The sequence below is a fragment of the Gymnogyps californianus genome, chromosome 1 (genome assembly GCF_018139145.2).
Source record: "Gymnogyps californianus isolate 813 chromosome 1, ASM1813914v2, whole genome shotgun sequence".
Classification (NCBI taxonomy): Eukaryota; Metazoa; Chordata; class Aves; order Accipitriformes; family Cathartidae; genus Gymnogyps; species Gymnogyps californianus.
The window spans coordinates 46334096-46455991 of record NC_059471.1 but is presented as its reverse complement, the minus strand read 5'-3'; the positions used below and the strand labels follow the sequence as shown (position 1 = coordinate 46455991).

Here is a 121896-nt window from a genome sequence, read left to right as displayed (position 1 = left end):
GTTAGTTAATTGTTTCACCTAAACAGAGGAGCTTCAGGACCACCCAGTCATTTGGGATATAACTCAAACTTTGTAGGTTTGTGCCACAGCCCCCTCCTTAACCCACGCCAGACATTGCAGGTGACTGAGAGTGCAGTAGTTGTACCACAGTTGCCCCGTGTCCCTCAGCCAAAGGCATACTGGAAGGGCTGCGCTGTCACACCCCCTGCTCTCACTGCTGGGGTCTAGTAGCGATGAACTCGCACTACCAAGCGTTCCAGGTGGCAGGCCCTTCACCAGGTATACCTACATAGATGCAACCAAATACAGAACAACAAACTGATTACAATCAGTAGCACAGCAATCAGGTGCAATGGGGCATCAGGATTCATTGATAATCACCCAAAGATGGCCCCCACCAGCTAGCCCATGAGTTTTCTTAGGTAATGGCCACCTCCGCAGTCTGTTGGGATTGAGGAGGCACCTGAGATGGTGCTCTGTGCTCTTACCACAAGGTTTCGTGTAGGCTGTCTGCTCCTAGTTGAAATTCAGTCACTTCGGATTTAACAGTTTCTTCCCATGTTGTACCTAATAGGGGGTTTGGCCACTGAAACCTTAAACAGTACTTAAGGCATTGCTTTGGGTTAGCAGCTAGGCAGTACACACAGTTCCATTTGCTGTCACCATCATGGCACTGCTTCTACACTCCCACTCCTTTCTGCAGCCTACTGGGATAACCATTTGCACCATCCTCCCTGGATACTGGTGTAACAGCTGATATACACAAAGTGCCATTTCCATTGGTCGCTACTTGCACTTTTTCTTCTACCTAGAGCACATCATCCATCTATAAGTCAAACTGGACAATAAACAAGGCTCTACAAGGTAGACAATACCGGAATGACAAATATAGCATCCATGAGTCAGTTATTTACAGCCCCAGTTTGTTCTGACATCAGTAAAGTCACCAACGCAGGGCTGCACCCATAGACTTCCTCGATTACACACGGCAGAGGAGCAAACCAGCCTGCAGGAGCCCCATCTGGCAGGGCTGGCAGTGGTGCAGGTAGCCCCCGAACCCCTAGCTCTACTTGCGGCCCATTACTGCTCCACCTGAAGTCACAGAAAAGCACACTGCACCGCTGAGGGTCAGTCGGGGCTGTGCCCTTTAGCCAAACTGCTCCCTTTTTGCATGAATCCCCCCTGCAGCTACCTGCTTGTAGCTTGGCTTCTAGTGCTGTAGCTATTTGCATGAGTGAGCACCACTCCTTGGTATGGGAGGAGCTCCCTGCTTGGGGATGTACCAGGTGATTTCAGCATCCTTAGCCCACGTTAGCTCTTGGCTAGTGTTTCCACCTCCCCTTCTGTTCATTCAGTAATATTCCTTTCCCGAGACAGCACGATGTGGCTTTGTGTACATCCTCCCCTGCACAGTTTATCCTTTCTGCTCAGTCAGCTGCCCTGGAAAGGGTTCCCACTCCACCCAGCCACGTTCCGAGGTCTCTCCTGTGCCGTCCACTCCATCTGAGCAGCCATGAGAAGAGGGAAAGATGGCATTAAACACACTGGCACATGAAAGGAATGCATACTCCATGCTTGGAGATACGCATACTCAACGCTTGGAGATTCAGGTGGTTCGGTATGATGGGCAGGGTATGGTCCACTAGCAGTAATTCATCATCCTAATGCCGATTCCTAACAACGAGACTTAGAAACTTGACTGGTGAACTTGAATGACAACCCTTTAAAAGCATTTGCCTGGAGGCAGGTTGTATCAGTGGACTCTGTCAAGGAGCAGTAATATCAATGGGATGATCTCAACTACAGGATAAAATGCAACTTACTCCCTGTAGGTTTTGCTCTTATAGACATAACGTATGTAAGATGATACATTGCGTCTGCATGCACCTCTGTCCCTGTTTTCCCCAATACAAACAGGATTTGAGCAACAACATCCCAGTTCAAGACATTGTCACTCATAAGACTATTGTCTCTACCTCTATGCCTTTGGGTTTTCCCATACTCCCGGTGTGGTGTCATATGGCCTGGGTCCATAAATCTTTTTTCCCTCCTGATGGAGGCTGGGCACAACTACATACCTCCCACCAGCCAAATCCTACATTCTGGCGAACCCCAAGTGCCTTACTGCTGACTGAATTTCCCATGAACAGGTGCCTCCTGGCAGGACATTGGATCTATTCTTCCAGCACACTCGTACATTCAAGGAATTGGTGAATAACATCTGGGTTTTGCCCCCAGTGCTGGGATACAAGAGTTAGAAACAGGGTCCTGGACCCATATTTGAAAACCAGCATGAGGGTGTCCGTGCAGGAGCCATTTCACATGCCACATAAGGTGCCTTGGTACCAAGGCCAATCCTAATACAAATGCCAGCCCCCCCTTAGCAATAAACCTGTTTGGGATTTTAACTTTACCACTGCTAGCTTGCTAATCATGTTAACTCCCCACCCACTGGCAGAGACAGCTGAAGCAATTTGCAGGGACACCTACAGAACACAGAGAAAATTCCTGTAAACCAAAAAGTTCCTCTACCAGGATGTTGTCAGGTCAACCTATCAATGAGATGGCGCTACCCCTTTCCAGCAGTATTGTTCTCCTGTCAGCTGGTAATCCATGGTCCACGCCTTGAAAACATTCAGTTCTTGTCTCTGCTGCCATTTGCACAGCTCAGCACGTTCAGCCCGTTTGCATGGAACTCCTAGCCAAAGCCACGCCATGATACTTCTGTATCAGAGACGCTCCAGCAAATGGCAATTTTTACTATGTTATCTCACAAAATAAAGCAGAGTGATACGATAGTTTTTACAAATGAAGAAACCATCCAAGCCATTCATCTGGGAAGAATCACTATAGACTCTAGAGACAGAAATAATGTTTAGACAGTGAGTTTTGAGGAACCTTTTAAAGCAATTATCCCCAGCTTTTACTGAAGCATGAGCAACAATATCAAGTAACCAGCCTGTTGCAGGCAACACTCTACCCTGCTGTTGCTCGTCCTTAGTTTTATCTTTTTATTTTTCTGTGGCCATGAGGCCTTAAATTGAGGCCCTTTGTTTTAAGGACCATTTTACCTGTGGCTACTTTTTGAAAAAAGGGTGAGTTTCAGCTCCTGTTCTATAAGGCCTTGTTTGTGATAGATAATGTCTACTTATTTTATCAGTCCCTAACATTGTACTCTAGAAGTGTAAGCACTTCCCTCCCCCTAGAAAATCTTCCTGTGTAGACATATTAGGAGGATAAAAAAGGGAAGTTTCCCTACAGATGATATCCGTTGCTGAAAAACAATAACTTCATTCGTCATTGTTAAAGAACAAGTTCTGTTTTCCTATCTTTTTCTTTTTCAGCACAGTCTGCTGAGGAATAAGATAGTCATAGGCAGCCTAGAACAGGTCCTTCAGCCACTGACTCGTCACACTAATCTCCCCATATTTTTCACAGCTTGTATTTTCATTAAATTGGAGTGGGCTACTTGTGCCCTGCAAGCCTCACGTACTTTCATCATAGCTGGATCTGGTCTATTTTATTGTCACTTAACTCTTTTCCAACTGCTTCCATTATTTTCCCCTCTGCATTTTTTTCCTAGCCAGATGCAAGCCAGGCTTACCAGGGTGGAGCACAGCTGCTGTGTGAGTGCTTCAGAGCTACTTGAATACAGCCAGAAAATCAGCACAGATGAGACTTTCAGTGCTAAAAGCTGTAGCATTTACAACCAAGACCTCGCAGTTGCAATGTTGCTGCAGGCTTCATCAGGCAGGTAGTCTGTCAGCTGAAACAGGAAGAGGTGTACCTGTACGACCTCAGCCTGATGTGGTGAAGTCTCCCATTAGAAGCTAGGCTGTTACCAGCTATCACTCTCTTGGCTTTTATGGAAGGGTGTCTGTGGGCTGTTTCTCATCTTCACACGATCATAGTCAGGGCTGCTTCAAATCTCTGCCATAAGTGAGTGACTCTCCAACCAGAAAGACTGAAACTTCAGAGAGCTTGTCCTTCTCTTCTAGAAAAATAAAAAATTTCCTATTTTTAGTCTTGTTTCTGCATACCAGGGCTCAGTACAGGCCTCTGGACTTTTTCTGGTACTACTAAAAGCGTACACAAATAAAAATAACTTCATTTTTATAATTTAAAATACTCCGGTCTCAAAAACTCGTCTGTTGTTAGTTAAGTGATAAGTAAGGCAGAGAAACCACCTAATGAAGACATACCTGTTAAAGATTTTCAAGTTACTAACTAAAGCTTCAAGGTACTCTGCCACAGCTGGCAACAACATAGCTCTTTCACAGACCAGCCCAGACCTCTGAATGTTGTCTTTGGACCTTTGCTACTTGGACCTTTCTTAACCTGCTGCCACCTCTCCCAGCTCCAGCTACCTCGGAGTCCAAGAGCTCTACAAAGCATGGCTTTGCCTACCAGCTAAGCAAGAGCGAGCCATGGGGGGCTCACAAGGTGCCCGGAGAGGGTGCCCACACCACCAGCTGCCCATAGGTTTTCTTTTATTCAATTCTGGTAAACTCCCCAGTTCTCATGCTTTGCCAGCCGACACCACAGACACTATTGGCAGTCCTTTGCACTAAGTCCAGGGCCCGATTTGGCTCCACGTACGGAGCTGCAGCTGCCTTTCTTGCTCATTTTGGCTGCTACACCCCATCTAGTGTGATGCAGAGAGCTCCTTCTGCACTTGTCCTCTTCTCCTACACTTAGCGTGCCTAAAACATACACAAGCAATTACAACAAAGCAATTAAGGGCACAGGCATTGAAGCAAACTTTGTTTACTCCAAATATCAGGCAGCAAAATAGAACTGCAAGGTACTGCAATAAGTCTCCGCCAGTAAGTCAATACATCTAAACTCAGATGATGCATTAGGGGGTTTAAAATAATGTTACCTCAAAATAATGAAATTGCAGCCCTGTTAGGTCTCCTAAGACTTCTACACAGACCCAGAAAAGATTTTTTTTGGCCACAAGATGTTCTTTTTTTTTCTGCAGACACCAGAATTTCATCAGAGCACTAATCTGGATGAAAAAATATTTCTACTGACCTCGCATGACATGGATCAGTCACATCACAGCATCAGCGTAATGTTGCCTGAAAACAATAAGAGAGGCAACCAGAAGAAGCGTCAGCTGCTCGTTCCGCATTCATTGATAAGTAATAAATCCTTCTCCCCAGGTCTGGGTCAATCCCTTGCAGTCAGAGTCCACCTTCCTCTCCTGCATCTTCAGCCGCTTGCAACTTATATCCTTGCAAATGCAACTTGTGATTACCAGAAACTATAATTGGGGGCTGTTATCTTCCCACCTTTAGAGAACCAGCCACTATGAACAGAACATGGGGCTGAAAGGAGAATTCCTAGAGCGACAATGGAAGACATCGAACATTTCTAGGTGGGGACAGCAAAACAGTTACTTCAGTTTTCTTGACAGTATTGGCTTCAGCCATAAACACACCTCATTATCTGCCAAGGTTTGTGTAGCTGTTCCGTATAAATGAACAAGTCACACAGTCACGTATTTGCTATTACATGCTATTACAAACATGTCTGAGATGCACATTAATCTGTTCAAGGTGAGGTGATAACCCACGGCTTATCTCCAGATTTTGCATTTCCTGAAAAGCTGAGGGCTGGATGTAGATTTACATATACACACAGAACTATAATGGCTGAGCTGTAGTAAATGTCTCAAGACGTTTTGAATTCCAGAAAGATTATTCTCTCACAGAAATTCAAAATTGAAGCGAACATTTCTCACTGAAAAGCATTGCTGTTTCTATGAAAGTCATTTTTTCCCCATCAATAACCTCAAGGAACCAGCCTTAGAACTGAAAGTAAAAAAAAAAAAAAAAAAGTTTATTTTTTAACAGACTTTATGTATGCAAGAAAATGCTGCTGAAGAATTTTTTTCTATATAAAGTACTTCTCAAAGAACTCAAGGATGGTGACATTTGAGAGATCACTGAAGAACTGTTACCCTGTTTTGAAGCCATTTCAAGATTAGGGAGAGCTTTGGATCACATCTGGGTGTTTCCAAGAAACTTAATGATGGGAATTGGGATCATAACCCACTAGCCTGAAATTAAAAATTCAAGCAGTAATTTATTTATTATAGCTTGCAATAGATAAATAATTAAATTTAAGTTTTGGGAATCTCAACAACTTTAAAAAGTTCAGTCACATACAGGACTGAAAAACGAGCTGTATGTGATGCACCACATACGTGGGGGGACCCATCGTAACAAGGCATTTGCAACCCATGGGAATTGTCACACATCACTTAGTCTCCTTTGCCTGGCAATATCCCAAGCACTTCATTCCCAGCGCCTGCTGGACCCACGAAGCATTGATTGTTTGCTTTCTCCAATACATTTATTCCTAAGGCTAGCCTGACATGGGGCTTTCAAATTACTGAGATAATTGGCTCTATCAGTGATGAAGATCCAGCTCCTCTGCCAGTATTACCCCCGGTATATTTTCCCAGGCTTCACTCCCCCCTTTCCTGGCCGCCGAGCACCTGACTGGGACGCCTCCAGGCAGCCCGGGCCTTGCCACCCCGCAGTGCAGTAGCCAGGCGAAGCCAACGGCCTGCCCGCCACGGCGGCCCGGTCAGGAGGTGTACACCGAGACAGCAGGCGGTTAGCGCCGAGCCGAGGCAGCCGCGCAGGCGGAAGGAGGACGGGAGGACGAGACGGCTGTCCCCCAGCAGCCGCTACCCTCAGCGGCACCGGACGGCACAGGCCCCCACCGGCACCACCGCCCCGGTATAATGGCTTCAGGGCGGCCATTACGGCGGCCAACCGCCCCGTGACGCCTCGCTCGCGCCGCCTCCCGCGCGCGACAGGGCGGGGGGCGGAGGGGAGGGGACGCACCGCCTCGCAGCCCGCCCGCCGCCATTTTGGCTGGTTTGCGTCGCTTCCGCTGCTGGGAAGTAAACAGAGAGGGAGGGAGCGAGGGAAGCAGCGACGCGGGTGGGACGGGACGGGACGGGACGTACAGCCGGCCGGGCGGAGGAGGCGCTGGGGTCGGCTTCGGTGGAGGGAGCTGATGTGGCCGGAGAGGAGGCGCCAGCGCGGCCCGAGTCCCGGTTAATGCGAAGCGCAGCAGGGAGCCGCCAGGTGAAGGGACTGGAAGGGGGTGGGCGGCGGCGGCGGCGGCGCAGCAGGACCTTCCTCTGGACCGTGGCTGTGTTGCCGATGTAGGGAGGAGAAGGGGGTCCGAGCAGCGGGGGTGGCAGGGCTTGGGGCCTTGCCCGGGAGCGGAGCGTCCGCCGGCGGTCTGTCAGAACCCCGCGGCGCCGCGCCCCGGGTTGGGGCTGGGCCGGAAAGAGCCGACCCTGAGCTGAAGCGTCTCCGGGAGTAGCGGGGCTTAAAACCTAGCCCTCCGTATTTATAGGGTGTCGCTGCCTCGCAGCCTTCTCATAATAACAGTAATAAACTGTAAATCCCTCCTTGTTTTCAGCATAACTAGTTGTTCGCGGCGATTAGGGGTTAGGTTTGTGTCTGGGTCGCCCCCTCTTTCAGCCCGTTCCCCCCATTAGCGCACGCCCTCCTTTTGTTTCTAGAATAGCCTTACTTCAGGTGTAAAACAACACAACGAGCTCAGTTAGGCTTGTTCATGGGAAAGCGTTATCAGCGGGATGTAAGCAGCCGTGCACAATTTTCTGGTGGGTTTTTTTTTTTTTTTTAACTGCCATTGTGTTCTGTCTGCACCTTACTCAGCAATAAAAACAATGTTAAACATGTGCTTTGCTCCTCCTCCTACTTGGTGACTGAGCTATGTGATTATGGTTGAACAATACTGTATTGCAAGCAAGATAGTGTGGGTTGTGCCCAGATGCGGAGTTCAGAACACTGAGTTCAGAAACAAGTTGTTATAATAGGTTGAGAAGTTTACTTGGAAAATCTTAAGGAGTCGGGCATCCTGATTTCACCTATCTTTCTGTCCTGGTAGAGTTCGGTATTTTTGTTGGTTTGGGGTTTGTTTTCCCCCCTTTCTGTCAAGATCTTGGATTTTAAAGCAAAGTTGATTATAGCAGCAATTTGGAAAAACTGATCAGTGATAAGTATGTCCTGAGTATGCCAGAGAGAGTTAAAAGCAAGATTGATAGTTCAAGCGTTGTAAGATGTGATAAGCAATCATTGTTTGAAAAATAGGTTTTACCTATACGGTAATGTGCTAGTACGGAATTTTGCATCAGTGTCTTCCTCGTTGAAAAGTTATTTCTGTTGGCCTTGGATTTAAAAAGGTTAGCTCTTTAGACTATTGGATACATAAAACAAAGTGAACTGAACTGCCTAATTGTATTTGCCTGTTCCTATATTAAATTTGCAGAAAGGTTTACTCTCTTAAGTGGCCTTTTTTTTTTTAATAAATAATTTTCAGATGACTCTGCAAACTTCCATTGGCAAATATTCATTCTTTCACTTTTGTATTTGTTTTATTGTTAGGCATGTTAAGAGGTTGCAACCAGTTACGTTTTTAGAAAGCTATTGTAATACTTTGAATGCTGAAACAAGATCACAAAAATTAGTTGAACAAATTAATTAGAAATTAGATGACAAAACAGTCATCTAATTCTTAAAATCATATTTTTAGTCTTGAGCTTAGACTTCTTTTCTCTTTTGAAAAAGTTCCACAGGGAAATATTTTTTGAAAACTTATGATTACTCTCCCTTTTCAATTACAGGAGCATCCAAGATGTCAGTAACAAAAAAAGTTGTCTGGAAATGATTTTTCCCATCCTCTACTTTTCAAGCTGTGGCACTTAGAACACATAGCATCTTATTTTCTTGGAAGACTGTGACCTGAAATTCATCATCAGTATAGCTCTAGTGATGGCCATATCGTCTCTTTTCTTCATTGGCTGCCTATAAAAACTTAGGATAGTACCCCACGACTTCAGGAGCGGGTTTTGATCTGTAACCAGCCTATATTAACTACTTAGAGCTTATCGAAGTTAGCTCAGAGGTGCAACGTGTAAGTTGGCTGTCACTGACCTGGTCCACTTCTGTCAGCCATGTCTCAGAGGTTATTTCTCCAGCTGAAAAATTCATACAGTTTTGTCAGTGGCAGCTCACTCCTGGTCTTTTCGGGGGCTGGGGGGCGGGCGAGAGTGTCAGATCTAGTGCTCATGTCTTTGAAAAGATCAGTTGCAGTAAAAGTGCTGTATATGTGAATCAGCTCTACTGTACACGCACAATAGCCCCTATAATGTGATAAGGGAGAAAATCCAGAACTTGACCCCTTAATGCAGTGATAAAAGTAGCCTACCTAACTAGAAAATTTATGCACATATATTACCTTAGTAGCAAAAGATGAGGCAGGATCTCTGTAGAGGAAGACTTGAAGAGCCAAGTCTAACAGCTATCTTGTGTAGTTTTTACAGACTAACAAGAGATTGCTTTGTAAAGACTTAAAGACATGAAACACGCTATCCCAAATTTAGTAAGTGAATAGCTTGCGTATGGTAATTGCTCACTATAACCTAGTTGTAGTTGTTTGGAATATCTGTTTAGTGTAAAGTTTAAAGGAATATTGCATTTTAGACTAGCTTATTACAAGTAATATTCTTGGACTATGCTTAGCAGTTATCTCGAGCACAAACATGACAGGTTTGCAGTGGATTTGCTAATCTAATTCTTGATTAGTTCTTAAGTTTAATTATTCAGTTTTCACAGTTGCAAAATTTAATTTCTTCATCTTTTTGTTAGTTGCAGATGGTTCTAAGTCATTATTCAGTTTTCTTGCTTTCCGTCTGTACCCGTGAAGTTAGTGGCTCAGCAACAGAACTCTCTCAGGTGGAAAGCTTGTTTCAGCACAGGAGTCGTGTTTTGCATAGTCTTATAGTCATGAGCTGTGAATCACAGTAAATAGTTCTCAGGAAGCAAGCAGAGATTTTTGCTCAGTAGTGTTTTCATCTTATGATTGCCCCCGAGTGCTACTGGGATTAAAACAGGAAGTTGAAAAAATCGAGACAAATTCTGTTTATCAGTCTTTCATGACAGTATGTTCAGGTTTGTTTGCATCGTTTTATGAATAGCTTCAGACCTTAAGGGACAGCTTGCTATTGTCTTGTGAGTAGGTAGGATTAAAGTGTTTCAAAGATAGGTAAGGAGATGCTGGCTTTGAAAAAATAATCTGTCATGCATTGGATGATAAACAGTATAATTTTTCACTTGTATATCTAGCATATTACACTTTATTTTAAACAAGACTTCTAAACTTTTACTTAACTGCAGTACATACCAGGGAAAGTTAATTGTCCAGATCCTAAATGAACTGGGCATATGATAATCTTATAAATCATGAGGGCTGGGGGGTGTTTATACATATCAAGCCCACCCCATCCCCGGATTCTCTTAGCTTTTTAGAGGCTATAGTTGAGTGTATTGTAGTTTAGTGTGAGGTCTCATTCATAGTCCTTTAGGACATGATGTGCCTTGCATTGAGGCTTTTAAAAATGAATGATTGGAGGCTAAGGTCAATTGTGAGCTGGCATGTACAAAAGAACACAGTTTGATTAAAACCCAATCCTAGATTTATTTCAGATGTATGTAGTGGTGGAGGGTTTTTTCCTCTTTAATAATGTAATATAAGGTAGAACTTGCGTAAGTGAGACCACTCTGGAAGAAGTATATGCTACTGAGAATGAGATAACGTTTTGCTGCAGACTTGCTGAATTTAATATGATTTTGAAGAAAGTTTGCTAACTCTTCTGTAAACCTTTTTTGTGGGTTGAAACTTCCAGACTGTTACTGGAAATCTTTCATAATCGCTATTTACTAGTTAGTTGGAAAAATGAAAGCACGCCAATGTTCTTGATGAAATATGTTTTTAAGGATACTGATTTAACATAGATGCATATTGAAGTAACCTTTTTTTAAATAAATAAAAAGAAAATAAAGGTTCTTCCTGTCTGGGAATAAAAATGAATTGGCCAGATACAACATCTGCAAGACACAATGCCTGCAAACATGCACTCATTATTTGCTTTCTTGCCTGCCTTTTGCCTTCCACAGTTTCAAATGTTGTTTCTGGTAAATAGGACTGGGGCAGCAATATGAATGTCAGTGTTCACAAAATTGTTCAGAAGACTGTCTTTCCATTAGTAGGAAAGTAGAGTGATAATCAATGAAACAGTAAAACAAATTAGGTTCAAAGTGTTCTCAAACACAAAAGTGAAACACTGAAAGGAGAGTGACTGTTACAAATGGATTGGCACTGTTAATGATTAAAGAAGTAATATTAAAGTTATCTGTTTAGATGGTAATGTTATTTTTAGACTACCACTTCAACCTCATTGTTACTTGGGGTTTTTTCCCTCGTGGAAGGAGGGGAAAAAACCCTGCAAAAGTGTGGTTACAGAAAACGTGCTTTTTCACCTCCACAGTTTTCTATTAATATTGTTCTTTTTGGCTCTGTTACATTTACAAAATATATAGAAATTTTTTTTTTATTATTTGTATAGAATGAAACGAGGAAGGAAAACTAACGAGGCCAACAGAAGTTCATCTGAAGAGACAACTGAGAAAGAATCCAAGAGACACAAGGTTATAGATGAGAATACCATAGTTGTGCAGAGTCCTGACTGGGCAAACCTGCTTCAAGACATTATCCTGCAGGTGTTTCAGTACTTGCCCCTTCTGGATCGTGCTCATGCATCGCAGGTCTGCCGAAGCTGGAACCAAGTGTTTCATATGCCTGATCTCTGGAGGTGTTTTGAGTTTGAACTGAATCAACCAGCTACGTCTTACTTGAGGGCTACGCATCCTGAACTAATCAAGCAAATAATAAAGAGGCATTCCAATCACCTGCAGTATGTAAGCTTCAAGGTAGTGTATTTTATAGGCTTTTTAAAAGTAATTTTATAAATATGAAAGCATTTGTTAAATGCCTTTTTTTTTCATTCAGAATATTTTAAGGAAATATCTCTGATACTTTTGAGACAGTTTTGATGGTTCATCTGTATAAATATCAAAGCACGAGAAGTATGATTTAATTAATGTCAGTAATTGAAATACTGATGATAAGTGGTAATTGACAGTTGTGATCAAAACATTTTAACATACTGAAAATTAAAGAACATCACTAAATGTTAGGAAAGGCTTGTGATGTTATTTTTGTCATTAGGATTGTCAGTTATTTAAAAAGAAATATGGCAGCTCTCAGTGTGGTAGGCCTTGTTTTCAGGCCTAGTATACTGAAGAAATGGGTTCTCTAAATGGGCATATAGACATGGAGGTTACCTCCCAATTCATTTGTTTATTTGGATATATTTTCAGGACCAACACTTGGAATAACAGTTCTGAACATACCTTTTCATTGCCTTAATTCCATTAGGTTGGGATTTTTTTGTTTGGTGTTTTTTTTTTCTTTTTTCTTGTAGCATCTTAGCTACTTGAAATTCTGCCTCAATGAGTGGGCAGAAATACTTCAGTTTTGATACTACTGTACATGTGGGTACCTGCCTCAGAATTAAGTTTGATCAGGATGCATAAATTGAGCATTTCCCCATTTCACATTCTGTAGGGAGTTGGATCTAATATTCATGGTTAGAAAACATCTAATGCACAGAGAGTGACTTCAGTACTACTAGTAAGCAACTAGCAGTTTTAGTACTAAATTGTATGGTGGTGTCCATGTACGGCATCTACTCAGCACAGCTGTGTTTCAGTTAATTGAAAAAGTACGTGGGATTTGCACAGGATGATATATCTACTGATTGTGCTTGGCTGAGAAAAACCATTTGGTGACAGTTGGCTTTGTTAACATCAAGGAATTATTTTCAGGAGATGAAAACCTTTAACATTAGCCTACATATCATTGTGTTTTGGAAGGGTGCTGTGAAATAGTCATGGCTGCATATGCATCAGCTATGTGGCAAATTTGGAAGGGAAATGAATTCTGCAGCAAGGTGGACATACTAGTTGATTGTTTCTGAGATCTGGCAGTTTTAATGTGGGAATCATCAGCATGTGGGTAGCTGGGGCTACATGATCACATGTATTGCTACTGCTTGATGCAATACCAGATACAAACTGTTGTCACAAGGTTTGCAGGGTTTTTATCAGTGTCCAAATTGAGAAAATGTATAGCAGTATCAGAATGACCTTCCAATGTCTATCTTCTGTCTATGTTGGTTTGCACCAAGTGTTTTTGAAGGATTTCAGATGCCCTTCACTGGTAGGGTGATACCCATGTCATGTCTTGAAAGTGTCCCTTCAGTTGTCCTTCAGTGTTGCAGAATGAACACTAGATCGCAGAAAATACTAAGTAGCAAGGATAATCACAATAAAGTGGATATAACACTGTTACTCTGTCAAGGCTGAAAACTTGGGGGTTTTTTTGTAGGCAAAGAAAGATTGGATTGTTGAAAATCAAGGTTTTTCAGCTTGTATTTGAGCAGAAAATGAACATTCATTGGATTTAGAGCAGTTGCTGACAAGGCAGTGTGGCTTATGGTGGACTTAAAATTGATCTTGTGATCAAGCTTTTTACTGTTCTGTAGGTTTGCAAAGCTGTCATGCCCACTGTATATAAGAGGTTATTTGGAAGGCACATCTGAGTGTTGGGGGAAATCCACTGGAGGCATATTGAGTGATTCGGTTGTGTAACAAGCTGACTAATGAAAATTTTTTTTTTTTTTTTAGGAGTATCCATTGCATATCTGTTGTGGCCCAGTCATATAGGTTGATGAAGGCCCAGTCGTATAGGTTCATATGATAATGCACTTAACTCTCCAGCAGCTCTTATGTTATGAGCTGAGTCACCATAAAAGGAAGCAGCTTTTTCACACAGTTTATAGAATTCTTGCATTTTGATAAGGAAGAATGTAAAGAGGAAGTGGGGTAGGATCTGGATCCAATTGAACCTCCACTTGCTTATTATTTGATGTGAATTGAATATCTTGAAACAAACTGTTTAGCTGACACCTCACCATGCTAAATTGGCATGTCGTGATAGGACAAGGCGTAATGGATTTAAACAGAAAGAGGGTAGATTTAGATTAGATGTAAGGAAGAAGTTCTTTACTGTGAGGATGATGAGGCACTGGAACAGGTTGCCCAGAGAGGTTGTGGATACCCCGTGTCTGGAAGTGTTCAAGGCCAGGTTGGATGGGGCTTTGAGCAACCTGGTCTAGTGGAAGGTGTCCCTGCCCATGGCAGGGGGGTTGGAACTAGATGATCTTTAAGGTCCCTTCCAATCCAAACCATTCTATATGATTCTAAATTTTACCAAAGTGTTTAGGAGAGTGGTAAATTTATAGTAAATTATCTTCGATTTTTGGTATGTACTTTTTGGGGAAAAAAGAATGACATTGATGGATTCCCAGTGAGGTGTTTTGTGGGTTTTTTTGACATCACATTTCAGAAGGTAAAGTGAAAAAAACATTGAAGTACATCTACTGTGCTTTTTTGTAAAGAGTGTGTTTGATGCAGTGTTTTCTGAACAATAAATCTGTTTCGTTTTAAGGTGGACAGTAGCAAGGAATCTGCAGAAGCAGCTTGTGATATTCTGTCACAGCTTGTGAATTGCTCTCTGAAAACACTTGGGCTAATTTCAACTGCCCGGCCAAGCTTCATGGATTTACCAAAGGTATTTTAATATGTATATTTTTCTATAGCAAAGTATTGCAGTGGTTCATACAGTATTTCTATAACTTTATGAAGAGTTTTATTGTAAGTATATGAATCTTTGGTAAAGAAAACTTTATTATTGGGCTATGTTAAAGGGAGGAACTGAGATGTTGTACTAAGATGGATAACTAAAGTTTCACTCATTCTCTGCCTCATGTGAGAGCTTAGTCCTGACCTTGTTCTTCCAAGTCCTCCTGTCTATTGACCTCAATGTAATACTGAGCAACATGATGCAAGTCAGAAGGCTAGACGATTCATGTCTGTGTAATTGTACTGTGGGACTGGGGGAGATGTTTAGGAGACGATTATAATTGAATGAGTGGTAGAGTTTTATCCATGTGGACTTGCTGTAGGGATTATATTATCATTGAGCTCTCTTTAGAAGCAATATGACCATGATTTTCAGTACTTCATGTCATGTAGTCAGGTGTCGGATTCTTAGGCAAAGTGCACTGTATTTCTGAAATTCTCTGTCAGATTTTTACCTTGCATGTTTACCAAAAATTAGATTTAGTTAGAAGACAGCTAATTTAGAAGACAACAAATCTCTTATGTGTGCTTCTAAACAAGAATTCCTGCTAGTGAGGTAGAAATGTACTATTGCTGAGGAGCAGGAAAGCAGTTGGGGTAACCTGGGCTGCTTGTTCTATGGCAGGGACATCTCGGATGTCTCGCAGCCTCAATTCTTGAATCCAGTCCACGTGTATGTGAAGGGCCAGGTACAACTAGACTATTAGCTGGATCTCAGTGATGTCATTGCTGATGATGGCAACAAGGACAAGGAAGAAGTAGGGGCAGCCTCAGGAAGGAAAGTAGGCTGTAGGGTTTAAGCAAGGTTAGCTACAGAAGGATTATCAATTATTATCCTTGGCAGTGATCACAGCCACGTCATGTAGTCCTCTCGAATATGTATTTTTAAGCCTTAATTTTCAAAGATTTTCCAGGTCTTTAGGTTTTGGATGGTTTTTTTCCTTTTTCAATGTGCTTTGAGATGTGACTATAAGAAAACCTGAACGTAGTGAAAACAATCCAGAGTCTTGGTGTGTTAGCAATACTTTGTCCTTTCAGCTCTTGCATATTGTATTATTTCTTAATCTGAATACTGTTTTAGCTCTCTTACTTAGTTTTCACTGGAGGGATATGTTATGCTCCTATTCAGCTTGCTGAATAATTATTTGTAGTTGTTCATGCTATGGTCTTATTCAGCTCCAAGGCTTCTCAAATACAGGCTTCCTTTTTTTGTTCCTAACAGGTTCACATGTGGCCTTTTAAAAGTATATTCAAAATGAGCCAAAATCAACTCTAGGCATAATTTGCCTTTTGATATTTACCACTCCAGTAATATTGTCACCAGCATATGTTACCACCCGCAGTGATTTTTAAAGACTAGAATTGGACCGTGAATAAATTCTTGTGGGAAGCCGTTAGTAACAGGCTCATTGGATGAGAAGCAGGCAAAGATGAATGGATCTGAAAAATGGTTAACACTACAAAATTATTTTTTTTAATCAGACTGTATAAGAAGTCTGAACTACTTTGCATTATCTTCATTGGCGCTCTTCTGATTTCAAATAACATGATATCTGGCAAATATTTGTAAATCACATTTAGGATTGTGTTGCCTAGTCTTTTCACTAAGCATATTCTACATTAATCTTTTAATGAATTATACTATAGGCTACATATGTGTCAATATTCAAAAGACATTAAATGCCCAGCTTTTACATTTTGGGATATTGCCTGTCTTCCGTTAGCTCTTCAAACTACGGTTTCAAGTTACCTGTTTTTGTAAGCTTTGCCTTTCTATTTAATAGCCTTCTTAGTGAAAGGAATTACATTCTAAATACAGAAAATAAAAATGCAATACTAACACTTTTGAAATACAGACTGGAAATATTATTAAAGCACCTCTTCTTCAGTACGTAATGTATATAATCAGTGTAGTGTCAGTATGGTTGGGAGTGGTCCCTAAAGCCAAAATGCCTAATGCTTCTGATTTGAACTTTTACATTTGCATGAACTGACTTTGACAGTTTATGTTAATGTGAAAATATTAATTCCTTCTCTAAATCTAATTGTGTGTGAATTTTAGCAAAACCACAAACATGTCACATAAGAATGAGCAAATACTGTTGCCAGGCCTTCTCTCATATAACTGTATTCAGGATTCTACATGTGCATGTGGCCCAGAGTGAAACAGTATTGAAATCAAAGTAGCAGGTAATTTTATGGAATACTTAATGTAGTGCATGGAGGAAGTACTTTTTTAAGTCTTCAGTCAATCTTGTAAGAAATCATGAAGATAAGCTAATTATTCGCTTCCTTCATACCACCAATGATTTCTGCAAGCACTACTGTACCTGCTCCTTAGTCTGTGTTTCTCAGGGTGTCCTGGCCTCTGTCCTTACTGGTAAGTTTCAGTAGTTACTTAAATTAAAAAAGCTGAGGAGCAACCTTGAGCACTGCACCTACATTATCTATGTTGCTTAATCAGTAATTAATTGATCACCTGCTCCTTAGCTCTGTTTGGACCGCTCCAGTTAGCTTTCCAAGACAAATCCATTCAAACCCTAAATACTCTGTGTGGACGGTAGGCAGGCAGTAGTATCATTAGGCTTTGGACACATCTTAACTGTACAGGGTTGCCATTCTTGACTGTGTTTGCATCTCACCAATGCAGCACAACTCGCCATGTGGGAATTCCTCTTCTAGAAGATGCTTGTTTTAGAGTGCGACTTGCAAATTATCCTCAAAATTAGGGCTTCTAGGCTTTCTCTTTGCTCGTGATCTTCCTATAGATTTAAGTTTGTGTAATGGATTGTCCTGGGTCAGGTTCTTGATTTACGTTTAATGTTAGACATTCTGATTTGCCAAATACATAGACTGATAGCAAAAAATTATTATACTTCCTCTACTCAAAAATGTCAGGTTTAGTATTAATTTTTAATTATGTGATATCAAAAGAGTGCTTTTTTAGCAAATGCTGTCAGTAAGTAAAAGAAAACTAGGACTACAGTGTACAGTGTAAAATCATTGAGATTTTTATTTCAGATACTACTGTTCCATTTAAACTTTTTTTTTTCCCCCCAGTCTCACTTTATTTCTGCACTGACAGTGGTGTTTGTAAACTCCAAATCCCTCTCTTCACTTAAGATTGATGATACACCAGTAGATGATCCATCTCTCAAAGTGCTAGTGGCTAACAACAGTGACACGCTCAAACTGTTGAAAATGAGCAGTTGTCCTCATGTTTCTCCAGCTGGTAAGCTACTGTATTTTGTTGGGTTTTTTTAAATGTATGCATTAAATTCTGTCTGAAACCAGTAAACCCCTGAAAAAATAGGGGTGGGATGAGAGTGAGGATGAATGCGGTATCTACAGCAACTGTCACTGAATAAAATACTAATTCAACTGGTTGTCAATCTGTCCATCTCACCACTTGCAGAGTGACTACTGAGCTAATAATAAAATAGTGCATGTCTCTTCTGGACAAATAACTAACCTCCTGTGGAACTTAAAAGAGTGTGTATTGACTTGGGAGTGCACTACTTCTGCAATGACTATTTAAGTGTTCCAGTATAATTAAGCTTTTTGGAACGTGCGTTCCTTTTCCGCAGTTCATTATGTATGGGGTTTGAGTGTTGCAATGTCATGGATTATGAAGATGCTGGTTTAGTCATTCTGAAAGAAAGCAGTTTAATCTTTTGCGGGAGAATAAGTGCAGACAGCATCAACAAAGGGGAGATGAGACTGAGCTGCGCAGAACTTCTGCCATTACCAGATGTACTTCATTAACACTCTAAGTGTGTTTGTAGCAAGAATGAAGCCAGCTCGTATCAGAATGAAATCAGTCAAGATTGTTGAAGTTCATAGAAGTAACGTTTGTGGAAGATTTATGCAATGCATGGCAAGTTTAAGATTGATTCACAGCCCATCAACTTAACACTTAAGAGTTTTTCACTGAGAAATGGAAGAGGAATTGTAAATGAGATGCTGGCAACTTAGTTCAATTCCTCTTCTGAGGATGAATAGAAACTATTGTAGTCACCATAGCTTTCTTCATGCAAATATATTGCAACTGTAAATATTAGCTGTATTATATGTAAAATTCACCAGCAGGACTCTTAATATGTGGGGAAAATGATACTGTAGCAGAGGGCATGTTACTGTAGTGATAACAAACAAAACACAAACTTAATACATTTGCAGGTGTAGCTCTCGGACAAAACCTTGTGTTTGGTTTTGTACAAAGAAGTCCTGAAAATGCAGATTTTATTTTGCAGCAGATTTGTCCAGCAAAGTGTTCACCAGCATGTTAACTGGAATGTTATTTCCTTCAAAGCTTTGTAATCATAGATAGGGGGTTCTTTAAATTAGCTTGAGTGACTGGTTTTTCTGACTTAAAATTTTGTTTGAGAATCCTTGTGTCTGAGAAGTACAGGAGCCATAACGTGTTTGTCGAGAGGAAGAGGCTCCAGCAGTAATTTGTAGCTGGGCAAAAAGAGAGTCATTTCCTTGGACTTGGATCCAAGAGTAACCTGTCAGCTCTGGCAGACTTTGCTGGCTTGTGGCTAATCCTTGCTAGAAGGTTTTATGGAACATCATACACTTGATAATTTGGGAGAAGGCATGGGTTTACGAAGTTGTTTGACTGGTGTATCCTGGTTGGTGTATCTTGTACGATGTCTTAAATTGAAGGAACAATGGGTAAGAAATGGCCTGCTTAAGGAACAAGGAGGACAACTACTATTGTCCTTCATGGAGTGGAGGTGAATAGAATGGGATCAGATGCATCGGTGACACAATCAGAGGGTGCTAAGCAAACGGCAGGAGAATTTGATTGCTTCTTTCAGGTATGGGTGTGCCTTGAGATGGAGAAAAAAGCGGATGTATTGGGTTTGCGTGGCAAGGTTTTGGTAGCGTGGGGGCTACAGGGGGAGTTCTGTGAGAAGCTGCTAGAAGCTTCCCCCATGTCTGATAGAGCCGATGCCAGCCGGCTCCAAGTTGGACCCGCTGCTGGTCAAGGCCGAGCCCATCAGCGACGGTGGTAGCGCCTCTGGGATAACAGATTTAACAAAGGGGGAAAAAGTTACTGCACAGCAGCAACTTCAGCTGGAGAGAGGAGTGAGAAGATGTGAGAGGAACAACTCTGCAGACACCAAGGTCAGGGAAGAAGGAGGGGAAGGAGGTGCTCCAGGCACCGGAGCAGAGAGATTCCCCTGCAGCCCGTGGTGAAGACCATGGTGAGGCAGGCTGTCCCCTTGCAGCCCATGGCGGTCCACGGTGGAGCAGATATCCACCTGCAGCCCGTGGAGGACCCCATGCCGGAGCAGGTGGATGCCTGAAGGAGGCTGTGACCCCGTGGGAAGGCCGTGCTGGAGCAGGCTCCTGGCAGGACCTGCGGACCCATGGAGAGAGGAGCCCACACTGGAGCAGGTTTGCTGGCAGGACTTGTGACCCCGTGGGGGCCCCACACTGGAGCAGTCTCTTCCTGAAGGACTGCACTCTGTGGAAAGGAGCCATGCTGGAGTAGTTCATGAAGAACTGTAGCCTGTGGGAAGGACTCACATTGGAGAAGTTCGTGGAGGACTGTCTCCCGTGGGAGGGACCCCATGCTGGAGCAGGGGAAGAGTGTGAGGAGTCCTCCCCCTGAGGAGGAAGGAGCGGCAGAAATAACATGTGATGAACTGACCTCAACCCCCATTCCCCGTCCCCCTGTGCCGCTGGGCGGGAAGGAGGTAGAGAAAATTGGGATTAAAGTTAAGCCCGGGAAGAAGGGAGAGGTGGGGGGAAGCTGTTTTAAGATTTAGTTTTTATTTCTCATTACCAATCAAATCAGAGTAGGGTAATAAATTAAACTGAATTCCCAAAGTCGAGTCTGTTTTGCCTGTGACAGTAATTGCTGAGTGATCTCTCCCTGTCCTTATCTTGACCCACAAGCCTTTTGTTATATTTTCTCTCCCCTGTCCAGCTGAGGAGTGATAGAGCAGCTTTGGTGGGCACCAAAGTGGTGGATAGTTGGTTTCAAGAGCAGACAGGCTGCAAAAATGAGACTCTTGAAGGAAAATGAGAAACTTGAGCACTGAGACTTACCTGTATATACATTCATTACTAGATTAGTTCTCAAGAAATTTGTTAGTGAAGGACAGAGAAGAGTAATGCAAGTGGTGCAAGAGAGAGTCCACTACTGCAGGGATAAAGGAAAAAGTTTGATATAAAACCGTGTGTTGCTTCCAAAGGATGCTCTGAATAATCCCTAAGTTACTGTACAAAGATAAAGAGGCATGTTTGGGTTTGGGCTGGAGAAACAAAGGCAGTGATGTATTTCTAATCTTTGTGAGCATATCTGAAGTTTCTTCTGTTTGCTGTTTCCCCTCTGAAGTTTAACTCGCATTAGAACTGTAGCAGTACCTTGTAAAACAAAATAATGGATATTTTGAAATCCACATCGATGTGCTGTTGTTTATTACCTGAAATATTAGCTGTGGGAACAGAGGGAACTGAAAGCATTTCTGTGAATGCTGTGTTTCTGCTCTGTTTTGGGGGTAGGAGGGTTGCTTCTCTTTGAATGGGGAGGTAGGGGAGAAGAGTGGCCGTAGGGCGTGTCTGCATCAGCAGTTTAGTAGAGGGATTTTTTTTTAATGCAAATCTGTGCTTTATGATATCAGAGCAATTTACCTCTCGGCAACACAAAGGTTTAGGCAGCGCGTAGGGGATGTTCTGTGAATGTACCACTTGCAGCATGGGCTCCAGGCAGGCCCTGCAGTAATTATCTACAGTGTATTGATTGTCAGTTCTATATGCAGGATACATAATTTCATTGACAGTATGTGATATGGATATCCACTCCTAGACCCATAAAAAATCGCAGCAAATTGAACCCCAGTTCTTCCCTTTTTGCATTGCACTAGTGAATAACGTACCCTTAAAGTTAACAAAGATTATTTGTTGAAGGATGGCAGTGTGGATAACAAGCTGGTTTGGATGCTACCTTTGTAGCAAGTTGTTTTCTGAAACTGTGTAGTGATGAGACAATGTATCTGAATCTTGAAACTCTGTTTAAAATATTTCATGTGTCAACAGACCTTGGTATTAGGAAGCAGCATGCCCGAGTGCTTAAATGGAGTGGTCATAGCAGCTGTTGCAGGAGTATTGCTGTAAGAATAACTGTTTGTTATGATTTAAGGACATGAAATGATCTCTGGAATGTGTAGAAGGTACACAGAAGTTTGTAGTTATACTTAGTTGTTCAAATTTTGTACTCCAATCTTAAAAAAAAAAAAAAAAAAAAATTCCTGGATTTTCACTTCATCTTGGATCCCATCCCCTCCCCCCTGAATGAAATAATGAGTATGCTTACATATATAAACTGTTTTTACAAGAAATAGTTGCAATAAGAGTTGGGTTAAAATTCTGTTTATCTAAATTCTGCTTTTTTTTATTCATGTAACAAACTTTTTATATTTGAAATGAGAGTATTCGATATAGTTAGAAGAGCTTCTGATGCATGTGTTCTTGCAGATCCTCAGGTAGAAAATACATACTTTTTTTGGTGTATATATTCATGCAATATTTTTACAGTAATTTTTTTTAAGAAATTGTTTTTAGGCTCAGTATAGGCTTCTCTTTTGAGTTTAATAACTGCATCTTAAAATAACTGTTGTCTTTCTGTATTTCTTCCCATTGCTTCAAAGCTATAGTGTATTGAGCTCAGGTTTTTCAGTTGCATATTAAGTGCTGTGTTCTCATCTCCTCTGTTAATGGAAAGACCATATCCTGAATTTCACCTGGTTTTCTGGGTCATATGAAATGCAGAGGACTGTAGGCTTTTTTTTAGTGCCCTTTTTTTTTTTTTTTTTTTTTTTTTTTTTTAGTACTGTTACCAGTGTGGTACCATTGCTTGTATCTGCAAATAGGATGAGTGGAAACCTTATAGACTGAACTGAATTATTTTTGTTAATGTCTTTGTATTCCATGAGCAGCAGGTTATATTGATTCATTAAAGAGGGAGTCTGAAAATCACTGTTCTGGGAACTACTGCTCCTGATTTTTAGCATTTTCCCTGTTTTTTTGCTGTTGCTTTTCCAAATTTGAATAGTCATACTTTGCTAGAAAAAAACAAATAATACTGTCAGCAGCAACTTCTGTATTTAGTTAAAATCTAGCATTCATTTTATGTTTGCTTTCCTCAGGTGACAGATTTCATTCATGGCTGCTTTGTCAGCCACAGAGGGGGACAGCAGTTCTTCCAGAGCAGGCTAGGGAAATACTTTTATTATGAGTAAGCCCCTTTACAAAAATGAATTTGAGTATATGTGGTCTTACAACAGGGCAGAACAGTCAGAGCATGCTATTTATGTGTTTGTCACACGAGAATCAACTCCCACGGGAAAGTATACAATGCAACGTGTTAACTTCCTTATGTTTCCCTAGCAAAATAGCGATGTAGTCGCATAGTGTACGTGTATCTCACCACGTAGGTACAAAGAAGTCACAAGACCATGCTTATGTGAAAAAGATTCCTGTTCTGGTTGTCCAGTACGATTTTGTTTTGATGTTTGGTGTCGATTGCATGTTGAAATACGTGGTCTTTCATGCTCTTGACATACATAAACAAACTCATTCTTACGTTTTTTTGTTCAGTTATTAGTATATCTATCGGTGTAACCCCTTTCATAATGTTCTCTGTTCCCAGGTATCCTTTGCGTGGCTGACCAGTGTCATGGTTTACGTGAACTGGCGCTGAACTACCACCTGCTGAGCGATGAGCTTCTGCTTGCTTTGTCTTCTGAAAAACACGTCAGGTTAGAACACTTGCGCATTGATGTTGTCAGTGAAAATCCTGGACAGACTCAGTTCCACACGATTCAGAAGAGCAGCTGGGATGCTTTCATCAAGCATTCTCCTAAAGTAAATTTAGTAATGTACTTTTTCTTGTACGAAGAAGAGTTTGACCCATTCTTCCGTTACGAAATACCTGTCACTCACCTTTACTTTGGAAGATCGGTAAGCAAAGACGTGCTCGGCCGCGTTGGGATGACGTGTCCTCGGTTAGTTGAACTGGTGGTGTGCGCCAATGGATTGCGGCCACTGGATGAGGAGCTGATCCGTATTGCGGAACGTTGCAAGTATCTGTCAGCCGTTGGCCTAGGAGAATGTGAAGTCTCTTGCAGTGCCTTTGTTGAGTTCGTGAAGATGTGTGGCGGTCGTCTCTCTCAGCTTTCTATTATGGAGGAAGTTTTGATCCCTGATCAGAAATACAGCTTAGAGCAGATTCATTGGGAAGTTTCAAAGCATCTCGGTAGAGTCTGGTTCCCGGACATGATGCCCACATGGTAAAGTCCTTAAAAGACTTCAGGGCGGATGGAATAGCACCTTAAACCCAAGCTTACCATATTGCAATTTACTGTATAAGCTTATATAATACTATAGTTTTTACTGTAAGTTACTTCATTGTTTGAGTAGAAAATTAATTTTTTCATTCAAAAATGATGTACGAAATTCAGATTCAAAAATAGAAATCATGGATAGCTCCAAACCCCTTTTTCATCCAAACAAAAATCTGTTTTCTGTTTTAGATTTGTTCTTTTTCCTTGACAGTGACCTCAAACTTTTATGGAAATAAAAAATGTATTTAAAATACTGAAATGTACCTGAAAGATATCTGTTTTAATATGCTGTCCTTCTTTGATTTAGATACTAGTATTGAACATGATCAGATCTTAAAAACCAAACAAAACACCACCAAAACTGCATGCTTCTATTGCAGACTATAGCATTTCTAAATCCGGTCACCTAGATGACAAGATTAAGATTATGAGGAGTATTTAGTAGGCTGCGAAATATAAACGTTCTTTTATATAAAGTCATAAGAGGCAAGAGCAATACAGAATAATACAGTTTAGATAATTAAAATATTAAGTTTGCTACCTTATTCAACAGATTATTAGATCCATCTAAAATGTATTTAGAGCGCGAACAAATAGTAGTGTGAGCTACCAAAAGTGGTGTGGGTTTTTTTCCCCCTCTATGCTTTTTAATGTAGTTTGCTTATGGGGTCTCAGATCTGTGTCTAAACCTGTTTTAAGGTATTTTATGTCTAGCTCAGGAAGCGAAAGCATTCTGGGGAAAAATGTAGATACATTGTATTTAAAAACACATAGGAGTTAATGAGCTTTTCTTGCACATTAACCGGTTTGCAGCATACGGTTAGATGGAATAATGTATAGTTTATTAAATGAACGCTGCAGTGTTAAATGTGATGACATGGATGTGAACAGTGTGAGCCAAGAAAGTTAAAATTTGAATGGTGACCAAGAACCTTTAAATCTTAGACCTTTTGGCTACTTTCAATTGGAGAGAAATGACATTGTACCAGTTGCTTAAGCTGTATAAACTAATTGTATACTGTAAATCTGTTTCAGAAATGTTTATGTATAAAGTGAATGTTTGATAGATGATCATTTTGTATACCTTTAATTGAGCTAGTTCAATCATTTCATAATATTTAAAAACCTAAAAGCAGTAAACTTGGCGTGAAGTAGAGCAATAGGCAAAAATTTGTTTTGAATATTCGGTAAACCAGTTTTATTAAAGAAAGTTTTTAGTCTGTAAGTGGTGTAGGCAACATATTGCCTGTGATCTGGGTGTGGCTTGTGACTTCATTTCTTACCGGCAACAGTTAGATTATTTTCTCTTTTACATTATTGATTGGTAACACTAAAGTATTCCCATGACTGCTGAATGTGTTTGAAAGGTGTGGCCAGCCACCAGGCAGGCAAAGCTGCTCCAGCTGTGGGCTGCACTGAACTTAGCTGGTGGCGGCTTCTCATTTGAGCTGTACAGCTAGTTCTGGTAATAAGTAGATTTGCTTCGTTTCTCATTTCAGTAATGTTTATCCAAATGTATAGTTCAAGTGTAATACACTTATGAGCATATTTAAATTCATAACTATATTTTGAGCAAACATTGCTCGGCGGACTAGACATCTTTATAGGGGAGTTGTATGTTTCTGTAGAGCTTTGATTTAAAAATTGCATTTTATGAAATACGCGGGTTTTTGTATTAGAATTTGTTAACTTAATGTAATACTATAATTTGCTTTTATTTGTATAAAAGGTGTCAATATATTTAGTCCATAAAAGTAAAAAAGCTCAGTGTTTTTTATATTCTGACTCTCGGAATTGCCTGCATGATAAAGGTGGAGTAACACTAGTAATCTGGGGAAGAGGACATGTTTTCACTAAATTAATGTGTGAAGTAATCTCATTAGTAGCGCAGTTAAAACCTCTTTGGACCTTGACTGCTGGCGTCCTGATGTTGGCCAGGTTAAGTGGGTCTGTTGCTTACCGCTGTGGTAGCGGGAATAACTGAAAGGCAAGACACAACCTAAATCCCCGAGTTCCCTCACTTCTGGAATTCCCATCTTTGAAGTCCAGCGTTCTGCTTCTCACGGAGGGACCTCCCTCACATCCTGAGGTGGGGAACATGTTGGCAGCTGATGGCTTTATGCTTAGTTGTAGTGGAACTGCTTTCCCAGCAAGGTAACTGGCTGGCCTTTTCTGAGAAGGTCTCTGTCTTGTTGCATAGACTTCAAAAAGTCCTTCGTAGATGCGACACAGTATCGTAACGGTTATCAAAATCTTCAAGGATAAGAAAACCACTTGAAAGCAGTGGTCTCTCTCTCCCACTGAAGGGCAGCAGTTTTTATACATCAAACCAATTACAGCATCCTTAGCTCAAATAATCCAGCTATAAAACAAACTTCCCAGGTAAGCCTATATTCTAAGTAGCTTCAGGAAAAGCTCCGATGCTCGTCGTGTACAATTCTTATTTTGCCTTCTACACACGTTGGAACAAATGAATAATAAAAAAATAAATAAAAATCCATAAAAAATAAATAAAAATCCATGACACAAGTAGTAACAAGTGTTAAGGGAGAAGCCGCTGCCCGAGCATTCACACACCGGTCAAGGAGTTGCACACACACCACCTGAGCCTTTAACTGCTCCGACTGGGGTCCCTTTGCAGCAGACAACTCCAGTGAGCTGATGGGTGCCCCTTTTGCTCCCTCTCCCTCTCTCTCTCTCGCCCTCGGGTGCTGCTGCTTCCCTCAGGCTTGACCCTCAGTTCCCCAAAGCCGAATCTCTAATCAAGGCCTTCAGAATGAAAAGCCTAATTTATTCTTATCTATGGTGCACAAATTTAGACAGCTCGAGCTGGGTGCCTCTGGAGAGGGACCCCAAACACTGATGTCCCTGGGCAATTATACCCTTACAATCTGAATTCCTGCCCCTCACAGCATAGTCTGGTCCAAGAGTAATATTTGGGTCTGGGGTCCTCTCCTCTCTCACTGGGTCCTTTTTCTCATCTCTAGGTGGGTTCTTTCTCTGTCCTGTTTTTTTTAAGCTAGTTGTTACTATGGCTCCTTTTCCTGGCTCAAACTGGCGCTGGGGCTTTCCAAATCTTCTTACTCCTCCAATTGGGGAACAGGTCAACATTAAACAAAAGCATTAAGCAAGCTATGAGTTCTGCTTTATCGTGAACGACTGCTTTTAAGCAGCTAAACAAAGTCCTTAAAGCCCTCCAAAACATATTAACAGCTTCTATAACTTATATACATTCCTGTGCTATTACAGTCTCACAATCTTATCCCATTATTGGCATGTGCTGTTTATGTCTCGTTTGGGTGTGGTCCGTGTGCTCATATAGCTCAGCTGTGCCACCTTCCACAACACAAGAGTACCCCAGACTGTCATGAAGTTCACTAGAAACATGAACACGGGTGTCTTATAGCTGTATAAAACAATTTTCCCTGGGTTCACCTTTATTTCTTGTTTTCAGAAGATAATCCAGTATTGGCTTGGTTGTCCAGTTTTGGGTAGGAGTTGTTAATGTGTGCAGTCACAAATCTTACCTCTGAACGGCAAGTGCTGCATCACTTCAGGTTTTATGATGTAAAATTACTCTTGAAAGCTGCTGATGCCAAACAGCTGAGGTAATCCTCACCAGTTACGCTAGTTTACCGTGAGATAATATATCAAAAGTGAAAAGGTGAGTGATTTAAGAGCAGCTGTTTACATTAACTTTGCAGTTTCCTGCAATTTACCTAAAGCTACAAACTTGTGCATTTAAGTGGGTTTTTTTTAAGTCGGAAACTTTCACTAATACTATGCAAACTGATCTAACTACATAGGTATAAATTAGCTATATCTATTCCAATTGTTAAAATTCTGATGTGTGCCAAATTAATTTCCTGTGAATTTAAAGCAGGGTTCAACTAGGCCTCTTTATATTTGGAGTAGGCCTGACTACAACCTAAACTTTGTTACATTACTTCAGAGATCTGTCTGCATCTTCTGGCCAGCCTAGCTGGCTGCACACAGAATGGTAAAAATAAGTGCTGCTGCTGTATCTAAAACTGGAGCATTAAATCATGAGGAAATTTGTGAAATCTTAAAGGGACTCAGAACTTCAGTGTCTGTAGTTCAGACTACAAACTAAATTCATTTTCCTAAAATACAGATGCTGTAGAAACATGTTCCTTGGAGATATGATTGAAGTTTAATTGTATCAAAACTAGGACAGTGAAACCACAGTTAACCTTAAGATGTTCTGTATGTTCATCTGTGTTCATCCTTTTTGTTAGGTTTTTCCTGTAGGATCACATCCACTGCTGGCTGTTGTAGTTCATGTGGTTTGAAACCGAGACTGTGGCCGTGCCTTCTGCTCTGTCTTCCACCTGTGCTGTTGTACGATGGCGTTTCCTTGCAAAATGCTGAGGAACTGGGACAGCTTTGGACCTTTCAGAGGAAAATCTCTGTTCCTTGCACTCTTGCAGCATGACAGAAAACTCATAGTTTCCCATTTTAGGACGATCCTGCACAAAGATCAGCTGTCGTGGTTTGTTATACGAGTAAGGAGAAAGACTCTTGGGATTCCTTGTATTGTACTTTATCTGTTGTATAGTCTTGTATGGATATAAGATAAAAAGAACTGTGTAATCCAGATTGAAGCCAATGAACGGGCAATCGGGCAGCTTGGATCTCAAAAGCCCATTTAAACATTAGTAAGGCAAGAACTTTGGTGGGTGTAGCATCATACACCAGTTTTGCTGCTTGATCCCCAAGAAGCAAGATTTAAGAGATCCTGAACCCTCCTCCAAACAAAGGCTTGAGTGTTTGGGGGCGGGGGGGGGGGGCGGCAGTGTAGGGGGAGAGGAGGAAAAGGGTTGATTTCCTAATTCTGTAGCTGAAATGTCTGACAATAAGAGAGTATCTGGGCTGGAAGTCCTGCAGACCTACCTGATGGCTGGCTCCTTTCTTCCCTCAGAGGCTCAGGCACCCAAAAGCTATTCTCTGCACTCTGTAACAGCCTTAACGCAGCAGGAAAGAGGCAGGCTTTAGAACAGTCCCTTCTCCCATGGCCTGCAGCATCGAGCCCTTCAAGGGATCTTGACTCTCAACGGTGACAGGAACCCTCCAAGTTAAACTGTTTCAGGAGGTGATGGTTTGCTCTAACCGTTCAACAGCCATTTTGATAGTATTATGTTAGATGGCATGGTATCAGTTGGAAAATTCCTTGCAGGAGTCTCATTCATAATAACAGTTTTTAATCACAGAACGCCACAGGCCGAGTCTACCATTAATACTAAATTTTAAGTGTGATGTGACATGGGAGAGGATTCTTTAATTCTATTAGTTTTCCCTAGACTGAAAATACAATGTTCTCTGGATGGCTGGTAAGGTCTATTTTCACTATCTAATTTTGCTAATTTGCAATCAGCAGCTGACAGTGGGGTTTTTTTATGCTTTAGACTTACAATTTAGACTCCATTGTAAGTGGAAGAGCAGAAGTTATTCCCTAGTTGTGGTGACTTCAAAACCAGAAGAACCTCAACATCAGTGACACCATCCTCAGTTATGGTACTGAAGGCAGCAGCTCTCCTAATCCAGGACATCTGTGAGTGGGTTTGTGAGGGGGAAGGCAGAAAGCATTTGTACCAGCTATTTTCCTTGCATGGTCCTTTGGGGAACAGGAGCCACCTGCTCTATTTGACCTTGATGTATGACAAGCCAGGAACTGCCTTGCTTGAGAACCCTCCTGGAGTGAAGTGTGGGTTACAGCCCTGAGCAGCTCAGTGGTATAAAAATTAAGCAGTTTTGCACAAGACCACTGTGCAGACTTCAAAATTTTTGTATTATTACAGAATGATCGCATATTTTTACCCTTAACTTGCATAAAAGCAAGGAGCAGAACCAAGCACAGTGTAAAGTGACCAATAACTCCTGTATTCAAAGCATGAGTAATGACTCAATGACACATTCACTGGAGACAGGTAAAAGAGAAAGTAGGAGCTTATCCTTGAGCCCGGCAGTTAGGACAGTCCCCTGGTTCCTATCATCAGGCAAGTGCTAATACCAGCTGGTTGTGAGTGAAATGTTAGGTGTGATCCTATTATTCCTGCTCCCCTGTGTGACTTTCAGCAGGAAGACATCCACCTCAAATGCTTGAGCTAAATAGGTGGTTTTCAAGCACAGACAACAGATCACCAGGTGTACAGAAGCTGTTAGTTGTCACAAACATTGCTTTTTAAGTGAAAAAAGTGTCACCTTTATGGATCTATTCTGGGCTTGTCTAAACTTCACAGAAGTAGCCTACTCATCACCTCAGTGTTATTTTGGATCTAACTCTATAGGCCTAACTCAAGGATTCTGGATTCTGCCTACAAGAGAGCACTGCACTCATTAACTTCAGTCTAAATGCTAGTGAAACTATTTCCAGTGCAATAATTAGTCAACAACTGCACCTCTTCCAGAACTGTCATTTGCGCTGGTGGAGTTTATTTCCACCCGGCTGTGCATTCAGTCTGAACAGTTAGCTTTTAAGGTTCTGAACAAAAACTCCCAAATTGAGAGAAGCAAAGAAAGTGAGGGGCTCTCTCTCCAACACTTGTGCCCAGAAGGGATAAATACTGGCCTCAGAAGGAACTCCTGTATGTTAAAAAAAGGGCAGCTCCAACCTTGATAATCAGTACCTTTAAACTGAGGATAGAGTTCAAAGTGCGAAACAGACTTGCATACACACATGGCTGCATAAAGGAATCATCAAATGATCGTCAGTGTGACCTGCTGCTGAATACACTCACAGATTCTGTCTCAAATAGCTGCTTCTTTCTGCTTCTGCCTGGAAGGGATGCAATATCCTCGACAAATAACTGTCCAGCTGTCATCTTTTTTTGTTGCTAGAAATATACTGTCCTCTAACTTGCAACTAATACATGCTAGGATGTAACTGTTTCTCCTTGAAGCAACTCCCTGTACCATTCAGAGTATTACGATTCAAGTTAAGTTAAGTTGATGCTAAGGTAACCAGATTGTACAGATGAAATAGGAAAAGAGAGAAGGGCTGTTATTTAGGTACAAAAAGCCCAGGATATTATAAACTTGTACTGATAGAACCATGAAGTTACATTTGACCACAGACATGAAAAGTGATTACTTCTTTCATATAGACATCCACTATTTTTGATCAAGTTCTTTAATAATCATGAAGGTTTTACCTCTGCAACCAGTCAGCTATGCCCAGTTGTTGTATAATCTCTCTAGGTATTACTGGTCCACAAGCACCCATCTTTTTGATTGTTAGGAGCTGGACAAGGCAGCTTTGACATGTGGGATTCAGCTCCCATTAGCTGTGTATTTCAGGATTTGGCATTTCCAGTTCTGTAAGGCTCTTCTATGCATCACAAAATACTCCAGCTATTAGGGGAAAAGAATAACTTCGGTGCATAGGCTCCCTAAGTCCTGTATGAAGACAAGGAAGTACAGTATTGTGAACAAACAAACAGCACTGTCAGGCTGAGCAGAGACCTCTACCCTACTATGAGGGAGCATGACCTACCCCACCATGGCATCTGCTTCAGGCTCTGAAAGGTCTCTAGCTGCATCAATCCTACAAGCTTTTTAGCAAATGCTAGAGAAGAAGCTTTTGGGGCTTCTACTGGCTTGGTTCCATGATCCTATTTCCCCTTCAGAGCTTTGGACACTGGTTTTGAGGTTGAGGCTTTTTCCTGAGAAGATAAATGTCGGTTCAACATTGTTGAGGGTTTTGAAGTCATAAAAACATGGATCAGCAAGAACATACCTTCTGTAGACAGGCTTGCTGCACCCCTTTATCTTCCCTAGTGCCTCCTGGATTACTTTCTTGGTGGGTAATCTAAAGAATCTGAAGCTCAGCTGGTTAAAGCAAGGGCTCGTGACTTACTTCGGCTGCAAAGAGTAAAGTCTTTCAAGTTGAGGCAGAAGAGGAAGTTTCACATAACAGTGGGACTAATTAGCAGCTTTCCCCTACAGAACAGAGCTGCTCTCATCACCTCATTCCTCTCACACTAGCTCTCATGCTCATCCCATTACATGATAATGCAATTCAACTAATTAATTTTAGTGACTTTTTAATACATGGTTAATTTTCTGCCATTCTTATGATTTGCATCAAATCACTGTGTACTCGCACTGTGTACTCCCCTCTTCGGCTGCAGCAGGCTATTAACTTGGCTCAAGCCAAATGAAACTGCAGAGTTGGGCTCCTGTGTTATTGCTTAGCCATGATGCAGTAATAACCTCTGCAGGAGTGCTACTCATTCTGCAACTAGTTTAAAAAAAAAAACAAAACAAAAAGTAAGCAAGCAGTGTACACTTGGAGACGATTATGCTGGTGCAGGTGTATTTTTTGTGTATAGGCACCTCACTGGTCTCCAGAAAGCCGGCGTCCCCTTGGCTTTGGTCAGTTGGGTTTAAAGGGAACTAGTTGCCAAGCTGCTCTAGGCATAGCCTGGAACAGGACTCAAGGACACCGCAGCTGGCACAGCACCATGACTGCAAGCACCGCTGCCAGTAAGAGGCTGCAATCGCTTTTTACAGGCAGATCTGTGACAAGCGCAGATTTTTAAGTGCAACTTTGACACCCCACAAACTGTCATTGCTTCTTTCGTGTTAAGGATTCCATGTTTTTTAAAGAAATTTAAAAGGAATATAAACACAACTTCTATGAAACTGACTTAATTGAAGCCTCAAGTAGACTTTAAGACACGAGACTGCTAGAACACTGCAGTTATGCATCAAAGTTGACATCAAAACAGGCTGTTTGCCTTCTATCTGTGCTAGAAAACACACACAAATCTTAGGAAGAGCCATCTGTATTGTGTTTACAGTACAGGTGAAGGAAGCAAAGTGGTGAAAAGATACCACCCATGCCATCTTCTAATAGACCCACTGCCCCTTCCCACCCCGCAGAACACCTACGTCATGAACCAGAGAACAGTCCGTAGGTCCCAGTTGTACAAACCAAAGGAATACAGAAACACCGATCTAAGGCACATGTTGAGGGAATCGGGCACATCTAGGCACTCAGGTTTGTTAGCTCCAACACACGGATTAGCCGAGTTGGTCAGACCAGAAGGTCCTTGTAATGCTTGTGTCCCATCTCTGTTGGCGGCCACGTGCTATCTGTTGCCACATGGCCATGTATGTGGAGCGCGCCTGAGACCAGAGCAGGCAGGCTGCCTCCCACTCACCCTCTGGCACTGCAGAGTTCAGGCAAGAAGAGCCACATCAGCCTACCTTCAGGCAGCAGGTGTCCGTGGTTGCACGGAAGCTGGCCAGAAGTCAGACACGCTGAGGAGTTCATGAACTTGTTATACAGGTAATAAGAAAAACAGGCATAGTCTTTCATGTGGTCTAGCAAAGCCTTCCCAACACAACTTTTGCAGTTAGCAGTGAAATATACAACACTTCAATACCATCATGGTAGCGCTCCAAAATCCTTAAGGATATTCTGACGTAAGGGCAAGTTCGGTTCTTCAGTAAGCAATTATACACCAAAGGATGTTTTGCTTCCAATAGGTAAAGGGACCTCTTCATAAATTATTTTGAGATAAGGGTACTTCATAGGTAAAAACCAGTATTCCAAGTTGTAGAAGAGGTAAAACTGATGATTCAAGACGACACGATCAATTATTTTTAAAAGATCCACAAAAAACTCTCCGACTGTCCGATGAGGTTTGAATGGATGGTAGAAGTCTCTTATAGTTGCTGCCAATGTCTTGTTTCCTAGCGGTCCAAAAATAGATGTCTCATTTCCCAAATAAATAGGTTCTCCACTGAATAAAATTATGCTCGTATAGTTTGTTTGTATCTTCTCAAATACAGCTCCTAAGTCAGCTAGCTTCTGGTATGTTCTCAGTATAAATTTAGAGCATTCATAAGAGTCAAACCATAGTATTGATTGTTTGTCAGGACTTGCTTTAACTGTCCAGGTCTCATAGTAAATGCCAGTCTCATTGTCATATTTTACCCATTTTGCCATTTCATTAAACATGGTTCCTGTAAGAGATGAAAATAAGTATTACAGAGACAAGGTAACAAATACACGACTCAAAATATTTTCCATCTCTTTCAAGGTTCACCTCCCTTCCCTGCAAAAGTTTACCTACAACATTACCTAACCATACAAAGACACAAGGCTTAGGTTGGAGGGAGAAGTGATACCCCACTGAATAAACTATATTGACATGTAAGTTATTTAAACTGTAATTCCTTTTTCTGCCCCATTTCCTGCTACTGTGCCAGAACATCCGAACGCCAGAGAACCATGACACTTCTCATTTTGTTTTATCCACATAGACAAACAGGGCAGGCAGTACAATCTACAAGAGATGCTGACAAAGTGCTCACCAGTGCTACAGGCGTTTCTGCACTTCCTCAAGTTTTAACTAAATTCAGCAATTCAGGGCAGAAGTTTTCATGTGTCTCCACAAAAGAAACCTTAGACTGAGACACGCTGCTGTTTTAGCAGCTCCTCAGCCAGCAAAGTTGAACTAAGCCAAACAATATGAGTGGGATGTGAAGACCAGTAAACTTAAAGACCTTGTGGATTTTTTTTTTTTATTTAGAATACATGTTTGGAGTGTTTTGGTGATTTCACAACTGGAATGAGGAAGACACCTCTAACTCAGCTCATCCCTCCAGTAGCTCCTTACATGTGATGCATTTGCCTCCCCAAAACAGAGCTGAAGCACAGGACTGATCTTCCTTCTTTTGTTTTTCCCATAGTCCTAGCACTGCACTTCAGCCTAGCCTTTCCCGCCCTCTCTTTCCTCAGTCACGGCACAGGGTACAACCATCTGTGACTCAGATCCACCTAGCACCTCACATTCATAGCATGACCAAATTTTGCAGATTCTTCTTGTGCGATACATCAGAAGACACAGTCAAGACGACAGCTTGCAATCGTGACAGTGTTCCAAGTCATGATCTCTCTTTAGCTGAAAGCGTCACTGCTGTGGGTACAGTAACTGTGCTTGGTAGCTGCTGAAAGACAGGCAAGACTGTTGCAAGCCAAGAGGCTGGCAGCAGTTAGTTACCTCGCAGTTCAGGGGTGGCAGACATCAGGCAGATCTGTGTCACTAACACCACCCTGCACACAACCACCAGCCTCTTGCATTAAGTCTGAATTCACTGCAATGTTGCATTCGTCAAGACCAATGAAGAGCACTGCATGCCACGCATCTCTCCCCAATACAAGCTGCAAAGGTCAGATCGCTCAGTCTACTCTTCATCAGAGAGTAAACACATTTACCCTAAGGTAAGGCATGTGTGCAAGCTACTACCTCAGAGTAACTAAAGCTCTGCATATCTACCTCCTAGGCTACCCCATTGTAACTGTTCTTCATTCCACACTTAAGAGCTTTTGGGCTTCACAGTAAACATAACAATCATTCTGTTTAGCGAAAGTGTTGGATACTTTCTTTTTTAATTGCCCATGACTTGGTTTAATAAAACAGCAAGTCATTAAACCTGTCTCAAGAACTGTACTTACTACACACTGTAGATGGGCTTGAAGCTCCCCTTTATCCTTTCTAATTCCTACCAGATTAGCTTCCTAGTGTGTATTCTGTAAGGCACGTTATTGAAAAGGATTTGTCTCTCCTAACAAGACCAAGATGGACTTAATATGAAGCTCTGACCTTAACATCTTAAATTAAACAAAAGTATTACAGGTTAATGCATGGCTCCATGATAATCTGTTGGAAAATGCCTAGACAACCAGAAATCAGACTTTGGATACTCCTGCCCTGTTTCCACAGGAGAAACATACCCCTAAGTAACAACCTGGCCGATGGGCTTTAAAAGAAAACGAGATTGCTTCACTGTAGTCTCTGACACTGCTGACAAACAGCTCTACAGGATCTCACAAGGGCAGAGAAGGTCCAGCTGTTTCATACGTTAAAGCCCTCTCCCATGAGATGGGATGCTTTTTTGCCTGCTCTCTGAAGGAAGCAAGTTCAGCTCATGAGGCTGTCCATCTGTGCTTGCATCCATTCACCCTCTTCCACAGTAACTTTCAGATTCCCAGTCAGATTCAGACAATTCAAAACTCTCAGAGAGGCTACCTTCCTGAAAGTTTCATGGAAACAGGAAGCGAGAGAGACAAGGAGGACCATAACAATGCCTCCACAAGGCACCAGCGTAACCTCACCTTTCTTAGGCATCAAATAATCCATGCAGGCAGGAAGCATTACAAGTTCCACAACTGTATGAAAATATTTAACTTGGTATTCATACAAAAGAATCCAACCATATCAGGCATCAAAGACTTCAGTCATGAGCTACAAACTCACAGGAAAGCAGCTCTGCTTATTTAATTGCTTAAAGAACAGCCTAGAATTTCTTAGCAGCACTGGATAGATTATCTAGAAGCTGAGTCCAGAAAAGCTGCTAAAAAGGTGGAAGCAGGCAAACATAAAGCACCACATCATACTAGCTGTAATGTAACTCTTCACTGTGCCTTGTACGCTATGCTAACTTCGGGGAGTAAGTGGTTTCGGTCACACAAAATGCAACTCTCCAAGCCCTCAGTGGACTTTGTTCGTAAGTCATTCACTGTATTACTACAGTAATCAACCAGATTTATTTAAATGACCTTTTTATTTTAGGATTTCAGTGTTCAGTATATACCAGGAAGCTATTCTGGTGACCATCCACATATTTAGAGGTGTAAATCCTGGTTTTGTTCTACGACATATGACAGAGACCTCTTACTGGGGACATCTGCGCAGTTTTTATGACACATAATGGGGGAGATGGAAATAGATATTAACATTTTTTATATTATTGAGACTATTTCTAAATATGCCTTATTTGTTTGCTTAGTAATGTACACATTTTCACCAGTTTTTCTATCTCAGCAGTCATCTGCCACTTCACAACAGAAGGTTTTGTTTTGGTGAAGCCATGTGAAAAGAGTCCCTAATGGTTCTGTATAAGCTGTTTTGCTATTTTGACACTCAAGAGATTCAAGTGTTTTTGTACAGCAACACCAAATGACTCTCATTTAACAACTCTTCAGTGTGCATTGTTCAAAAGGCAGCAGCCTCATACTGCTTTCTGTATTAAAGAGAGTGCAGAGATAGTATTTCAGTTTGAAATTAGCATCAGTGACTAACACTGCGCATAACCTACAAAACATAAATTAAAAGATACTGCTTTACATGAAGACACGGCTGACTCTATATTTTATGATATTAGCACTATCCAAAGCATCTGAAATCTACCTGATATCGTGGTCACGAGAACTAAAGTTCCATTTTCCTTCCAGTGTGCATCATCTATTCCTTCATAAAAGCAGGCAGCTCCCTGGTTACACCAGAATGGTGCATCCATGCCAGGCCGGAGATGTGGAAATGTGCAGTTCCCAAGTTGGAAGAGCTCATACCACTCCATTGTGTAGTTTCTGCCCGTTAGAGAGCTCTTGAAACCCACAGCATCATGCATAATTTTCTGAAAAAGAAAAAAAACAACCAAACCCCCAAAACTTTAACATAAAAACAACTTCAGCTTGACCTGAACCGAAAATAAGACGCTTGGGAGCTGTTGTGTAACAGGGTGAGAAGGGAAGGGGTTCCTATAACATCTTGGATTCAGTAGCATTGATGCACAACATACTAGACTATATCAAACACATACTTTTATCACAGAGTCACACTGTCTCAGTGGTTGTCTATCCATCCACTGTAAATTCTGTTATTTGGAGGCAGATACTCAGTGGGAGCTCATCATCAAAACTCAAGCTTACTTTTGGATCCTTAACCTCACAGGTGTATCAAAGAAATAAAAAGCAGAACTCAGTTAGCAAAAACAGATCTTAGTAATGAAAGCCACAAAAGGAATGAGATAAATATTTCTTTTAAAAGCTGTATAGTAAACACATAAATTCAACCTTAGTTTAACAACTGAGATAACGATATTTGAAGCTATTTCCATTTTTGACTCTGTGTTTGGTTTTGATGTTGCTATTTCACGTTCACTAGCACTCCTTTATTCATTAGGGATCATGCTTTGAAGCTTAATTAAGCTACTGCTATAGCTATAAATATTACTAAAGTTGAGATTCTTTCATATTTGCATGACTCCATGAATGGAGACTTTAATTCAATACTGATCATAACTTTCAAGAAAGAACCGTAAAAGCAACCAACTCCCCATGATCCACCATTCTGACCAGCTAGCTGTCCACTCCTGACAGATATCCATGTTCACATAAATAAATAAGTTTTTAACAACAGAAAAGTTAATACACTAAGCAAGCATTTCATCTGATATAAGGGGACAAATAAATGTATTTTCTTGATGCAGTGCTAGCGCAGAAAAAAAGATACCCAAAAAGTAATGGTGTGTATATAGAAAACAGTCCCAATATGCAGTTCCGTGGGGGAACACATTCAAACCCACTGACAGTGCTGGTCATGCTCTTTTCTTTAGCTGAGCTAAATTCTGTAACTTTTGTTTGAACCTTACTGCTCTTTGGGTATCTTTCCTATAGATAGCCTAGCCTGTGTGCTCCAATACTCTTCCATACAAGCATATCCCAACCGTACAGCTCCCATTCTTGACACCTGCTGCTGAATTCAGCTGAATTTGCCACTATAACTTCGATAAACAAAACCATCACCTTACCAAATGTCCTAGTAGGTCCCCATATTTGAATTCCCATACTGGAGCCTGTAATCGATACACTTCAATGACATCCTCTTCTTTCATAACTGGAATGGCAGAGCCAGTGGGACAGAAGGTGTAACGAGCTTGGCAGTAAGGATCAGTTTTTGGACGGTAATCAAAGCGCCTGTGTTGAGAAAGAGAAGCACACAGAATGATAAGCGTAGCTTCACGGCTGGACTAACTGTTTCATGGCTTCCTAAGGGCCTGAGTGGGACAGCCCGGGTGTCCCCATAGACAGATTCTGTGATCCAGATGCTGCAACACTTGGAGTACACAAGTTCGTAAGGCTGCTGAGGGGCACGCCTGCAGAAACAGGACTTCAGGACTTAAGACTCGTGCATGCAAGTCATGTTGTACACAGTACTGACAGTGAGGGAGTGGAAATGATGCAGATTACAAAGGGTGACTTATACTCACAAAATCAGAGACACACAGATGCTGGGTAGAGGACAGTTTGAGATCTGCCTCAAAACCATTCTCCTAACAGTTTGTCTACACAGGGATTGACCAGTTTGCTCTGGGAAACTATTCTATAGTAAGAGCTCCCCAGATGGAGCTATTTTTACTCTAGAATATTGCCAATATCAGAAAGAAATATTCTATTCCTCTATGCTAATTTAGATAAGGAGGTCTAAGAACCTAGCTAGGATCACTGTTTCTATTCATCATTCCTACTAAGCCTCAAAAACTGAAGACTGAATCCGCTTACGTATCACACTATATACAAACAGCAAAAAGCCTTTCTGACAAGTCTTCCTTTCCCAGTTTCCTTCAGATTCACTCACTGTATTTCACTTAAAACAAGGTTCCTATATTCCTGTTACCAAGACAGATTGGCTTACACAGCTTGCACAGAGCACAGCCCGAGAGTCTAACACGCTCAGTTGCCTGGGGCTACTGAATGGCACAAATACCCCAGCCGTGAGATGACTCAAGGACACGGGACTTCCTGAGCCATAGTAAGGTCAGTAGCCCTGCTCAGATGCTGTTGATTTTCCCTGTGGACTTCTTCTCCAAGCTTGCTGGGTACTCCAGCACGTCTGCTTTTATTTTGGGGGGGGGGGGGGGGGGGGGGGGGGGGGGGAAGAGCACATGGCTGGAAAAAGAACACACAGTTAGAAAACAAAGACTTATGCCAGCCACACATTTAAGTCCTGTTTCTAAATTGCACACCCTACATTTTCAATTTCCCCTCCCACCACACCTTGAATGTGACAAGAAGGTAACAAGCATGTTAAGAAGCATTAAAATACCACATTTCTGAGTGTCTCACACCGACAGGCTTGTACTCCAGTTTTGACCATCCTGAGACCCAGCCTTGTGACTGCCTGAACTTGCTGGAAAACCCGAATGCCTTGTGACTGCAAGATCAGCTCCTTCAGCCATCACCTGATACAAATTTAACTGATAGGAATTATGCAACAGGATTTCAAAACTTCAGGCGTGCATTAGATAGCAGTTAAACTATAACGCCTCCCTTTACAAAGAGCAAGCCCACACAAAATACACAAGAAAGCATAGCCCTTCCCCCGAAGAGGCTTATTTCCTCAGCATAGCCAAAGCCGCAGCTACTCACTTCAGCAGAAACGTGCACTGTTCTGCTTTCCCCAACAGCACCAGGTCTGGAGCTAAGACAGCTCCGGACCAGCGAACGGGATTTTATACCATTTCACTTATCATAAACAGAAGTATGAAGTAAAGTTAAATTTAAAATATAAAATAAATCGTAACCTGACTTCCTCATCGCAACTTTTTGCTAAAACAGGAATTAAAGGAGCATCTTTAAAGCAAGGGCAGTCATTCCCGGGGGGCAGCAATCCTGCTGCTGCCAGAGTGAGCGCAGCTCTAAGCCAGGGACGGGGCACCCGTTCTCTTATACATGTGAGCTAAATACACCAAATATCGTATAAATGACAAATACCCCCGTGATTAAAAAGGGGACACTATTCACGGCCTTTTTAGTCTAAAAACTAAATAAACAAACAAAACAAACGGAAAGCTGACGGGCCTTGGAGAAGGAGGAGGAGGCGGGCGGTTAGGCGCAGGCAGCCGGGCCGGTCGACCGGGCGGCGCTGCCGGGCAGCCGCGGGGACGCGCCTCTCCCCCGCTCCGGCCGCCGGGCCCCCTCCCGCCTCACTCACCTGTAAGGCACCGGCCACCGCCGCTGCGGGGAGCGGAGCGCCCCCGAGAAACGCGGCCCCCAAGCCGCCGCCAGCAGCAGCAAGAGCAGCCGGCAGTGGCGGGCGGCGCCCATGGCGGCGCGGCCTGCGGGGCTGCGAGCCGGGCCCCGGTGCTGCGGACGGGCGGGCAGGGGAAGCGGCGGGGCTGAGGGAGGCTGGGCGGGAAGGAGGCCGCCCCCGCGCCCGCCCACAGGGCCCGGGGCGGCCGGCGGTGCCGGCGGAGGGCCCGGGGTGGAGGGCCCGGGCTGGAGGGCGTGAGGCGGGGAGGACGACACCGTGCTACATGCAGGGGCCTGACCACACGCAGGTTTTTTTCCTCCTCCTGAGGAAAACCAACGGTGTACTGAATCATCCCTTAAAAACGTCACTTGACTGAACTACGATTTCAGTTTTCTGGAGACTCTGACAACTCCGCATTCTTTTAATTTAGCTGAGGTATTTGTTAGCTGCTCGGTATGTCATTTCAAGCATTGCTTTGGAGCCACTTTAAAACACACATCAAATGCCCATCCTTACAACCAGAATCCATCGAGAGGGATGGCTTCTGGGTCTGGACCCTGCACGATGAGGTGAGGCCTCACCAAATGGCAGAAAGGCTTTTGCTGTGATAAACCGCATAGCCCTGAGCCTCTTCTGGCTGCCCAGAAGTCTTGTCTGAAGCCTTTCAGGGCTTCAAGCTAAGTTCCTATACCCATCACACATTTCAGAACACTTATTCAGGTTGTAACAACTTACATTACGGGGATTATATAGCAGTTTACTCTCTCATTTTTACAACGATAGCAAGAACTATCTTTAAGATGAACTCTGGCTAAGAGAAACAGTGAGGACAGGTTTGCCATCAGCATCCCTGCAGTAAACACAGCTTTTTCCAGCTCTGTAGAGTTCAAAACTGGCTATGCTGGCGTCAGAGTCCAGGAGGCTAAGTTTGGTAGTTGGCATCAGCAGTGAAAGTGCTGGTGGTGCTACTCACTGGGTAAATAATTACTGTGCTGTGGACTTTTGACTAGCAGGAGCCAGAGAAATATCCCTGCTCATTGCATATGAGCCCTTAAAGAATGATCAGTTCTCTAGTCAGTGCTATGCTAGGCTATATTCAAACAAAATTGGAGGTGGAAAACCCTGCATCCTACATAAAAATGCAGGATAGGCTGCTGAATATCAGTTTTGGTAATGCTGGGACTACTAAATGTGTTCAGAAAACCGTAAGATGGCACAGCTAATAAAATCTTTAATTTCAGCAACATTTCTGTATCTTCATTGCTGCCAGATTCTATACTGCTTATCTTTAAAATCCATGCTGTTCAGCACTATAATTTCATGCATGTATATATAATCTATACATATCTGTATTTCCATATTTCATTTTTATCTCATGCATGTTATTTGTGTCTGCTTTAAAGCTGTGTTTTTGTTCTTTATAAAATGAAGTGTGCTATTACTCATGTGTGTTTCCTAGCTTGAGTGTAGTACAAGATGACAGCTCTTTCATCTGTTCAAAAAGGTATGTGTTTGTGTGGAATATAGCTGTAATTCCTAGTTTCAGAGATTTTGATGTGTAACTCTGGAAGTGGTTTATGAAATAAGGGACGCATAATTTATCCCTTCTATGAAACTGGGATGCAGGGAAGTGAAATGACATAATGAAGGTGCTGTAACTGCTCGTTAGCCAAACTAGAAATACAGTATGAACTGGTTCTTAGTCCTGGCTCAGCGTATGTTTGCAGTTCGGACTATTAAGTCTCCATTATACAGAAACATGTCAAAGTGCCCTTCAGAAACCCACAGAGATGATCTGCATCTTTGTCCACTAGCAGGCTTAGAGGAAAGATTGAGACTGGCTACAAAGATCGGCTTCTGGAGTTGACAGGATTCCTAAATTTTTCTCATTTCCCAGAGTATTTTCTTTTGATTAGTGAAAATTGAACATTTTCCTGAAACAATGAGGACAACTCTCGGTGATTTTCCCTTATAAAACAGTACCTTCTCCGTCTCTGCCCTTGAGAGTGACAGGATGGAAGGAACAGAGAGAAAGGGGAAAACAAACCCTGCTGCTGCAGCCAAAAGTTGTGGTTTCAAACAGCTAGTTTGGTTTTGAACATCTACATGAGTCATCACACTGTAACAGTCACAGCAAAGAGGCTGTTGAACCTGAAGTAACAGCTCCTGTCTCACAAAAATGGGCCTCTATGGATGGTGCTTACATCTTCAGGTGCACATCTGCCAGCCTATATACTGGCAATATGCCATTCAGTAAGAAAGTTACAGTTATATATGGACTACAGTAGACAAAACTACATAGCTGGCAGTTTTACTGCTCGCAGGTTTTGTTTATACTCGCACTGGCATATGTTAGCTATTGAGTCAGCCGGATGCACACTGAGAAATACAAACATTACCTGAAGTCATATTGAAGCCAGTCTGGAGTTCATCAATCTGAGGTCCACCCTCCCTGCCTTTGAGGGGTATGAAAGACATCTTGAGAAAAGGAGGCAGATACAGGACTCCTCTGCACCTATACTCTGCTACGTAGCCTGAGATACAATCTGAACTGCGTGTTGGCGTGAGAGAAAGTCAGATGCCGTGTCTTTTTTAGAAGAAAGGAGAATGGCCGGGCTTTGTGACTGTGTAAGGTAGGGCTAAGGGTTCCCCTCAGGTCCTCCTCAACCCTGAGAGCTAGGATGAGGGCTGTGCTCAGGACAGATGTGCAGTTCAGTGGGCATTTGGGACTGCAGGGCAGCCCCTGCTTTGTCTGGCAGCTTAGGGGGCAAGTGAGGGAAATTATTTCTTTCCCAGCTGGAATTCCAGAGGGGTTCTGCTGAAGGCTGAGAGATAGGATGAGGGCTGGGATAAGGATGCAGATGAAGTTCATCACGAGTTTTAAGCTGAGAGGGACTCTCTGGGATCTGCTGCAGGGTAGGGATAAGTGAATTGATGAGTCAACTGTATGCAGTCTGTGAAATACAAAGAGCTATCCAAGTCAAATTTAAGCTAATCTGAGAATCTGTTGTTAGGCAACTAAGGCCCTTCAGAGCAGGATTTCCACTAGAGAAAACATCTTTCTCAAATCCTGAGCAGTAGGAAAAGGGTTGGGGTCCAGGACAGAGCTGTAATTGAACCAGTTGAAGCCTGAAGGGGACAGTACATCAAGGCCCAGGGCGCGCTTTCCCCTTCAGGGTGTGTAGCTGGTTGCTCAAGGTCTGATAAGAACTGTTGTGAAGAAAGCCAGAAACTGCTCCTGCCTAGGCTCTCCCAAACAGCTCTGCTAAGACACCTCAGCGCGGGCTCCCTGCTTTTTTCCTGGGGAGCTGCTTTTAAGCTGAGGCTCTTGCCTCCCACCTGAGTTACACTGCAGCCATGCCTGGGCCCAGCCCTGTACCCCATTGATGCAGACCCCGACCCATGCATCTGTCATCCCAGCTTGACCTTGGATCTGCCCCGTCACCATGCCTAGTGATCGGACTCTTGGTGGAACCTCACCGCTATCACCAGAGCTGTCCTGCTCACCTTGCTCAGGTGGGGTGGGACTGGGCCAGGCTGGTGAGGCGCCTGCCTCCCCTTGCTCTGTTATCACGCTCAGCTCCCCTTGGGGAGCAGCCAGCCCTTGCCATGCTCTGGCATCCTAACTCTGATGCTGCCACATAGCAGAGCAGTCAGTCCTCTTCCTCACCGCAAATACATGTTTATCTGAAATCAGATAACAACGTTTGTCATTTATGCTAACTCTAGGGGTGTCAGGGAGCAGCAGGCCTGCTTTCCAAGGGAGGACGAGCCAGGAGCAGAGGTGACCATGGTGCAGGCAAGGGCAGTGACCTCAGTGACCATAGTGCAGTCCTGAAGTTTCTGAATGGGAACAGGTATGTAGTAGTGGCTGGATCCAGCAACAGCCCCAGACACAGCAAGGTAGAGTCAAGCCCAGGACTACCTATAATGTGTGTCCAAGGTCCATTCAGGAGGCAGGACTGAAGATGAGGCTACCTCCAGCACAGGTTCACAGTCTGTGCAGGAAGACCAGCCTGTATGTCAGGACACCAGGAAACAGGACGACATGCACACCTACAGCATAGCTCAGGTCATGTCTGGATGTCGAGCCCGAAGTTTACATGGAGCCTATGGGTTAGTGGCCAGAGGGCGTGTGGGTGGAGGCCACAGCTGAGGCTGGCCAGGGTAATTACAGGGCTACTAGTGCACTCAGGGCCCTGACAGCAGCTTCTTCTCCCGTCAAGGTGTGTCCTCTCACCTTCCAAAGATCTGGCTTCAGAGGTGTACTCCTTGTGAAATGCTCTTGTTGCTACTTGCTGTTGTGGGCCCAGGCCAGAGAATAGTCATCACAGGGCTACTTCAGGGTGATGCAGAGCCAGAGCAAGGACATGTCATGAGCTGGGATGAAAACATGGACCTAAGACAGGCACAGAGGGCCATGACAAGGTCACAAAGCCACGGCAGGGATATCGCATGAGCAAGTTGGAGCTAGACCATGGAACAGAGGCAGGGCAGTTATGGAGCTGGCACAGAGATGTGACGTGGGGTGCCTGAAGTGGGATGGGAATATCACATCCCAATCAAGTCCAAGGTCCGTCCAGGAGAAAGGGCTACCTATAATGTGAGTCTGAGGTCCACCCAAGAGACAGGGCCAGAAACAAGACTGGAGATGAGGTTACTGACAATTCAGGTCCAGGGTCCATCCAGGAAGACTAGCCAGTAAGTCAGGACAGAAAGGAACAGGGAATTCCAGCTCTGAAGGTGCTCAGTTCCCTAGCTCTAACATTAACCCTGGCCCTAACACATAGGAGAGTTTGGGACTCCACTCGTATCTCCAAACGTGCATTGAACTTAAACTCCTTCCAGACAGCAGCCTCTTCCTAGCTCTCAAGCATGAGGAGGACTCCAGTGGAATTCCAGCTCTGGAGACTCTCAGTTCCCCGATCCCCAAACCAACCCTCCCACTCCCCTGCAGCTGAGCCTAAGGAGTCCCATGCTGCTAAGTATGTTGAACGGCCACTCCACTCTCACCAAACATATTTTGTATTTCTTTGGGTTAAGATGGCTCCACTGGAATTTCCCTGGGGTCCTACTCAGCCTGGAGAGTCAGGTGAGGGTTTGGTGCTGTACAGAGCTCTGACTCAAGTGTTTTGAGCTGAGAAGGATCTCCCAGCATATGGTTGAGGATTAGGTGGTCAGGCAATTGAGGGCTTTCCGAGCTGCAGTCCTGCTAATCCTGAGAGGCAGAGTGTGGGCTGTGGTGGAGACCAAGCTGTAGCCCTACAGTCATTTGGAGCAAACACTGTCGAGCAGACAGCAGTCTGCCCTTAAGCAGGGAGTTTCCCTATCTTGGCCCTTTTCCTGTTCGAGAATCTCCCTAGCCATCATCCCGCACAGACTCCTGACCTCTCAGTATATAGCTGAATGCATTTTGCTGCAGAAAGAGACTTTGCTTTCATGTGCCATTTTTGCTCTTCCCAGCCTATGCACTGTTGTGTCCCCTGCAGAACCCCCATACTCCAAATTTTTGGAAGATACTCTCATTTTTCTACAAGATCCAGCTTTTCAGCCCTCTGGTCCAACAGAAGTGTAGGTTTTCATTATTAAGCCCAAGTTTCTTATTATAAGAGAAGCAGCTCATGAAAAATGAAGGACCAAGAGCTGAGAGATCTTGCTAAAATTAAATACAGCTCGTCTCTGGCATGGCTTTTGTGTGCACAGTCGTAAGAAGGAGACTAGGGATGAACGTCTGCCTTGGCCCAAGGAAGCCCTTTGGTTCCCTAGGGCAATGCCTTAACAACTAAGCTGGGAGTGGGTGAAAAAAGAAAGGTTGGTTTTCCAAAGAAACTCTGGTTTTCCTGGTAAAATGGAGCTGCTCCCTAGAATACAATATGAGGTTAAGGGAGCCAAAAGGGGTACATGGGTCTGACGAGTAAGGGTATCACTGGAACAGCGAGCATCAAGACTCAGCAATACTGCTGGCCTCTACCCAAACTCCACTTTTTTTGGCTTTCAAAGCAGTATATTCATTACACCCTTATAGTCCTATGTGTAAAACAAAAAACCAACCTCACATGTACACCGCTGAGCCTTTGCGAGGTCTTACTGGAAGCAGAGCAACTTTCAGACAAGCTACAGGAATGCAGATGCGTAACAGCATTGCAAGGGTCACTGAGCAGCACCCTCTCTGTGGTACTGCTCCGCTGCAGTTAAGCAGGCCAGAAGAGAAATGAGACCGAAAATACATCTGAGCCTGTTTCGTTTAAAACTAAAAGCACATCTCATTTTTTTTTGCAGATTTCCCCCTGACGTTTAAAACTCACCCCTACCTACATTTTGTAGGCAGGAGGGAGAGCACCTAGTGAAAAACTGCCTGCAACGAATTGCGCACGGTGTGCCAGACCCACGGGGCAGGCTGAGCCCCCGGGGTGCCGGCTGTGGGGGACTCCGGGGCGCAAGCCCTGCGAGCCCGCCGACTCCCGGATACGCCGCTGGTGAGACCACAGACCTTGCGGGTAGCTACAAGATGGAGGACGAGCCGGAGCCCAGCGCGCAGGCGCAGCAGGAGGAGGGAGGGTGCTGTGAGGCCCGGGTTCGCCGGCTTGAGCGGCCTGTGCCTGGGCGGGCGCTCGGCGGCGGGAGGCCGCCATGGGCAAGCGGGTGGCCCTGGTTCTCGCTGGCTGCGGCGTCTTCGATGGCAGCGAGATTCATGAGGCCTCGGCGGCGCTGGTGCACCTCAGCCGCGGCGGCGCGGAGGTAGGGGGGCGGCGGGGCGGCGGCGCACCTGCGGGGTGTGTGTGGAGCCGGGTGTGACAGGCTCCCCGGGGGGAGGAAGGAGGTGTGTCTCCCCCGTCTCTTTGCGCCCCTCAGCAGCCGAGGGACCCCCGCCTTGGCCTTCACCCCTCCTCTTCCCCCCCCCCCCGCCCTGTGCGGGGGCAGTCCATCCTGTGGCTTCCGCTGTTTGCGGGATAGGAGCCTCTCCCACTTCACGGTGGTCTTTTCCCCGCCACTGCACACTACAAAGCCTATTCAGCCATCACCTCTCTCCTTGTCTTCTCCCTCCCTTCCTGTTTTCACCCCCCTTCCCCAAAGATGTGAATGTCCCCCTGACAGGACCAGTGGTCACACGCAGGCGGCTGAACCCAGGAGCGAGGAGTGGCAGGAGGCCTTGCCCTGCTCCTCTGTTCCCGGCAGCCTGCTCGAGGCTGTGGGGAGCTGGAGATGGGGCCTGGTTAAAATTCTTGATCTGCCTTCCGATCGCTTTTGCAGAAGTCAGGTGCTCACCCTCGCTTGGGTTCACCTGCTTGTTTTCTACTAGCTGTTCCTGGGCTTTTTCGGTAACTGGGGTTCCTTGGAGAAGCTTGGAGCGGGATGTGGTGGTGTGCTTTGGTCCCGTCTGTGGCTTCAGATGGCAGAAGGTGGTCACTTTCTGTCTGCGTGTAGCTGCGCTCAGGTGTCTGATGGTAACAACAGCACTCCCACATTTAGCACAAAATTGTCCTCTCTACAATGAACTAAAGTGGCAAGCACTGAGAATTCTGCAAAGCAAGCATCAAAACAGATGTGTGAAAACAGCCCCTGCAGTACACTTTTCACTAACTTTGTATTTTTGATGCAACTTTCCCCTTTTGTGCCTAACCAAAATATGTCCTTCCATGTTCTGTTTTTCCTTCCCGCTACCAGTCTTTTAGGAAAGCAAGTAGCTCTAATGTCTGCACTAGAAATGCTTGTAAAGTTTGCATCTTTATCTTTTAAACTTTTTTGTAAAACTCTTTTAGCACTCCGATCCCATAACAGGTAAGAGCAGCCTTTCTGCGGACTCAGCTGTGTGTCCAGTCAGGCTGCTGGTATAAATTGTGGTGCTCTGTTTGTCCTTAGGGTTATCTGCAGAGGGAAGGCAGGCCCTGGCAAAATCTGCAGGCCCTGGCAAAATCAGTAATTTTAATGTTGGTATAAGAATGCGCTCCTGTCAAAAAGCTGCAGGAATAGGATGGGGAGGATGGCCGGGTTTATCCATCCTAATATGTCGCCTGTCGCTTTAGATATTTAATGTGATAGATCTATCCTAGAAGTGTGGAATCCACTTCTCTTGGATAAGAGACTTCAGGAACAAAACCTGTTTTGATTAAATGATCTTTATTGTGACTAATATGTATGAGTTCTGTTTACGTTCACAAAATTGCTTCATCTCTATATTCTAGGTGAAGATATTTGCCCCCAATATTGAGCAAAGGGATGTAGTCAATCACCTAAAAGGAAGTCCAACAGAAGAGAAGAGAAATGTGTTAGTTGAAAGTGCCAGGTTGGCAAGAGGAAACATTCAGGATTTGGCTGAACTGAAAGCTAGTGAATTTGATGCGGTCATTTTCCCTGGTAGGTGCTTTTAAAAGAAAATCAATTGTGGTTTTTCAGTTGCAAATAACTGCTTTGCCTCTGCTACTTTTTTATTTTTAAATCCATTTAGAGAATAAATTATACTCTTGAATTTGAGAGGTATGTGGGTTTTTTCTTTCTTTTTACTTACTTATTTTCTTTTGAGGATGAGAAAATGTTTTAGCAAGCTCTCATGGGCTGACAAGTCATCTCAGTTTATTTATTAATTTGTAGTTCATTAATTTAAAATGCCAGAGTGTTCTTTTGGTGTTAGGTCATACATCGCACTGTTCCTTCTTTCTAAAGATTGTGAAAACTTTAGTACCTGCTTGCGGACAAGAACACTGACCAGAGTAGAAAAGTAAAGCTAGAACTTGACATTACATGGCAATGCCTTATTTTTAGGGCCTCTGAAATTGTTGGCAGAATAGTAGGTTGCCAAGTAGATTATATTCCGTGTCAGATGTGAGTGCATTTTGTTTAATTATGTATCTGGTCTGCTGCTGATCAAGTTATACTAAACATGTTTGTGGATAATTTTTTATTTATAGACCACAAAATTGCCTCTCAGATGGAAGTAATTGTAATCACTTTAGAAATGAAGAAACCAAAGTGTCACGAGGAAATTATGACTTGCTGAGTATCACTTTCCAGAATATTCACAGTACTGTTAAATATTGCCTTCACAACTGTGCCCAAGTGTTAATTTTGCAGTTGTTACACTGTCTTCTGTTGTAAGGCCAGCAGAGGGAGTGTGTGTGTAATGCAGAGAAACATAACTTCCAGTGCTAAAATGAGGGGGTGACATCAGGGCTGATCAGGGAGTAGGGGCTAGTAAATATTTCCCTTGTTAATTTCATGCTGTTATAACCAGGCTCAGGAGGGTTGCTGTAATAACTGTTAGAGGGAAATAAACCCTATTAAGTTTAAAAATTAAAATCTTACCTCAGACATTCCGGATAACACTTGAAAGTGAGTGAGGAGTGAAAGGAAAAATATTAAAAATGCGAAGCTTCTTGATGTTGTCCGTTGAAATACTTGTGGAAATTTCTGTTTGTTTATTGTAGAAAAGTTGATGTTGTGCACATTCCATAAGGAGTCACATATAATGGATGGTTACACTTGCTAATAACCTTACTTTGATTATTCTGATGGTTATAAATCCAGCAAATGAAGGTGCTGTAAAATGTAATCTGCTTGTACAATTAAATGAAGATTAAATGCAAGTAAAGGATTGTTATAACTAATTTCTAGAAAGACAAATCCAGCATTATTTTTAATAGGAAATTATGTTATAATTCACAAGTGGTATGTCTCAGAATATCATATGTTTCCTTTTTATGTAATATCCATTTTGTTTTTATTGTGTTAACCTTTTTTTTTTTTTCAAGTCCAAAAATAGTTCCAGGGGAGGCAAAAAGCTCTCCTATAATTCCTTAAGTATCGAACTAAAACTTGAGAGTGAATTACTGTAGACGGTCAGTTATCACAGACAAGTAAAATCACTGACAGTAAAATCACTGTTTGCATTACTCTCGTGAATTACACTCTTCTACTTTTAACTATCATTGGTCTTTCTTCTGATCCCTCTCTTGCTTATTGAGGTGTGCATATCAGCTGGTGCAGCTTTTCCAGTGACTAGCAATTGAATGTGAGGTTTCCTATTTGTCTATTTGTTGCTCATTGAAGCAAGATTAAGCTTTCTGGTCTATGTAACATACGTGGTAAAAAAACGGTGCAGTTAAAGTTTTAACATTGTAAACCCATCATGTTTCATGTGCTGAAAGCTTTCAGTATAGTAACTTAACAGTCCTATGTATGCCAAGATTATGTTGTAAAAAAAAGGAGAACTTCTGTCTGGTATTGAATTTAATGGCTTTTGGCAGTGTCTTACATTTGAGCTTTTTGGGGTTTTTGGTTTGGTTTTTTTTTAGGTGGTTTTGGCGTAGCAAAGAACCTGTGTTCCTGGGCTGTAGATGGCAAGAACTGTACTGTCAATGAGCATGTGAACTCCACACTCCAAGCTTTCCACAGTGCTAAAAAGCCCATTGGTTTGTGCTGTATATCCCCAGTTCTGGCAGCTAAAGTCTTTCCTGGCTGTGAGGTCACAGTCGGCCAAGATAAAAACGTAGATGGAAGGTAAGAAGGAAATGGATGGAGATAATTTACATGGGAATTAGGATTAGGAAATGACCAGTCTTCTGTGCAAAAGTCTGAGGTCTCTGGTGCCAGTAAACCTTGGGTAACTTATTAGTGACATTTTTGACTTATTTCAACTTTTCACTTGCATAGTACTAGTAGGCGCAGAACTCTCAGAGCAGACAGACTGAATCTGTGAGGTCAGGTGACTTGTGCACTACAATGTTGGAACAATTTATCCCTAAATTCAGAAATACATTGGTCTGTGATATGTTCTATGATATCAACATCCACAGACACATTACAATTAATAGTCTGAAAACTCCAGGTAGCCTTATCTCTTGGCTAAGCTGTCACTCTATGAGCCACCAAAGGTAACACAGGTTCCTGCACTGGCTTTATTGTGCAGTGTGGGTGCTGATGAGTCACTGGATGTAGCATCCGTCAGTCCTAAAAGTGACAGAACAAAGTGACTTTTATAGAATCATAGCTGCACAAACATGCAGCTGACCAAGGATATAGAGTTATTTTTTCACATTAAATTCATGGTAATTAAGTGATAGATTTTAGCTCATACTAAGTGAGATAGAGAATTTTCTGACCCAATGCCTTTGAAGGCCGTGATTCATGTTGAAAATGTGCAAATGAAGGATAGGCATCTGGCCAGCTGGCATTCAGGAACTTGGTACCCTGTGGTAATTTGAGTGGCTGTTTAAATTGCATCTGTGGGCTTTTGTCTGCTCAGGGATTTTTAATAAAGTTTTTCTGGTGGTAGTGGTTTGGGGCCAGTTTAGGGGAGGCAGATGAGAACAGGGCCTGGCAGAAGTCAGTGCTGCTTCAAGAACTGTCAACTGCCCATAAAACTTCTAAATGGAATTTCATATCAGCAGCGGTAGTGAGGGATTGCCTCTGTTCCTCCCTTATCCTCAGGAAAAAATAAATCTCTGCAGAATCCCAGTGAAAGATCTTACATGGAGGTGTTGGAAAAGGTCTAATGTGTCTGCAAGTTCAGCTGGCGTCTCTCAAAGTTTTGAGAATCAGTTATGGCTGCACTTGGTGTCATCTTGTAAACTTATTGAAAGATGGCTAAAACCAGAATTGTACCTTCTGACATACTGTGGCTCTGCATTTCAGAGGTTGTTTTCAAAGAAATCAGATCACTACTTGTGTCCATAGGGGATGGGAGAAGCTGACAGTGGCAGTCTGTTTGACTCCCTTGTCATTATCAAGTAAAGAGTCATTTAAATATTATTGTAGTTCTCTCATTCAAGTTAGGTTGGCAGAACTTTATGGCCGTATCATCTCTTTATGTTAATTACAGTCTTTTTATTTACAGATTTCCTGATGCTGAAACGGCATCTGCTATAGCAGAGCTTGGATGTAAGCACATTTGCAAAAATGTAAATGAATCCCATGTGGATAAAGCCAATAAAATAGTTACTACCTGTGCTTTCATGTGCAAGGCTCCTCTGCATGAAATCTTTGATGGAATTGGAACAATGGTACAAGAAGTCCTGAAACTTGCCTGACTGGAAGCGTACAGACTTCTGCAAGGAAATAAATTTAGCTAAGCATAAGCATTTAGCTTGCTGTGATTGTATTAATAAAATAATGCAACCATTAAACTTCACAGTTCTTGGTTTGTTTGCTTGTGGTTTTTTTTTTTTTTTTAAATCTGTAATACATCAGTTGGTTGTTGCTAAGTTCATCCTATTTATTTCTCTCTTAAAATAGAAAGCCTGTGTTGAAGGTTGTGGTGGTGGTGGGGTTCCCCTTTTTTTTTCTCATGAATCTCAATGTATTCAGTCTTGATAAGATAATGCAGGAACCCTCCGTGTCCAATGGGGTTTTATCACATCACTAATGATTATCAGTAATTCACATTTGGTGTTACCCGGCTGTAATTACAGATGAAATAGCTGTAAATGAGTCTGTATACCTTCAGTATAGGCAAGTAATTCAATTCTACTTTCTAATCAGAAGGGAAAAAGAAAAGAATGTGGTTATTTCAGGTTTTTTTCTTCCCTTGCAAGTCTTTAAGCAAGTATAACTAATGGACTTCTGAAATTTTTGCAGAGCCCCCTAGATAAACCGACTTTATAAACCAAGAGTCAGAGGCTTAAGTACAAATGAATACATTGCATGTGGAAAATACACAAGTTTTGCTCTAATAAATGAAATAATTTGAGGTTTAGTTAGTAAAATGTATTAGCTTTATTTTGTTATTTTTTGCATACATAGTTTAGTGCCCTAAGGAAGGTACGTTTAATATATGTTAGAACACGTACTTTGATGTTGCAAAGGTTGTCAGCCTCTCTTAGAAGCACAATCTGGCAAGGCTTTGTACTCCTGAAGGAACTAAAAATTCCCAGAATTCATTATCAAGGTAAGTCGATTGTCACTGTGGTCACTTAATTGTCTCCATGTAGGAAGCATTCTGATGCTCACAGGTCTCCGTCAGTCATAACGAGCGTACTGTAGCCCATGCTTTGCAGCGCGTGAAGTAATCTAAATGTGTCATTGCTAATGAGCGCTAATCATGTCTTGGTGAGCGAGTGCATTGTAACTGGAGCAGGAATACAGCAGGAACAAACCTGTACCACAGAGCAGCCAAAAGCTGGAACTGGGAAATAACGGTTTTGTCACGAGGAGTGTTGAGTTGTCCCTCTTGCTCAGCAGCTGGTGTGATCAGGAAGGGCACTAACCTTTACCTCGTCAATGCAAGACCAATCGTTACAGCGAAGCCTGACATGTTGCAGAGTGTCAAGTGCTATTACTCTGTGCGCCGTGTTTATTTTAGCACAAACATCAAAGCTCAGAGGTAACAGGTGGCCTCTTCAAGGAGGCTTTAGAGCTAAATCTGCAGAAGTAAATATATAAAGGTTTTTATTCTCTGTCCTTCTCATAGTGATGTTTCTCATGGACACAGCATTTTCATACTCCTCCAGAATTTGGATTTCGTTGCAGAAGCAGAACGTACAGACATTTTTGGCAGAAGAGCAGGGAAATCTTTGTGTCGTGCGCAAGCAGTGCTTTGCCTTTAGAGGTATAAAGATAATTGAAGTCGACTGTGCCAGCAGAGGATCTTCTGTTCAGCCTGACTGAGCTGTGCACATAATCGCTAAATTATTTACTTAGTCAAAAACCACAGTATTGGACTGGGCATGGCTCTTGTGTTACAGGAGCCCTATTTAAAAGTGCTTGAGTCACTAAATAAGAGTTTGTCCTGAATTTTGTGGTTGCTTTGTGAACAGCGTCTAGCTGTCGGTTGGAACATTCAAAGGAAGCACAGCTTCTCTGAAAGCGCTCTAGATGACTGTCCTGATAAAAATGTACTTAATACAGAACAGTCCTCTACTTTTTCCAGATTGTACACGGTCTCTATAATGCCTTCTGCGGCTTCTGCAGGCAGGACGCTGGAGGCATTGCATTGAAACTTTTTCTCCAAGTCCTCCTTTTTCAGAGGTTTCCTCCAGTGCCCGTAGAATGTATCGCAGCGGTCGCTGATCGTGTTGCCGTCCTGAAGCACAACACTCACTTCGCAGTAGAGACTCTCAAAGCTAGGTGTGTTATCAGGAGGGTGCTCCAGCTGTGTTTTAGAGAGGAGCTCCCGCAAGGCTGGCCGGTGAACGTTCTCACTGGCGAAGGACTGGACCGACATGCTGCCATCCAGCAAAGCAGAGCATGCAACAAACTGGAAGGAGTGTCGAGCTTCATGCTCTGAGGTAGGGCTGGGTCTGTTCACATATTTGACCTCTGGGACTTTGAGAATGACTTTCTCAATTTTGTCAAGGGGGAGCAAGTTGTCACTGTTCTCCACGAGCTTTCTCCTAACAGAAGATGCTGCATCAGCCACCCAGTGCGTTCCAAGATGAGCAGGAAAGCGTTTGATGGCCACGTCTTGCTCGTCCAACAGCCAGGGATAGGACTGCAATGTTGGCAGAGTCTGTGGGTTGTAATCTGTATAAAAGGCACCTATCCCTGACTCCATGTCCAAGATCTGTTTGTTTCCTTGAAGGCCCTGTGATGCTAAGCAAGCTGCTTCCAGTCCGTGCTTGGCAGCATTGCCAACGTGGAGGGGCTTCGTTTGGGTTGCTGCGTTAGCCAGTGGGGCACCTGCATAGGAGGCAGCAATAGCCAAGGTGTTCTTACATTTCAGCTGGTCAAGAGCTAGCAGTTTAGCACAAGCTGCTGCACTCCCCATCGTACCGACCACAGTCGGTGGGTGAAACCTGAGAAAACAAAATCTCTTCATTACTATATTTCAAAAAGTCCCTTGAATTCACTATATACACAAGCTCCAATTTCCTTTCACTGCTGTGGAAGACGCACTGGACCATAAAGAAACATACATTCAGAATTCATGTGCGGTCCTAACAGAAAAAGTTGTCACTTTTCCACAGGAACAAGTTAAACTGGAATAGTACCGCTTACAACAGGTCTTCCTCAGAAAGCAACTGAAACATTAGAACTGCTCATAGTTCAAGGCACACTGAACAGAATAATGACAAAAGCATCACAGTTTATAGTCATCTATAAATTACCTGTAAATAATTTAGTCATCTATAAATTATACATATTGGGGGAGGCAAGTTTTGTTATTCTGAACCAGTTTTGCAGAATTGGTAGAAGAAACACACAGACAATAGCAAGAAGACATCTAGACCATCCCACACTTCAAGGCTTTCCCCTAAGCACACCCTGTCTTCTTGGGCTCTGCTCTGAGCCCACCGCCGGTGACTCCTTTCTTCCCAGAGCAAGCCACTGTTTGCAAATGAGGCATGATTGTATGTATTCATGAGAGCCTCTGCGTTAAACGTTGCCCTTTTGCTGCTGTTTTTAATTAATAGGAAGATCATCACCTCCTTTTTGTAAACTGATCGATGCTCTCAAAAAGAAATCTATTAGCTAAGCCATAAGGAGTCATGTAAGTGTATTTAGGTTTAAGATGAACCTTTCCTAAATTTCCAGATGAACAACATAGAGAATATGATTAACTGTGCCATTTGTTTTTTAAGTGGCATTTAATTACATCTATTAACACCGAGGGAAAAAACCTTCCACTCAACTTTCTACTTGAAGCATTTCCATGTACCTTTTTGGAATATTCCTGGCTTCGCTGGAGAAGCGCAGCAGCCTGCCTTGCACTTCGATTCCCACATTGAAAGCTAAGAGCAGATCGAGACCTGAGATTTTTTTCTTCTGAGGAAAGGCCTCCGAGAGTGCAATCACGGCGGGGAGCACAGCCCCGGATGGGTGTGTCGCTGGATGCCACGTGTCGTCAAAATCCATTGAGTGCACCTAATGGAAAGAGAAGCCTTGACTCATCATCAGAAATAAACTCTGACTTGGCAAGATTGGCTCAGTCAAATGAAACTACTGTAACTGGTATAAAAAAGGACTGAAGAACTAGACTTTCCTTAGAAAGCAAAACTTCAGAAGTCTTTCTTTTAAGACCTTTACTCCCAACATGGCTTGGTGAGAAGTGGCAGTGCAACTCAAATCTTGCCTCAGAGGAGTATAATTCTAATTCAAGTTGCACCAGTCTAGAACCAGTATGACAATGAATCTTCTTTCCTACAATAGGCTTTTGCTGCTTTAATTATACTGGTATAATTAAAGCAGCAGTTCTAGGTCCACCATATGAGTGGTGAATTTTCACTTCCCCCAAAACAGTATACAAACATAATGAAATTACTTCCCCAGTGCTGCAACTGATGCTGCCGTTAGGGCTCACACCATTAAAGCTGTAGCAGTCAAATCCATACAGCTAACTGAAAGCTGTAGCAGAACAACTTCTCTGGTACAACCATCCACAGGCAACAGGCACAAGCATACAAATGTAGATCAGACTTTAGCCTGAATTTTCAGCACATCAAAACAAGACCTGTCACACGAGGAACCAGACTTCCTGGGGTTGCTGGGAGTAGGAGAAAGTTACAGTCTTAAAACTGGGATGAGCTGCTTAGCCCTTGAGAGTATCCAGAGACATGCCTGCTCTTTCCCATGCCCAGAGCCCAGCTGCTCGGGAAGATTTTGGGCGTTCCCAGCATGGCATACGGCTGCTGTTCTGGTAGCAGACTGCTCCCAGCAGTGCACTTAGTGTTTGCAATGTATTGCTTGTCAGAAAACCCCCAAAGTTTTGAGAACACTTAAGGACTTGAGAGCATCAGGGACAGCATTTTCAATAACATAATAATACCTCAAAAGCTGAACTTTCACACCTGTTCACCTGTGTCTTACTTCAGAGCAAACTGGGAAGGTGGCCAGGCTCCCCAGTGCTCAGGTCTTGCCCCGGAATACTGGGAATATGCACTTCTGAGGACTGCGTTTCTGAACAGACAGAAGAAAATCCAGTCCCTGCCTTGAAAAACTTTGATGCAAACTGGGAAGATGCCATGCAGCGCAGGATAAGGAAAGTTGTGCCCAATACCCAGTAAGCTGCGTTCCTGGCGTCTTCAATAAGCACTTAGAATTGACCTGTGACTGCGATGTAAACTGAAATGACCACATACATGCTAACAGCCAGATTTGAACATCACATGGGCTACTAGGAGCTAAGAGGTACCAGATCTCATTTCCAAGGTAATTTCTCGACATTGTAAATGAGGCGTCAAATTGGACCTCTGATCTTGTTGTCACACTAATTTACATAGGCTTAATATTACCATTTCCTTGGTTAGTCACCTTCCCTAGTTTTGCATAATTGCCAAATTTGTCTACCCCACCTCTTGTGCATCTTTCTATTTCAAATGGTTTCAGCCTCAATCTGAATTAGACAAATGTCTTGGGAGTCATTTATTGCTTTAATGACAATGTATCCAAAATATATAATTGGCTTTTGCAAACTGCGTAACTGAAGATTAAATTGCCTTGTGATATTGTATGTGTGTATGTATATGTGCATCTGTCGATATTTGTGTTCTTCTGTAACTACACTTTGCCAGTTGGCATGAAATTTGGATCCCAGTGAAATCAGTGCGAGCTAGAGTACCTCTTTGCAATACGGCTGTAGAAAGGTAGTAACAAGCTGTAGAGTTCTGACCTTTGGAAACAGTCCCAAGTCCCACATTAAAGGTAAGGGATGCTGTTGAGTTGCATCAGATATATATTATACGTTGAGCTCGGTCTCATTGGAAGAAAGTTGAAGCACGTTAGGAGAACAGTCTAGGAAAGTTTTGTAGCAGGCTTCGGACAGAAGGATAAAGTAAACTAAGGTTTTAGGAGCCTTCTGTTCTCTCTAGAGCAAGAATGGCATCAATTAGTGTGATTTAAGAGCAAATAAAAGAGCATCCCTTACAGCCACTCCATTCACAAAAGCTGCATACAGAGGAGGTAGTCGGAAATCCAAGTGGCCCCAGATGGTACTGGATATGTCTGAGCTGTAGATCTGAAACAAATTGACATCAATTAATTCAAAGTCCTGAACCCAAGGATAAATGTGCACCAACCTCTGATGTAACCAAGATCAGACCATACCCTCTTGGGACCCAATTGTTCCCTTTCATGAGAAAAATATTGTTCTATCAGAAAGTATGAAAAGAAACTCAGTTTCCTGTTGGCTTATGTCAAGGGCTCTTTCCACCCAAACAGACCTCAGGGGGCAGGCCAACACCATCTGCCTGGCCATTCAATACCTTCACACAACCTCTGGCCATTGACGTCCCTTCTCACCGCCCATCGGCAGTTCCGTCAGGACTGTCATCTTCTTGTTGGGGAAGATCTCCAGTTAAAGGTTGTGGTTTTCTATGTTTTAGTAAGACCCTGGGTAAATGATATATGTCCTACTGATGCTGGTATCCCCATGCTGTAAAGGGCTCTGCTCTGTTCGTTTTGCTGTGCAGATCTTTTAGCCAATGAAGAGACCTTTATGGAATTAAAGAAAAGGGCAGAAACTACCATGGTTTGGGAAAGGAGGATCTCTGTGCAAAGAGACTTACTGGCACACAGAGCTCTGGAGCCTGAGTCCAACTAGCCAGGTCTGACCGATAAAACAGTGATCTAAACTCCTCCTCATTGATGTGCTCCTGTGTTGGAAAGGCTTCTCCTCAAGGTCAAGTACTCCTCTAGTTTAAGGAGAGCAAGACCAGAGGAGGAACATGACCAATGTACCTCAGACAACCATTATGTTTTATGGACTGGAAGTAACCCACTACTCTCCATTCCTTTAACACTCCTGTATTTTGGAAAGTCTAGTGTTAAGTGATGTTTGCTTTGCTGACGTTTTTAATAAAATCTCATAGGTGAAAGAAAGGAAAGGATTCTTAATTAACTGTGTTTGCCATGGCAGGTCTTAGCGTACAGTCTATTACACAGACTTTTTCTCATCCAGAGTTAAAAGTAACTTGAGCAATGAAGTTACCCTGTCTCCAGTGGGAAGAACACTGTGTCTCTCTTTTCCTCCCCAAAAGAATTTTACCGTGACAAAGTTTCCCCTTATAGCCCAAATTTTCCTTTGCTTTTCTTATAGCTAAACCTTAGGGTTTATGAATGTCAGATATCTTACCTTGCTGTACTGTGTCACTTTGTGGCAGACCTCAGTGCTGGTACCCAGAAGCCCCACTCCAAGAGTATCCAGAATCATTCGCTTGCTTCTCTGAATGACTTGGTCTGTCAAGTGGTTTGCATTCAAACCATGAATCACATTGGCAAAATTTCCTGTAATTGTCTGAGAGGGGGGGAAAAAAAGTAGATATTTCTCTTCCTTTAAATAAAACACTTTTTTTTTTTCCTTCTCTTTTTTTTGCTTTCAGTTTTGGGCTACTGCTTGGCATGCTGGCCATTTCTGTTGCCCTGCCCCTGCTTACATGATTTGCATCAGCAAAACTAAAGTTTGAATTCTTCCCCTTTTTATTCTCAGAAGTGCCACAGTGTTATTTATGTTTTATTTATACTTTCATCAGTGTCCTTGTCTGTTCTGTATTTCTGCTGCTTCCTCCCTGACTTGGGTCCTTGAGGGTAAGCACTACGGGTGATGTAACTCTGCAAGATATCTGTATCTATATCTATATCTATATCTATACACACACACGAACACACATAGATAAAACAAATAAATAGAAGCAAAACCCATCTGGCTTTCCATAGCACCTTCTTATTACTATTGAAATCAGTGGGAAAGTGGCATTTCAATCCAGTGCAGCCACTACCACACAATGAGGCAAGAGTTAATCTCCCCGAGTAGCAGAATTACTATCCCAAGTCTTGCTGAGCTTGGAGCTCAGTGGGAGATGGGACTTGGCAGCCCTGCCTTGCACCCACCGCTCCTGGCTCTCAGCTCCCATTGAATTCACGCTTAGCTGGACTCCCAACTTTTCTCCGAGACAAGATCTCACATCTTTGAAAAGCAGTGGCTCCTTGTTCCTGGCTCCTGCTGATCTGGGAATTATATTTCTAATTTTTTTTTGCTTTTCTATTGAGCATCGACCCATTATGCAAACTCAGCCTGCTTCTTCTTCGCTGATGGTCTTAGCTGCTCTTAATAGCTCTATTAGAAACTAATCTAGAACTTCCTTTCTCCAATCATTAGAAACTTCTCCCTGTAAAGGCATATATTATTTACAATCAGTCTATACACAGGCTTGCTTTTTTATATTGGCATTACTGAATATAGCTCTTCTCTCTCTTTGGAAATTGTCTCTTTCCATTTCCCCTCATCCTTCCCCTTCCTCTACTCCCCTGCACATATCCACACAAAGTGATGATATGTTCTCTTGGCCTTCATTTTGCTAAGTTAAACAAACCAAACTGTGCTGCTCTCTCCTTTATAATGCAGACTCACCCCTACTATGCTAGTAGCTTTTCATTGCGTTGTTCCAATTGGATTTCTCTTTTCTGGCAATGGTGACCAGTATTGTACCCATTATTTCAGACAAGTTCTCACTCAGCTTTGTACTAAAACATCAAGACTATCTTGAGGTACACAAGTCATTCAAAGCAGGTGAACCACACGTTCCATGGTGTGATGCATGCCTACTGAAACATATAGAGTGAGGATACAGAAGCTTAAACAGAAAAATGCATCTTACAGTGCCAAGAAACAAGATAGTACCTTTGCCCACATCTTGGAGGGATGGTGCGTGGTCCCAGAGAGATGCAGCAAACGAGTGGCAGCCAGTGAGCAGGGGAAATAATTGTCTCACTATTTATGTGTGTATGTCTGGAGTGGGGGAGGAAACATTAGGCCTTTTTTATTGCTCATCTTGTCCTGCCCATTTCCTGCTCTGCCTGGAAATGTTCCTTTTTCTTCACTTTCAACTTTCCTCTGACTAACTGTACTATAAACTGCTGGGACATGTGTGATAGGACTTTGCCAGTCACGTTCACATGTCTTGTAAATTGATATATGAGATATTTTATTACCAGGCGATAGACACTGATATATTAATTTGAGTGTCTTACATTTGGTAGCATGGAGAGGAGAGGTCATCAGGTGTGTCAGGCTGACCTTGGGGAACCACAGTAGGCCATGGGTAACTCTACTGGTTGGGAAAGCAATCAACCCAGTACTAGACTAAAGGATGGTAAAGGCTGTTTTAACTTAAACAATCTGTTGTTGGTTTGGTTTGGTTTTTTTCTTCTTTCACTATATGTCTCCTCTATAATACATACAATTCAGACATGGGAGATATGTGCCATAAGAATTTCAGACCATAAGTTGGATTGAGGCAGCTCTTGGCATTTAATAGTGTTTTAACAGCATGAATTGCTATGTGAGGCCATCGTTTCTGCTAGTAGGTTTTCTCAGGCAAAGGTGTGTTCTCTGAGGAAGGAGGTACTTCTCCCACCACCAGTTTAGGAATTTCACTTCTGTGGGAATCCCAGACTACTACAAGATAGTGAGTGAGAAATCCCTGCTCATCCCATCAGGAAGGGAGCAGACCCCAGAGGAGCATGAGTAGAGGCCCCTGAATAATTCCGAAGTGAAAAAGTAATGTATCTATCTCTGAAGTTTGGGAACCTCCTGGATTAGGGAACAAAGTATCAAGTCTTTTCAGAATTGCAGTCTTGCATTTCTATTCTTAAGTGCTCCCTAAAACTTTAGGAACCTCAGCCCTTTACTCAGCCTAGCCTCAAATAATTTTGTAAAGCTTTATCTAACTCCTGAGTGCTTCCAGGTAGAGACCAGCATGGGTCTACAGGTGAAGTTAAACATTGATTTGAGTGGCTCTAACTACTACTGAAAGGTCCTGTTTCAGGCTGCGTCCTCCCCCTGCTCCTGTCCCTGGACACATAGTCCTCCTCCTCCTCCTCGCGCTAGTGCTGATGCTGAGCAGACCCCTTTCTGAGCTGGTCCAGCCTGTCTCCAGAGCCAGCTTAGGGATTCTCAGCTGTCAGGCAAAACTGAGTTTCATTGTCTCAGAAATGCAAAATTAAATCTAGCAGCACAAGCAGAGGGAGAGAAAAGTAGGGCTAGCAGTATTCTGTGAAATTTTAGGAAGGCACAGGCAGGTAAAAAGAGATGGGAGGGGATCAGCTGTTCCCCAGCAAGCTCTAACCCAGACGTTTGCCTATTTTGCCTGTGCCTTGAGCCAGCTCTGCTTATGGATGTCATCTTCAGGTGCCTAACTCAATTCTGAAAATTGCACGGGGTAACAGAGTGCCTTAAATGATAGAAGCAGTAGTGTGCCTGTTCATGGATGTAGCCAAAGAGTGTGAGGCCCAGGACTCCTAAAACCCAGCCCTACAAACACATACATACTTCCGTACGGGCTAACCCGCATTATGTGCAGGCTCCGTTTAAAACCTTGTCCTGTCTTTCTCTTAAATATGAGCAGCTGTTCAGCACAGCTGCTAAACCTCTTCCCACACACATTTCTCTGTGAGTATACTACAGCTTCCTCACTCATGCATGTGTAATCTGCATCTACATAAAATATCCCAGCAGCATTTCCTAGTTCCTGGGTGAGATGTGGACTTTGGCCAAATCCTGACCCCATGGGGAGACAGAACCGAAATGTGCATCAGTGCTTCTTCCTTGTCTCCTCATTTCCACACTGAGGAAAACCTCAGAGGTAGTCTGGATGTGCTGAAGAATTACCTTTGGATGTGCTGAAGAATTACCTTTGGTGCTGATAAAATCCAGCCTATCTGACGGGATTGCTCACGTTGACAAGGTTGAAATGGTTAGAAAGGTTAATAGAAGGTTGTGCTATTAAACTGAAAAAGGGAAAGATTTTGTTAACTTTCACTTTTGTTCTTTCAGCTCATTCTTCCCTCCAGAAAAATGGAAGAAAATATCTAAATCACAGAACCACAGAATGACAGAGTAGCTGAGGTTGGAAGGGACCTTCAGAGATCATCTGGTCCAAACTGCCTGCTATAGCAGGGCCACACAGAGCAGGTTGCCCAGCACCGTGTCCAGTTGAGTTTTTAATATCTCCGAGGATGGAGACTCCACAGCCTCTCTGGGCAACTTGTGACAGTGTTTGACCACCAAAAAATTACATATTACATAAAAGATACTCAAACCCTAAAGTCAGTCCTCTTTCAGTCACCTTTTTCCTTTACCTTTGGGATATCATTTATAATCCCATTCTGTTTCTCATTTCTTCCTCCTCCTCAAGTGAGACTGAAGTGAAATTTGAACATCTCCTTGATCCCTCTGTGCTTCTGGATGGCACAAAGGAGACACAACAGCTCCACAGCCAGTTAAGGGGAATTTTCCTAACATAAGAAGCAATGTGGGACCCTTTTCATTTCCCCTGACAACTCAAATGGATGGAACAGTGAATACAGCTGAACAGCTGAAACATATGAGAAAAATATGCAGTAATGCAACTCCTGATTAATCTAATTTATTGCTCTAATGACTGCTCTAATACGGGTAGCATTATACTGGAAAGCCCACAATCAGAATGGGGAAAAAATGGCCCATAACCCTTTTTATCTCTAGAAGGCATAGTGTAGTGTCAACCTGTAGGACTGCATCCTCAGCCTGCATTATGCCTCAAAACAAGGTCTATACAACAGCTTACAATGTCTTATTTCCCCCCAAACACTTTGAAACACCTCTTACAGGAAAGAAGTGCAGAGGTCCAGCTGCCTTTAATCCCATGTCGAGACTCCAGAGTGAATTCAGATGGGAGCCAGAACTTGTGATGTGCCTTGCGATGTGATGCGTGGTCACATTTTGCTAGCTGATCTCAGATACGCAGTCACTTTCTTCTGTAACCTTGATTGCAGGACAGATGGTCCCATGCATTGCAATAGTAACAGGAGTACTATTATCTAAGGACTGAACTGAGATATTTTGAGAAAGTGACTTTTTTAAAAAAAGAATAAAGTGAAACTGTAAATGCACAAAATGAAATTGCTTGGGAGACCAATTTCCAAAATGTGGTCTGCAGACCTCAGAGTCAAGTGTACACTGTAGACTGGGAGGGAAAGGAAAGCAATATGATTATCACTGCAGGGGGAAGAGGCATCTATACGAAGTCCTGTACCTCCACAGGAGAATTCTTAGGGGTCTAAACAGAAGAAGGTTGAAAATCAGTGACTGAGAGTTTGGCACAGGCTGTCCACTCTGACAAAGGGAATCTGATGATTTCCTCTTCTTTGACACAATACACATGGTTCAGCAATTTGGTCAGACAATTTGGTAACCAGCGAGCACGATGGAAAGACAAAATGCATTCATCCAAATGCCATTTGCAACATCGTGTGCAGCTACAGTAACGAGCTGTGTTGATTACAGAACAAGGCTTTAGAAAACCAGTGCCCCACAGAGTCTATTTTCTCCTGCTGACATCATGTTTTTAAGCTGCTTTTTTCTTTCTTTTGCTTCCAGTTATTTTAGGCTAAACTCTGCCCACACCTGCAAGCTGTATGTTTGCAACTAAAAGCAGTTTTGGCCTTAGCCTTATGCTCCTTTTGTTCTAAAGAAATATAAAAAATTACAACAAAATACAGAGTCCAGGCTTCCTTTTCTCTAAGCCATCTTTTAAAATGTAACTTTGTTCATGGACTGTGCTAAGATGAGAAAATGGGAGGCACGTGCCAATGATGTGCTCTGTTTACAGAGCCTCTGCTTTTGCTGAGGGTCTGAAAACACCTTACAAGTGCAGGACCTGCTCCTTTTCCCTCTACTGGGATATTTTAAGTACAGTAAAGAGGTAAGAATCTCAGCAAATGGTCTGGAATAGGTGGCTTGATCTAAATCCTGTTAACAGCCCTACAGCCATAAATCTTGGGATCCCATAATTCTGCCACTATCATTATAGTCTCCTGTACCTCTTTTTCCCCAAGCCTACCTTCCTTTGTTCACCCCAACAGCAGTTACTGAGCCAGCCAGCAATAATACACAGCAAATGTAACAGGCAATGATTGCACCACAAAACATACAATTCTGGAAATTTCTAGCCTATAGTAGTTCTCTTACTCACTTGCACAACTAGTGACAATGGCAATGCAATCTCTGAGAAGTTACAACACCCTTGTTTCCTTTTTTCAAACTCCTCACAGCAAATCTTGGAAGTGCCAGGGCATATTCTGGTAAAGGTTGCTACGAGTCAACGCATCAGGTCTACATTACACTGTCTTTCTTGCCTTCATAAATTAGCAGTGCTATTCCTAAAGGCAAGTCCTTGCAGTTCATTTAAACTTGTAATGTAGATGCTGATTTGCTTAAATGAGTTGTAAGACAGAGGTACCAGACATAACTGGGATAATCATGTAGGATCTTATTCAAGACTGATCGATTGTTTCGGTATAGACGTACTGTGAACAGGGCTCAAGCTGCTCCACTAGTAGCAAAAGCATGTTTGAAGCCAAAGAGTATGTTGCTGAATGATTAGGCAAGACCCTTCAACATCGTTTATGGAGTAGCGTGAAGGGGCCTGAACTATAACAACACAAGAAGACACCGCAGTTCCATGAAATTCCTGTTGACCCAGTGTAAATTTTAGGGCTCACTCATACTATAGCCTTTACCTGCAATACTAGTGCCAGCATTCAGATGCTGACAGTGCAAGGGGCTACACTGTACCCGGCTGCCTCAGGTTCACAGCTCAGGAGGACGAGGTGTAGGGGAAGGTGACACAGCCAGCCCCAGTCCCCTGTGAATCGCCTCTGCACCCTGGGGTACCACCACTTCTCCCTGGGATGCCTTGCAGCCATGTTCCCAAAGATTTTCTTTATCCCACTGTAGCTTCCCACCCTATTTTCTAAAGAAATAAGGTTACCTGGACTAGTAGCAGGTGGCTGTAGGGTTTCTATATGACATGACCTCCAGTATGAATAATAGCAGCGGGTGTAGGAGATCACGTAGGTTTTCTGTACGGAAACCTTTGCCATAACTTCTCCTTGTTGATGGTTTTGGCAGCCTGGGGCAGCCTGTAGCACACATTGGTCTCTTAATCAAAGAGCAGTCATGATGTCTATATTAAGTGGCCAAAATGCAGCCAGATGTCATTACAGGACTTGTTCCACTTGGGGAGATGATAAAACTTGACTAGCATAAATTCAGGGTTTGATTAGCGGAGACCAAATTAGTGTAAGCGCATGTGAGGGATGTGGAAATTTTAATTAAATTACCAGCAGAACTCTGGTGGTGCAAACGAGGCATTAGTCGCTGTGCTGGGCTGCTGCATCGTACACGGAAAGGTACCCAGCAAAGTGACCCTCCTGATCATTTCAGAGTGAGCCCAGAGGTCAGGCTGTAACAGGTCCCAGCGAGCCTGTGGTGGCGGTCCAGCAGGGAGATGCGGTATCAAGATCTAGTATATGCCAAGCTTCAACATTAATTAAGGGATAAAACAGCCTCTCTGCATCTAAACTATTACTCAGGGATTTTGAACCCCTAGGAAATTGTCCGAGACGCCACTACAAACTTCTGTAAGCACTGGAAGGGCTAAAATAACACCTAAAGCATATACAGCAAGACCAGAATGAATAATAAAACATTCTCCTTCAAACAGAAACAGGCTTTGGGAGAAAAATTCACCTAATTTTGTGGGAGTCCGTCATTTACCTGTCAGGAACTGCAGAAGCACTTGAGACAGGTACTGGGAGACGCTGTGTGAGTTGGCAGAATTGTTCCTCCAGTTTTCACCACAGACGCTCGCTCTCCTCCTCTCAGCTTAGTCCCTCCCAAATATAAACCCTCTGGAAGGATTTAAACAATGAACTGTATTGCAAAAGCCACAGAGTACTTGTTGCTAATGGATTGCTCATTCTGCAAGCTTGTGCCATGGGTTGATTTCCCCCCCGCGCCCTTAATCGCTGGACTGCAACATCTGCTCAGACAATGTGCTCTCACTGAGGTCCCCAAGGCTCAATTGGGTATCCCATGAGCTCCACACATGTCACTGCCCTTTAGCATCTCTTTTGGGGCACTCCACTAACTGGAGAAAGACTTTTTTTCCTCATCTGTGGTTGTATGTAGCTAGATCATGCATTTTCCACCCTGATATATTCCAAAAGTGCCAAGAAATATTGCAAAACAGCCTAAAATTACACTTTAAATGTGGCAGTCTCTGATTTATGGTGTAATTATAAAACATGTCATGGCAGTTATTAGTTGTGAGATTGACTATTACACGTTTCAGACTGTAAAACATACTGGAGAATTTCTAGCTGTGATTGTATATTCACCTCTGAAGAGAAAATGGGCATAATTACAGCAACATTTATAAAAGGGAGAAATAACAGTAAAAATGGAAGAAAGGTTAAATTTGAAGACAAAGACTGTGAATACATAAATCATTTATATTATTACACTTTTCTAATTGAACATTTAAGCAGAAGCTAATGATTTGATTTAAATTGGTCCTTTTTTACATAAGCAGCATTTGAAGAATTTTGGTTTTTAGAATTTATAATGACACTATTTTTTCCCTAACATTACTCATCTCCAACATGGTAGATTAAAAGACAGATGCAGGAAGCATTAAAAATCAAGGAAAATAACTACTTTCACAAAATGAAAGGAACGATTCTGTAACCTTTGATCATCCGTGTTGACTCTTCAGCATCAACAGGGTTTAAAACTACGCACCTAAAAATGGTACCTACTATCAGACATAGTGGATAGTATTTTATTTACCTTTTTCCCTCCCTGCAATAGTTGGAAGATATTCCTCCTTATGTGGCCTTGGATGCTGCAGGAGCAATAGCATTAGCTGTAAGGAAAATAATAAGTTGTTTGAATCATGGCATTTTTTATTTAAAAAACTACTTCAGGTCATATTGAGTGAGAATATATGATGTTCGTGGTACCACGAACTCACACAGCTTATCCTACTGACTTTGGTAACTGTTCTGCATGGCACAATGCCAGCACTATGACTTTGGTTTTAATATAATAAGCAAATAAACCAATCTTATTCCTCCTTTCCACAATTAGAAGATTTCTCCATTTCTGTGATCTGGCTATTTCCATTCTTTATCAAATACGGCAGTTTTGAAGTCTATGTTTTCTTTTGGAATTTTTTTTCCTTTTTTATTTCCTTGATTTGGTATGGTATTTTATTAAACTTTGTGGGGAGGGCAGTCAGAAGAGAGAGGGGGTGCATTTTCTTTTTCCCCAACTAATCAACTGAGTCGCAAATGAAGGAATACTGAAACATTGTGGCACATCCTAAAACGCCAGCACAATTGCAGTGGGGGGAAAGTCATACCATTCAACCAGCGATACACAGGGTAGGACCAACGCAATGCTGTTTCACTGCATAAGGAAAGCAGGCAGCTGCCTTGGGCGGCAACTTTTAGGAGGCAGCTTGCTGCCTGTGTTGCCTACGAATGAAAAAATAAAGCTGAGTGGTTTTTAGCCTGATCCACCCGTCGCTGTTTTGTGCTTCTGCATTCCTCTGCAGCTGCTGCTGCCAAAGGAAGGGCTCCTAAGGAGGAAGAGAGTGGCTGATGCCAAGAAGTGGTTTTTCCCCACAGCTTCCTGCTGTCTCGCCCTACTACCCTTGGCAACAGGACTCTCCTCCACCTTCCAAGCCCAGCCCAGCCCTGCACTGCCCCTTTTCCTCCTGTGCTAACAAGGCCCAGGTGTATTTCCCCACACTCTTCTTCTCCCTGCAGATTTGGGAAACCTATCCAGTCAAAATCAATTAGAGAAGGTGGATAGTTCCTTGGCAAGGGTGAAGGAGAGGAGGAAAGAGAAGATATGTGGCTGTATGGGAATAAAACATGTCCTGTCTCATAAGGATGCTGGAAGAACATATTTTTGTGAGGCAGGGAAAGGAAAGATGCGGAAGAAAGGAAAGGAAGAAGGGGAAGAAAGAGATCCCAAGTCCTTATGTATTCCCACCTTCTAAGGTCCCCTGACTCCTCCCAGGTCTCCTCTTACCAGCCCCCAGAAACGTGCTTTAGAGCAACACTGAATTTTCCTGTGCTGCTGAGAAGCTGAATAAATCCCTGCTGTCTGAGAAGGGAGAACTAGTTCTAACTTCTCATGCCTCCCTCAGCAGCAGCAGGCTGAGATGGGAGAGGCCCCTCTGCTTAACTAACCTCCATGAAATAAAGGGCAACTGCCCCAATTTTTTGGTGTTTTAGAAGGAGTTGGTGCGCTGGGGTGCTGGACAATGTATACAGAGCTGTTTGATGGAGGACTAACCAGTTGGCCCAGGAAGCCTCTGCAGCTGAGCCTAAATCGGTACCAAGTTTGGCACCGCAGTAAGGTCCACACCCTCTACCATAGTCCACATGTGGTTTGTGATCACTCGGTTGGTGCTGGCCCTTGGCAGGCACTAACACAGGCTGCTCTGCATGTCTCCCTGAGCCAGGGTTATATAGCTTTTTGTCTGCCCTCATTTTCCTTGCTGGCAGCATTTGGCTTGCCTCTTCCTGGTCCTCAACTCAAAATACCCATGGGAGCTGTGTCCAGCTGTCTGGCACATCTGGAGCAGGAGCTGCTCAGCAATGGTGGCAGCAGCTCCTTCCCTCTGTTTTCTTGGCCATGCATGCAAGGACCCAGGGCAGATGAGCCCTGTGCTATCTCTCCTCTGCTCCTGACTTTGTTCTGTCAGTGCCATCATTTCTGGTCAGAAACACTGCCTGCCTCTTTCAGATGCAGTGTCCTGGTTTCGGGTGGGATAGAGTTAATTTTCTTCCTAGTAGCTGATACAGTGCTATGTTTTGGATTTAGTATGAGAACAATGTTGATAACACTCCGATGTTTTAGTTGTTGCTAAGTAGTGCTTATCCTAAGTCAAGGACTTTTCTGTTTCCCATGCTCTGCCAGCAAGCAGGTGCACAAGGACCTGGGAGGGAGCATGGCCAGGACAGCTGACCCGAACTAGCCAAAGGGATATTCCATACCATAGGATGCCATGCTCAGTATATAAACTGGGGGGAGTTGGCCAGGGTGGGGCCAATTGCTGCTCAGGGACTGGCTGGGCATCGGTCAGGGGGTGGTGAGCAATTGCATTGTGCATCACTTGTTTTTCGTGGGTTTTATTTCTCTCTCTTTTTGTTATCTTCCTTTTCATTACAATTATTATTATTATTATTATTGTTGTTGTATTTTATTTTATTTCAATTATTAAACTGTTCTTATCTCAACCCATTATTTTTACTTTTTTTTTCTGATTCTCCTTCCCATCCCCACTGGGAGGGGAGGGAGTGAGTGAGCGGCTGCGTGGTGCTTAGTTGCTGGCTGGGGTTAAGCCATGACATGCGGTAAGAAGGTTGTCTGTGAATTAACTTTGTGCCAGAGACTTCTTGACTCGGAGGTTTGATGCAACGTGGGAATTGACCATGTTGATGACTGCTCTTGAGATGTGGCTGAGAACAAAAACCCCAAACCAAACCAAAAATCCCAAGCACATCATTCCTTCCTAGGATCAGACTGCTCTCACACATTGACTGTACCCACAGTCTTCTCCTGTAGGTACAGACATCTTTGCTAGCCAGTACCTGTTAAGGCAGCTGCTCCAAAGTTTGCAATTTTGCATCATGCATCCAAACTTGGCTTTCATTCCTGTATCCCAGGAGGACAAGTGCTATGAAGCCCTCCCTGAGACTGTAGGTCATCAAAGGGGAAATGTTCAAGAGTCTGGGAGAGGTAGAAAGGGCTTGTGGTCAGAGTTCTGCATACTCTCTATGTGTTCATGAAAAAGGTGGGAAGGAAACCATGGCTAAGGGAGGGAGGAAAGTATCTACTCGTATCTATTGCATGAAATGCAATATCAATTAATGTGATGCTGCTTCCAGATAGAGTCAGAGGTATGGTAAGCTTGCTCACTGACTCCAAGTGAAAAATATTGATAGATCTATGGCCACCCTCAGCATGCTATGCTATTTATTGCCTGGTATTATATCCCTTCTTTACCTGGAGAAATTGTCCATCCTTTCTTCCTTCCTTCCTTCCTTTCTTTCTTCCTTCCACTCCTATTCTCATAAGTCAGCTGGGAGCATGTCTCACCTGAAACCAGTGCAGGATGCCAACTTCCCATAACTTTATAAAAAAAGTCCACTCCAATTTATGCCCTGGGAGCGGATGCCAACACTGATGCTGGAAAACGGTCAGACTGTGTGTGACGCATGCTCGAATGAGATCACGATGGGGCTGGCTGTCAGTGCTGGAGGTGGCACTTGGAAAGCAGTGAGACCTCTTCTCTCTCCTGTCCCACAAGTTATCAGCCCAAATAATCTCCATGAGGGTGGGTGCTTCTGACAGAGAACCTAGAGCTTCAAGGACATTCAAGAAAAAAAGTGCAAGGTTGAGAGAGGAAGCTGAATTGGAGAATCTGCTTCTGGGCTGGGACGAAAGTATGGTCAGTCCTCGAGAAATCCCTGTAGGGATATGGAAAGATGGGCTTTAAAAGCTCACTAGGTTCTCACAAGAGGGTGGGCAGCATATAAAGGTGAGTGGGGTTCCTTCCTCTGTGTCATCACACTACAAGGAAGCCTGTAGTGGAGAGACCTGGCCCGAAGGTCCCCACCATCCACATAATCTCTGAGCCTGAAGGGCAGTGTGTCCAGAGCCTGCCCATAGGCTTCTGCTGTTTCCATGCTCTGAGAGCCACGTGAGAGCCTTCACGGGAAGGACAGGGAAGCCCGGCAATCCCTACCTTCAGATCAGGCATTTCTGACTGTTTCTGAACAAGCTAGCTCATCTCAGACAGGATCTGGTTACACAGGATAGAGCAACTCACAGGTTACCGCAGTCTGTGGTGGGATACGAGTTCAGCTAGACAGTCGATGATGGAGTCACTATTGGTGCATCCTTCTCTGCAGTGTGGGTTTCATCCACAGCAGGCACCCTAGCACAGACTCCAACCTTGCAATTGTTAACAAGCAATGGGATTTAGAAGATCACATATATTTGGTACTTTTATTGTTTTAATTTTGCTGTTTCTGTATCCTCAGGCTTCACATTTTCCACATTTTTACAGTGATAAGAGCGAGAAACTATTATAGTAAAGCCTTAAATTCTCAGTTGACTACATGACTTCAGGTGGTGATGGCTTTAAAAGAAAAACCCAAATACTTCAAGACTCTAGATCACATGTTGAGAGAACTATATGAATATGAATCAGGAGTGAATCCATACTGGGAAATATAAATTATTTATAAATATCTGAAAGAGAATACAGCAAATCTTAATATCTTATTCCTATAGATTGCCACAAAATTATACTTGCATGAAACCCGTCGCGATTTAACCCCAGTCAGCAACTCAGCACCACGCAGCCACTTCCCCCTCCCCCCTCCCAGTGGGGTGAGGAGGAGGAAAGGAAAAAAAAAGTAAAACTCGTGGGTTGAGATAAGAACAGTTTAATAACTAAAGTAAAATATAAGACTAACAATAGTAATAATGAAATATAATAATAATAATAGTAATGAAAAGGAATATAACAAAAAAAGGAGGGGGGGGGAAGGAAAAAAAACAGTGATGCACAATGCAATTGCTCACCACCAGCTGACCCATGCCCGAGCCGCGATCCGCCCCTCCCGGGCAACTCCCCCCTGTTTACATACTGGGCATGACGTTCCATGGTATGGAATATCCCTTTGCCTAGTTCGGGTCAGCTGCCCCGGCTCTGCTCCCTCCCAGCTTCTTGCACACCTGCTTGCTGGCAGAGCACGGGAAATTGAAAAGTCCTTGGCTTAAGATAAGCACTACTTAGCAACAACTAAAACATCAGAGTATTATCAACATCATTCTTACACTAAATCCAAAACACAGCACTGTACCAGCTACTAAGAAGAGAGTTAAGTCTGTCCCAGCCGAAACCAGGACAAACCATTAACCCCAAAAGAGTTCAGATTACATGAAAGACTGACTGAGAATCTCTCACGTGCCTACTCTCAATGTAGGTCAGTGTATACACATGGCAAAACTGAAGGAAACTTAAGGGAAATGATCTTCTTCACCTAGAGAAACTCCTGCCTGAGGTTCTGCTGGAATTTGGATGATGTCCTAAGTTAAAATTAAACATGATGAGATGTCCACATGAGCAGTGACCACATACGGAAGGGTGCAGATCAGAATGACCTTCCTTAAACTGAAAAAGCACAGCACAGGGTGACACAGTTGTGTTTATCCATCCATCTTGTGAGCGCAATTATTACACAGGTAGGCAAAGTCATGGTAATGGCACACACAAATTAGGCATGGAAAAATGGGCAGAAGAGCATATGAGCAACAACAAATCATCTTAACCTTTCTGATGGCTTGTTCACTCGTAACTGAATCACACATTTTAAACATTCTTTGGATACGCAAATATTTTAAATGCACCATGTATGAAAAAGATACAGAAAAACTGGAGAGGATTCAGAGCAGCATAAGAACAATAACAGGCTTAGAAAGCATGGCCTGTGAAAGAGGTATGAGGAGATTTATTTAGCCTAGAAAAGAGAAGTTGCGCCGTTTCACATCACAGCTAAGCCAGTCCAACCACTAGCACTTGTCTGATGCCCTCCCCAGGGCCTGATTCAATAAGCTAAGTCGGCAGAAAACTAATTTTATTAAAGAACTGAAAACTTCTCCACTTTATCCTCTGAAATGGTTCATCACAATCACACAACAGCTGGCTGAATGACGAAAAAAGTAGGGTGGTTCATTTTGACAGCAGCTAGCCTTCAGACTGGCTTAGCTTTAATGTGAAAGTGCACCATATGCAGGTTCATGATACAGAAATACAATCTGTATATTTTAGGAAGAAGAGGATGTTGAGTAACTTTGCTGTATCCACTGAGAAAGAAGACAAAAAGAAATCTGCTAAGTATTTATCAAAGATTCTTGGTTTATGTGAAAAAAACCCTTTATAACAGGAAGGGTACTAGGTACTGAAACATTAAAATACTGTACATAAGAATATTGTGGAATTTCCTTCACTGGAATCATTACCACTGTATTACGCTGATGTCTGCCAGGATTAGTCCAAGGTTTCTTATCCTGCCTCGGTGCAGAGGTGGATTGGAGGATGATCACTTGAGATTCATTCCATCCCTCCCTTTTTCTGATTTCACGATTTACTGAGTTCACCCATCCTGCCTGAATTAGCTTTAACTGAACTCAATACTACTTGGAAAAACGGCTTTAACAAGAACAGTGTCAGAATCTAATACTGCTATTTGACTAATGTTTTGTTGAAGACCAGAGAAGCATCTGTGAACACACTGTCCACGGACACATTATCAGACACACTGCTCATGATCTGCTTTGTACTCTGCAAAAATTCCTAGATTGGCACAGCTGGTCTCTAAATAAGAGAAATTTATTATTTCTCTTATTATGATTAATACCGTGAAAATAAGCCCATGAGAGTAAGTCATACTTCAGAGGTGTTTCCCAGGCTTGTAGTTCAGACTGCAAATGGGATTGCAACACTTGCAAGTAGTTGCTCAAGCACGATGGAAATCCAGTTGCAAATACTGCAAGCAGGGTCACCAGCTGGGAAATGTGTACACTGAGATATACAATTTCGTTAATATATCAGAAGAAAAGTATAACAAACAGCAAATTTGTGTTGAAATATAAGTGATGTTCATATTCAAACTGCAGAAGTGTGAAATTGGAGTTAAAATGAAGCAGAGAGATGTGCTGTATTCAGGACTTTTTTTTTTTTTTCTTTTTGGAAAACTTTTCCAGAAATGACAGGCTGCAGAATCAATGAATCAGATTTGGAAAATACCGAAATGCACTTAAGCTTTTGTCTCCCCCTAGTCAATAAATGCCATTATTAATGATGTTCTCTAGTGAAGTGTTTTGTGGACAAACTAAACACCACAGCTTTCCTATACAAAACTCTGTACTCCCTTTATTGTAGGGAAGTCTGGGAAAAGCCTTGTAGGAAGAATAGAACCAAAAAAATTTTACAGGCATTTATTAAGAACATATCCAAGTATTTTAATTGATAAAATTTTGTTATCTAAAGAACTAGACAAAACAGTTCAAATGCAGCAAGTCTGTGGATTCATCTAGACTTCACAGGTGAGGGATGAAGCTAAGAAGTATGCTTTATGGACTATCTTTTCAAGTCTTTGGAAGTCCTGTCAAATGGAGAGGATCAATAATAAATTAGGGAGAGTGCGTAAGCCCTTCAAAGAAATCTGAGCACAGAACTTGCTGTGTAATCACGCCCACCCTGCCGATGCTGTGCAGCCTCACGTGGGAATCACCACTGTGGGACATAAAGCTGCCATCCACGGTTTGAGGAGCGGACTTGCTTCTTTGACAAGCCCTGCTACCTTTGAAGTTGGGATCTACTTGTTCTAATGGGACCGATTAAAGAGGGAGAGGAAACTTCAAAAGACTTCACTGCCTCTGTGAACTAACTAGTCAGAAGGCTGCACCGACAACCTCGTGACATGTACCATAGTTCATTTTTTAACTTGTTCCTCATTCTGCCCTCTAACATTAGCATCTTCTTTCCTTTTGTGTGTGAGAATGATGAAGTTTGCAGACACATCATAAAATAATCAGTTCCTCTACCTTAGACGGGACTCTCCTGTATTTCTCCCCACTGGGCTCCATGTATTTTTTGCTCAGAAGTTTTGTTGTCAGTCACACATTTTTAAAGCCATTGTGATCCTGATTCAGCAGTGTCATACATGGTTGTGACTGCCTGACTGACGAGAGGCGTATTTTTATCATAGGGATAATTCAATGGGAAGGGCAGTAGTAACTGACACATGGAACAGGAAAGAACAAAATGCTAACAAAATCCTGAAGACGGGTCTGCAGTTCCTCTGGGCCTCTGTGTGTGTGTATTCATTTAATTTAATTTCACTCAACCCTGATCTGTGCTGATGCTGTCTGTTCCCCTGTTGCCAGATGCAGCCCATCTACTTTATGAGTCCAAAGCAGGATGATGCACAAGTAATCTCCCCTTTCTCAGTCCTGGTAGTGACCCTTGGGTCAACATCCTCTGCTCATTTCCTTCTCCTGCTTCCTTCTGCCCTTATGGAAGGAATAACTTCCTCATCTGATTCACCAAAATACCACTTCTCATCCAAACGCCTTCTGAAAAATAATTTCATAAGACACCCTTACTTACAGAAATATATTTTAAAATTAATCTCAGGAGGAACTTCCAAGTGTCTCCAGTTTGACAGGTATGTCTTTTCAGGGTGTAACGTTAAATGGCCAGGGATTTTCTTTATTTTGGTGACACTGCATCAAATATATTGCCCATCAGGTAACTCCGATGTCCCACTTGAGGATTCCAAATTAAAGATAAAACCAGATCCATATTTATATAATAAATAAGTTGACAGAAATGCTTTGATGATTATGCAGGCATCTAGTTTTAGCATGTCTTGAAACTGTTGACCTCAGTAATTCACCTCATCCTTTCAAAGAAAAATATTTTACTTCACTTATTCTCTCAGTTTATAGTTGTGCCTTTTATCTTACTTCCCTTGAACTCCAGAGGCCTAGTTCATCCTTTATGTGATGGAATAACAGAGGCCACACAGATGACATTTCTTGTTTTTACTGGTTCTGCTTTTGTCTTGGTCATTCAAAATACAGGCAAAAAAGGAGAAGAAAAAAAAGAAAGGATGACCCCACTTGATGTACCTCATCACGCCCATCATGAAGGCCTGGTCTTCTGGCTTACTCCCACCAGGTGTTTGCAAGAAGCCATTCCTTTCCCCATCACTCTCGAACAAGCTAAGGCAGCTGCTGTCACTCTGTCCCAGCTGCGCTCCTCCTCTAGTCCTGCCCCGACTCCTTGCAGGTAGCAGATGTCCTGTTTGGCATATCTGTACTGATAAACAGAAGAGCGTGAGGTGGTGAGCTCTGGTTTTGGACCCCTGATTATCTACACTGCTTAACCTTTAATCTTGTGTTTTGCCTCTTTACTGGACCACTTCAGTTAGCTCTATCTGCAAGACAACCTGCTCCCAAGCCATTAGCAGAGTGGACACAAGCCAGCCAGTCTCACTTGACCTCAGAGCCATGGACTGCAAACAGAGTTTGCAGACCTGGAGAAGACAAAGGCATGGCCAGGCACCTCATCTACTGCCTTCCTGATGGACTTCTAGTTACATGGTGAAGCACTAGCCTTATTGCATTAGTAGTGTTTGCTCCTGTCAATGACACTGCTACTGTATTTACTGCTGAGAAAAGAGCTGAAATAAAAGCGATCGCTAATTAATCATGTGGTTCTGGAACAATTTTTTACTTGCACAACAGTGGTACCTTTTTTTTTTTTTGACCTCTAGAAATAGATGGCAACTGTGCCTGCCAGTGAAGGCTGCCAATAGCATCAGTAAAGATATACAGTTCATTCACTTTTAGCTAAATAAATCTTGGGTTAAAACTAAAAGTAATGAAATGTCACTTGTACTCCTTGCTGTATACCTATACACCTATACTCCTTGCTACATACACTGGAGCAAATGCTATATGCATGACTCGGAGGAATTTCACACGGAGAATGCTACTGTTCAGAGTCTGGAGGGTAAGTTCACACCACCCTGATGAGGCTAGTTGGCACTAGCAGAAGTGCCTCTGTTTGAAGGAACCTGAACTATTAAACATTCTTCATGAAATGGCTTCTTCAAGCTGTGCTACTGCAGTGCCTTAAAAACGGAGAGCAGAGACAGCACTGCCACCTACTGCCCCCAGGGACATGGCTCTCTCACCAAGGAAACGAAAGCTTAGGTGGTAAAAGTTGGTATGTACTGTAAAAATACATTTACTGTAAAAGTAAAAGTTAAAAAATAATTTAAAAATTAACAGTTACAAAAATTATTTACCATAAAACTAAATACCAACTTTGCCCCGTGCAAAGCATCAGGAAATAAAATAAGCTACTGTCGTGGTTTAACCCTAGCCGGCAGCTAAGCACCACGCAGCCGCTCGCTCACTGCCCCCCCACCCCTGGGATGGTGGAGAGAATCAGGAAAAAAACCTCGTGAGTTGAGATAAAGACAGTTTAATAGGACAGAAAGGAATGAAAAACAATGATAATAATAATATGACAATAGTAATGCTAAAAGAATTAAACTATACAAAGCAAGTGGTGCACAATGCAATTGCTCACCACTTGTTGACCGATGCCCAGTTACTTCCCGAGCCGCGATCCCCCCTCCCAGCCAGCTCCCCCAGTTTATATACTGGGCATGATGTCATATGGTATGGAATAGCTCTTTGGCCAGTTTGGGTCAGCTGTCCTGGCGGTGTCCCCTCCCAGCTTCTTGTGCCCCTCCAGCCTTCTTGCTGGCTGGGCACGAGAAGCTGAAAAATCCTTGATTTAGTATAAACACTACTTAGCAACAACTACAAACATCAGTGTGTTATCAACATTATTTTCCTGCTAAATCCAAAACACAGCACTATACCAGCTACTAGGAAGAAAATTAACTCTGTCCTAGCCGAAACCAGGACAGCTACCATTACAGTCCTGTCACAGTTTCAAAGAGAAAACAAGCCATCTTGCCACCCCTGTTTTGCAGCTTAGTCACATACTTTGATGCTGTTGTCTTTGGCTAGTTCAGTGTAAATACTTTTGTTAGGAATTTACTGAAACTGTAGGCAATTAGCATCTCACCAGACTAAGGCTTTATATTAACAATGCTGTCCTTAAAGAAAGGCATGATGGACAATAGACAAGAGTGATAATAGAAAGAATAACACACAAGAAAACTAAGTTCAAAATCATATTAAAATGCATGACCTAAAAGTGGTAGTGCATGTATTTACATTTTTCCTACATCACCTGTCCTATATAGCTGAAATTATTAGCCTGAGTCTTAGAAGTCTTGCCCTTGATAAACACTACCAGAAACACGCCTAAACAGTTACTATTTTAAGGTCACAATAGAAACTATCACAACATTTGTAGTGCTAAAATGGTACTTTATTGGTACAAGCTAATAGCTACTACTATTGCTCTAAAGCTTTGTGGAAATGGGGCACCAATGTTTGTGGCTAGCAAGAGACGCAGTTCATCCAGATTAATTCAGTCACAACAGACCCGACTAGTGAAGGGTAGTTCTAAGGTCACTATAAAGTCAGCGTTAAGGAAACTATAGTGGGGTTTTAAGAGCTAGGCCTGTGACCCTGGAGCTTTTGATGACACTTAAAGGATTTGATTAGAATTTGTGGTTTAACTACTGAGTTGTAAAGGTTGCCAGAAACTGCCAAAGGGGTGATGATTTTTTCTTACAACAATGCATATGTAAATTTTGAAGGAAAGTCACTGCACTGTTTGGGAAATTAAATTTCAGATCTTCCTCTAGGAAATGCTTAGACGAAATAAAGAAGTGTATATGGAAAGGCATGCATACAGTGCAGTCAGTCACGCATGCTGGGTGAAATCCTGGCTCAAACCCAAGGAACTTTGCCACTGAGTTGAGAGAGGCCAAAGTTTCAACTTCTATATTTACATATGCATGTGGATTTCACCAGGAAAGAATTGCTCCCTGGCTTTTGGAACATCATTTCTTTGTGCTAGATTCTAAAGAAAACTAGTTTTCACATTAAAAACAGCATTTGGCACACAGTATGGCATTACAACCTGCTCACACTTTGTCTTCTGATGCTTTGAATCAGGATCATCCTTGCTTACTGCTTCACTACCTGAGGTATATTAATGCTGCTTTGTAAGTCCATTCTTTTGTCCCTGTTAGAGTCCTCGCTCATGAATCATTCAAATCCCTGAACCTGAGCCCTGCTGTACTACTGCCTTTAGTCATTTTTATTTATGCCTGGAAACTCTTTGGGATGTCAGAAAAAAGCCGACTGAGACAAATGCGCGGCAATGTATTTCTTTCCTCCTTCAGTGCAAATTCAAACAGGTTAGCTTCTAGCACCTGTGGCTTGAACAAGAGTGGAGCAAAGGAACATTTCCACAGCCAGACATGATTCTTGGCTGTGAGAAAGGGACTAACAGCATTGCCTTCTGGACAGCCAGGTGCCTGGCATTTCCCGGCTGAGGCGTATTTGACTGGGTCCTCATTTAAATGCATTAAGCTAGGAGGTTTGCCCAGCCAAAGCACTGTGAACGTACTCAGAGTCCTTTCTAAAGAAAATTACTATGAATCTTAACACAAATTATGACTTTGAACATGATACTCCCAGACTAGTTAAAACACAACACCCAAAAATATAATACAAAAACCACCAAATCAAGAAATCATCTGAATATAGCTTGGGGTAGTAAGCTACTATGAAGTTCAAACTTGACAAGGGTGGAAAGTAGAAGTTAAGAAAAAATTATATCGGATAAATTAGTACATATTTGCTTATTCATGCAGTGTTAGCAGACAAAACATATCTAGACTTCATGTGCATTTACCAGTATATTGTCTCTCACTCTGATACAGCAGCTTGAAAGAGCACAAAACTACCTACTGTCTAACTAGCTCAGGTGATAGATGTTTGTGCTTTAGAGGTAGGGATTAATGAATTAAATTAGCTATGCTTTCCTGTGCAGCAATTTGCCAGAGGTACGGATGGATTTATGATTTGTATAATAACAAGGGTTGAGATACTCCAAGCTGAGGAAAATAGAATAGAATATTTCAGTTGGAAGGGACCTACAATGATCATCTAGTCCAAGATTTAGCCAAACAGCTCCAATTAATGTAAGTGGGAATTGTGTGGCTAAGACCACTAATTAGCTCTGTGTTTTCAACCAAGAATCTTTACAGTGTCATAAATTTTCTTATAGAACCTAGCATTTGTGCTCCAGGTAAGCTGAATATTATATAGAACAGGAATTGTTTAAATCCTACAAGAACACTCAAAATGAGATGCAGGACCAGTGAATGGAACAAATCAGGTGTTAGCTCAAGCTGGTGTGATCTGTAAGGTTTAAATGCTCAATAAGCTTACTGACAATACCCGGCTGAGATTAGTAAACCAAATTTTATTCTTCACAGAGAAAGCACAGTATCAGCAAAACAATTCTTGCTCAGTGGATGGGAAAAAAAAGGTTTTATGCAGAAGAATAAACTACATGAAGCAGAGAAAAACTAGTTGGGCCGTGGTTGTACAATCAGTTTTACAGAGTGTCAGTCATTATAATACGTATAGATGAGATTATCTTGATGTTTCCCAACCTGTATATCAAATATATATTGCTGGAATGTACTTAGCTCACTTCTGAAGAGCTCCTGTGGGTAACATAGTTACTAATACTAAACATAGTTACAAATATTTTTCCTTTCCTCTCCATTCCATTCATCTGCTCCTCCAGTCCATCTTACTCCTGAGCCCAGCTCTGGATGCGTGATGTGTACTTAATTTGGCACTGTTGATAATCTGGCCTCTTGTACCTGCAGAGATGCCAACTCTTAGGGTTGTAGGTAAGCACCTCCTCTGGCTTCCCAAACATTTTTTTCTACTACAAAGCAAAAAAACCCGAACAGGTGCATTGAATATATTCAGCCTGGATGACGGAAAAAAGCACCAGTACAGTAAAAGGAAGAAGGTAGAGTTTTCTTGGAGAAAGTAATCAGAACATGCCCTACTAGTACATCTCCTGTTGTCAAATGGCAGTGATCCAAACATCATCTTTTTCCACTAGAAATCAAGGGGACAGCCACATCAGCCTTGACCTGAGGACAGAGGCTGAGAGGTTGAGAAGACAGAGCACCTGGGTAGGTTACTGATGAGTATTTTACTGTTTAAAGTCACTCCACTATCAAACAGGTCTGAATAATCACCTTTATTATCTATACACAGTATCAAAGACCTGGCTACGTAGCTATTGTACTTCTCTGAAATACTGAAAATATGTGCTTGAGGGCTCATAAAATACAGAAATAATTGTTCTGTACTTGTTTTTCTTTTCCTTAGCTATATATTTCATTTCTTCCCTTCTCCTCTTCCCTCTTAACAAGCCTTATGCTTGGCAATTTTAATTATTTCCTTTTTCGGACTGTCAGTCACAGACAGTGTCTTGACTTACAAAGAGATCTTTTCTTATTCCAGAAGCCTTTTTTGTCACTATGACTGCAGGCTTTATGCTTATCTCCTGCGTCTAAGATAAGCTCCCCTTTCACTAAGATCCATCCTATAATCTCAACCTATTTCTATGTGATTTAACCTTTTTGAGATTAATAGATTTTTCTGCTTGTTTTATTTGAAAGGATTTTATTTAGGGGACTCAGTTCTGATACAATCTAGACTCGTGGCATGCAGTTAAAAAATACAAACAATAATGAAGAAAGACTTCCATTTTCTGAGAAAGGCAGTTTGGCAAAAAATGTACATACACAACACACATGAAAAATTAAAAGGTGAAAACAAACAAAGAATTTCCTTTGCATGGGCATAACTCTTTCTAGGCTAGCAAAACTTTATGGCATATACTTCTGCATTTTCTTGTTGCAGATACAGGAAAGATAACTTCTGTGCTTAGTTCATAAGTAATTCATAAAGAATCTTTAATTTGTCAACAGCTTGCAGGTATACAAAGAGAGGAGAGCTTCTTAAAAATCTAGTTCCTATATTCTTGAGGGCTTAAAGCATCTGTAGGCTGCGGGAATTAAGTGGCTGTGATTTGTCTGTGAATTCAGACATTTGCTTCATTAAAACTTCGTTAAATCTAAACACTTACACTCTTCATTCCATATATTTCTTAAATGTCCTGACAATCTCTAAACACTTATTCTGTTGATATGTTCATTTTTAGTAATAATGTATTATTTATATTTACATACCTGACTGAAACCCCCAGATATTGTAGACAGATAGTATCTTACAGGAAATCCCTACAAAGCAGAGTGGTAATCCCTCTATGTAAACACTTGAAACAGAAAAGCACATTCAGAATTTTCTAGACACACTAATCCTATTTGGGCCTCCCTAACTAAAGAGCAAAATACACGCAGTGAACTTTTCTAAGAAGGAAGACAACCTTATCAAACTCACCTCCAAATGAACTGCAGCAACTCTCAGTTTTTCTTTACAGGTAAGAAACAGCTGCTTTTCATTACTTCGGGCAGTAACGTCTCATTAGCACTGCACGTCAGGAAGCTGGGGAACCATCAGCTACGCCTGATGAAGTTGATTTCAAGTTTCTTCGAGCTTGGCTCAGCCCAAGCAGAAAATCAAGGTGGGTTATGCAGTGGATAACGTCTAGGAGAAGTTCTGGAAACACTGCTGAGGATGAGGGCTGAAGGAAATGTTCTGGCAAACTCAACTTTGGCCCTGGCAGAGGCTGACTTCTGCTATTTCACTCCCTAGGCAGAGATTTTTGGCAGTTAGGCAGCAAATCATTTCCCCCGCCAATGTGTCTCCGTGACACATTAGTTTACGTGGCCGGTCAGGGAGGGTATCAGTGAATAGAGGTCCAGCATCTTGTTCTGGCATGGGTTGCACAGCTGAGATACACTGCCTGCAGGAGCTAAGAGTATCTAATTACAGCTTTTACTCACAGATGTCCCCACTGGCATGAACCCTAGTTATAACCATCAGTGACATGTACTTTGGCAAGGTCCTGACAGAATGGATATTTTCCAGGATGCCTGGAGCAGCTAAGAGCTTATGGAGCTGCACCCTCCACGCAGGAGGGTCTGCGCTCTGAGGCCAAAGGAGGAGAAACAAGTTTGAGTATACTAACAATAAAGGGTCTCTCTCTTTATGTGTATATAAATTGTTTTTCATCTTCCAGGTGGGAAGGTGAACACCAAGTCTCTAATGAGACTTCATTAATTTCATTTCAGTCTGTGTCAAGAGATGATGAACTCTGGTGGACAGATACTTAACTGTGGAGCCCAACAGAAAGCTGGAACCACCTCTACTGTACTCAAAGCATCCTTCAGGACTGATACCCTGGGAGGACGTGAGGAAGCAGGGGACTGTGAAACACTATACAAGCATTGTGAAGCCATTCATTTCTTGACAGTTTAATATTGCTCGTTAGTTTACATGGGCTGTGAAACAAGGAGGGTTTGACACCAATACAGCCAGTTCTGCCATCGAGGATATGAGCTTAGGTAAAAAGTGCTAGATTAGTGAATAGTATACCTCCAATAATCACACCTAAAACGAATACATACATATGAAACACACAATCACCAATATCATTATGATTAGCTATTTTACCTTTGAAGAATCACTCTGTTGAAAAGAATAATTATATCAATACATTTTGAATTCCTCTGTTAAAACACATTTTAGAAGAAAAGGTATAAGCAAGACCTGTAAATTTTGAAAATGTCATTAAAAGCATTTTCTCTTGGACAGAGTTCCTGCCCAGGAATGATACCACCCTTCTGATTAGCTTCTCAGAGGAATAGACTTAGGGACAATTCTTAACTTGCTCCTCTGCAAACCAATGTTCTTCTCTTTTGATTGTAGCTCCCTCCAAAAAATGTGCTTTTTCCCCACTAAAAACTATTCTGAAGCCTGACTGACTCTACAGGAAGGCAGGATGATAAGAAGTGGGAGTAGAGGTTGTTTTTAATAGCCTAATTAGCTAGATAATGAGTTGCATTTTCCCTATTAGGAGAAGCTCTTTTGCTGAATCCTCATACTGTCAAATTCTAGGAGATGGCGTAAGGCTGTTGATCCACGTTGACAGTTAATGTAGAAGATGGACGTAGTTTCCACTCACGTTTGCAAAAGTCTGGTTGTCTTTCTGTCGTTGCTGTGGTAGGAAGCTAGGTCAGAATGCTATTTATTCACAGATAGGAAAATCGCCAAGGGAAGATTTGAAGACGTGAATGAAACGTTTCACAAAGATACGGAACATTAATTTCAGAGAGCCAAGGCTCACAAAAAGAACCCTGATTTAAAACTGCTCCATAGAGGTTATGAGTAATTTAGCACAGGAGAAAAACCGTACATGTTGTGCATGAAAATACCATGCCACTACATATTATAAAATGCCATAGCTGTCCTCTGCTTTTTTGGTATCAGACAGAGCTGTAACTTCCTGATAATTAACCAAAGCAGGGAAACAGGAAATCAAGCATCACATTTTCCTAGATATCACCTGAAAAGAAGCAGCTGGGAGTACTTCCACATTTGGCATAAGGTGTATAGCCTCTTTTCTTGTGTCCTCCAAATTCAGTGATGCTTAAGATGTGTGTGGAAGGTGTCCCGTTTAATGGCTTTTCTTTACTGAGGCGGAAACACCCTGCATGTCACCATGACATTGAGAAGGTACCTTTTGTCTTCCAATTTTTGCAAAGGTGCTTGAAGGAAATTAATACAGGTCTGAACTTCCCTAATTGCTCACTTGATTATGTTTCTCAGCCACACTCTGTAGCTCTGTACCAGCCAAGGACATGGAATACACAGCTAATGGCTGTCCTCCCTCTCTCCCTCCCTCTCCCCCAGGCTCTGCAGAGCATTGCCCTCACAAAATTATTCAGAACAATATCTGTATCACACTGGCAGGAGGAAAGTGCCTGAGCACTTGATGACTTCCTGAGGTCCCTTCCAACCTGAATTATTCTATGATTCTTCAATATCTTTCATGCTTGAACACGTGTATTTTCATAGCAGCTGGACTTCCTAGAACATGCAGTTCCAGCTAAACATATTCAACTGTATATGCAAATACACAGGCAAAACAATCTCTATGAACAGATATTATCAGATATCACTTCACAGATAACATTCATTACAATTCACGAAATATGGAAATCTATGAATTTGTGTATTTGTGTTGTCCACCTATAGAGAGTATGTGAGACTGAAATTTGCAGAGAGCGAGCACTCTTTAGAAGGAGTTGAGTTCTTCTGTCTTTGGGTGGAATAATGCACAATTCAAGTTTTTGTCAACATTACTTGGTATCACTTGAGTATAATGCTGAGCCTGATAATTTCACCCTGAGCAATGATTCAGAAATGGGAAAGGTTTCACCTAATAGCCATCCATTGACTGTCAAAGTCAAACCTACAGAACTGCACACATTTTAGAGAGGATGTAAGTCCCAAAAATGTAACCAGTTCCCAACTCTTAGGCAATAAACTCTGCTGTGGGACTAACCATCCTCTTTTTCCTGCATACTTTAAGCAAGATTGTGAAGCTTAAATGAGCATATTTGAGCCTCCAGTTCAGTTTAGATCATTAACTCCTTTTGTTGGTTTTATGCAGGAGGCTAAATATTTCACTGAATTCAGTATTAAAAATTCAAACAATTAAGTCATATCTAATTAGGCATTTTCTAAGCAATATTATACCATTTCACACAATACAGACTGAAAGACAAAATAATAAATGCTAACCATCACTTTTAGTTCAGAACAGGGATAAAATGTGTTCACGCTTTGTGAACTTTCTCACGAAGAAGTTGAATATACCAATATAATAGTTTACATCTATTTTTTGTGACTGAAAAAACACAGTTTTCTCTTTATTATGTATCTTGGGTCGTGCTGGGAGTACTTTGTCAGCCCTTTGCATTTCTTAATTGCAATGTGGGTTTACTCCCACTAGGTGTTACCCTTCCTCTATAGTTTGTGAAGGAAACCGTCCTCCTCGAATAAACCTGGACCACCCGAGGGTACGCTATCGCAAATGCAAAATAGGGGCTCATTCTTCATCCCGTCGTGATGGAAACATCTTTCTAAATACCGACAGAACAAAAGCCCCCCCCCAAAAAAACCCAAAACAAAAAACCAAACCCCCAAGCCCAGTGTAAACTTCTCAAAATATTAAAAGAAGAAAGGCTGTTGGATCCCATTAAATTAAGCCAGCATGCACCCAACACGTAGCTAGTTCTGGTAGGCAGCTAATAGCAAAGACTGGAATGTGACCGTCTTATCTGAAGGAGCTATTGCTCAGAAATGTCATGGTACTGCACAGTCAAAGAAATTAAACTACACATTTATTGTCATAAAGCCTAGCCTGTCCATTAGACTGTATTTAATATTTAACGTCCTTTACGGGGGGTGTATGCCTTACAAGGCATTCTGTGGCAGCCTTGAATGTTACATGTACTAATATTTCACTGTCTCCCACACAAAATAAGAATAAACCACTGACATTATGACTGTTACGCAACCTGGTGACTGACACGTAAGTAAAAAATAGTTCACATGTTTACCCATTGTAATACCCCCAGATGAAGTCCAATTCTCCTCACTGGAGACAAATGTAGCCAAATGAAAAGAGAGAGGAAATGGAGAAGACACTAGCTCAATATTTTGTGAAAAGAGGAAAAACCTGTTAAAGAAAGAAATTACAATAACCAAAGCCTTGCAGCCAGGCAAAGTATGCTCGCTTGCATAAAGCAGCAGCGAGATGCCCAGAGAAGATAATTCTTCTGAAGAGAGGTCGCTTCAAACCAGATATTTCAGTGCTGGGCATGTTTTTAAGCCCAGAAAATGACAGCTGTCTCAGAGACAAACACTGCAAGCTGGGTCTTTGCCCAGGACTGTTGAACACTATCTTCCCATGAGAAGGCTCCTTGCTCCCTTTTTGAAAGGGAGTCGGGGGTCAGCTTGCACATTGGCACATAGGACACTGCAGTGGGACAGACTGGTTTGTACCCCTAAAGACAGACCTGCGACAGTGGCCCAAATAAGGTGCTTGTTACAGCTGTGTCCCCGTCCCCCCCCCCATAATGCGCATGGCTTTAGACATCATATGGTGCTGCACAGGGGCGTGGTGGGTCCTTCTCATCTGGCCTCCCACTAGATGATAGGCAGGTGGAGGTAAAGCTCTGGAGGGCCAGTGTCTGAAGGAGCAGCATAACTTACTCGTCTGGGAAGCTTCTGAAAACATGCGCTGGAAGACCCATTAAGCTCAGGTCTTACGAAGTCTGGTCTCAAATCTAACAAAGCTCAAGGCAAATAAAAAGCTCAAGTCTAACAAATATGTCAGTGCTATTTTTGTTAACATACATTAATACTCACCTAATGCCAGAGAAATTAAGCTTAACTAACAGATGAATTAAACATCCCATTTTTTCATATGGGAGCATTTGTAAGACTCACCTGCTGGTAGGTACAAAATCTTCCACTGCAAATTCTGCTATGAATAAGCGCCCGCACAAGCATTATATGATCTCATCTTCTGGGTGCACAGTTTAATCACAGTGCTCTCGACAGAGAGCCCACACTAGGCAAGTGGAGTTTAAAATACGGCTCTGTGGGAGGCTCTTGAGGTGGCTTCTTGCTAAGTATGGCCGGGAGCAGGGTGACGTGGGGGGAGGTGCCACATTAAGAGACTGAGACGTAAAAGTAACTCCATGAAACTGTCACCACCAAACCACCATGTGAAAATTTCATGTGCTTTTAGTCTGGTGAATTGACCCTAAAATAGTACAAGGGAAGAAAACAAAGATTCCCTGTGTGCTAGCAGATAAGTCACATTATTTTCCCTTTTTTTAACAGCGACAAACTCGGATGTTTAAATGGGTAGCAAATCAACTTCATTCATTTTATTTTTCCCTGATCTTTCAGAACTGTTTTCACCTCTCTCCTACACCCCTCAAAAAAAGAAGAAAGAGAGAAACAAGCTGCTTGTTACAAAATGTCAGCAAAACATCAGATTAACCTACTTTGTCATTTTGCTCCCAGAAATGAAAATATTTGGTGGTCAAAGTCCTGGCAGCTGGCTTTCCCACATGGAAAAAGTAATGTTCCGCATCTTTGCTACCCTACTCTTAGTCTTGTTCAGATTAAACTCCTGTAACTTCCGAGTCCGGTGCCCCAAGCCCACCCCATTTCCTTCCTTAGACCACAGCATCTTCCTGTCAGCTCTCCCTCGACAGATGGTTCTCCTTTGTCATCTACTCCCTTTTCAAAACTTCTATTTCTCAACTCCCCCTCTTCTTCCTCTTCTTCCTTTTCTTCCTCTTCTTCTCTTGGGCGAACTTAGCTTGCTTCTTGAGAACTAACTTGCCTTTCCTTCCTCTCCCATTTCTCAATTTCTAGAGGACTTCTTACCCCCTGTCTCTGCATCTTTTGATTTCTACTTCATGGACTAGTGCATTAGGGCATTTGCAGCAGGGTAGCCCAGAGAGGGCTTCTTTCACCCCTACGAAAGGAAGGCATTGACTGTTGCCTTCATACTCCTCAGACCTTCCTGTCCTTTCAGCTGTTCTCTCGAGGAAGAAAGCACACTTGGAACTCCCAGAGGAGAGCAACTGAGTATATCAAGGCAGCAGCTCTTTACTGTTGCTTGCAAAGAGACACAGAAATGTAGATGAAATTCAAGCAGAAGCCTGAAACATAATTTAAATGCTCTCTGCCAATGCATGTTAAATAGGTGCTTATGGGTCACGCAGATCCCGATGTACTTAATTAATCCAAATTGAATCTGAGCTGCAAGGGCACCCAATTACACACATATCCACGGAGACACGAGGAGCCAGGCTCGCACGGTAAAGTGCCACTTGACAGGCAGCGGGAGGGGACCCCATCCGCTTCGGGGTCCCCCTCGCCGCCAGCGCCTTCCCTCGGCCTGCGGGAGCCGAGCCCCGACGGCGGGGCACCCCCCAGCACGGCGCTCTCGGTGCCGCCCGCCGAGTCTCCCCGCAGGGATGCGGATCGGCGGGAGGTTTACACGGGGTCCTTAAGGGCGTTCAAAACCTGCGTAGTGAGGGTGTCTTGCAAGCCCAGAAACAGGCGGGGGACCCGGGTGAGGCGAGTGCGGGCAGCACCGCACGCTCGCGTTTTCCCCTGTGAAGGCGGCAGGAGGGAGGGGACACGGTTACCTCGTCGGGGGTCTCACTCGGCGAGGGTTTGGACAAGCCTTAGGAAGATTAGCAAGGGCACAGCACGGCTCCTTCGGCGGGGCAGTAGCGTCTCGCCGCTTCCCCGCTCCTGCACCTCGGGGCGAACGGAGAGGGCTTCTTGCCTGTGCAAAGACGAGACGTCTCGGAAAAGCCGGGGAGCCAGCCGAAGCCCGAAGGGGTGCCGGGGTGGGGGCGGCCCCGCAGCCCCCCCCCCCCCCCCCCCCTCGTGGTTCTACCCCCTCCGGCCGTACACCGCGGTGCCCGTCCACGGCGAGGAGAGCGCGGCGGGCGCGCACCGGGCGGGGAGAGGGTCCCCCCCGCAGCCGGCGAAGGAGGACCGGGGGAGGGGGGGGGGGAAACGACGACGACGAGGGACCCTGCGTCAGTGCAGGGCCGTCCCCTTCCTCTCCCCGTGCGCTCGGCTCTGCCTCCCGCCAGCCTCCCACGCCTCCCGCGAGGTGCGGCCGCGCTACATAAACACGGCCCCGCCGCCGCCGCCGGGGCTCTCCGCTCGCAGCCCGACGGAGGCGCCTGGCCGGCAGCGGGCAGCGGGGAGCGGAGCGGCAGCGGCCGCGCGGCTCCGGGGACAGACGGGGCGGGAGGCTCCGGCGGGCAGCGGCGGAGGGCTGCGCGCTTCCCCGCGGGCGGCGGCGGCCCCGCCGGAGCCCAGGCGGCCGGAGGAGGAGGAGGAGGAAGAGGAAGGGCAGCGGCTCCCCGCCGGCGGCGGGCTCCCATCGGTATGGCCCTGGCGGACAGCGCCCGCGGGCTGCCCAACGGCGGCGGCGTCTCGCCGGCGGCAGGGAGCGGGACAGCGGGGAGCGGGACGGCGGCGGCGGCGGCGGCGGGCGGCTGGTCGTCCTTCCCGGAGATCGTGGAGCTGAACGTGGGCGGGCAGGTGTACGTGACGCGGCGCTGCACCGTGGTCTCGGTGCGCGACTCGCTGCTCTGGCGCATGTTCTCGCAGCAGCAGCCCAGCGAGCTGCCCCGGGACAGCAAGGGCCGCTTCTTCCTCGATCGCGACGGCTTCCTCTTCCGCTACATCCTGGACTACCTGCGGGACCTGCAGCTGGTGCTGCCCGAGCACTTCCCCGAGCGCAGCCGCCTCCAGCGGGAGGCCGAGTACTTCCAGCTGCCCGACCTGGCTCGCCGCCTGGCGCAGGCTCGGGCCGCCGCCGCCCGCCCCGCCGCACTGCACCGCGACGGCTCGCTCTGCGCCGACGAGCCGCCGCCGCCGCCGCTCCTGGGCTACCTGGAGGCCGAGCCGCTGGAAGGAGGCGGCGGCGGCGGAGCCTCGGCGTCCGCCCCGTCGCCCACCGCCAGCCGTAGCCCCTCGGGCGGGCCGCTGCTCACGCCCTCGCAGTCGCTGGACGGGACGGGCGGGCGGCGCTCGGGCTACATCACCATCGGCTACCGGGGCTCCTACACCATCGGGCGGGAGGCGCAGGCCGACGCCAAGTTCCGGCGGGTGGCCCGCATCACCGTCTGCGGCAAGACGGCGCTGGCCAAGGAGGTCTTCGGGGAGACGCTGAACGAGAGCCGCGACCCCGACCGCCCTCCCGAGCGCTACACCGCCCGCTACTACCTCAAGTTCAACTTCCTCGAGCAAGCCTTCGACCGGCTCTCCGAGGCCGGCTTCCGCATGGCCGCCTGCTCCTCCACCGGCACCTGCGCCTTCGCCCCCGAGCAGGGCGGTCCGGCCGATGACAAGATCTGGACCAGCTACACCGAGTATGTCTTCTGCCGGGACTGAGCATCCGCCCGGCCCGTGGCGTGGGGATAAGGCGGCGGCCCCTGCACACCCTCACGCCCACGGTCCCCTCCCGGCCCGGAGGAAGGAGGATGTGGAGGGGGCTGTGTCCCCCTGCGCTTTCCTCACCCCGGTGCCTGCCTCCACGCACAAGGCGAGTCAGCCCCCAGCGCAGCCCCCACCCCTCCTGCACGCACCTCCTGATGGCCCCGGGGACGGGAGGTCACCATGTCGTGCCTCAGCCGCCATGTCCCTGCTTGACCACCACACCCCTGCTCAGCCACTGTGTCCCGGCTCGCACCGTCATCCTCCCTCCCATGCCTCCCAGTAGCTGTCTAGGTAGCGAGGAAGGAGAGAGGTAGCGGGAGTAGACAAATACCCGTCCCAGGAAGGCGTGCGTGTGCGCCCAGCCCCTGCCCCTCTCTGTGCACAGGAGCTGAGCGATAGCTCTGTCAGGGTGGGGTAGTTTAAAAACCACCCATTTAGGGGCTGAGGAACTTTTCAGTTGCTTTTCAGCAACTTCTGTTGAAGGTGGCATGACAAATGGCTCCTTTCTCATCCCCATACCCTTAAGGGGGATTTCGCCTTGTTGGGCAGACCCATAACGGTCTGTTTTATCCCCCCACCCCATCAAAGTGATGCCTGTCTGTGAAGGACCATCACATAGAAGTGATGCCTGACTATGAGGGGTTGGCACTCCGGCTCATACTTCATCTGTAGAGATGAGTAGTTTTGCAGGAGGCGTGTGTGTGGCCCTTCATGACTGGTTGCATCCGTCTCCCCTCTCTGCTCCCTATCTCTCTGAACTCCCCTCTCCAAGCTGTTAAACTGGACCAGGGCCTGCACAGCAGGCATGTAAGGCTGATGTGAAAGGACAGGTTCACTGGATAACCAACCATTTGAACTATAAAGTGTCCTCAGAGACACATGTTTATTCCCTCGAGAGGTCAAACAATGACGCTTTGAAAAATTGAAGTGCTTGTGAATCGTAACTTCCATGGGTGGCGTTAAGTCCTTATAATTGTCTTGAAGTTACTGTCTATAATATGCATAGAAATCTCAATGCATATTTCCTTAAACACCCTCAAAACGATGGGGGCAAGATGAAGCCAGGCTTGCCAGCGTGAAGGTAGGGCCTGCTTCCTGGGAAGCTGAAATCCTGTATGTTGACTTAATACAGATGTACATTATAAGTGTAATCAAACACTTTGTATTTTTTTTTCACTTTTTTTTTTATTTTACGAAAGTAAAGCACTCTGCTTGTTACTTTAAGTTTTGTCATGTTAGTGCTGTAAAACTTTGAAGCCAACAGGATTGACGCTGAAACCACTTTTTTAAGAACCAGTTTCTTAGTTTTCATGGCAGTACTACCAGGGCAATGACACTGCTGAGAGTTAAGTACCTTTCCTAGACAAAATTAGTGCTTCTTAGAAAGGATTAAGCCCTGTCCTTACAAAAACAAGAACGATGCCAACTTTCTTCAGGGGAAATTACCCCTTCTAAGTTGTATTTGGTTTGTGCTATCTAACAGTCTTTCTTTCCCGGAGGAGGCAGCCATAGCTTGCTTTGGAACAGACGATCTGAGCAGCAGGTTTTACGGTAGGGAAGATTGAGCAGCTCTTTCTAATAAATTTGTGAAGACTGGGGTACAAAAGCACTTTCCTTTAAAACCTGAACTTGATTTAAAAACCTGTATTTTCTGTTCAGACCTTCATGGAAAAATATCCTAAATGTATCCGAAGTGTTGAAGAGTTTAGTGGTACATATTAAAGGCTTGAAGTTACATTTTTAAAACTCTTGAAAAATAAATTGTTCTAACTCCAAATTTAGAAATACTGCTAGCACTTGTATTCTAACCAAAGAATTTCACAGTCGGGTTTTATTTTTAAAACCTTAATTCCTTTGAAAAGAGCTATAGCTACATATGTATTGAGTTGAGTTTCAGTGCTCAGTCTCTGTGTTCACCACTTGGTCTTTCATTATGTGCATGCACAACCGCATAAAACTGAAAATAATTTGCATCACCATGTTTTTTTTTTATATTAGCACGATTGTTTATCAATGTGATTAAACTGAAGGTGTGCATATGAAAGCGCTGGGTATTGTCCAGTTGTAGATAGTTGTATAATGGAGTATTTTTAAAAGGAGAGAAATGTATACCTGCCAAATTAGATGAGCAATAAGAGTGAGAGGCCAATACATCTGAAGACAGAGTGAAACCTGTTTGTCCTATGCCTTACTCCAAGATGATTTCTTTGTGCTTAACTTATTTATACCACAAGTGAAAGGACATTGATCACAGCTATTAGGTCTTTACAATGCCGTTCTCAAGAATAATGACCGTCTTTTTCTAGTTTCTGTTAAGTAATTCTGAAGTATGTTTTTTAAGATTTTGTATAAAATCAGTTTTCAGTAACGTGTTCAATTTCACTCTAGATAGCTTTCTTTTTTTAAGAATCTGGTAGCTTACTAAATCCATCATAGGAACTATGAATAGGGGCAGTTTTAAATTGAACTTGTGATTTAGTGTACATATATATACAGTATATAAACATTTTACACGAATCATTTAGTTTTTTAATCATTTTAGTGCTACGGAATTTCATAATATATCTAGCTGAGCATTTACATATTACGCTATGTACATAATATGGTAATGTTTTACTGGTTTCCTATACCTGTTTCTATGGAAAAACTGAATATGAGTATCAGCTTGTAAAACTGAAATCGATTACATATTTGCTTGAATGTGAATCATAACTAAACTTCCAGGTGGCTGAATGCATCTCTAAAACAAAGATTGCCTGTATTTTGATCACTGATGGGCTATCTGTTTGCTGGCAGATGATGCAGAAATTCTCATATTTTAAGTAGAAATGGGTGTAATAAAAACATAAACTGATGATTTTTTAATCTTTGTGTTTGTGCTAAAAACTCTAAGCGTTATTAGTATTAGGAAATGGGGCCCTTCATTTACTGATAACTCATGACATTTAGGCTTAAAATGATGGTACCATAAATGTAATAGTCATTTGATGGTTTGCCACAGAAGACGATATTTTTCTTAAACATTACTCAGTAATTTCAGTAAAATTTTTAAAAGGTAAAATGCCCAAGGCAAAGTCACTGAGTTTTGCTGTTCTCTTCTACGAGAGCTCAAAGAACGGATAAACACAATGACTGTGCTAACCTGTTGACATGCAAAAGGACAAAAATCTGAAGGCACAATGCTGGAGTCCTGTATACATTTTGTAGCTGTTGTTGTTCACAGTTCATGTACTTATGGATGAATGCAGTAGCATTTACAAGTGCTATTAAAAAAACAAAGGCAGTCTTTCTTTTAATCAGAAGTTAAGGCACAGGTCTTTTCAGTGATGCATATCATGAAGGGTGACTTTGCAGATGTTTGATAGGATGTTTATATTTTTATACATGTAGATAACGAGCCACTTATTCATTCTTATTTTCACATGTATAGCATTGAAAATAAAGATCCTCCTAGGAAAACATTGCATACCAGATTAAATTCTTGTTCTTTAAATATTAACTCAGTTGTGTGGTTTATACTGTCCTTTTTACTCTTGGTAAGGATGTCTTTAGCTTTGCTTTCTCTTCCACAGTATCATATTCATAACTTCAGCAAAGACTCCAAACTAATATGTAAAGCAGAAACATCGAGCAAAGAATATTATGTGTCTAGGGATCTCTAGTAACATCTGTGGCAAGATAAACAAAAATGTATAATGCTCAGACTGCATACTTTCCTTTTAAGTGTCACAGAGAATTTTTGTAGTAGTGGTCAATATAAATCAGTCCTCAGGAAACCATAATGATTAAACAGCTTAATTTGAATAGCAGAGAATAATTGTTGAAATAAAATGTTGATGTTTTTTATGAAGCCAGAGAATAACAACATTGGATATAGTGCTTATTTAATGAAAGAAACATTAATACCTAAGGAAATAGATGATCTGAGAGAAATGCATTTAGAAATTCTGTTAAGGAACAGAGGGGTGATCTTGTTAGCTACCCTGTGATCTCTAGTGAACTATTATAAACCTGATGGTTTATAATAAACCTTTGGTCAGTTTCATAGAAAATTAGTAATGAATTGCTAGTATAATCCACGTGTGTGAAGTGCCTGTATATTTAATAGATCTTTCTTGGGTAGCATGGTTATAATGCAAAGGAACCAGCTGAAGGAAGTTTAATCAACCATTTTTATTTGACGGCTTGATAGTATTTGAGAGCTTTGTTATCATGCAGTAATATAAGAAAGGAGGTTGTTCCATGAGCAACAAAACTTTGAGTCTGTCTTTCTGCAGGCTTAGGTCTCATTTCCTTTATACTACCACTTCAATTACTCTGCTCACCCCCGTCCCTTTTATTTCACTTCGACTAAGCAAAAGACAGCATGTTCTTTGGCAGAGCCAGCTTCTGCTATGCTGAAGGTTATGGCTGAATTCTACCTTTCTCCCTTAGTGAGCTACAGATTTTTTTTCCCTTTACCCAGCCAGCAGTATTCATGGAATTTGTAAGAACGTAACATCTGTGAGGTTTTTTAGTTCTTTCGATTGCGTTTGAAATTACCCATCAACTCAGAAGTTGTTAAGGGGGACAGATGTCCACCCAAATGGACAATGCAAGTGTATGAGCTGTATTTTCTTAGGAAACAAGGCTAACAACAAATTGCTGTAATTAATGTCTGGCACTGTCTATATAAAACCTTTTGTCAAAGGAGGACAGAGTAGTCCGAGTGTACTAAATCCCTAAAGACTGAGGAGGCAAGCAGTCACGCTTACTTTTGTGACACTGGCCAGTTAGCCAAACAAATGGGTGGACTAGAATGGCTTAAAAATATTTCCAGCCTCCAAATTTCTGCAGCGTTTCCAAGTGTAGCTTGAACAGCTTTGAGCCTTGTTACAACAGCCCTTCTTGGCTGCCTGTCTTAAACCCGTCTGTTGGTATCTTTGCAGGAGAAACTTTTTGTTAGGAGTATGGAGCTTTTAGGACTCCTTCTGCCCTTTTGGCTGGCAGAAATGGATCAAAATGTGCAGGAAAATATTTTCCAACGGCAAAATTTGACTCAGTTTCTTTATTATAGGAAATCTTCAGCATAGTTGTTAATGAAAAATTAGCAGAAATGCGTTATTTATTTAGAAAATACTAGCATTTAGTTTTATGACACTGAATGCTAATTTTGTTTTTCATTAAAACGAGCTGCATGTGTTTTTCCCCTTGCAGTGAACTGTACTAGATGTAAGGCTCTGCTGCTAAACAAAACTCTGATGTATGATCGCTGACGTATTAATACTGCCGTTGCAAGTAGTCTGTTGGAAATACGCAGCACAACTGCTGAGACAGTCAAAAATCATAGTCAGTCAAATTATCACATTTCTTCCCTGTTCCACTCTCCACTGTGTTCAAATTGGAATAAAATTAAGCTCTGTTATACATTTCTTGCTCTAAAGGTTTTTTAGCATGTACTGCGGAGTATTTGATACTTCCATCAAAGCTGTTGGCAACAGTGGGTCGGGGTTTTGAAGTAGATCTATTTCCTGGTGAGGAAATAAGAGCTGGGAAGAATCCTTGCACAAAGTGGGAGCAGCCTCATGCAGTTTTGGGGAAATTTCTTGGTATCACAAGAAATTCAAGATACTTTTCTGTCTAATCCAAACAATATATTCACATGTTACTCCTATCTTGCAAACCCAACCCCTCCTCGAAAAACTGTAGTCCTTGATGTCATTTGTTTGTTCTAGGTCTTACCTGATATCATCTGAACAAAAGAATTTTTTTTCTTCTCCTTCAAAAAAGCTCAGTGTTTAGCTGCTGGGAAATGACAATGTTAGCAGTACACCTTGGTTAGGGTGTGTTTAGCTGCTGGGAAATGACAATGTTAGCAGTACACCTTGGTTAGGGTGATGGACAGATGTGGGTTAATATTTTATCATCCTTTTTGATTCAACATAATATGAAAGGGAGGGAAGTTCATACAGGAGCGTAGAGGAATGAGCCAATGTGTCCTGTGATGTCAGTGTGCAGATGATGCCCAGCTCCATATAGCCTCTGACTTGGCTTTTGCAGCTTAACGATTTTCTCAGACTAGAATTTAAGTAAGTGTTAACTCATTGAAGTTCAGCTAAAGAGGATGAGAACAGCATATCTAGACTGCGATAAAAAAGCAGCTCCATTGATAAAGAGCACATGATCCATTATTTTCCTTTGTAATTTTGAGGTAAAGTCACAACCTTGGTTAGCTTATTGAGGAGCAGGCTGTGATGTAAAAAGAAAAAGTAAAGGAAAAGCTCTTTTGTCCAGTCCTCTCCTTGCACACACATTTTCAGGAGGGAATGCAGTGCTGGTGTGATGGGAATGACCTTTCTTTTTGGTTTCAGAGATAACTGCAATAACCCACAATGCTGCCACCTCAGTTTTGACTGTTTTTCTGGTCGTGACTGAACTTTAGGGTCACACCAACACTTAATAAACAGTCTTTAGCACAGCATATCGTCAAAACTATGTAGACTTCCGTAGATTTGGATGTAGTTTGGTTTTGACTCAGATTTTCCAAATAGCTTAGTGACAATCTCTCTCCTCATATTACAGCAAAGTCTGTGATTATTAGAAGCCTGAATTTAAAGTTTTCTCCTTTAAAAGGGCAGCGACTGTTCCAGGAATGTGACTCTCTCTCTTTTTTTTTTTTTTTCCTTTTAGTAAGGGATCCCAATTATGGATTTTTTTTCCCCCCAAATCTGTAGTCTTGTACAAACAGTCCTGATTTTCCTCTAAGTAAAATTCACTTACACATCTTCCTATGGCTGACAGCTCAAGGCACGAGTATTTCAGAAAGCTGCAACGACCAGGAGGTCCTGCAATGACTCACAAGTGCTACACGGCAATCCCTTCCTGCCGTGGTCCCTCTTGCGGTCAGAGCCAAGCTGGGTGGGCAGCTGGATCCCAAGCCCCAGGATGACCCACCAGACCTGACCACAGCTGTCCCTTCTGCCTTGCTTCCTTCCCGGCCATGACCGAGGTGGTTCGGTAGTCCCTGAGCCAGTACGGTCCCACTGCTGGTGCCTTGTCTAAATAAAGGGGCAGCATTTGTATTCTGGTAAGCTCCGTGCAGCCCAACAGCCACAAATTGGCACCACTTCTCCACTAGAATTCTGACCCACTTATTTCCAGGGTTTGCTTTCACGGTCTGTATGTTATCTGCTGTCTCAGGGTATGGTTGGAACATGGGAAAGATTTAGCTGTTTACAGTAGGCTGCCTAATAGCTTATCTGCTGCGACGCTAAAGGGATGATAAAGACAACTCAGATAAAAATAGTTTTACAGTTCCTTAAAATTTTGTGGTCTGAATAAACCATGAAAAGTGCTGCATAAACTGTAATAAAACTGGGTAAAGGCACCTTTTCTTTTATAGGTGAGAACAATGGCTTTATTAGTTTTGCTGGAGCACTAGCATGTTTATCCACTTGGACTTATTTGTATCACGTTAGAGGCTGGAGAGCACTCAGTTGCAGATAACTGGACCAAACAGTCATATTTCTTTAGAAAATGTTAGAGGAAGGGTATATGTATACAAATGCACTAGTGTTTCTGTTTCTAAAAGAAAAGTTTATAGGTTGCTTGTAGATTATAAGATTGGATGTTTTTCAACAGATTACCTCCTAGAGTTTGAGGACAGAAAGAAATGTCCAGATCATCTAGTCTGCTGTTCTACATAGCATACACTGCAGGGCTTCCCTGAATAAAGTCTTTAAATCAGGCAGTGAAATCTCTTAGACTGTCATCTAATCTCATGGACGATACTGCTGGTGAAAAAGAAGACATCACAGTGCTTGATTAATTGTTCCGCTGTGAATGTCACCAGCTTTCGCTTCCACCCAGAAGGGTCTGTAATGTCTTCTTCACTGACACCACGAGGCTGGAGAGAGTGTTCTGTAGGAGGGCATGTACAGAGGCAGTTCATTTGATCTAAATCTGGCGACGAACTGTCCTGTCTTTTTCTTCAGTTCCCCGCCACTTGTCCCTGTAACCAGTTTTGTGTTGGCACTGCTTATGGGGCCATGGGGTGAACCAGTTCAGGGACCTGGTGCAGATGAAAACCTTAAACAAGCAAACAGAAAAAGGCAGGTTAGCTGTCAACCAGAGCAGCTCCCTGAACTGGCTCACAGCATAATAAAGTTACTAGTGCCAGGAGAAATGGTCTGATGACTAAACAGAGTGAGCTCCTGTGGTCTGTCAATAAGGCATGTTTTTTAGTCCTTCAGTCATCTCATGTCTCTTCTCTAAATCCTCTTCAATTTATCAACACCTTTTGAACTGCTGATTTCAGATACTGCTCATTCTAGTAAGAGAATGCACTGAAGCAAAGTAAAATTTCTCTGTCCCATCTTCTGGTTTTTCTGTTCATCTGTCATTCCATTCATCAAGGTTTGCACTGGCAGTCCCAGGGATTTAAGCATCACTGGAATTTATGTTCAGTCAACCACCACTGTGAGCACCTGTGTTCTGTCCTCCAAATGCTGTCCCAATTATCAGTCAAAATGCATGGCAGCATATAAGGTGTTTTCTTATTATACCACAGTTTAACTTCTAACAACTAAATAGCCTTAAAAAACAGAGCAAAACTAATACAAGAGGATCTATTTTCTATACATCAGTGTTGATGGACATTACTGTGTCACACGAAGGTTCGATATAATTTCTTACTAGTTATTATATTGGATAGGTAGTTTTCAACTGGATAAATGAATGGCTGAGGATTGACGTCAGGTTGGCAGGCCTAAAGTTCCCAAATTACCCAATTTTTTTTAACCACTGTCGTCAAACATAAACATTTTATGTTTTTTTCCAGTCCTTTGGAGCTTCCCCAGGGTTCTTAGACTTTCTGAGAAGGCTGCATTAGTAATTACACAGGCTTGTAAAGACACCGGATGTAAATTGGCCAGACCTGATTAAAAAAAATACTTGTTGCTCATCTTTTTTGGATTAGTCTCAGAAGGGAAATTGTTCATTATTCTCAATAGACCTGCAGAGCAAAATATTTATAATTTTCCTGAACTAACAAGCCTCCAACTTCCATCTAGTAATGAATCAATACAATTTTTCACGTTGTTCCTAATAAAATTAAATAATTTCAGTTTTAATCATGCTGACTACTGCTTTCTTTGTGTTCTTTTCCCTTACCTTATTGAATTTATACAATGCAATTAGTACAGCATTTGGAATTTACAGCTTTTGATTTATACAGGTTGTGCTAGCCTTATCTTTCCCTATTAGAGTTTATACCTATGACTTTTTAATAGCAGTTATCTGGATCCTGTCCTGGGATGTAGTGGATAACTGTAACTCCTGTTGATCTCAATAAAAGGTGCTGTCACTGCAGGATGTACATGAGAATTTAGCAAAACCAGTGCTAATATCTTTTATATTCAGGACTTTACATTTATATTTATTTGCTGAAACTGTAACCTAGGATTTAGAAATACAGTATTTTTAAAGGTAAGTTTCTTGATATGCACTTAGTGGGAATTTGTACCATAATGTTAGTGTTTTGACCATTTAATCTCATTCTGTCTATTGTGGTGCACGTCCAAAGAAGATCTAGAGGATATACCAGAGGAGTATTTTCTCAGATCTTTCCTAGCACTGTTTTGACACATCTAAAAGTTGCTTTTTTGTTATATTCAGTTATTTATGTTATTCCTAAACTCCATTTACAGAGTCACCTAAGAAAATTGCTGATGTGCATTTTGGAGTGCTACACACATGGCACACAGCTCATTCCTTTGCTCTTGCCTGGACTTGCAGTCACTGTAGTTGGCATGTGTTTTTTGTGAGGCCCTGCTTCCAACACATTCTTCCACTACATATGAATTGGTATGGAAATCAGAGGGACAACATGGAAACTCAGCTGTGGTAAAGGCATGTGGCCAGGTAAGAGTGTCATCAGTGACAACTTCTCAGCTCCTAGAGGCTGCACGGTTTGCCTACCCACTCCACAAACTCATGGTCTGTGGAGGCTGATACTGTCCGGGTAAATAATAAACACATAACATCACAAGTAATAAGTTGTAGTAGCTTTTCCCTTACTTTGTGTTCGTCAGTTTACTCCTCAAGAGAAGGCCCTATTGTAGCTTTAAACACGATTTTGGCTATAATTCCCCACTATAACCCATACAGTTGTCCTCACCATTTTTCCCTTGATAGTCTGTTAAATAGCTCAATGTTCTTCCCACATTTTCATTTGCAGAATTAGATTACAGAAAATTAGAGGAAGGAATGCTGCTTTAAATTAGCATCCTTAGACAGTGTGAGATTACTTTTAACCTTAATTTTTATAGCAGCAAATGGGAATAAAAGAGTTACTGGCTGAAATCAGCAAGTCATTCCCTTTATATGGAATAACAGAATATGTAGTTCTGAATAACTTGGTTTAAATCAAGCAAGAAAGTCTTCCTGAGGTCAGAGCAGCTCTCTTCTGTAATAGCAATTGCCTAACACTGAATGTTTTCCCCAAGATGAAGTATGTATCAATCACACAGACATTTCACAAACAGAAAAAGGCAGAACACAGGACAATCATTTCAGATTTATAAAATCCTCCACCTCTCCCACCCTTTTCCAAAGATACTGTGTCCTTATGAAACTTCTGTTTTCCTTCTGACACATAACCGGCTAGGAAACATATTTCACCATTCCTCTTTACAGAGATGCTCTCATTCTGCAGCAATTTTCATCTTTCCTAAGGCGATGTATTGGCCTGCAGTTTTCCTTTCCAGCTATTATCTTCCTTAACTGAACTTTTACTTTTTCTAAATCTTCTGCAACAGCAGGTACATGTGGACTTCCAATAAGTCTGATGTTGGATTCGGTGATTCACCTACTGTGTTAACTCTTTTAGATCTTACATTTTCACCTCTTTTGTATGAAAAGGCTTTTGGCTGAGGCACATGTTTCTGTTTGTGTATACACATGGCATATCTGAATCTGTGGTATAGTTATAGGTACATAGGAATTGCCATACCATCTCTGCTAGCTGCTTTGCTAAGTCATTTATCCTCTCTGATCATGACTGACAGTGGGTACATCAATGGAAACTGTAAGAATCTTCATAAAGCCCACGGAGCATCTCAGAGTACTGTGCCGTAAACCCATTTTTAAGTATGTGGCAAAGCATTTTGCTTATGCATTTAATAAGGAATTGTATGCTGTAAGCGTACTATGTAAAAGTATTATGCTTTGCTGGTTTCCTTTCTCTAAGGAAGGGTCACTAGAAGAAATGTATTTTAAATGTTCTTCTGGTTTACGTATGTGGAGAAACCTACACAGTACTGGTGTACTTACACAGTACCTACCCTGTACCAGTGCAGTATAAATAGAATTGCACTCCTCTTTCTGCTCATTTTCATTTGGCTCAGGCTTTGTAAAAGAACTTGCACCTCTCCCATTATATTATATTTTTCCCCCTGAAATGAAGAAGAATTTGATCTGTGATTTTTAGAGAATGTTTTTATTATTTTGATAAGACAGTGTTGTTTTCCATGGTTATTTTGTATATAAAAGAAAGATTTAGAAAGAGATTTTTTTTAGTTTTGTGAAAGCCTTAGTCTTTTCCTCAGGATTTCTCCTCTTTATTGTTACTTTATGAATTTAATGTTTTTGATTGTTATATTTTTAGAAGATTTTTTAATCTGTTTGTTGTCTGCTCTCAATCAAATTCTATGAATTTAACAGAGTAATCTTAAGGTTTTTACTGGTCCAGCTAAAACCTGCAGCCTACATCATTGTCTTTATGTGACCAGGGAAATTCAAATGCATACATAGGTGCATCTACTTTATTCCTCTCCTGTTAAAATTCTTTCTCACCATTTTTTTTAGTTTCTTTTTCTGAAATTGTCTCCAGCTCTAAAGGGATTGATAGTTACACTAGGGGTTAGCTCTGAGTGAGGGTGGGCAAATTTTGCTGAATTGCACTGCTGAAAAAAATGCATTTCACAGGCAGCTTTAGGCATGTAAAAAGAAAGACATAAGTAAAACTGACAGTGCCTCCAACTGTTTTAGGTTAAACCAAAGGGCCTAGGGATATCAACTGCAAACCAGAGTTTCTCTTAGCTGCCTTTCTTGACTGAATAGAAAACTTGTCTCAGATATGGGAGCTCAGAGTACAGCCTCTCTTTGCCTGATCTGAGCAGAAATTTGTATAAGCCCTTGCAGGTGAGTGCCCAGTGCAGGTTGCTAATGGGTGTCTGCAGTCCACTTTAAAGGGTTGGAAGGACAAGTTCAGCTGCTTTTTTTGTGAAAACTTACTAACCAGGGTCACTGTACCTCTGTACATAGCACAGGTCCTGCATGATCATGAGATGCTTTCTAGCCCAATACAGATGGGGAAAGTCTAGTGTTAGGGAACTGCCTAGCAAAGGGCTGAAGTGCCAGAGCTCATCATGCAACACAGTACAGCACTGGAACCAGTCCTGTCTCAGCAGAGAGAGAACCGGGGCTCATGTGCTCCTCTCTGCACGAGACCTCTATTAGGATGCACAACCTATTACAGTGGCAAGAAGGTCTTCTGAGTCACAGGAATGGATGGGGCAGGGATAAGAAGGCTGAATGGACTTGCATAAGCAGTACCTAGGATCTTTGCTGATGTTGGTTTTCATAACGTGAGCATCCATTTCCCAGATATCCCTCCTCTCTCAGCACGTGGGGAGCAAATACAGATTTCAAGCCAGAAGAAAGAGCAGTGAGTCATGTTTACTAAGTACGTACTTATTTTTAGAAATATAATCAGAATTGCACATTTCATAAGTATGAGTGCATACATAGGCATATTGTTCTTAGCATAGTTCAGTCATCCCAGCACATTGTAACTGAGTAAGACCACCAAGAGGGCATCATGGTCATCATGGGTGGTCCAGATCATGCATTCCAGTTTGCTCCAATAGGTAGAAAACATCCATAGGGATGAAGGAACATGTTTCAACTCCCTTGCTGCCCCTGTCTTGCTGTCCCTTGCTGGAGTAAGGGCATGGGAACGTGAATTTTCATACAACCCTTCCTTCTCAGCATCCTGTATTTTTTTTTTCCTAAGAAAGAGGAGGAGTCTTCCCCATCATTACCAGCTGATAGAGAATAATTTTAAATTCATGAGCTACTTTTTAGATGAGGTAGATTTGAAGTAGCTGTCGCCTTGTAACTTACCAGTTCTTTCTATCTTTTCCAGGTGACAAAAAAAAAATCTCCTTTCCATAAATAGAAGCTCCCTGATGATCTCTAAATTATTCTCTTCTTAACAGAGTCTGTGGTATGGCAACATGACCAAGAGGTTTGGGGCTTTGGCACTGAATGTGAAGAAGGATGGAATGAAAGCATAGCAAGATAACAGAAGTATTGATCAGTGGCCTCTGCGATGGGCAAAAAGCAGTGATTTTCTTTCCCAGATCAGAAGCAGCAGTAACACACTCAGTTCTTTCCTTGTGAAGACCTTTTCTTGGATGCAGGTGTCTACTCAGGTTTCCTATGAGAAAAAACAAAGCTCCTGGGAGAAAGAAAAGGCTTCTACAAGTGCAACCCTTGCATGACCTTTTTGTCTTCTTGGACAGTTAAATATCAGAGAGAGAGGGAGAGGTGAAACACAGAAAAGGAGAGAGGAATAAAAAGGGAAGAGAAGGGACTCATCCAAATACTGAGACTGTCCAGATATACATTTGACACTTTATTTCTGTAAAGAAATAGTAACAAATTTTAGAAAGACATACATATGAAGAAATGCTAAGAAACGCAGACCGTCCGTACAATGTGTTCCAGCAAAGGCAAGGGGAAGAGGCACATCTCGGTCATTCAGTCTGATTACAAACAAATCACTCTGTCAGTACTCAGATTTGAGACAGCTTTGTTTGCAGACGGCTGGGATGCCTGCAATCATTTCCTAATGGAATTTAAATAATCCTCCATTTATAAAGTGTCCCAATATCCATTGGGACATCCGTGCTACGCAAAAGAGAAAGGGGCACAACTTTGTATTCCAATGTGTTAGCAGAGACTCTAAGTCTGTATAAAGCACTGGCAAAGAGACAGCTGTGTGTACAACAGCACCATGGGCTCCCACATCCACGTGGTTGTGTGATGTGAGTGCGCATGGCATCCTTGAGTTTCCTTCCTTGTGTGGACTAAGCTCCAGAGATGGCAGGTACACTTTCTGCCTGCCCATATTGGCCCCGCAGAGCAGCAACATCTGGAGCACACATTGTGGTTAGTAACTCCGGACCAAATGCTGATCTGCAGTTCTCAATTAACCACAGAGGCAGGGAAATGAATGGCAGGGAAATGGTAAGAAAGACCACACTAAGGTCTCGACACCTGATGTTTCTCCCTTTTGAGTGCATAGGGATTTTTTTTTTTCCCAAAAAGGATTTAGGGATTTCTTTTCTTTAAAACCCCTCATTTTTGCCATGGTGCAGAGCTCCGAGCACTCGGGAGTTTAATGACTTAGGGCAGCGATTGCTGAGGGTATCAAGCAAGGCTTTGCCCATGAAGAAAAGATGGCATTGCCTCGGAAACACTTTGGATGCCAGCTAGGAGAGTTGCACCTGAATTGCCATGCTCTGCTGACTCCTGCACAATCATTGCAAGAGCTGCAGATCAGCCCTGCAATTCCTTTCCCCTCTTGTGGCTGGCACTTATATTTCCCCTTCTGAAAGGAGCTTGACCCCATTAGACATCATGCAGGGCTCAAGTATCAAAACGATAGAGGCTATTTAAGTATTCGGAGCTTTGGGAAAAGCTGCTTTCAAAACTCCGCTTATGCCTGACAGAAAGGGGTGTGTTTGCATCAGTCCAGAGCGAGCTGATCTGCCGGAGAAGCAAGAAAGGAATGCTTGATGTAGCTGATCTAGAGTTATTAACCTAATGGAAACGGCAAGCTAGTCATGTTTGAGCAAGAATAATAAGAGAGGCTGTTCTGCTGTGTGCTGCATACAAGTGCTTGCACTGACCAAAGAGCAGCAATGGGTGCTCCCTTCGTGTATGGAGCAAGTTGGTTCAGCATCTCTCTGCCGAGAATAAGTACTTGTAAATAAAAATGCAGTGGAGTAATTCAGTGCTCCTGTCTGCTGCCTGTCTGCATTTTCTTTGAGAATTTATTTTCTCTTTACTTCCCAACTTTAACAGGCATATAAGATATGTAGCTGTATTCCAATACCAGGCCAATACTTTTCTGGAGATTATTTGAATTTTTTAAAGGTGCGGTGGTTCCTGTACCAAAAAGGCAATGCAGCTCTGCTGGCATTATACACCTTCTTGACACCCACTCAGAAGTGTCAAGTAAGTTGTGTGACAAGCTACCATTCTTCTTTTGCATTCATAATTATCTGTCATTTCTTTCCTAATCCATAGACTCTCTCAGTATACTTTCTTTTTCATTTTGCACACTGCAGGATGCAGATGGCAAGGTAGGGCGATACGACTTTTATCATTCTTTGTGCTTTTTTACCAATATAGCTGAAAAGTCACTCTAAGACTCGTCTTGTGAAATAAAATGAAATTACTAGAAGCGTGTGCTCAAAGAATGTGAAACGACTACTTTCTAAATTACAAAACCACTAAACCAGAACTCCTATCATTGTATCTATATTGGCTTAAGGGGAGGAAAGGGAGCTAAGACACTACATTTGCATGTTATACTATAAAGTGTACCCAAAAAAGTATAAAGTATATCCAAAAAACTGTTTCTAAAAGACATAGTAATACAAGATTGTTGGAATCCTAGGTTATGGACTTATCAAGAGATGTGAACTACCAGGGAAAATGCCAGTTTTGACCATCAATGGGTATCACCTGGATACACAGATCCAGTGTATCTAAAGGCAAATTAGGATCAGCTCTTTTTTGTATTTTTCCTAAGATTGAGCTCTGCACATGGGAACGGTGCTTCACCCCATGGATTGCTACTTTGAAACTGCTCAAGCACTTCAGATTTTGATGCAGTTCAGGGCTGCACAGCCCTGCAGTTCTGACAGGCTTTATCTGCCATCAATGTAGCAATCCTAGATAGGTACATTTTTAGCTATGCTATATCCTAATATGTTTTGACTTAACCTGGAAGGTTTTATAGTATGGAACACTCTGCCCAGCATAAATGTTGTCCCTCGTGTCCCTCCCAGGTGATCGGCACCGCCATGCGTGAGATGCTCCACCTAATCTCAAGTTCACATGCCAGCTCCCCCCCTGGGGAGATGTGCCAGCTGGTGGGCGTTTGCTCACGGAGCTGAGGAGTGAGCCAGCAAGGCCTCCTGCGAGGGCTGGGATGGGTCTGAGGGCGGTGCGGGGCCGCTCCAGCTTAGTGGTGTGCAAGTGAAATCCACCGGCCAGATCAGAAGGGCATGGTGCCTCTCTCCTCGCCTCCACCGAGGGGGTGCTGGGGCTGCATCGTGCCCCTCGAAGCCCAGGTGTCGGAGCTCATCCGGGCAATCCAAGCAGCAAAAATAAATCAGCACCTACAAGGACAGAGTCAGAAAGTGCTGATGAAACCATGAAGGCAGGAACAGGCGTGACTTTATCCCTTGTTCTGTGGGAAGTACGCTGTAAAAGAGGTTGTTCCTGGCATGGGAGAGAGAATCCTTACCGGCAGCAACTATAGTGTTGCTTTGGCCTCTTCTCAACACATGCGATACCCTCAGAGCATGGCAAGTTGACAGAGATGTGCAGTGCCCCCTTGCCAGGCAGTAGGGCTCGGCAGGGAGCCTCTGAGGACCTGAGATGTGGTCCATCGCAAAAACTGAGTGGCAGCATTCCTCACTGTCCCGTGCTAAAATCACAGCTTTACAGGCAAAGCATGCTTTTTTTAATTGTTTGGGGTTTTTTTTCTCCCCTCAGTTATCTCAGGTGAAATAGGAGCTTTTTGAGAAGTGCCAAGATCTCAGTGTCTACAGCTGCTTGGAACAACTCCTTGCTGTGTCTTTGGGAGTCAGACAACAGCAGCCAGCGTTAGGATTGCCAGCTGACATGAACAGAAAAGTGGGACTTTGCCTCTTTCTGGAGGTAGCAGGTCAAAGAACTCAAAATTGTGAGTCTTGTGACCTTGCTGGGGTGTCTGCTCAGCCTTGCACAAACAGAGCTTCAACAAGTGCAAAATGAAAACTGCCAATGTTGGAGTGGGATTTTTTTTCCTGACATACATGTTCTCCCAAGGGCAGGTGCATGCTTCCTCTCTGGGGCCATCTCTGTGCACCTTGGAAATATTTCCTATACTCAGAGCAGCGTTAAAATGTGACAGATGGACAGCAGGGTCTGTTACACACCTGGGCTCCTTGTTCTTCTCGCCCTGCCTGGGTTTTCTCAGTTGCCCATTCCTGAGATCTTGCTTTCCAGCTTTCGCCTTTTCTTGCCTGCCTGGCCATCCCTCTCCTCTTCGCAGCTTAGTTTTCTCTTTCTGTTGGACTGTTTTTCCTCTTCCTGCGAAGAGCCTGGCAACCTTTCCATTCAATAGTATTGTTAGACAGGTAAAGCCATGATAACCATGAATCAGTTCCCTCTTAATCAAAGCTAGCTCATGTTACCTTCTCTCCCCAGACGAGCCCTTCAGGTGTTTGCTTTCCAGAGCGACTGGAGGCACCTGCAATGGAAATGTGGAAGTTACCAGGTGGTGAGCGCCTACCTGCCCAATTGCTACCTTAGCTCTGAAAGGCAGCTCCCTTGGGTGGGTTTGATCAGCCTGGCTGAGCCACTTCTGGTGGGATCACTGCACACAGTGCGATGGCCAACCTGCATCAGCCTTACTCTGCACTTTAGCAGAGCTGCAGGCTGGTGGATGACCTTGCTCGTCCCTGTGGCAGCAGTCCCACCTTCTGAGGGGGGAGGCTTTTGTTGTCACGCTCTTGGTGGCCCTGACATACCTCTGCGGTTTCTGCTTCTGCCCCTGGTGCTGTGTCTTTTGGGATCATTGGTGACTCCTCGGCCCGTGCACCAGCAAGCCCAGCCACCTCCTCCTCAAAGAGTTCGCCGCGGTGCTCAATGAGGAACTCCACCAGCCGCGTCACCTGCACACAGCAAACCATTGGTTTCCCCCTAGGTGGCTGAACACGGCTCAAAGAGCCTTTGCCACTCCTGACCCTCGCTTCTGCGCAGCAAGCTGCAGCTGTGGGGCTGCTCTTCCCGGCAGCTCCCCCACGAGCGTTTGCTGCAGAGAGGAGGCAGCCAGGTCCCTCTGCACAGCAGAGCTCGGGTGGGCCCAGAAGGCTGTAGCCGGCTGGTAACCACAGCGTACCTTCCCCGTCACCTGCAGCAGGACGTCCAGGGGGAGCGTGTGCTCCTCGGCTGGGCTCAGCAGGTTTGGCCCCACGCAGACGGCCAGGTTGCCGGCAGTCATCCTGCTGGTGGCCGCGTTTCTGCTGATGTCTTGCAGCAGGGACAGCAAGCTCTTGAGGAGCAGGAGGTTGGGCTTGGGCAACTTGCTGGCCACCCTGAGGGAACAGGAACGCAACGTTAACAAAGTAGCCATCGTCAACACAGCTCTGCCGAGCTGAGCTCTGCCAAGCCCAGCCGAGGGAAGGCTCCCTGGCCACGCCTGGTCTCCAGCAGAGGGACAGCCTTTGCTGAGGTACGGCCACCTCCCTCCCTCCCTGTCCCTTCGTGGAGCAACCCCCAGTGCCTGCGGGAAGTGCTCCAAGGAGAGAAAGGCTTTTCTGAGCCTCTTCCCCCCCAAAACCCCACCCCACAGCAGCAAGAGGTGGCTGGCAGAAGACGCAGCTTTTGCCTTTTGCAGGCAGGCTGTGGCTTTGCAGGCAAGTCCCAGCCTCTGCCAGTCCCTGCAGAGCAGGCAGGCTGCTCGCCGCACTTACTCTTTCAGTCCTGCCAGCCTCTCCTGCCTGCTGGTCTTGTGCAGGGCGCTCATCCACTCCTCGTAGAGCTCTGCCTGGAGGAGCTTGGAGGGGATCTTCCGGAGGAAGTCCTGCAATGCCAAGGGCTCCGGGTGAGGCTTTGACCACTGCCGCCGGGAGCGCAGGCAGCATCGCCGGCAGCGACAGAGCCGGGAGCTGCTGGGCTCCAGGTCCAGAGGGTTCACCTTCAAGATGACGGCCAGCAGGTGTGCAGGCTGGCTTTCGAGGTGGACCTCCGCTCCGCTGTCGAGGGCCTCCCGGAGCTCCCGGGAGGCGCGCTCGCCGGCCGCCAGCCGGAAGATCCCCTCCGTGGATGGCCCGTGCTCGCGCAGGAGAGCCAGCAGGTCCTGCAGGGGACAGAGAGGAGAGTGGCGTGGCTGGAGGCAGGCCCTGGGGCAGGTGAACCTTGCTCAGGGGCAGGAGCATGTGTGGAGGGCTCTGCTTTCCCTAGGGCAGGATGGAGGGGGGGCTGGAGGTGGGTGCGTGGGGCTGGGGACAGCGCCTCTGCGGAGGAGCCAGCGGGCTGGGGACCCCCTGGCCAGGCTTGCTTACCTGGATGGGCTGGGGCAGCGTGCCGTCCTGGCTGCAGAGAGCTGCCAGGGGCCGGCCGAAGAGAGCCCCCCTGCCGCCAGAGCCCGACGGCCCCGGCGCCTCTGCAGCGGCCGAGGTCCCTCGCCGCGCAAAGGGCCAGGGCAGCCCCCTCCTCCTGCTGCGGGTCCCGCCTGCTGCCAAGGAAAAGAGAGCAAAGAGCCATGGAGGAGAAGCGCCAGGCGAGCGCTCCCGGACCCTCTCAGCGCTGTCCCCCCGCTGCTGAGCGCACGGGAGAGGCGTTGTTTGGGAACGAGGGTCCCCGCGGGCTCAGCTCTCTCCTGCCGCAGAGCAATGGGGACGGACGTGCCCTGCGGGAAGGGCAGCAGCAGCCCCAGTGCAGCAGGAGTGCCCGCCTGCGCGAGGAGGAGAGAAGGGCCATCCTGCCCCCGTCTTCTCCAAACTCACCAGCCGCGCGGCCAGGTCCACCTTGGCTGCCAGAGGGGACGGGTGGTAGCCGCTGCTCTGCGCCAGCCTGCAAGCAACACACCGCGCTCACCCAGCAGCCCCGCAGCAGAAAGGGCCCCCGGCGAGCTGCATCGGCCCCTGGCCGTGTGTGAGAGGAGGGGACGGCTGAGATGGCACCCCGAGCGACCCTCACCTTTGCCTGGCTCTCGACCAGCCTCTCCAGGCTGCTGGCGTGTAGTGTCGTCGCCTGGGCAAGGGGGAAAGAGCGGAAGGTGAGAAGCGATAAACCTGATGCTGGGCTGGAGCAGCATCTGGGGGCAGAGCAGAGACAGGAGGGACACTCACGGCACGGCGGCTGCTCAGCTCCTTCAGCAGGAGCTTGATGGAGGGCAGCTGGGTCACCCGGGCTCCCTCCACTCCTTCTGGTGGCCTGTGCAGGGGCAAGGGGCAGAGCAAGAGCTGTGTGAGACCCAAGCCGCCTTTTCCCTCTCCTGCCAGCCCAGGGAGCACTTGCAAGCTGCCCCGAAGCAGCCGGGCACCGCCCGGCAGTCGAGCGGAGAGCAGCGGCAGTGGTGAGGACGGGGCTGGGCAGGTGTTGGCTGGACAGAGCTGGGCGAAGCCGCTGCGCCAGCTCTGCCCGCTCAAGAGCTGCCCGCAGCCGTGGGGGCACCTCTCCCCAGCTGGGGAGCGGTGTTTCCGCCTCGTACGGCTCCGCCTGGAGCATCCCCCCGTGATGTGAGCACGGCCCCCCAGGCTGCACTGCCAGGCAGGGCTTACCCCAGGAGCGCGCTGACCCAGAGCTCCTTCAGCGCCCGGGAGCTGCAGAAAGAGAGGAGAAACAGCCTGAGTGCCCGCTGCTCCCCAGCCTGCGGGCAGAGGCGGGCGCTGCCCAGCCCTGCCGTGGGACGTGGCACCGAGACTCACCGGAAGGTGACGATGCAGGAGCCGCAGGGCCAGACGAGGACAAGGGAGTTGGTGGGCTTGCCTTCCTCCTCCTCGGCGGCATCCCCGGCTGCCCCCTTGCCGCTGCTCAGCACCTGCAGCTGGCCCAGGGCCAGGCAGAGCTGCGGGCGCGGGGCGCTGCCACGTCTGCAGAGAGGAGCGGCAGGGAGTGATGTGGAGGTGGCCGAGGCCGGTGGCTCCCCTCCAGCACCCGCCTGCCACGGGCACGGCCATGGCTGCATCCAGCAGCAAGGTGCCGGGGGCCTGGGGCTGCTCCTTGGCTGTCCCTGCCCTGGGGCCAGGGCCAGGGCTTGGGAGGAAAGGCAGCTGGGCTCTGCGAGTCTTACTGGGGCTTGGCGATGACCAAGGCGTCGCTGAAGAGGAGGAGGTCCCTCTTCCTCGTTGCATGGCCCTGGGTCACCCGCACGCGCTGATGGAGCAGGGGCTCGGGTGATGGCGGGACGGGCGCGCACTGCTGCTCGGGGTCAGGGTCATCCCTGCAGAGCAGACGGCACCGGGCATGAGAAAGGCGGCTGGTGCGGGGCCCGGCAGTGCCGGCGTGTCCCTGAGCCGCGGGGGGAGCCTACCTGGAGCCGCGGCAGCAGTTCACCTGGCCCATCGCACCGAGGGCAGGAGAAGCCTGGCGGGGGACACGATGGTGGGGGTCAGGACAGTGCCCAGCCGGCTCGAGCAAGGCTGCCAAGGGGGTCCTGGTGCCGGGCAGTGCTGCTGGGCAAGAGCTTGGCTCTCCCCAGCGCCGCTGCGTGCTGTCACAGCGCCGTCCCTGCAGGCACTGGGGCCGTTGCCGGGCCAGCGCCGGGTCAACACAACATGCCGTTCTGAGCCCAAGGGTCGCCCTGGGGGGCGGGGGTGGGGGAGGGGCCCTGGGGGGCTCTCCCCACTCTGCCCGTGTCTCTCTCGTCCTGGGGAGCCCAGACCCGGGCACAGCACTGCAGGCATGGCCTCCCCAGCGCTGAGCAGAGGGGAAGGGTCACCTCCCTCCAGCTGCTGCCAAGGCTTTGCCCAGTGCAGCCCCGGGTACCACTCGCCGCCGCCTTTGGGCAAGGGCACCTTGCTGGCTCCTGGGCAACCCGGTGTCTGCCAGGACCCCCGGGCCTTTTCTGCCACGCTGCTTGCCAGCAGCTTTGCCAAGCTGCTTTTGGTCACGAGTAGGTGGGGATGTGTCCCGGGATGCTTCGTGCCCGTCCCGGTGCCAGCCGCAGTCGGTCCCACCCTCTTTCTGCAGGTCTCCCGGTGCCACTGCCGTGAGGGTGAGAAGGGCACGTTTCCTCCAGCCAAAGCAGCGGTGCCAGTGGAAAGGCTCTCTCTTGTTATGGGGCAGGGAGAAAGAGGATGCACCGTGGTGACAGAGTCCAGAGACGGAGTTTCCTTAACTCCAACTCTTTAACGCCAACTTTGTTCTTCTTCACCTAATGTCCAGGTAGAAGGTGGTGTTGGCACTCCCATGGAAAATGGGAGAGGAGTTTGGCTTTGCCAGCTGCCCTAGAAACAGCAGCTGCATAGCTGCCTTCTTGAGTGAGCAGCTGTCTGCAGAAGCCCGGCGTCTCAAGGACGGGGAGGGGGGAAACTGCAAGAAGCAGAGCAGACCAGAATAGTGCAGCCCAGGGGGTTGCAGACGCGTCCTGCCCACCTCTCACTCTTCCCGGGATGCTTTAGGCGGTTGGCAGAGAGAAGAAAGGCGTCCTTCTGCCTGCTCGAGCCAGACCTGTTGTCTCTTTGGCTCCAAATGTAGGAAGCAGAGTAAGGAGAAGTTAAAGCTGAACCCCAAGCTGTTGTGTGAGCCTGCCTTGACTTTTGTGGAAAGGAAAGATGGAAAGAGAGGAAAGAGAGGAAAGAGGAAGGAAGGAAGGAAGGGAGGGAAGGAGGGAGGGAGGGAGGGAAGGAAGGGAGGAAGGCAGGAAGGGAGGAAGGCAGGAAGGCAAGCAAGCAAGCAAGCAAGAAAGAAAGAGAAAAAAGAAAGGAAGAAAGGAAGAAAGGAAGAGAAAGAAAATAAGGGAAGAGTGAGCAGAACTCTCTGTCAGCCCTCTAGGAGCAGGGCTAGGAAAGAGTTTCCAGGATTGCAACACCTCCTCCTCATGCAATGTATACTTGCAAAGATACGTGTCTGAAGAGGGACGTATTGAACGGCTGAGAAGTGAGATAGGGGAGCACACACATATAACTGGAATAAGGTTGGGTAGCCCAAGGTCTGTGATTAATACTGAAGACTGAGGCAAAACAAAAGCATTAAATGCCTCTCTCTTGTCTTCATCCCCATTTGTCAGGCGACCATCTTCATCAAGTATGGGTCCGATACTTTCCTTAGACCTCCTCTTGCTATTAGTATACTTCAAAAAGCGTTTTTTTTGTCATCTGACAGAACACTGGCCAGTTTCAACTCCAGTCGAGCTTTGGCCTTTCGAGATTTCTCCCTCCATATGTGAACCACAGCTCTGTCGTCTTCCTGCGAAGCCTGGCCGTGCTTCTAGAGCTCATACAATTTCTTTTTCCGCCTGAGTTCCAAGAGGAGTTCCCTGTTCAGCCAAGCTGGTCTTCTGCCCCGCTTGCTTGGCTTTCAACACAATGGCATTGCCTGCTCCTGTGCTTTTAGAAGGTGGTTCTTTAAAACTGACCAGCTCTCATGCAGCCCTAAGTCCTCAAAAGTAGCTTCCCAGGGGACACTGCGAAGTAGCTCCCTGTGTAGCTTAAAGTTTGCTCTCTTGATATCTAGGGTAGCAATTATGCTGACCTTTTTTCTCATTACACCCAAAATTTTGAACTCACCTCTTTGTGATCACTGTGGCCGAGACAGCCTCCTACCATCACATCTCCCACGAGTCCTTCTTTATTCACAAATAGCAAGTCTAGGAGGGCACCTTTCCTAGCTGGCTCACTGAGTGCTTGTGCAAAGAAATGATCTTCAACAAACTTCAGGAATTTCCCAGCCGTACTTGTCCCAGCCGTGACAGTATGGTATTCCCAGCTGATGTGCGGGAAATTGAAATCTCCCATAAGGACAAGGGCTGCCGATCCAGAGATTTCTCCTAATTGCCTATAGAATACCTCATCAGTGCTATCCTCCTGGCTGGGTGACTGATGGTAGACACCCGCAATGACATCTTCTTTGTTTTCCATCCCCCTAATCCTCACCCACAGGCTCTCGACCACATCATCCCGAACGGTAAGGGCTGTAAAGTCAAACCTCTCCCGTGCATACAGTGCAACTCCCCCCCTCGCCTGCCCTGCCTAGCCCTCCTGAACAGCCTGTTCAGCCCTCCTGAACAGTGATGCTCTCTTACCATTCTGCACCAGGGACAGTAAGGCTTGTGTACACAAGTTCCAGATTCACAGGAGAAAATGGTCACCTGAAGCATGACGTAAATATGGTTTTGGCATGTAAGTGTAAGCGACTGCTTGAAAAATTATGTTCTTCTTCAGTCTGGTGACACAGGAAAATTGACAGCACCCAAGTTTTTGATAAGAATCTCTCCAAGAACTTAAATTTCTCCCTGGATGTTCGAAAAGCACTTCAGTCACAGTTGCGCGTGGACAGCCATAGCCCACTCCATGAGGCTCTGCAAATAAAACGTTGCTCTTTCCCGTTGCAGACGGCAGCTGCATCCTGGAGATCTAGTCTGGGAACACTACTAGTCAGCTTTGACATACGATAGAGTAGTAAAAGCTTGTCTTCAAGAGCTAGCCAGAGATGCTGAGACCATCCACTCAAACACGAGACATCCAGGTTGGAATTCAGCTCCTCTGACTTTAGATAGCTATATTGCAGATATTTATAGTAAAAAATTGCTAAGATCCCATTATAGTTAGCGGAGTAAAAAGTTATTCACGCTGTCCTAAAGTGGACATCTTTAGGACACCTTTAGACTTAACTGACTGTATTGACTAGGGCCTCAGTTCGATTTCCTACACACAGGCAACTTCATGCCATTTAAGATGCTGTAATGAAACTAGCACCTAGAGCCTAGCAGATATGACACAGGACCTAGGGACGGTCTTGCCCTTCTGAGGGGACAGCTGGAAGCCAGAGGACACACCTATAGAATCTCAGATCACACCCGCATGATGCCAAGGGGTAGGCTACTGTGCCAAGCCCTTGATATCCACTCACTCTAACGGCTGTGTGGACACCTAGTCCAAACATAGACACAGAAGTCAGAGTGGGCCGAATCCCACCCTAGCTTTAGTTCCCTCTTCTACCAAGGAGGTTTGTATCCCCTGTATCCCCATAGGGGAGACCTAGCGGGAGCATCCTCCACACATGTTTTGTAGCTTGTGCAGTTAAGAGCAAATATTGGGGCTAAAGGACTCCTTTTTTTTTTCCTCTCTCTTGTTCTAACCATCTCCATTTGGCAAGCTTCAAGAAACACAATGTAAAGTACTTATTTAAACCAGGTTTTGACATTTGAAAAAAGGACGCGTCTCATGTTTGTTAATTGCTAATAAACACTTGTTATTTAAGAAATTATATTAGTAGGTGACGTTTCTAAATGATATAAATCATCTGCTGAAGTGAAGAGACTTTTGAAAACTAGTTATCAAACAGTAAATACACAGCTTCACTTGTTTCTCCTGCTTTCCCTTTAATACCAGAGTGAGTTTCACAGATAGTGTCGGGTAAATTAACATGCTGGAAGCAACAGGTTGTGCCCATAGCAAAATGCCTGACTGCAGCTAGTTCATTGTGCAGTACTAGTTACTGCCACTGGATTAATTTAAAAAGCATCAAGCAAAGGACAGGTCTTTGTGAGCTATCAAGAGGTCCTCCAGGAAGACTAGCTGCTCTGTGAACAGAAGCCATTTCCCTTTGTCACCATCAGTCTCTGTTGTCATCTGCCTTGCTTTCCTATAAAGGGTCTCTTCTTCCAGCTTTGTCTGCCCCTCTTTCTTCACTCACTTTGGCCCTTCACTCTCCCCATTAGCTTTTGGATTGATAGTCCACCCTTCCTATGGCAAACACAGAAGCTAGAAAGGCAGCAGCTCACCCTGGCACTGCCTCATTTTTCATGTCAAATGAGAAAGGAGTATCCAAAGAGAGTCAGCATATATAATGACTGCTTCTGAACGGATGTACGCAAGATATCTTAGGTCATCTCTACCAGTACTTGTCAGTACAGTAACTTGTTAACATTAAATTGATTCTAAGCCTTTGAGGGAAAGTATCTCAGCTTCCTACAGACTGTGTATTCCCATAGTGTTTGAAAGGAAAAGTGAAACATCTTGGAGAAACGCAGCTTCTGTTGAGTCTCTAACTGACAGCACGACGGCCGTCTACTACAATCAAAATGCCTCTGATGATACAAGTTCTGAAAACCTTTTGAGGAAAACACCACAGCAGTCCTATCACACCACAGAAGACAATGGGTAAAAGTGAGTTAACTCAAGGATGTCACTCCTCCAAAGTCCCACTGATGTCATGAACGGTTAGATTATCCTTCAACTAGTTGATGAGTGACAGCACAACATTACATCATATTGACCTCCTCTGTTCAGTACATAGCTGCTTACAGTAGAAACTCACTAATTGGCCCTAGTGGCTGAAAAACACATTGTACATTTTTGAAAGTTGCAAATTGGTATGTGAAAAAAAATGCATTAAACTCCCTCAAGTGTCCTTTGTTCAGTTATTTTGACAGTTATGGCATATATTGTTCCTTAGATTTCATATTGTGCTGGTGAATGTTCTGGAAAAACAATGAGTTGTGATCTCGTTTCTCTGCAGCTCCTCTAGACCATTTTTACCAGCTGAGTAAAAAGGGTGACAACATGAGGGTGCGGTAGGTTTTCACTTCACGGAGTGTTGTCTTCCTCGGAAGAATAGTCTGATGAGCTATTAAGGTATACAAGAATCAGGTCCAATATGAGACATTTCTTCAGTAATCTCTTCAACCTGCCTTGAGAAAGACAGGGGGAAAAAAAAAGACGGGAATTAGGGACAAGGGTGAGAGGAGAACAAGCAACTCGTGCTTTGACGTGAAATCGTAGTAGACACCCATTTGTAGTATTCCTCTGCAGGATTCCTTATAGCTGGGTATTAGGGATTGGCATTATGATACTAATCATTTAGGTTGTGGAAGTTCGGGGAGGCTTCAGTGAACACAAGGGCTTTTGACTCAACTGCTGTATAAATCTATGCTTAAATGGCCAGGCCTGGATAGAGCCGCAATAAGAATGGAGGGTAAAACGGAACATGAGTAAAGCAAAGGAAAGAATAGCAACAGAAATCAGCAAGTGTGTACAAATGACAGAAACAATTTCTTACTGCAAATGGTGAAGTTTTAATAATATGCCAAGGATTTCCTTCATGTCAAGAGACATTCCAACACCAAAAACTGACCACAAAACTATTTCTGCATTCACAATCCTTCTTTACACTTCAGTGGCAGCTGCAGAGAGGCAGGGAGAGCAGGAGAATGCTCAAACATGGCTGAATGGCTAGGTTTGGACTCCTAGGGAAGGACTTACTCTGCCAAGCCAAAACTCACAGTCAGACCTTGCTCCCATTAAAATCAATGGCAGCTATGACAGAATGAGAACGGGGGCCCAAAGGATCATTCATCATTGTTTCCCGGGTATGTACAGCTCCTTCCAGGTGTTTCTAAGTGTGTTCAGGAAGTCTTCATTTTCACTTTTCGTGTTACGCCTTCTGAAATAGGCACATTAAACAAAAGCAATGCACTTGGCTAGACATATATTGTGGGAAGCAAAAGTCACCGTAGGTGCTTTTGTTCCCCTGTCATCACCATTTCTCTGAAAATTCTCGCAAATGTATTGCATGGCAGGAACATCCATTTGAACAGTAAGTTTGGGTAACGTATCGGAGAAGGAAATTTCCAAATGTAGAAAAGAACAAAGAACAGAAACAGACAGCACTTACAGTCAGAACTAAACAGCTTGGTTCAGATACCTCAACTCAGATTCCCAACATCGGCAGTGAACATCTCCCTCCCAGCCCCAAGATGACTAGCCTAAGCATAAGTCACTAAACCATGCTGTGAAGAAAAAGAATGCAGTGGATGAGTGAGTATGAAGGCTTAGAGAGTTCACAAACAGAAAAGAAGTCATTTACTGAGGATGACAGTGGTCTCTGTGGGTTCTGGCACATCCAGGACAGAGGTTCAAGGCTGAACCGAGGTTCCAGTATTCCTATGGTATTTTTTCTACATACACACAGAGTTTGTTACCTCTGTTTGTGCTTTAAGAAATGGCGACACTCTGACATTTTTCCCCTAAAAGAAAGCTGTAAGGAAGTGACGAACCGATTCATACCAGTAGTATTATTCTGCAGGTCATTGTACAGAGGACCAGCTGGTCATTTGTTTAATTTAACCGAGAGAATCTCCCAATTCTCTTTTTGGAAGCACAATGTGAAAGAACTCAGCGCAGATGTCTAGTCAGCTAGGCTGTACACAGTGTGCGCATGGGCAGACTCCACCTATAGAACAACATGACTTCTATTGCTTTCTTTCACCCCTAACATCTTTAGCGGTGTCTCATAATCGAATTTTTCTTTCTCTGTTGTCCACTTCATTGGAAGAAGGGTATGGCTTGCACATGGTTTTATCACAAAATTAAACCCATCAAAAATTCTCTCGTAGCAAAAATCTAATGCAAGAAAAGCAACGGTATCCTGCTTGTAGAGAAAACAATTGGACTGGGAATGCATTGGAGGCAGGAGGTAAACAACAGCAATCCTCCCTATTAGCACACATGAGAGTGTCATAGATGCTGCAACACTATGCCAAAATTTACACTGAAAGGGTTTCAAAATACTGGGCAGCATGGGAATGCTGGTGAAAAGAAAGGTAGGGTTAAGATAAACCTAGGCAGAGATGTATTTTCTCTTCCTGTGACATTTCCTGTGTCCAAATATTGTTCACAAACCTTGAAAGTTAGCGGTCTGCCATTACAAGAGACAAAACTCCAACGGGGAACCATGAGGAAAACAGGGAGCCAAACATACATCTACAGGGCTTCTAATAGGGAGGGAGAAAGAGAATCGGGAAGTCTGGGTCTAACTCCACAGTTTCCCCTTACATTCTCTGTAACCTTGACCAAGTGGTTTCTCTTCTCCCCAGTCCACTTGCTTTGCAAAATTACGTAAATGCTGATGGCATGCCTGGAAAATATTTTTACTCACTCCTGAAGAAAAGAACCAAACCAAAACATGTGGCCTAGATGTTCTTCTCACATTGATGTCAATCCAGAATGAAAATACGGAATTGTTCACACAAGTAAAGGTGATAAAAAAACGTTCGTTATGCTCAAATCTCTAGATTGTAGACTCTCTAAAAAGAAGAGATTTTGGCCTCTCGTGTGGACTTTTCCCAAAAGGATGTGACAGCAGCATCCTTGACTGACGAACATTTATCCCGAAGTGCTGCCTTTGGGATGAAATGAAATGAAATGAAATGAAATGAAATGAAATGAAATATATTCAGAGGACATCTAATACCTTTGTAGTGGCACTAAAAGTGAGAAAAACAAGTCAGAAATTTTGCTTTGCTTTCTTCCCAGACCAGACTGACACATTGCCCACCTCATAGAGGTGACCAGCGGTACCGAAGATGTCTGCAGGACAGAAACAATTGGTATTTTTGGGACATCTTGTGGCAACCGGTATCATACTTCCTTTTTTCTTGCAATTATAAAAACTATATTAACGAATCTGGATGGCTTGCTTTTTCCCTTTGAGAAGATTAAAGAACTCTCTAACCCTTCTCCAATGTAGTCTGCACAATCGATTGCTCGGGCAATATGTCCAACGTGTTCGGGGTACTCATCTAATGAAGTGTCCTGTTTGGCTGATTCTAGTTGGGCTAATTCTAATCTCACCCTAACACAGATGTACTGTCTTCACAAGAAACTCCTTAGTTAAACTGATATAAATAA

General features: G+C 43.9%; 5 protein-coding genes across 7 annotated transcripts; 3 read left to right on the top strand and 2 right to left on the bottom strand.

The window, feature by feature from the left end:
- Positions 1–7010: 7010 nt before the first annotated feature.
- FBXL3 (F-box and leucine rich repeat protein 3) lies at positions 7011–25816 on the top strand. Of its 2 annotated transcripts, none has more exons than XM_050909421.1 (5): positions 7011–7109; positions 11462–11825; positions 14467–14589; positions 17721–17892; positions 23326–25816. In XM_050909421.1, the coding sequence occupies exons 2-5, from the start codon at positions 11463–11465 to the stop codon at positions 23967–23969; spliced, it is 1302 nt and encodes a 433-aa protein (XP_050765378.1). In that variant the 5' UTR covers positions 7011–7109; position 11462; the 3' UTR covers positions 23970–25816. The 2 variants fall into 2 exon arrangements, with proteins under 2 accessions (XP_050765378.1, XP_050765385.1); XM_050909428.1 differs by lacking the exon at positions 7011–7109 and adding an exon at positions 7574–7657.
- Positions 25817–32910: 7094 nt separating this feature from the next.
- On the bottom strand, positions 32911–40940 carry CLN5 (CLN5 intracellular trafficking protein). Its single transcript, XM_050914991.1, has 4 exons — positions 40828–40940; positions 38645–38810; positions 37243–37468; positions 32911–34012 (listed from the first exon to the last, which is right to left on the bottom strand). The coding sequence occupies exons 1-4, from the start codon at positions 40938–40940 to the stop codon at positions 33501–33503; spliced, it is 1017 nt and encodes a 338-aa protein (XP_050770948.1). The 3' UTR covers positions 32911–33500.
- Positions 40941–43800: 2860 nt separating this feature from the next.
- Positions 43801–52990, top strand: LOC127029389 (glutamine amidotransferase-like class 1 domain-containing protein 3, mitochondrial). Of its 2 annotated transcripts, XM_050914992.1 has the most exons (6): positions 43801–43856; positions 45201–45212; positions 45835–45958; positions 49050–49221; positions 51156–51360; positions 52697–52990. In XM_050914992.1, the coding sequence occupies exons 1-6, from the start codon at positions 43801–43803 to the stop codon at positions 52887–52889; spliced, it is 762 nt and encodes a 253-aa protein (XP_050770949.1). In that variant the 3' UTR covers positions 52890–52990. The 2 variants fall into 2 exon arrangements, with proteins under 2 accessions (XP_050770949.1, XP_050770951.1); XM_050914994.1 differs by lacking the exons at positions 43801–43856; positions 45201–45212; positions 45835–45958 and adding an exon at positions 47462–47604.
- Positions 52991–53999: 1009 nt separating this feature from the next.
- ACOD1 (aconitate decarboxylase 1) lies at positions 54000–61423 on the bottom strand. The gene is made up of 5 exons (XM_050911219.1): positions 61412–61423; positions 59867–60028; positions 58661–58750; positions 56456–56661; positions 54000–55592 (listed from the first exon to the last, which is right to left on the bottom strand). The coding sequence occupies exons 1-5, from the start codon at positions 61421–61423 to the stop codon at positions 54638–54640; spliced, it is 1425 nt and encodes a 474-aa protein (XP_050767176.1). The 3' UTR covers positions 54000–54637.
- A 29691-nt stretch (positions 61424–91114) lies between these two features.
- KCTD12 (potassium channel tetramerization domain containing 12) lies at positions 91115–92243 on the top strand. Its single transcript, XM_050914950.1, has one exon. It carries the CDS (start codon positions 91157–91159, stop codon positions 92165–92167), a length of 1011 nt encoding a protein of 336 aa, XP_050770907.1. The 5' UTR covers positions 91115–91156; the 3' UTR covers positions 92168–92243.
- The last annotated feature ends 29653 nt before the right edge of the window (positions 92244–121896 follow it).

Excerpts from the sequence above, each read along its gene's own strand:
- CLN5 (XM_050914991.1), bottom strand. The coding sequence starts at position 40,940 with ATGGGCGCCGCCCGCCACTGCCGGCTGCTCTTGCTGCTGCTGGCGGCG. Across the intron at positions 37,469-38,644 it reads GGGACCTACTAGGACATTTG|AAAATTATGCATGATGCTGT; the intron begins GTAAGGTGATGG and ends TTTCTTTTTCAG. Across the intron at positions 34,013-37,242 it reads TCTCGTGACCACGATATCAG|GAACCATGTTTAATGAAATG; the intron begins GTAGATTTCAGA and ends CATCTCTTACAG.
- ACOD1 (XM_050911219.1), bottom strand. Across the intron at positions 58,751-59,866 it reads AAGTGACACAGTACAGCAAG|ATCTACAGCTCAGACATATC; the intron begins GTAAGATATCTG and ends AATTTGTTTCAG. Across the intron at positions 55,593-56,455 it reads GCCAGGAATATTCCAAAAAG|GTTTCACCCACCGACTGTGG; the intron begins GTACATGGAAAT and ends TTGTTTTCTCAG.
- LOC127029389 (XM_050914992.1), top strand. The coding sequence starts at position 43,801 with ATGAGTCAACTGTATGCAGTCTGTGAAATACAAAGAGCTATCCAAGTC. Across the intron at positions 45,959-49,049 it reads TACTCAGCCTGGAGAGTCAG|GTGAAGATATTTGCCCCCAA; the intron begins GTGAGGGTTTGG and ends TCTATATTCTAG. Across the intron at positions 51,361-52,696 it reads GATAAAAACGTAGATGGAAG|ATTTCCTGATGCTGAAACGG; the intron begins GTAAGAAGGAAA and ends TTTTATTTACAG.
- KCTD12 (XM_050914950.1), top strand. The coding sequence starts at position 91,157 with ATGGCCCTGGCGGACAGCGCCCGCGGGCTGCCCAACGGCGGCGGCGTC.
- FBXL3 (XM_050909421.1), top strand. The coding sequence starts at position 11,463 with ATGAAACGAGGAAGGAAAACTAACGAGGCCAACAGAAGTTCATCTGAA. Across the intron at positions 14,590-17,720 it reads GCTTCATGGATTTACCAAAG|TCTCACTTTATTTCTGCACT; the intron begins GTATTTTAATAT and ends TTTTCCCCCCAG. Across the intron at positions 17,893-23,325 it reads TCCTCATGTTTCTCCAGCTG|GTATCCTTTGCGTGGCTGAC; the intron begins GTAAGCTACTGT and ends CTCTGTTCCCAG.